Genomic DNA, 141,458 nt, shown 5'->3' with positions numbered 1-141,458 from the left:
GAATTAAATATATAATGGAGCCATCCAACCTGCAAAACCAGTTCTATTATCACATTTTGTATGCAGGAAGGCATTCACTGCACCCTCAACATTTGCAAAGGGAGTAATTTTAGGCTTCTGAAAAATTATTCTACCCACTCCATCCCTTTCTGTAGGAAACATACAGGTACCCGAGATTAGAAGTCAGGTCGTTCTGCAGCTGCAATTTATTTAAAAAAATGCACTGAGGGAAACATCTGTGGAGATTCTCAGTCATTCAGGTCATGGTTGTCGCAAAGATGCTTTTTTTTTTTTTTTTCAAGAGGCAGCTGGACATTTTGCTTCTCATCCAAGAAGCTTTGCTTCTCAGAGCTGAAGAAGCTTCTTGGATGAGAAGCCAAACGTCTTCAGAGAAAAAACCAGAAAGTCCAGCTGCCTCTTGAAAAAAGCACCTTTGGGACATGGAGGTGAACAGGAAAAATATTCAAATTACCCAGGGTGTTAAACTTATGGAGATGTACCTCCCGGTCTAATCCTAGATCCTCCCAATCCTAACAGACCTGTAGGGTGACAAGGTGGAAGGAGAATGACCAGACCAAAGTCAGCAAAGGCCCACCCGTTTCCAAGCTACTTTCATGCAAACCTTGTATGCATTCCAATGTACTGCATTCAAAATCCAGACTTGTAGTGTGTTTGCATGCACGCAAGAACCCAAAAACAGAAGGAAAATTTAGCTGTGTAAACTATCTTCCAACCTTTCTCCCTGATTTATTGATTTGGGGTTAATGTGGGTTTATTTTTTAAATTGCAGTCTTCAGAAACGGTATTTTGCCACAGAAGAACCGTGTCCTATAAAGTTGTAGAGAGATAACAGGAGACGTTGGGGGTAGAACCCTAGAGTTTATTGCATTTGAAAAGGAGGTCTAGAAAAGTCTAGACCAGGGTTTGCCAACTTTACAATGGGTGGACTTCAACTCCCAGAATCCTCCAGCCAGCTGAATTCTGGGAACTGAAGTCTACCCATCTTAAACGTTGCAAAGTTGAGAAAGACTGGTCTACGCCCATTCTTGCTTTGATGAAGTTTTAGAGTGAGCCATATAAGGTATCACGGAAACATACTGTAGGGATCTAGATTTCCCTGTTCCATCATGGTGCCCTGTAGGTGAGCAGGACTATAATTCCCAGCACCATCTGCAGCCACAGGGAATGATGGAAGCTGGAGTTCAATGCAACCCTAAGCTGTCAATTTGAGGAGAGATGCTACATTATAGGTCGTAATACAGTTTTGTTTTTTTTTCAACTTTAAGACTTGTGGACTTCAACTCTCAGAATTCTCCAGCCGGCTGTGCTGGCCGGGGAATTTTGGGAGCTGAAGTCCACTCATCTTAAAAGTTGCTAAGGTTCAGAAACACTGTCACAACGTGTGTTACTGTGTGTCTCTTACCTTTTGTAACATACAAATAGAAGAAGTCACAGTACAGAATGGTCTGGACTACCCCAGCCACCACAGCTATGAGGTCAAAGAATTCCTCGAAATAGTAACGCCAAATCCAGTTGATAAGGTACAAGGCACGGTAGAGGCCCAGGAAGAAGAGATAGTGAGTAGTGATGGTCTCCGCTTCCCCAGTTTTACTGATCATAAAAAGCTGGGGAAGAATTGCCACGGACTCCAAGTAGATGGAGAAAGTCCACAAGATCTGAAACCATAAAACACAGGCGTTTCAATCATCCGCTCTTCCAGAACTCCTGCTGGAATTGGGTAAGTCTAGTTTCATGAAAAGAAGGACTGGGGTGACCATGATAAAAGCATTTCAATATCTCAGGGGTTGCCACGAAGAAGAGTGGGTCAACTATTCTCCAAAGCACCTGAAAGCAGTATAAGAAGCAGTGGGATGGAAACTGTTCCAACCTGGATCAGTTGCAGCCTTGGAATTAAAGAGAATGAATTTATGCAACCTGGAATTAAGGAAAAACTTCCTGACAGTTAAAACAATTAATCAGTGGGACGGGAAAAGCTAAAGTTGGCAAGCTTGGAGATTTCTGAGTTAGAATACAACATTCAAGTACTACACCATGGTGCCTTTTTAAAAGTATTTAAATTGTAGATCTTGTTCAGTCCTCCAGATGGCACCAAATGCTTCTCATGTATGAGAGATGGAGGGGGGGGGGAGAGAGAGATGGGAGGATAATAAATAGAAGATTTGATAGATAGATAGAGAGAGAGAGAGACTGACTGTAGATTAGATAGATAGATAGATAGATAGATAGATAGATAGATAAGATAAGATAGGCAGATAGATAGATAGATAGATAGATAGATAGATAGATAGATAGATAGATAGATAGATAGATAAGATAGGCAGATAGATAAGATAGGCAGATAGATTGGCAGATCGATTGATAGTTATATAGAGATACTGTAGATAGATAGATAGATAGATAGATAGATAGATAGATAGATACAATACAGTAGATAGATAGATAGATAGATAGATAGATAGATAGATAGATAGATAGATAGATCGATCAAGGGTCTTCAAACTTGACACGCTTAAGACTTGTGGACTTCAACTCCCAGAATCCCTGAGCTAACATGACTGGAGGAGGAATTCTGGGAGTTGAAGTCCAAAAGTCTTAAAGCTGTCAAGTTTGAAGACCCCTGATATAAATAAGATAGAGTTGGATAGGTAGGTAGATCAGGTAGGTAGGTAGATGAGAGACAGAGAGGGAAGGAGAGAAAGACAGACAGAGAGGGGGAGAAACAGAGACAGACACAGAAAAACAAAAACAAAAGACAGTGACTAAAGCAGCAATTCCTTATGTTAAGTAGGAGGAAATTCTCTTGAATTCAGTTAAACTATAGCACTCAAAGGAGGAAGTGCACCACTCCAACTGAAGCCCAGCTGAATTCAGAGAGAAAGGCCAGCAAAGGTCCCCCTTCCCTGGGGTGTGTGGGGGGTGTATTTAAAGATTAACCAGTGTATTCTTGCATTGGGGATCAATGCAAACACTGCCACGTTCTGAACTTACCTCCAGAGAAGAGAAATCATGATTGACCAGGAAGGAGAGTCCGCCAACGGGGACCACAAGAAACTCGACTCTGAAGGTATCGTGATTCCCGTCGTAGGTGGCCTTGAATTTCATGTAGATCAGGTAGACGGTAGCATATGCGCAAGCAATGTAGATCAGCTGGGAGGAAGAGATCCAGAGGGGTTATACCCAGGTTGATCCCAGGGAGGAAGGATCTACATTTTACGTGTGGGGGGGAAAGGAACCTTTTGTGGATGGTTTTGAGAGAGGCGGCTCATTTGCTCAGCAACAAGATGACAGGTTTCGTCTTCTCTGAACTCTGACCGTGAGTTTCCCAACTAGACAGGGAACTCAAACTCTAGTGAGACAAATGAATCAGCCATTACAGATAAGCACTCCACGGTCAAATGTTATCGCTTTTATCCAAGATTCTTGGCTTTTTATGAGCAGAGGACAGATGAGATCTCTTTCCTCTTTAATTACAGCCTCTCTGCAACCTTAGGCATTCTCACATCATTCCCTGAACAGGTTCTTTTAAAGCACTTTGGACTAGTCAGATGCAGCTCTCAAAGCAAGACTCCAACAATATTTTAATAAATTTTTACCTTTCCAAACCGGCAGTTTATTCCTATCCGAACTGGAAAAATCTAGAAGAAACAGCTGCAGACCCCCCCCCCCCAGATGTCCTTACAAGTAATCCTCAACTTACGACAGCAAATTGGAGCCCAACACTTATGTTGCTAGGTCAGAAATTTTGTTAAGTGAGTTTTGCCCCATTTCAAGACTTCTTTTGCCACATTCGTTAAGCGAAGCGCTGCAGTTCTTAAATTAGTAACATCTTCTAACCCTGCTTGTCTTGACCCCAGGACTCTGCAACCATCCTAAATATGGATGGGTTGTTAAGCATCCAAATGTAAATCATGTGACCCCCCCCATGCTAGGACAGTTTCAAGTGTGAAAAATGGCCATGAGTCCCTTTTTTCAGTGTCGGCGTTAACTTCAAACCGTCACTAAACAAACAGTCATAAGTTGAGGACTACCTGTAATGGCTTGTTAGGCCTCTTACTTATTCGGTATACTGTACCTTCATAGAAGTGTTATAAAGCGAAATGAATGAAGTGAAGAGGTCCAGGTATCGAGTAGTGAAGACCAGTGCAAACAGAAGCTGGCTTTTCCCAGATATACCTAGAGCAAATTAGAAACAAAAAAAGAGGTAAGTCTTTAAAAACCAAAACTGTGCGACTAATCTTTGTCCTAAAGATTTGTGAGTTCGATCCTGGGTAGAGGCAGATGTTTCTCTCTCTGTGCATAATGAGCCTATTATCTGAAAAAACTCTGCACTGGTGACAGGAAAGACATTCGGCCAGTAAACACTCAGCTCCATTCAGTTGCTCAGACTCCACCCCATAAGGGATTATGGGGTCGTTAAAAGAGGATGATCTTCCTTCCAAAGACTTGAATTAGGCAGGGCCAGTTTATGTGCCTATCCATTCAAATCTTTGCAAGCCTCTGTATGGGTCACTATTAGTGAAATGCTTCTCTTTTCTTTTCATTAAATGTCCATGGAGATTTTCAGTTATCCAGCTCATAGTCGTCTCAGAATGTGCTTTTTTAAAAAGGCAACTGGCAACTGAAACACCTTTGAGATTGTTTGGTTGTTACCCTTTTCAATTTCATTTTGATTCCATTCTAAGCTTGCAGTCCATCAGGCACTGCGTTCTTTTGGGAATAAAGCATCTTTGGGACAACCGTGACCTGGATGATTGGGAATCTCCGTAGACCTTCGGCTAAAAAGGCGTCATAAAGAAGAGCCCAGGGTAGTTGAGATGAATTCGAAGTAGCTGGCCCAGTGGTATTGACAATCAATTCGGAATAATTTATAGCCTTGTCTTAGGCATGAAAGCTGCCCAGGTGACTTTTAGGCCAGTCGCTCTATCTCAAATCTAGGAGTGGGGGGAGGAGGAGGAGGAGGAGGAGGAGGAGGAGGAGGAGGAGGAGGAGGAGGAGGAGGAGGAGGAGGAGGAGGAGGAAGAAGAAGAAGAAGAAGAAGAAGAAGAAGAAGAAGAAGAAGAAGAAGAAGAAGAAGAAGAAGAAGAAGAAGAAGAAGAAGAAGAAGAAGAAGAAGAAGAAGAAGAAGAAGAAGAAGAAGAAGAAGAAGAAAACAGAGTAGAGTAGAGTAGAATCTATTAAGAATAGAGGAGGAGAGGAGAGAATTCTTTATTGGCCAAGTGTGATTGGACACACAAGGAATTTGACTTCAGTGCATAAGCTCTCAGTGTCCATAAAAGAAAAGATACATTCATCAAGAATCATAAAGTACAACACTCAATAATAGTCATAGGGTACAATAAGCAATCAAATCATACGAGGAAACAGTCCATATAAATCGAGGAGGAGAATGGGGTCCTTGGTGTTCTCTGAGGTTGTTTCCTTGCAGACGTTTCTTTACCAAACTAAATGACAACACCTAGCACTGATGATGTTACCCAGTTTGGTAATGAAATGTCTGCAAGAAAACGAACAACCTCAGAGAGCACCAAGGACCCCTCAGTTCAACCCTGGGGTACAAATACATCTCCTCTACCACTTTTTCAATTGAGTTAGATTTCAGACCCTTCCTGCAGTCTGATCCTAAGGCTCACGATGCACCAAGCCTCAAAAGCACAAGCTTTGCAACACAGGCAATAACATCTTTTTACTCCAAACAAGAATTGCTACCCCAAACCCTTAACTCCCTTAAACCTGGATCACAACTCCCCTTTCTGCAGGTCTTCTAATGTGCACGGAACACATCGATCCGGCTCGCCATAAGCTGCTGTGAAAGGGCTGGACTTCCGAAGACAGAAGCCACCAAACGTCTGACTCCAACTCATCCAAGGCTACTCATGTTGCACACACCACACCAGTGCCGAGTAACAAAATCTGCTCTAGGAGTTTCACCAATTGCCTAATTAGCCCAGGGTACACCGCAGCCTTTCACACCACCAATGCAGTTTTAGCTTGTACTTTCTATTGTTTCCTCGAAAATACAACCTACTCTGAAAGTAAGTCCTAGCTTGATTTTTACACGTGAGCCCAATATAAGCCCTACCCCCCCCCAAAAAATAAGCCCTAATTAAGATCCCGCCCAATCTCTGTGTTCCCTATGCTGCCATCACAGCTTTGGGCATTTAAGCTGGTTGTAGGTCTGGAAGAAGGGACGCAGTGGCTCACTGTCTAAGACACTGAGCTTGTCGATCAGAAAGGTTGGCAGTTCGAATCCCTAATGCCACGTAATGGACCGAGCCCCCGTTCCTTGTCCCAGCTTCTGCCAACCTAGCAGTTCGAAAGCACGTTAAAAAATGCAAGTAGAAAAATAGGGACCCCTTTGGTGGGAAAGTAACAGCGTCCCTCTGTGCGCCTTCGGCGTTTAGTCCTGCCGGCCACATGACTACGGAGACGTCTTCGGACAGTGCTGGCTCTTCGGCTTTGTCATGGAGATGAGCAGCGCCCCCTAAGAGCCAGAAACAACTAGCATGTATGTGCGAGGGGAACCTTTTACCTTTAGGTCTGGGAAAGAATAAAAAGGAAACAATTTCCATGACGCTGCTTCTTTATTTTTATTTTTTCCCTATTTGATCCCTCCTGGGGTCCTGAAATTGTTGGCCAGACCACAACCTTGATCCTAATCTGCAAGACACTCTCCCAGGGGCACCTCCGAGCCTTAATCAGGTAGTTTGTTTATCCCTCAAAGTGTCATTTTTACCAGGAATCCCTCAATGACTAAATGTGCCCACTGAGAGTTTTTGGGAAGATGCAACGATGGTGGATTTGAAGGAGAAAAGGTGCTTTTGTGCACACGAGAGCATTGATGTTGCATCTGTTGGCGGTTTCTCAAAGAAGCAGTTCCTGGTCACTGCAAGGCACACGGGATTTTTAAGGAGGTGTTGCCAGCTGTGTGCTGTGCACATTCACACTGACGCTCTAAATCACCTTGAATCCGGATGGCTTCACAGCTCCAACCTGATAAGCGAGGTGTTTAAACACACAAACACACACATACCCTTTTCCCGCCCCATGGGAGTTCACGGGTCACAATTCTGCAGAGGCAACAGGAAAGCAGGTGTTGACTGCAATACATGCCCCATTAACTGGACATAATGTGGTCTCACATGCTCTATTGATCAGGGTTGCCATGCGCACAAGGCTTCCTGTCAACAGAGCCTCCAAGCCGTAAATGCTGCGTGTTTCAGCAAACTATGGACTTTCCGTATTGTCAAACCTCCTTTTTTTTTTTTTAATGTGCTGGAGAAGATAAGGCCTAGTTGTTGATTCCACATCTGTCTGTACACAGGTAGCTCTCAACTTAGGACCACAAATTGAGCCCAACACTTCTGTTGCTAAGTGAGGTGGTTGCTTAAGTCAATTGTGCCTCATTTTACCATCTTGCTTGCCACTGTTGCTAAGTTAACCTGGTTTCCCCGTTGACTTTGCTCGTCAGAAGGTGGCAAAAAGGGGATGACGTGACCCCAGGATCCTGCAACCGTCATAAATAAGAACCAGTTGTCAAGCGTCTAATTGATCATGGGGATGCTGCAACGGTCATAAGTGTGAAAAATGGTCACGAGTCACTTTTTTCAATGCCGCTATAATTCTGAACAATCACTAAATGAAAGGTAAGTCGAAGACTACCTTTCTATGACAGTCTCCCCACCCAGCAGCAGCCACTTACCTGCCTGCTGGGACGGGACGGGGAGCTTTCCGATGCTCCCTGCCAGATTCCCACAAGGAAAGTCATTGGGAAAGCCAGCGGGAAGTTGGAAGTTGCTCCCACCCTCACTGCATTTGGGGAGTGTTTCTGTGTAGGTAAGGAAATCTCTCTGAGACAACGAGCCAGTGGGGCACAGGTGGTCTAGTACCTATAGTATCCATATATCTATTGATCTGTCTGTCAGTCAGGGGTCTTCAAACTTGACAGCTTTAAGACCTGTGGACTTCAACTCCCAGAATTCTTCCTCCAGTCATGTTAGCTCAGGAATTCTGGGAGTTGAAGTCCACAGGTCTTAAAGCTGTCAAGTTTGAAGACCCTTGGTCTATCTGCTTTTCTAACATTGAAAAAACAAACCCTAAATAAAGATGCACACCCACCCCTCGGGGTCCAACGCAGCTCCTAGCAACTAGATAGGGACATTTGTGACACTGTTTATGTTTCTTATTTGTAAAAAGAGTTACTTGCCATCTGTTGTCTTCCTGGATGCTTTTTTTTTGACTTCTCAGTTTACACTGCCACCTGAAATGTCAGAGTGGTCTCCCGTGCAAACACTAACTGTGACCCACCTTATTTCGCCTTTTCAACGTTCAGTCTGCCTAGCTGGTGTAATCACGCCCGTGATTTATTTATGCGCATGCTGATGTGCTGCGTGCGCCACGGATGTTCGCCCTAATGTTTTGCTAAAGCTCTCCAGGGGCTTTGCAACTTAAACCAAGAGCATGATACTAAAAGAAAAAGGTAGGGAGAGAAGGGGAAGGTAAATATAGGTAAGCCTCAACTTGCAACAGTTCATTTAGTGTGACTGAAGTTACAGCAGCACTGAAAAAAGTGACTTATGACTGTTTTTCACACTTACCACCATTGCATTCCCCCATGGCCACGTGATTTCTATTCAGAGGCTTGACAACTGACTCACATGTATGACAGTTGCAGAGTCCCCTTTTATGACCTCCTGGCAAGCAAAGTCAATGGGGAAGCCAGGTTCACTTAACAACCATGTTACTAATTTAACAACTGCAGTTGATTCACCTGACAAAGGTGGCAAGAAAAGTGGCAAAATGAGGAAAAACTCACTAAACAAATTTATCACTTAGCAACATAAATTTCCAGGCTCAATTGTGGTCACAAGTTGAGGACTACCTGAACCAAAGCCTGCATAGAGTTCAACTCCCAGGATTCCCCAGCAAGCATGAATTGTGGGAGTTGAAGTCCACCCATCTTAAAAGTTGCTGAGGTGATGAATGGGCATAGCCATTAAATCAGGGGTGGGCAACTATGGCCCTTTTATGAATTATGGACTTCAACTCCCAGAATTCCTGAGCAAGCCATGCTAGCTCAGGAATTTTGGGAGTTGAAGTCCACAAGTCATAAAGGGGCCATAGTTGCCCACCTCTGCATTAAATGGTGACAGTATTGCTTTAAGTAGGGTGTTTTGACAATGGCTGAACAAACTATAGTTTAATGTGCCATGAAAACTCAAAATATTCCTCCACATCACCAGTCCTGTTTTCTACTTCATTTTTTTGACTATATATTGAGACTCTCTCTCTCTATATATATATACATGTACATGTATATGTATACGTATATACATACACACATATATACAGAGAGAGAGAGATAACTGGGCAATCTATTGACATTGTCTCATCCTTCTAGTTATGTTTATTTAAAAGTTGTTTTGGATTCAAAATATTACATAAATAAGATCAAAGGTCTTTGTACAAATTGTCCCCCCCCCCCCTTAGCTACTCTTGAAGGCCTGTGTATAGTTGACTGTTGCCAATTTCTTTAATGGCTATATTAAAGGAATACAATTAGCTTCAATGTAACTAATTCATATTTCACCCTCATGCCTTCAAATGCTAATGTTGCATTTCAAGCTATTCCGAGAATAGCAGTAAACCCCAAAACAATAGTCACAATTTTCTACTTCCCAAAAGCTTCCATGAACTGGATTTCCAAAGATACTTCCATCATTGATAAAAGAAACAGGCTTAAGTCTATATACAAATTCTTCAACAGAGCCCAAGAATTTTCTCCAATCGGCTCCTTCCAATTCAACTACCGCAATTCCCATTCAGCGCAGCCCCTGTTCATCCTGGTTAAGAATCATGGGCTCCGAAGTCTTCACCACCCCCTGGGCTGTTGCTTGTGGTAGCTTCTTTTGCAGAAATAATTTTCTGCACTGGTGTTGTTGCTTTTTTCATGGATATGAGGATGACAAGACTCAAATTACATTTGCTCTCGATGTTTTAATATTTGATGGTACACACAAAAAAAACCACGATTTACACAACATAGGGGGGGAAAAGTGAACAGCAACCGGGCAACAACATAGCTATTGTTAAAATGGACAAGAGAGGCTAGCCTTCCCTTAAATCTCAGCTGTTGCCAGGCTGCAAAAAAAAAAAAAAATTATAGTTCAAGGCATCTGACGGGAGTCATAATTCTGAATGGTCCTTTCTCCTAGAAGGCCACACGTGGCTGTTTCAGGGTCTGCCCCCTAATCCACAATAATTCAAGTCCCGGCTTTAAAAAAAAAGAAAAACCCAAATCCTCTTCCAATAAAATGCCAAGGAAGAATTTGATTTCAGCCACGCGTGGCATTTCATTCTCCCTATAGTCTCTCTCTTCAAAAAGTGCTGAGCTTGCTTGCCAGGGGTCAAAAAGCACAGAGTTTGTACACAGGACCAGCCTGGAGACACCGAACACAGTCCAGTGTCCAGGCTCAGGTGCAAGTTAAACAAACAAGCCAAACAACATGTCAGGTTAGTAAAGTGGGCTTGCAAAACAACCCAAAGCCGTGAAAATGCTTCAAGGCTCGTGCAGGGAGGGGAGAGGCTTTCATAAAATGGAATCAAAAGCGTTTCCCAGGCGATTTCCGATTATCTGCAATAAAAGTTGCTCTCAAAATAAGATAACCAGAGAGAAGACGGCATTCAGTTTCTTTGGGGGAAACACAAACACCCAATCGGGTTTTTTTGCTTTTCTGCTGAGAAAGGTTAAAGTGAATAATAATGTCCCTTTCCCAGGCCCTTCTGTTCGCCACACCTTCTCCCAGCTGCCACGTCAGACTAACCCAGGCTTTCCAATTGAAAGCCTATTCTTTCAAGCTTGGATTCATTTGCTTCCCATTTTCAACAGCAGTTGGCAGGCCAAGGGAAGGCCTGGATCACCGCTTAACCCCTTCATGGGCAAAAGAAGCCAAGCCCTTTTTTATATGGAAAGGTTCCGGCAATTCAGGTCCGGGATTGTCGGCCTTACAAAGCCAGCAGGAAAGTGGGATCGTTCGGTTCTTGCAAACAGAGAAAGTTGCACTGCTAAAAGGAGAATAGGCGGAGTCCAACATTGCACACAACTCTACAACTTCTGCTTGGGTTTTTTCCTCCATTCATTACGTAAGGAATAAAAGAAACATGGATCACTTAGCTCTGAAAGATTTTATTTTCTGATAAACAAAACAACACTGGAATATAATTCTGTCGGAGGTGAGCTCATTAGCACTTTGCCTTTCTAGGCTAATATACAAGTACAATTCAGGTAGAACATATTCCTGCCTTTTTAATCTACCAAGGTTATTCCCTGTCCTTCTCATTTCCAATTACTTTTCAAGTAAACCTTTTAGGATATTTTTAATAGCCTGCCTAGATTTTGACCCCTTTCTGAGTCTCTGGACTCAATCATCTTCAATTTCAATTAAGAGTATAAGAGCTGGGTACTTGTGATAAAGAGAAATGCTGTACAAGAAATTAAAAAAGCAGTAATATTTCTCTTCCCAGTTAATTCCCATGAGATCTTCCTACATCGGTTTTTCCTTTGTAGTACTGAAGGGAAAAGGTCTCAGTGGAGTTTCTGGCTGGTAATAAGTTGACAGCTCTCTGCCGTTAAAAAGTGGTATAGAGAAGTATCTTTAAAGATACTTCTACATTGCCCTATATTTTTCCTCTGTGCCTGGTTTTAGGTTCAGAGTGCTAACCAAATCCCTGGTTCCCAGTACAGCATAGATTTTAAGAGCAAGTCCTCTTTGGCCTTCAAAATAAAAGAGACAATACTGTACAGTGGAATACCCACTCCATTTTCTATAAGACACTGAATCTTAATCTTTCGAACTGACAATTCACACAACTCAAATTCTAACACGAAACCTGGGAGAGATGCTAAACTAAGAAAAGCCTACGCTTATTCAAACATCCTACTGGGAATTTGAACCTCTCTTCTCTAATGTTAACTAGGAGTTTGAATCTTTTTTCCTAATCTACATTAAATCACTTCAATGGGCACTTAGCAACTCCAAAATATCCTCTTTTTTTTTTTGCAAAATTTCTCCCTCATCTAATGCAATACTCCCCATTATTTGCACCCACAAGAGACCCCCCCCCATTAGCTATATAAGATGCATCTCAGAGACCAAATAATGACTTTGCTGAAGGCAGGAGCCCACCTACCCTGGATTCTCACAAACAGGGAAATTAAGCAAATCGACCATTTGCGCTGCTTTCACCTGACCCTCCCTCCCAATGCAAGCTCAAGTGACCCACCATGGGTGATTTAAGAGGCATCTGGCCCACCCACCCCCAATGCTACATTCCTTAAGTTGGGGTTACTTGACCTTGGCCACTTGAAGTCCACCCATCAGTGACAAACAGGGCCTTAACTGCTCCTTTTCCAGAATTCAAAGTCCAGCTAGGGGACAGGAGGAATTATTCAAGCATTGGGGGAGGGAATCTCCAAGCAATCTCTCCCAGGAGACACCCCCACCCCAAGCCTCAAGATGCAGAACCTGCCCCCACTCCACGTGTCCATGGAAAGCTCTCAACCCCGCACTGAAATTTCTTCTCCCTCCAACCCCACAATATGGGGAGCAGGGAGCAGACGCTCCTTGGCCTCCTCACCTGAAATCACATGGAAGATGCAATGGGATTCTCCTTCTCCCCCCCTTCCCCAACCCTGCAAGGGATCAATCAATCAGAATTGGATTGGGACCTTGGAGGTCTTCTAGTCCAACTCCTTGCTCAAGCAAGGAGATCCCATTCCTATATATATCTGGTCCCAGAAGTGCCAGGGACCCCCACCCCAAAACGAGCGCCAGGATCCTTCTGAGTAACCTCATGTATATGTGGGGGAAGATTGAGGGGGAACCTAACCCTAAGGCAAGACCCCCCATAATACTCCCAGCCCCAACAAACCCAACCTGCAGCTTGACACGAGAATGGGGGGCAAAACCCTCCCTATCCTTCCCAAAGCCCCCAAAGGGAGAGAATTACCCACTCCCACTCCTGCAAAGGACCCCGCCAGCTCCTTCCCTGGGGGTGGGGGAGGAGCACCCCCACTCCCTCTAAACGATCCCTTCCACCTTTTCCCAAGCCCCCCAAGTGGGTAGCACCCCTCCACTCCCTCCCCTCTAAAGGACCCCCTCCCACCTTTTCCCAACCCCCTGGGGGAAGCCCCCACATCCGCTCCCCTCTAAAGGACCCCCTCCCAGCCCTTCCCAAGCCCCCTCCTCTCCTCTAAACGACCCCCCACTTTTCCCCCCTCCCCCCAGGAGGAAGCCCCCCTACTCCCTCCCCTCTTAAACGACCCCCTCCTGCCCTTCCCAACGCCCCCCAGAGAAGGACCAGCCCCCCACTTCCTCTCGCCTCTCAACGACCCCCTCAAAAGGGGCGGGGGCCGACCTCCCGAGAGCCTCCAGCTGGGCCCAACGGGTATACCCAGGGACCCTCTCCCCCACATAGCCCCCTCAACGCCCCCTCCCCAGGTCCTGGGGCCAAGACGCCCGCCCCCTCCGCGGCTCCCCCCGCCCCGAGCCACGCACCGGCGCACGAGCGGGTCTTCCAGATCTTCAGCAGCAGGATGATGATGGCCGCCAGGTGGGAGAGGTCCCCGGTGAGGCGGAAGATGTTCATGGCGGCGGCGGGCGAGGAACCGGGGACCGAGAGGCGGCGAAGATGGCGAGCGCGCAGCGGGCACCGAGCAGCGACGTGGCCCGGGGACGTGGCCAGACACAGCCAGCGCGGGCGCGGGGCACGCCGGGAAACCAGCGCGCGCCGCCCAACCAGGGGCGGGGGGGGGGGAAAGGAGGCGGCCACGCCCACCCTCTCCTCGCCTCGCCGCCGCCGCCGCCTGGGCGCACGCGCGGAGATCGCCACGGCGGCCGTTGACCTCGCACAACCGCTCTTTCTCTTGCCTCGTTTATTTTTCCTCTCCCCACAACAGCCACCTCTGCTGCGCGTGCGCCTGACTTGGCTTTAGGCAGGCTAAATGACCTGGGAAAATACCCCAACAAAGCTGAATACCATACATATAAATACCCGTGAAAACTTAAGAAAACATATATATATATCTCTGAGGTTTTCGCAGGTATTTGTATGTGGATCTTTGGTTATTCGGTTTTCTCCCGTGTAAAATTGGAAGTATCTAGTGACGCTTTCGATGAAATCTCATTCATCTTCAGGCTTGTGTCTTCGGCTTTGTGCTTCTCGGAGTAAGAGAAGCACATAGTCGAAGACACAAGCCTGAAGATGATGAATGAGATTTCATCGAAACGTCGCTTAGATACTTCCAATTTTACGGGAAAAACCCGAATAACCAAAGATACACACACATCGTGTGTGTCTATCATCTATCTACTTACCTATCTTCCATCATCTATATCTATTTATATCATTTATCATCTATCTATCTCTACTTATCTCTGTATCTATCTCTATATCCATCTCTATATATCTTTATCATCTCTACCTATAATTTATCTCTGCTTATCTCTATGTATCTAATCTATCATCTATCTATCAACCGTGTCTGTCTACTATCTATCCATCCAAAGATACATCTATATCTATCTGTATATATCTTATCTCAATCTGTCTGTCTATCATCTACCTACCTACCTACCTACCAGTGGAACCGCTTGCTTTCGCTTGCTTTCGGAAGTTGTGGGAGGCTTTCTTCCATTTGTCCGAAATGGTATAGTCTCTCCTGCTTGGGTGGTGGGGTTGGACTAGATGACCTATGAGGTCCTTTCCAACTCTGCTAATCTATTCTTCATCCCTGTGCAAAATTTTTAAAAAAAAAACTGCCCTGAATGGATGAGGCAGCCCAGAGCGAGCTCCCTGCAAGGGCACAGAGAGGATGGATGGAGTCATCGTTCTCTAGCGTTTCTCAAAATTGGCCACTTTTACACCGGGGCGACTTCAACTCCCAGAATTCCCCCAAACAGTCAATTTAGTGGCTGACCATGAATTGGTTAGATTCTTGTGTATTGGCACTGGCAATAAATCAGCTTAACTGGAATTTATGTCTTGTGGTCCTGATTCTTCACCCCTGACCCACATGCCAGAATTATTAGAACTTGTCTTCATTGATGTAGACCGATGTTTGTTAAACTTCTTTCCCTAAAGACACCTACCCACTTTTTATCAATCATGCAGGATCCCAACAGAGCTTTCATTTGTATCGGTTATATTTATTGATATTTAGCATATTAAAAAGTAAGCTGGACACATTTGCCAAATATTTACAGGCAGCCCTCGACTTATGAATGCAACTGGGACCAGAATTTCTGTTGCTAAGTGAATCACCGAAGCTAAGTGGAATCATGTCATTGTTAAGTGAATCTAGGTTGCCCCATTGACTTTGGTTGTTGGAACCCAATGGCGAAGGTCGCAAATGATCCTGGGATGCTTGCAACCATCATACATACATGCCAGTTTGCCAAGCACCCAAATTTTGGACGCTGCCACTGAGTCTGAGGATTATAAGTCACTTTTTTTCAATGCCATTGTAACTTCAAACAGTCGCTAAATGAATGGTTGTACCTCGAGCACTGTTGCCTTGAAGAAAGTTAAAATAACAATATTAAATCCATTAGATAGATGCTAACATAAATAACATATTTTTCAAGAAAGAAAACCCTTTAACAAATATAATGAGAAGAGGGGCATTGCTTTAAATTCTTCCTTTCTGGGGCTTAGTTCTGCTAAAGGCCTGCCCTTGCCTTCTTCTAAGTCATCACTCTGAATTCTCTGTAGTCCTAAATTCTGCCAATAGTCTAGACAGGAAGTATCCCGATTCTAAAACTTGATATGTATACATTTGAATCAAAAGTTACATTCCTGTACTGAGCAGATTTAAACAAGTAATGGTTGCATAGTTGTCTTCTAAGTTCATCTAAAATCTATTGATATTCTTTTAGGAAAGTTTTTCGGTGCTTCAACAGACTTTGCTGCCTCCGTGAAGATAAGATGCTTGCAAATATTGAATGAATTCTTGGAACTGACCGACTCCCCAAGTTGGGGGGAAAAAAAGGCATTATTTTAATTCTTCAAACATCAACAGGTTTTTCCAAAGATCATTCCTCCAACTTTGCAATGTCAGCTGGAAACCTTTGGGATGAAAAAAAAAATGGTAAGAATAATGTGGAAGAAATAAATATAGGTAATCCTTGACTTGCAACTACAACTGGCATAAAATTTCCATGGCTAAGTAAGGAGGTTGTTAAGCAAGTTGCACCCAATCTTGTGACCATTTTTGCCACAGTTGTTAAAATGCTCTTTGCCTGTCCTTGAATCTGAAGAAAACCTTGTTGAATTCTGCCGTTCCACCGCTGTATTCCTAGTGCATATATCATTACATCATCAAATGGATCAATGCAATAAAGGTAAGTTCAAAGAACATTGTTTTCAGGGGTTACCAATATCATACATACGCAATAATTACAATGTGTGAATTATAATAACAAGAACAAGGAGGAGGAGGAGGAGAGGAGGAGGAAGAAGGGAGAAGAAGAAGAAGAAGAAGAAGAAGAAGAAGAAGAAGAAGAAGAAGAAGAAGAAGAAGAAGAAGAAGAAGAAGAAGAAGAGAATCTATTAAGAATAGTATAGTATAGTATAGTATAGTATAGTATAGTATAGTATAGTATAGTATAGTATAGTATAGTATAGTATAGTATAGTATAGTATAGTATAGTATAGTATAGTATAGTATAGTATAGTATAATAGAATAGAATAGAATAATAGAATAGAATAGAATAGAATAGAACAGAACAGAACAGAACAGAACAGAATAGAATAGAATAGAATAGAATAGAATAGAACAGAACAGAACAGAATAGAAGTAGTAGTTGTTGAAACTTGGTTGATACCTGATGCTGGCAGCAACCCATATCAACCATCAGTGCCAGTCAATGATATTTGCGATACATTTTTAAGTGTTCAGTTGACTGAGTTTCATGTTTAATGAATAAAAGATGATGATGATGATGATGATGACGATGATATAATGATAACAACAACAACAATAATAATAAAGGCTTACAGTAAACTTCAAAAGTGGTCAGTTCAGGAGACCAGATGTAGGACTGAAGCAGCAGACATCCAAATGTTTAACCTGTACAGTAAGGAAGCACCTGAAAAGGAAATTGAGGGGAGGGGGTGAAGAGAAGATCCAAATAATTAGTAGTTTGGTCTAGTTGTTAAAGCACCTGGGTAGAAACCAGGAAACTGAGTTCTAGTCCTGCCTTAGCCATGAAAGCCAGCTGGGTGACTTTGGGCTTGTCTCTTTCTACTCAACCCAACTTACCTCACAAGGTTGTTGTTTTAGTTTAGTTTAGTATGTCCAATCACACTTGGCCAATAAAGAATTCTATTCTATTTCTATTCTATTCTATTCTATTCTATTCTATTCTACTCTACTCTACTCTACTCTACTCTACTCTACTCTCTCTACTTCTACTCTACTCTACTCTACTCTACCCTTATTGTACCCTAGGACTATCATTAAGTGTTTGTACCTTATGATTCTTGACTCTTGACAAATGTAACTTTTCTTTTATGTCTACTGAGAGCATTTGCACCAAGACAAATTCCTTGTGTGTCCAATCACACTTGGCCAATAAAGAATTCTATTCTATTCTATTCTATTCTATTCTATTCTATTCTATTCTATTCTATTCTATTCTATTCTATTCTATTCTATTCTTATTGTACTCTAGGACTATCATTAAGCATTATACCTGATGATTCTTGACTCTTGACGAATGTATCTTTTCTTTTATGTACACTGAGAGCATTTGCACTAAGACAAATTCTTTGTATGTCCAATCACACTTGGCCAATAAAGAAATCTATTCTATTCTATTCTATTCTATTCTATTCTTCTATTCTATTCTATTCTATTCTATTCTATTCTATTCTATTCTATTCTATTCTATTCTATTCTACTCTACTCTACTACTCTACTCTACTCTACTCTACTGCCCTAGGACTATCATTAAGTGTTGTACCTTATGATTCTTGACTCTTGACTAATGAATCTTTTCTTTTTATGTACACTGAGAGCATTCGCACCAAGACAAATTCCTTGTGTGTCCAATCACACTTGGCCAATAAACTATTCCATTCTATTCTATTCTATTCTATTCTATTCTATTCTACTCTACTTACTCTACTCTATTCTATGCTATGCTATTATGCTATGCTATGCTACTCTACTCTACTCTACTCTACTCTACTCTACTCTACTCTACTCTACTCTATTCTGGAGGCAAGTTGTTCCACTGTTCTCCCTGTCAGAAAACTTCTCCTGAGTTGCAAGTTGCTTTTCTCCTTGATGGCTTCTTCTCCTGCCTTCAGGTGCTTTGGAGAATAGCTTGACCCTCTCTTCTTCTTTGTGGGAGCCCCTGAGATCATGGAAGAGTTAAGATATTGGAACAACCAGGGGCTTGTCATAATGTCTTCACCTCATCATTTCTGTTGGACCTCCCAACTGGCAGCATGACTGTCAACAGCTGCCCAGCCTTTCAAGCCCAGTGGATTTCCAACCTGATCCTCTGTAAAAAACGAACCTGTTCTCCTCATTAAAAACAGATAAGGGGGGGGGCTCCCCTTGATGAATTCAAGCTGTACAAGAGGTGAACCCAGACAACATCGCCTGGACAGGTAAAATAAAAAGGTCAGCTGCTCGCCAAATAGCAGGAAGCGGCTGTCCTTCTCAGTGGGAATTGGTGGCGGGAGCAAAGCCAGCTCGCCGACTCATCGAAGCTGAAGAGGATTTAATGAAGTGGTGTGTCACCTCGCAGCTGTTTTTGCTGTGTGAAAAACCCCGAGGGAGAACTTAAGAGGCAGCACCTGAGAGCTCCCACAACGGCAAGGTTGCAGGAGGAAGCAACCAGCGACCTGAGGGAAATTGATCGATTCCCAGTTGGGCCAACCTATTAAATGTTGTAGCCATGCCACACACATCTCTACCAGGCACAAACTGGGCACTTTTTGAAGGCTGGCATGACCAACCTTAGCTTAGACCAGGGGTCCCCAAACTTGGCAACTTTAAGACTTGTGGACTTCAACTCCCAGAATTCTCCAGCCATGCTATGCTGGTTATCCTGTCTAAGGCTCTCCCTCCTGTCTCCAAGGCCATTCTCACAGACCATTATTCAAGGTTTCCCTTGCTCTAGGACAGGGGTCTTCAAACTTGGCAAGTTTAAGACTTGCGGACTTCAACTCCCAGAATTCCTGATCTAAAATGACTGGAGGAGGAATTTTGGGAGTTGAAGTCCACAAGTCTTAAACTTGCCAAGTTTGGAGGCCTCTGGGTTTAGGCAATGTTCTTCTCAATGGTCATTGCCTCTCAAAACCAATGTCAACTCTTAAACCACTAGCAGTTGTGGATAACTGATGCTTCACTGGGAGTCCTAGACGTACAATCATCATCTTCGTTTAACGACCCCATAATCCCTTGCAGGGTGAAGTCTGGGCAACTGAATGGAGCTAACAGAGTGTTTACTGGCCGGATGCCCTTCCTGTTGTCAATACGGAGTTTTCTGCAGCAGATATATTCTCACTGTGCCCAGAGAGAGAAATATCTGCCTCTACCTAGGATCGAACTTACAGCCTCCTAATTGTGAAGCGAGAGCTCCACCTCAATATAGAAATGGAATTTGTGATACAAAACAATACAAATGTTTATTTAAAAACCTCACGGATTTATGATAAGAAGTATACTGACGATCCGATCCAAGGGTGCTTTTGAAGCAGTGGTGATATTCTACTGGTCTGGCCCGGTTCATGCGAACCGGTAGTAAAAAATGTTACCGTTTGGCTGAACTGATAGTAAAAAAACAGCTACCTGTTCGGCCCAGTGGGTATTTCTTTTTTCTTTTTTCCTTCCCAACGATCAGCTGTTCCGATGATGATCAGCTGTGCTGGGATCCCCCTCACTGTCTTACCGCTTCGCCCAGGAGGCTTTCCCGAGGCCCAGAAGGCAAAGAAAAAAGATGGAGCACAGGGGGGTTGGCTGCCAAAAAAGAAGCCACACCCACCCAGTCACATAGCCACGCCCACCTGGCCATGCCCACCTAGCCACTCCCACAGAACCGGTAGTAAAAATAGTTGCATTCCACCCGTTTTGAACAAAGAAAACTCACCGTTCGAAAAAGGTCCAGGTGTTGGGTGGATTGTACTTTCATTCAAGGATACTTCTCGGATTCTCCTCCTTCCCCCATCCAAAGCCAGTCGGAGACTCTCAAGTTGCTTTTCACTCAGATGTTGCCGCTGCGAATCCGTGGTCCTGGCTGCATTTTCGGGACCAAGGTTTGCAAGCTGTTCTGGAGACAGTTCCTGCAATAATAAATACAGGTAGTATTTAACTTACAACCACAAAGGACCCCCCAAATTTCTGCTGCTAAATGAGGACAGTGGTTTAGTGAGATTTGGCCCCCACCCATTTTACGACCTTTCCTGCCACGGTTATTAAATGAATCGCTGCTGTTGTTAAGTTAGCAACCCGGTTGTTAAGTGAATCTGGCTGCCCCATTGACTTGGCTTGTCAGACAGTGACCCCCAGGGGCACTGCAAAGGTCATGAAGACGAGTCAGCTGCCAAGCGTCCAAGTTTTGACCACGTGACCAAGGGAACGCTGCAACGGTCATAAGTATAAGAAATAAGAAAATTCAAAAATAAAATGTAGGTGAAAAGAATAGTACATTATAGCATTAAGAAGACAGTTGCTCTATAGACATTTGCTACCTTGATGTAATCTTGCTGTCGATATATTTTCTAATGCATTTACTCATTGTTAAACATGTACCTGCAATCGATTACATTCTCCTGTAAGTTTAATCTTGGCACATTGTGATTTTAAGTTATAACCTGACTTTTACTTTGCATAGGTGAATATGTTAGAGATACATATAATCATTATGTTGTTCTAAGATGGCTAAAGAGAATGTATTTAACAGTGTGGTGTTAGAAAATAGATATTTATTTGTCCTCAGATTGTTAGAAAGAGACCCTACTGAAGAGACATTCCTTAATGCCAAGTAAGATAAGAAAAAGCCATGTTGGCAAAATATGTGATGGGTGGTGTTGAAGGAGATGATGTGGTCTCCATAAGGTGTTTTGGATTAGCTGGTGTTTAGTCACTGGGTTGATGTAGGAGGGGGGCATGGGGGCGTCAGGATAGAAAAACTATAAAATGTAATGTTCTGAAATCTCAAGGTGTGGTTTTTGGCTCAAACCTGATGTTGAGATAAGCTAAGATCCTACTGCTCTTTGCAAACAGCCTTTTTCCCTTTTGTATGCTTTGATTTAAGCTCACAAATAAAATCTGTGTGTTTTCACCGATCCAAGTTCTTGTTATCAGGAGTCATTTCTGACAGAAGTGTACAAAACGGTCCTGATTGTGACTTTTGGAATCAGAGTGCCTCATTGGTGCAAATCTGAAATGTTGATGGGGACATAGGATTGGTCGCTTCCACTTCTGTTTAAATCGCACCGATTGTGAATTTCAGAACCAGGTGTGCAAAGCTGGAAAGTTTGCATGACATAAGATTGCTTGCTTTTGCTTCCAGTTAAATTACAGCCGTGAAGAGTCCACATTTTAGCACCAAGAAGTCCTCAATATTTTCCCCTGCTTACATAACAACACCTTCTGCAGGAATGCTGAAAACCTGCTAGAACTTAGCAAAAAGAGTAAAAAGAGATTTCAGGCAAGAAAGCCAAAACTTGGTGGAATTTGATTCCTTGGTCTGGTGAGATTTCATTCCTTTTTTTTTTTTTTTTAAGTCACTTTAAGACTTGAGGCAGGTATTTAGGGAGCTGTTTCTCCCATCACAATATTTTCTGTTCAGAACAGCAGCTGCGTGCAGAGAAGAGCAACAAAGATGATTAAAGCCTGGAGACTAAAAACATATGAAGAATGGTTGCAGGAATTGGGTTTGTCTAGTGCAGTGGTAGTTAATGCTTTTTGAGCTCTTGTGCCAAAAATTGTGTGTGCGCTCGCATGTCCGTGCTCACATGCCAGCACCCAGAAGGCAATGCGTGCGCTCCCTGCACATGCACACACGATCCCCCCACACCACCCCCTTATCTGCACTGAAAAACAGGCCCATTTCATCACTTCTGGTATTTCCGGAAATACCGGAAGTGACTAAACGGGCCCATTTTTCGGCCTTCAAAGACTGCAGAGGCTTCCCTCGAAAAAGGCCTCAAATGGGCCGAAAATCAGCTAGCTTCCTTCCTTCCTTCTTTCCTTCCCTTCCTTCCTAAGCAATAGCAGACTTATATACCGCTTTCCAGCCTTCTCTAAGCGTTTTACAGAGTCAGCCTATTGTCCCCCAACAATCTGGATCCCTATTTGACCCACCATATGCAGTGAGGTAAGTTTGGCTGGGGCTCGCATGCCCACACAAATGGCTCTGCGTGCCACCCTGTGCTTCGCCATCACAGGTCTAGTGAGCCTAAGGAAAAGAAGGACTAGGGGTGAGATGATTGTTGTGAACTAAAGAAATGTAATTAATAAAGCTTCATTTGCCTAGCAGGATCGTAATCCTGCACGTCCTATTGGCCCATATAATGGCAAGTTATGATTGGTTCATTCCGAGCAATCTGACTGGCTGTTGGCGGGCCGCGCCAAGATTCAAACGCTATAACACTATCCATTGGTTATCCGGATAGCAGCTTATGCTATAAAAGAGTGACTGCTAGCCGGGGGTTTTTTGTCTCTGTTATGCTTGTGAATAAAGAGCTGAAGTTCATGGTTGACAGTCTGGTCTCCGTTCATTAAACCCATGCCTCAAACTTAACAATGATAGCAGTGTTCCAAGATTTGAGGGGCTGCCACAAAGAAGAGGGGGGGTCAAGCTATTCTCCAAAGCACCCAGAAAGCAGGACAAGAAGCAACTGATGGAAACCAAGCAAGGAGAGAAGCAACCAAGAACTAAGGAGGAATTTCTTGATAGTCAGAACAATTAATCAGTGGAACAACTTGCCTCCAGAAGTTGTGAATGCTCCAACACTGGAAGTTTTTTTTAAATATGTTGGATAACCATTTGTCTGAAGTGGTGTAGGGTCTCCTGCTTGGGCAGGGGGTTGGACTAGAAGACCTCCAAGGTCCCTTCCAACTCTGTTAGTCTGTTAATTTATAAGCTTCCAAATGCATCTACTTTCATTCCTGCAGGCAAATGGTGACTTTAGAGTTTTCCATGGTGACACCAGTCAGACGATAATAGAGAATAAAAGTACCTGAGTGTTGATTTTCCCCTCAATTCCAGTGCAGAATATTCTACCAAACATAGTCATATGATTATGCCTACTTTGGAAGCCAAACCCTATGATTAGAACTGCGCAGTCATTATCTTTCCTCGTATTGTAGAACAATGACAGTAAATGTGAACAAGTGACATTTAACAAAAATGCCAAAGAGTTTCTCTAGTTTTGTGTTGGATGTGTCTCTCTCTCTTTTTTTTTTTCAGAAGGCATTTGTCTCCCAAGGCAGCAAGCAATTATGAGATATAAATTCACCCCTCTCTTGTTCCCCTTTTGGTTCAGGTTTGAACAGCTGCAAAAGTTCGCTCTTAGATGATGAAGTGGTGGAAGGAACCTGACAGAGAAAGAAAGAGAGAAGGAGAAAGAGAGAAGGAGGGAGGGAGCAAGGAAGGAAAGAAGGAAGCCTGATTTTGAAGATGGATGGAAGGAAGGAAGGAAGCCTGATTTTGAAAAGGAAGGAAGGAAGGATTTGAAGGAAGGAAGGAAGACTGATTTTGAAAAAGGAGGGAGGAAGGAAGAGGGAGGGAAAGGAGGGAGGAAGGAAGAAGACTGAAGGAAGGAAGGAAGGAAGGAAGGAAGGAAGGAAGGAAGGAAGGAAGGAAGACTGATTTTGAAAAGGGAGGGGGGAAGGAAGGAAAGAAGGAAGGAAGACTGATTTTGAAAGGAAGGAAGGATTTTGAGAAGGAGGTAAGACTAATTTTGAAAAGGAAGGAAGGAATTGTGAAGGAAGGAAGATTGATATTGAAAAGGGAGGGAGGGAGGGAGGGAGGGAGGGAGGGAGGGAGGGAGGAAGGAAGGAAGGAAGGAAGGAAGGAAGGAAGGAAGGAAGAAAGAAAGAAAAAAAGAAAAGGAAAGAAGGAAGGAAAAAAGGAAGGAAGGAAAGGAAGGAAGGAAGGAAGAAAGAAGAAAGAAAGAAGGAAGAAGGAGAGATAGTAAGTTTTAGGTGCCTGGATGAGTCCCTGCAGTTTTTTGTCAAAACCTTTTTGCCATTGACTTCTTCCCAGGGCTGAGAGTGACTGGCCCAAAGTCGCCCAACAGCCTTTCATGCCTAAGACAGGACTAGAATTCACAGGCCCCTGGTGTCCAGTCCAGTGCCTTAAACCCCCTACACCAAATTGAGTATCTTAAACATGTAACCACCCCTCCTCATTTTTTCCCCCAAATAAAGATGGAGAAGCCAGCAAACCCAACGAAAAGCTTCCTGACTTACTTTAAAGATTTCGCTGGGGATGGATGCAATGGCCGCAGGCTGGAAATAAGCCATCAATTCGTGATCGAGGGCTCTCAATTCCTTCTTGTTGAAGCCAGCTAGCAAGAGAAGAGAAAAGAGAAGTGATCAGGACACAATTTCACGCCGTTCCGGTTAAGACGGAATTTGGAGCCTTGGAAGAAGCACCAGCCCTTAGTGGATCAACATTTGATTCTAAAATCAGGATTTCAAGCCCCTCTGGGAAATCAGATCAGAGCTTGCAATTAAATGGAGGTTTGATGGGAACCAAGTTTAGCAGAAGTGCAGGCTTAATTAGTGCAATTTTCATTTTTTTTGGCTGTTTTGCTTTTAATAAGTGGAGGGCTCCAAAGAGTCCCCTTCTCTATTTTCTCTTACTTCTTCTGCGGCACAGAAGGCGAATCAGATCAGAATAGAATTAACAGAGTTGGAAGGGACCTCAGAGGTCTTCTAGTCCAGCCCCCCTGCCCAAGCAGGACACCCTGTACCATTCCAGACAGGTGGCTGTCCAACCTCTTCTTAAAACCTCCAGGGATGGAGCCCCCTGTAGGAAGTTAGCACCCACCCCTCTCCTAGAAAAATTGAAACATCCTAGGAAATATTTAAAAGGCAGAATATTTCCCGTAAAAAGAGTAGAAACCCAGAAGCAGAAACTCACCCCCCCCCCACCTTTGCGAATGGGCCATTACTCTGGCCTGGGGCAGCCTATTCTACATAACAAAGATCTTCTCCAGGTAGAGCTAAGGCCCAAAGCCAGAAAGGCTCAACCAAGCCTGGGACTCAGGACAGCCTACAGAGTTGCCCCTGCATGGCCTCATGGGAGTCTGACAACCGATCGAAATACAAGCTCAAATTTGAATCCCAACAAAGGGTATAAAACCCAGGCACTTTTAGCATCTCAGTCCTCCCTTCCTTCTTTTCCTTCATCTTGAAGCATGTGATCATCCTTTTCACTTTGGAGCTCCAAGCCATGTGATCCTGTCCACCATTAAACCATCTTTCCAAACAGCCTCCATGTTTCCAGTGTCTTTTTCCCCACTTGGAACTGAACCCAGAAAGATATTTCTTCCAACACCCCACAACGTCTGAAGGATTGTGGGGCAAATCATGGCTTGGAGTGGTGAACTAATTTCCTTACCCGCGATAATCCCAATTTCTTGCAGAATTGCAGGGCTCCACTTCATGGGACTCCCAAATACAGATTCGACTTTCTTTTTAAATTCTTGCAGAGTGCTCGAGCTACATGGCAAAGAACCCAGTCTTGCTAAAACCACACTACGGAGAAAGCAAAAGAACACCTTATATCACAACCAGCCTTTTGACATCCGGTTGCCAATGTTTTGTAGGGAGAAGAAAGAAAAGAAGGAAAAATGGAAAGAAGGATGGATGGATGGAGGGAGGGAGGGAGGAAAGAAGAAAAGGAGGGAGTTAGGGAGGAAAGAAGGAAGGAAAAAAGGAGGAAGGAAAAAGGAAGAAAGGGAGAGGGGGAAGGAGGAAGGGAGGGAAGGAAGGAATAAAAGAAGAAAGAAAAAGAAGAAAAAGAAAGAAAGAAGGGGGAGGGAGGGAGGGAAGGAAGAGAAGGAGAGAAACAAAAGAAAGGGAAAAAGAAAGAAAAAGAAAAAAGAAATGAAAGAAGAAAGGAAGGAAGGAAGAAGGAGGGAAGGAAGGAAGGAAGGAAGGAAAGGAAAGGAAAGGAAAGAAAGAAAGAAAGGAAAGGAAAGGAAAGGAAAGGAAAGGAAAGAAAGAAAGAAAGAAAGAAAGAAAGAAAGAAAGAAAGAAAGAAAGAAAGAAAGAAAGAAAGAAAGAAAGAAAGAAAGAAAGAAAGAAAGAAAGTAAGTAAGTCGTAATGATACAAGAGCTAGGAAGTTTTTGGCCCTTCAGCTGTTAGAGACAATACAAGAATTAAATAATCAGAGTCCTGATTGGTGAAGGCAGCAATTTTTCATATTCTGCAGCTTGGCTGCAATGATATTTTGGTTGCTTTGCAAGGCTGAGAAATGGGTCTAAAATATATCTAAGGAAAACAGACCGTTCTCTTTAAAAAAAACCACACAATTATCCCCCTTGGACAATCACGTACTTTTTAGAAGCATTTCATGGAGGAGAGAAGAAGAGAGGGGTACCTGAATTCGGTGGCATTGATGGATGCAATCTCCGTAGAGTTTAGGGTGCAAAGACTGGCATCAAGAGCTACCAGATCAAAACTTTTGAGACTGGCTAAATCTTGTCCCGAATCATCCAGAAAACCTTGTAAAATGGATTTGGCCTAGGGGTGGGGTGAGGAAAATAAACAACAATGACCACAGTACATATCCCTGTCTTTCTCTTTCCCACCCCCTGCAAAAAAACCACCATATTACCTTATGCAAACTGATCTCAGAATAATTGGCGGCACAAATACATCCACCACTAGAGTGAAAGCTTTCCCCGTCCCTTGAGAGCCAAGCTTTGGAAAAAAAAAACTTGAATGTTGGAAATCCCAAAGATTTCCAAAACGTTTCTTTCCAAATTGTATTTTCTTACGCAACCAAAGGAGACGAGCCCATTCATAAGAGTGAGGGCTTATTCTCGGAGATTGGTTTGGCCCAACTGCGACCTTTTGAAGAGGGATATTTAGTTGGATGGATGCCAGCAACTCCCAGGACCCTAATTTTCCACTCTGCTTTGATCCTCACCCACATACAACGTGCACAGATTCGAGGAACGCACACAAACCAACAATGAGGCCGACCCCCTCTTAGCTGTGATGACCCAGAGTGCAACACAAATGTAACAAAATCCAAAACGTAAATAAATGTCCTTTAATGCCTCCAACTTGGCCCCACTGCTCAATAATTCTCAGCTGGAGATAAAACTTACTCAAAAATAGTCTTCAAAAGAAAGCAATACAGTCCGAACTTAATGAGCAGGTAGAGGTGAAATAAAAAACCAAAACAAACTACAATGAAGGAATTTCCACAACAGACCAGGATAAGTAATTATCAACTTCAAGGAGATAACAAGGCACAGTCTGTTGGAAGGATGCCAACCAAGATAACTTCAGCCCAAAATAACGCACACTTTGCTTCTGGCAACGCTGTGTTTTAACCATCTCTCTTATATACTATTCTCCCCAGCTGCCACCAATGAGGGGGATCATGGCCGCTTCCTCTCTCGTAAGCCAAGTTGTTTCCTTCTCCGTTCCTTCCTGCGTGTCCCAGGATGCAGAGGGGATGGGCCTGGTTCTTCCTCTGACTGCCCAGCTGGCCTCTGCCCTTCCCCAGCCTCCTCCACAACCTCCGGAGCCACACCTCCACTCCCTGTTGGCTGTTCCTCCTCTCCCTCAGAGTCCGACTCTAACAAGGGCATGACATTAGCAATGGACTCTCGGTGTGATCTTTTATTAACCTGAGATGGATTCCAGGCTGTTTGCTGTGTCAAGGCAGAAACGGTGTCAACCAAACTGAGATCCAGCCTTGCAATTTCCTTCTCGTTCAGCGATGTGACAATGCAACCCAGGGAGACAATGTGGTATCTCTTCCAGCGTTCCGGGAGACCCCAAACCTTTAGAAACATACACAAAGTACAGTGAGCCATTACAGGTAGTTCTAGACTTACTGTTGTGGCCTGTCGGCTGCCAGCCCCCTCCAGCAGCCGAATCAGAGGAGGAGGAGGAGGCATGGCAGTAGGGTCAGCATCAAGGCAACCTGAGATCTCTGAGGTAGGGGAGGGAATGGAGCTGGCACAGAGAGAGAGAGGGAGGCAGAACCTGGGCCGTCCTGTCAGCCCTCAGATGGAGAGTCAACAGCCCCCAGGTCTGGAGGTGGCTGATGAGGAAGAGGAGGAACAGCTGGGTCCAGTGCCTGACATGTAGATGCGCAGAAGGCAGAGGAGAGGAGAGCAGTGGAACTCTATGGGCCGGTCCTTGGGACGGAAAAGCCACTGCTGCTAGCAAAGCCCGACCCTAGCTCTGGGGATAAAAGGCAGGGGGTGGAGTTAAATAGATGTGGCAGATAACTATTCATCTTCCGGGCAGACTTGTTTGCCGAGGCTGCTTCCGCTCCTCATAAAGGAATCTTTTGAGTTCACATCACAGGGTTTGCCGCGTTTGGGGAGCTGGGTCAGAACACTTACCATTAAACCCCCAATTTTTGTTACTAAGTGAGACAGTTTATTTATTTATTTATTTATTTGATTTGTCAATCGCTTACAAGATAATAGGTATAAGGATAAACATAGTTATGAATACAAGAAATGAGTACATATAAGAAAAATAAAAGAAACAATAGGACAGGGACGGTAGGCACGATGATGCTCTTATGCACGGCCCCTACAGGCCTCTTAGGAAAGGGGTGAGGTCAATAGTAGACAGTCTTAAGGTTAAAGTTTTTGGGGTTTGGGGAAGAAACCACAGTTGTTGAGTTTTGCCCCGTTTTACCTTTCTGGCCACAATTGTTGAGTGAATCACTGCAGTGGTTAAGTTCGTAACACGGTCGTTAAGTGGATCTGGTTTCTCCATTAATGTTGCTTGTTAGAAGGTCGCAAAAGGGGATCACATGATCCCAGGACACTGCAACCATTATAAATACATGCCGGTTGCCAAGTGTCTGAATTTTAATCGCGTGAATACAGAGATACTGCAACGATCTTATAGACATAAGACACGTTTTTCAGTGTTGTTGTAACTTTGAACAGTCATTAAACGAGGAAAGGACTACCTGTACCACACCTGGTTGGGAACCAATCAAGCAAGACCTCAATTTTCCACTGCCTAGATAGTCTTTACTAATCTGATGTGTTGGAGAATAATAGTGGTGGGATTAAAAATTTTTTTACTACCGTTTCTCTGGGCGTGGCTTGGTGGGCGTGGTATGGCTTGGTGGGTGTGGCTTGGTGGGCATGGCAGGGGAAGGTTCCTGCAAAATCCCATTCCCTCCCCACCCCAATGACCTGCTTTCCAGCTCCGTTATCCTGTGCAGGGCAACAAAAGAAGACTCAGCCAATCAGCTGGGACTTGGGAGGCGGAGAATAGATGGGGCGGAGCCAGTCAGAGGTGGTATTGGCCGGTTCTCCAAACTACTCAAAGTATCCACTCCAGAACTGGTCAGAACCTGCTGAATACCACCTCTGGAGAATAGATCCCATCATCCCCAGCCTCTCCCAACTCCAGCAAAGCTGAACCAGGATGCTGTTTCAGTTCAAAAACTGAATCACATCAACTTGATTTTCCCAATTGAACAAAATACTCTTTTGTGCAGATTGGCAAAGAAGCAAATTATTCTGGAGATCTGAGAACTCCCCAAAACTCTTTCTACACTCTTAGTAAACCTCTTGTACCATGCAGTGGTTGTTGTTGTTTTTTAGCTTGGGAATAAACATATAATTGGGAAGATTTTATATATCTATTTCTCATATTAGGATATGAAACGGAAACTAATGGACATTTTCACTGGCCCATCTTACTATATATTTCGCCAGCATTCCTGGGAAGCTTTACCCGGAATTTGATTTTTATTTATTTACTTGTACCCCTTGGGCATTACAATATGAGGATATTAATGCGTGCGTTTTCAAATCATTATTTACTTCTACTTTTTCTACTTTCCTGCTCCGTTGGCCCTGTCACTCCCACTACAGCTAATAATTCCGGATATAATATTGCAATACTATTTTAATAGTGCAGTTGCAGCCTAAATCAATAGCAATAAAACAGGAGGACAAGCGAGAAAAGAAAACTGGATTTAAGATCTCATAACAAGCTAACCAAGTTTTTAAAAAGCAAAAACACAAACCAGGGAGTTGTTTTAATACATTAAAAGACACAGCACTGGTCTGTTTATTTATTTAATTTTTAAAGAAGAAAACCATGAATTTAACTCTCCTTCTACGTCCTTTTGTGAGTTCTCTCTTTCTCTTTTAAACTGCTGCAGTTGGAGTGATTATGGAACTGATCCTAAAATTGCTCTAAGCTACAGTTTAACCATAGCTTAGCAAATGACCCAGAATGGGTGGCATCACGGAACAAGATGCACAAAAGCTAAATCAGTTTATGGCTTTATATATTGGGCTAAAATAAGCAATCCCGGGCTGAAAGACAGAGCAGAAAAATAGGCTGTTAGTCAGCAAAGGAAAAAGTGATTTGGAATAAGAATATGTCATTGCCCAGGCTGTTCCTGATATCAAGGTTCAGAATAGAGTTGGAAGGGACCTTGGAGGTCTTCTAGTCCAACCCCTTGCTCAAGCAGGAGACCCTATATCATTTCAGACAAGTGGCTGGCCAGTCTCTTCTTTAAAAAGCCTCCAATGATGGAGCATCCACAACTTCTGGTGGCAAGCTGTTCCACTGGTTAATTGTCCTCACTGTTAGGAAGTTTAATTCCAAGTTGCTTCTCTCCTTGATTAGTTTCTATTGAGAGTTTTGCAGCAATAATTCAGCACCAGAAAAATAAACACAGATGGCTGATGCTTCGTTTAACATCTTTATAAAGATAAGTAAATTTTACAAACCAGTTGTAGATTTCTCCAACATGGAGCAAACTCAAACAGAAACATGTTGCAAGCCAGCCAGCCTCGCCCAGCCAGCCACACCCACCTAGCCAGTCATTAGGGCAGAGACCCCTTGCTAAAAATTTTGAAGCCCACCCCTGGCCGGTCCCTGGATTTGAACAAGGAATTTCCATTCCATTCCCCTTACCTGTTTAGCTTTTTCTTTCAAGACAGCAAGCTGCGAGGTGTTAAAATGACGCACTTGGCCAAGGATTTCCACCGTTTGAGCAAACGTCCTGCTTTCCATACAGTTCAGTTCCTGGATGGACCAGAATATGTTGGCTTCTGATAATTTTATAATCTCTTCCGAAGAGGGTGCCATGACATCTTCGCAGTCTGAAAAATGGAGTGACATGGAGGCATTTCAAAATTGTTCACCCAAATGAGATGCCTAAGGTGTTAAATTATTATTATTATTTTTTCAATCGAAAACAACAAAAATGAAGTAGAAGTTTAGCAAACGCCCTTTTGCAAATATTGGCTTATTTTTTTGCCTCCTGATTGAAAAAAACAACAACACCAAACCTCCGAGGAACTCACAGAAGTTTTGACAGATACCGATGCGATGCCTATCTTAAAGAACAGTGATACAAAGAAGTCAGCGGTTGGGTCTTACAAGATAAGAAGTCACGAAGAATAGAATTGCTTACCGGGAGTTGAATTTGATGGTTGGGTTGGAATTCTGGAGGCATAAAGAGATTCAAATTGAGCTAAGAGAAGCTGCTTGGGAGTAGAGAGCCGTTGGGAGGTTTTCGATGCTATTTCCGAGATGAAGTCCGGAAACTTCAGAAGGGAATGAAAAATAAAATAAAATAATGAGGATTGTAAGTTGCCTTTGCTTTGATCAAAGGCCCTGAAGAAGGTGTAATAAAATATATCTCTTGCTCCCCACCAGCACTTTTATGATGACCCGGGGCGTGACACAAAAATAACAAAGTTACAGAAGTAGAATAAATTCCCTTCAATGCCTCCAACTTGGGCTCCAATGTCCAATTATCCTCGGCTGGATATCAAACTCTTCCAAAAACAGTCTACGAAGGGAGTAAATGCAGTCCGAACCCAAAGTAAAGATAATTAGAAATTAAAAAAAACTAAACACAAACCACACTGAAGTCATTAACACGGCAGGCCAGAATGATAATTTGCAGACTTCCACAACATAACACAGCAACCACAATGGGGAAGACGCCAAAACCCAGATAAGCCTTGACCAAGATAATGCACGCTTTGCTTCCAGCAAGGAGCTGTGTGCAAACGCCCCACTTATATCCTTCTCCCAGGTTCAACTAATGAAAGGGATCAAGGCCTTTTTCTCTCCCATAAGCCACGTTGCTCCGTTCCTCCCTGCATGCCCTAGGATGAAGAGGGGTTGGCCCTGGGTCTTCCTCTGAATGCCCAGCCGGACTGTGCCCATCCCCCGTTTCTTCCACAACCACTGGAGCCACACTCCCACTCCCTGTCAGCTGCTCAATCTTCCCCTCAGAGTCAGACTCCAACAAGGGCATGACAACTTTCTAGCTTGTCTTAGAGACATCCAATCCTTGCGGCAAAATTACAACAGGTTTTAAAATGTAAGAACAGCTGCAGGAATTGGGTATGTCTAGTGAAAAGAAGGACTAGGGATGGCATGATAGCAGTCTTCCAATATATTTGAGGGGCTGCCCCAAAGAAGAAGGGGTCAACTATTCTCCAAAGCCCCTGAAGGCAGGACAAGAAGCAACGGATGGAAACAAATCAAGGAGAGAAGCAACTTAGAACTAAGGAGAAATTTCCTGCAAGTGAAAGCAATTAACCAGAGTTGGACTAGAAGACCTCAAAGGTCCCCTTCCAACTATGTCATGTTGTTATTTCAGTGATGACCGGAGGTGTTATGAGTCACTAGAAGGAAAATGGACTTAGGAACAGAGGTGGTATTCAGCCGGTTCTGACCGGTTCACGAGAACCGGTAGTGAAAATTTTGAGTAGTTCAGAGAACCGGCCAATCCCACCTCTGACTTGACCTGCCCCCATCTCTTCTCTGCCTCCCATTGAGTCCCAGCTGATCGGCTGGGTCTCCTTCGGTTGCACTGCACAGGAGAACGGAGCTGGAAAGCAGATTCGTGGGGTGGGGAGGGAATGGGGATTTTGCAGTATCCTTCCCCTGCCACGCCCACCAAGCCACGCCCACAGAACCGGTTGTAAAAAAAAATTGGAATCCCATCACTACTTAGGAACATAACTAAGAAGAAAAGAATAAGATTTATGAAGGAAGATTTTAAAGGCAGACAAATGGGGGGTTGTGTCCATGTCTTGTATGCTTGCCTTCTGCTAAGTCACATTTTATTTTTGATTGTGGATTCCTGATCAGTGGTGACTGTTGGTCATTGTTCATCTGTGATGCCAACTTTCGGTCTTAACAAAGCAGACTCTTATCCATCCATCCATCCATCCATTTTATTCCTAACTCAACTTTTCAGGAGATCAAGAAGATAAAGGGAATTCTGCCTACACTACAAACTCTATGGGCTGGATTAAGCTAAGAAATAGCATCCAAGTTCACACACCATGCTAATCCTATATGCTCCTGCTTATTCACCCCCTTGCTTCTCTGTTCTTTCTAGCATCCTTAATACCTTTTCGAGCAAGGCAATCAAGTCATCCTTTGGCAACAACAGCATAAAAGCTCCGTGGTCTTTAATTGTTTCAGCTGTCCAGTTTCTCGGGGAGCTGGAAAAACAATATTGGAATCTCAATTGTAAAAAGAAAGCTTTCCATTTGCCACCATTTTTTTTAAAAAATGTACACATAAGATTCCAATGTTGGAAGAGAGGTGAGGGAAGAAGTGTTTGCAGTAAAGAGTTTGGGCTAGGAAAAAAAATGGAGTTTCTTTGTACCTAGCAGCTTTTTTGGATAAAATGATAAAGGTAAAGATTTTCCCTGGCTTGTCATGTTTAGCTCATCTCTGTTTCTTAGCCGTTTGAAGACGCTTCTATGGTCATGTGGCCAGCATGGCTATATGCCTAACACTGTTACCTTCCCACCGAAGTGGTACCTATTTGTCTACTTGCTTTTGCATGCTTTCGAACTACTAGTGGTACTTATTTATCTACTCGCATTTGCATACTTTTAAACTGATAGTGGTACTTATTTATCTACTTGCATTTGCACGATTTCAAACTGCTTGTGGTATCTATTTATCTACTTGCATTTGTGTGCTTTCAAACTGCTTGTGGTACTTATTTATCTACTCACATTTGCATACTTTCAAACTGATAGTGGTACTTATTTATCTACTCGCATTTGCATGATTTCAAACTGCTTGTGGTACCTATTTATCTACTTGCGTTTGCATGCTTTCAGACTGCTAGTGGTACCTGTCTATCTACTCGCATTTACATGCTTTCAAACTGCTTGTGGTACCTATTTATCTACTCGCATTTGCATGCTTTTGAACTGCTAGGTGGGCAGGAGCTGGAGCAAGGAACGGGAACTCACCCGGTGGCACGCTGCTTGGGTTTCGAACCTGGGCTGTCGCCTTTCCAGCTAATAAGCTCAGCGTCTTTAACCATTGTTAAGCCATCATGCCCTTCTTTGGCTGTTGTTACTCAATGGGAGCCTGCAAAGATCTTACCCGTGCAATACAATCAGTCTCTGCTGAATTTCCATCTTCTGATTGTAGCTGAGATGGGGGCACTGGCCGTATCGGTGGAGGATCACTGCCAACACTTCTGGGGAAACCCTCTCACAGATGAACGCCGGGGACAAATGACAAAGGAGATTGCCCAGCAAGTCCACGGTATACTCATCAGCCACCGAGCCGTCCTGAAACGAGACACACCAATTCAGCCGCTTAGCTAAGAGGCATAGAAATGAGGGAGAGTCCCTCCTGAGTCTCTTGCTCCACCCACAATGCATCTGTGAGCTCTGCTCCAGAGCTGGTATTCAGCCGGTTCCGTCAAGTTCTGGAGAACCAGTAGCGGAAATTTTGAGTAGTTTGGTGAACCGGCCAATCCCACCTCTGATTGGCCCTGCCAACCCCATCTCCTCTCCGCCTCCCAAGTCCTAGCTGATCAACTGGGTCTTTTTTGGTTACCTTGCACAGGAGAACGGAGCTGGAAAGCAGGTTGGTGGGGTGGGCAGGGAATAAGGAGTTTGCAGTATCCTTCCCCTGCCATGCCCACCAAGCCACGCCCACTAAGTCACACCACGCCCACCAAGCCATGCCCACAGAACCAGTAGTAATTTTTTAAAATCCCACCATTGCTCTTCTCCCTCTTATCTGACCATTTCCTGGGCAGCCTCTCTTTTCTCCACCTCCCCAGGCCTTTTCTGCATGCCCTTACAGGTAGTCCTCGACATACGACCACAATTGAGCCCAACATTTCTGTTGCTAAGTGAGACCATTGTTAATTTGGCCCCATTTTACGAATTTTCTTGCCAGAGTTGTCAAGTCAATCACGGCCGTGGTTAAATTAGTAACACAGTTGTTAAGTGAATCTGGTTTCCCTGTTGACTGCTTGTCAGGTCGCAAACAGGGATCCCATGACACTGCAACCGTCATAAATATGAGACAGTTGCCAAGCATCTGGCACATTTTTATGGAGTGTTGCAGGCTAATTCTGCCACTGCCAGGAGTTTGATCCTGACTCACTCAAGGTTGACTCAGCCTTCCATCCTTTCCAGGTGGGTAAAATGAGGACCTAGATTGTTGAGGGCAAAGAAGCTGACTTTGTAAACCACTTAGAGAGGAAGGAAAGAAGGAGGGAGGGAGGGAAGGAAAGAAGGAAGGAACACAATATAGTGGTGGAGTGGTTAGAATGCAGAGTTTCAGGCTAGCTCTGCCCCCTGCCAAGAGTTTGATCAAGGTTGACTCAACCTTCCATCCTTCCGTGGTCGGTAAAAAAAGGAGGAGCCATATTTATTGGGAGCAAGAGGCTGACTCTCTAAACCACTTAGAGAGGGCTGGAAAGCACTGCAAAGCGGTATATAAGTCTAAGTGCCATTGCTATTTGAATTTTCATCACATGACCATGGGGATGCTGTAAGTTTGAAAAATGGTCAGAGGAAGTCACTTTTTTCAGTGCCATTGTAACTTCGAACGGTCACTAAACAAACTGTTGTTAATCAACGACAACCTGTAGCTCAGGCTGAATGAGAAACAGACTGGGAAGTGAAACAATGGATGTTCTTAACTAAGCAGCGCTGGATTTTCTGCAGGAGAGCTCTCTTCTTCTGCTGGCTCCAGACGAGGTGATCAAGGTCCGTCTTTCCCAAACTGATCAGAAAAGGGACGCAGCGGGATCCGGGGACAGATTCCAGGAACTCAGCACTACCAAGAGAAAGTTTTCCAAAGATCACTTTGTGGACATGCAGAAACTACAGAGAAGGAGATGGAATTTATTTCTCTCTTCTCTCTAACCGAGGGGTCGCCAACCTTTTGGACCTCAGGGACCACCAAACTCATCATTTTAAATCCTGCGGACCAGAGACCCTGGGAAAATCCCCCCCCCAAAAGTCTGCAGGAAAATCCCCCACCCCGTTTTCCTCCCAACTGATCATTCTTTATTTGGGATCGCAGGATACCATTTCTAGCTCCATTCTCAGGGGAAGAGAGAGAGAGAGAGAGAGAGAGAGAGAGAGAGAGATGCAAGGAAAACAGCAGAAGCAGCAGAAGTCTTTCTTTCTCTCCTCCAAACTCCACCAGAAATGAGTCTTTGTGAGACTTGTCACGCCGGCACAGCCTCTTGGAGCAGGGATGCCTTGTAGGGTCCCAAAGACTCATTTCTGGCAGAGTTTGGGGGAGAGAAAGAAAGACTTTTGCTGCTTTCCTTGCATGCAGCCAAAAGCAGAAGAAGAAAGAAGCGGAAAGAAGCAGCCTGGTGGCCAGGCACGTGGGGCGAGTGGGGCAAGTTCTCCCCCTCTGCCCTTTCCCCCCTCCCCTCACTACCTCGTGTTGTGCACAATGCAAACGACACAACCCTTGTGTTTTCCGCGGGCCATGTGGGCAGCACAGCCTTGTGTTCCTGCACAGCCTGGATTAATTGCTTTGGGGGTGACATTTCTCTGTGGGCCACCAAAATTTTCTTGCGGACCACCAGTGGTCCCCGGCCCACTGGTTGGCGACCACTGCTCTAACCTACACCTGAGAGCAGCTGAATCAGAAATGCACCCTTGTTGACTTCAGGAGGGTTATTATGTCCACCTGCTGCTCGTATAGGTTTTTAAGTAAAAATTTATGGAAAGAAAGAAAAAGCGAGAGAGAAAGACAGACAAAGCATAAAAGAAAATGAATGATAAACTGCAAGTGGTTATCCCTATTAAATTTTCAACGGAACAGACTCGGTTAGCAAAACAGAAATCCGTTACAGAACCGCAAAGAGTGAACATTAAACCAGTAATGAAAATTATAGATCAAGTTGAAATATGATTTATAGAAAAGAAACCCTGATGTTTTGGCAAGGGCACCATATGTAACAGCCAAGTCCAAGAATGGTTTGCATTTTAAAGGAGAATATTTGTAGCTCAGGGTTGAAATGGTTTCCAGTTTGGAATGGCATTTTGCATCCGATTTAGGAAAGCATATTTCTATAATTTAATTAGCCATTTCCCCAAAACAGAGATCAAAGACCTTTTTAAAATAAAAAAATACAGTGTAAATATCTTGCAGCCTTTATATGGATACATTTGAATGTGTAATTCAACCAGCTATTCGTATTTGGCTGAGCTTTTATTGTCAATAAATTTGAATCGTGTCTCTGCCAAAGAATTAGTAAAATGGCCACTTAGCCTCAAATCCAATTAGTAATAATAGTGCAAACAAGGAAATTTTTGCAACTGGTAAATTCCTTGGGTTTAAATCTCCATTCATCTCAGAATTTGAAGTCTAACAGTCATTGTGTGTTTATTTAGCAGCAGTTTTATCATGATGGCAATGAAATAATGTTTGGTCTTTCATATAGTCCCTTCAAATCCTAATGCCAAATGCCATAATTAAAATGCAATTAAAAGGTTTTCATTATTTGGAGACACAGCAACTATCATAAATACTTTTTTTTTTGAAAACCATGAAAGAAATGAATGAATATTGGCTGGAATGCTACATGCATATTGGCACTATAAAGATCTATAATTTTCATGATGATTTTCACTCCGGTAAGAGAAAAAAGAAAAGGAAGGTAATTAAAAAAGAATGGCTTACGGAAGCACAGCTAAGAGGTAGGGAGGGACAGATGCTCCAGAAATTGTCCAGAATTTCCAAGCCAAACAATTGATCTGCAAAAAGGATTTTTCAAATGTAATTGCATAGAAACAAAGCAAAAAAGCTATAATCCTGAGGGACCAATTTTTTTTTCTATATACGCCAACAAATATCAGTAATTTAAATCCATTGTCAAGTCAATTTCACATTTAGTCAACATGATCTCAAACTAACGTTGTCATTTTTCTGCACAATTGTGTTTAAAAAAAACCTTTGGCACATTCCAGGTAGAGTCCCTAAACACAATTTACAAGCAATTTGATATGATGCATTTTGGTGTGTTGCATAATGTGTACTAAACACACACACACACACACACACACACACACAGATGTGTATGAAATCAAACATCTTTGCTTTTATGGATTTGCTTGTTGATAAAAGTGTGATCTTTTCAAATTCAGAAAAGTGCAGTATTCGGGAAGCAATGGCTGTTTTTCTTATTACATTATTTCCAAAATGCAAACTCTCCATAAAATGCAATTCTCCTTAAAAAGGCATTCTCTTTAAAATGCAAATTGCAAGTATTTAATTTGCCCTAGGGGAACGTCTGAAATCATGATCCAGAGATACTAAACAGATCTTCTGTTGGAAATAAAACAAACATATTAAGGAATTATTCATATTTGACCTGGAAAGGGGACAGCAAATGAAGCTGCGTTTCAAATCTGTGGAAAAGGTTCAAAAGAGAGATTGGGCTCAGATTCTCTATGTGCCAGCAGGTCATTCCTTTCAACAGCTGTCCATTACTGGAGGAAAAGAAAAAAAATACAAAGTAAGAATTGTGTAAGATCGAATTTAATGCTAAGAAGGTTCCCTCTCATTCAGTTAGACTCCACGTCTGAAAAATAACGTTTTCTAAGTTAGGATCAAAATCTGGTCTTTCAAATTGTGTCTTTCCTAAGAAAAGTGAAATGTATTAAAATATATAAATTTTGGCTAAGTAGAAAAGGAAAAAATATGACTATTAAGGACTAAAAGAAAAGTTAAGATGAAATGAGATATATTAGGAAGTTACTCTAGCAATTTAAGGGGGGGATACTTTAAAATATATATGTCTTAAAATATACAGTTGATTACTTAATGTTAATATGCTTAAAGTTGGGGAATGAATTATTAAATTAGATAGATTGAGGGGATATACCATGTGGATCCTAAATATATTGGTTTTGCTTTATTCTTGATTTTCTTTAGATTGTTATTATATAAATGGTTTAGGGAAAATTAAGAACAAGAATGATGTGTAATGTAAAATAAAATAGGTGATAAGCTAAAAATGGAAATAATAGGCGGTAAAGAACTGGGAATCTATATTTGGATGAAATGATATTGATATTGAATTAATAGATTGAAATATAAAATGGAAATTTATTTAAAGATAAGTGAAATGGATAATGATATGAGATGATATTATATAAGATTGGTGGAAATGAAAGTATGATTATGTAAAAGTGTTATAATCTGGAATCACGTTGCTCATATAAAGAGATGTGTAAAAAATAAAAAACTTTTTGGAAAAAAAAGTTGTGTTTTTCCAAAGAGTCCCATTACAAGTATCCCAACCAACATGGCCAGTGGGTCAAGGAGCATGGGTGCTGTAATACCACATCTCTAGAGGATGTCAGGTCTAGAATGTTGTCTTCAATAAGGATCCTCCGTTCTCATTCTAACATAAGGATTAAAGACCAGAGGATGCTTCCTTACCTTAAGAGATTAGACAGGGAAGTTTTCCTTGACAATAATTCATACAGAAACAAAGCCTGAAATTAAATAGATAAGGGATCTGTATATTACAGGTATATTTTCTTTTTATTTTGGCAGCTTTAAAATAGAAGGACTTGAACTCTCAGAATTCCCCTGCCAGCATATAATCATGCAATCAAAGCCCTACCCTCTGACAGGTGACAGACATTGATTAACGAGCTTCCATCGCATGGATGCATGAGCCATCTTGCATTTTTTTTGGCCCCTCTCTGACAATGGGGATTGGGAGAATATCCAGATTAGGGCCAAGGTGTGGGAGAATGGCTCCCTTTGTCCTCTAACCAAAGAGAGAAGCAACTTGGAATTAAGGAGAAACGTCCTAGCAGTGAGGACAATTAACCAGTGGAACAGCTTGCCACCAGAAATCGTGGGCTCCTTCACGGGAGGTTTTTAAGCAGAGACTGGACAGTTACTTGTCTGAGATGGTGTGGGTTCACCTGGTTGAGCAGAGGGCTGGATTAGAAGACCTCCAAGGTCCCTTCCAGCTTTATTCTTACAGATACAGATAATCAGAGTTGGAAGGGACCTTGTAGGTCATCTAGTCCAACCCCCCACCCAAGTGGGAGACCCTACACCATTTCTGACAAATGGCAGTCCAATCTCTTCTTGAAAGTCTCAACTGATGGTGCTCCCACAACTTCCGAGGGCAAGCTGTTCCATTGGTTCTATTCTATTCTATTCTATTCTATTCTATTCTATTCTATTCTATTCTATTCTATTCTATTCTATTCTATTCTATTCTATTCTATTATTCTATTCTATTCTATTCTATTCTATTCTATTCTATTCTATTCTATTCTATTCTATTCTATTCTTCTTGTTCTATTCTACTCTACTCTACACTCTACTCTACTCTACTCACTCCACTCCACTCCACTCCACTCCCTCCACTCCACTCCATTCCATTTTCTATTTTCTATTATTTTCTATTTTCTATTCTATTCTATTAATAGATTCTATTCTGCTCCACTCTCTCCACTCCACTCTACTCTATTCTTAATAGATTCTATTCTATTATATTCTTAATAGATTCTATTCTGCTCCACTCCTCTACTCTATTCTACTCTGCTCTATTCTTAATAGATTCTATTCTATTCTATTCTATTCTATTCTATTCTATTCTATTCTATTCTATTCTATTCTATTCTATTCTATTATTCTATTCTATTCTATTCTATTCTATTCTATTCTATTCTATTCTATTCTATTCTTCTTGTTCTATTCTACTCTACTCTACCTACTCTACCTACTCTACTTACTCCACTCCACTCCACTCCACTCCACTCCACCCACTCCATTCCATTTTCTATTTTCTATTATTTTCTATTTTCTATTCTATTCTATTAATAGATTCTATTCTGCTCCACTCTACTCTACTCCACTCCACTCTACTCTATTCTTAATAGATTCTATTCTATTATATTCTTAATAGATTCTATTCTGCTCCACTCTACTCTACTCTATTCTACTCTGCTCTATTCTTAATAGATTCTATTCTATTCTATTCTATTCTATTCTATTCTATTCTATTCTATTCTATTCTATTCTATTCTATTCTATTCTATTCTTAATAGATCCTATCCTATCCTATTCTATTCTTCCACTTCCTGGTTGTCAAACCCAAGATGTCCCCAAAGCGCCATCATGCACTCACCCACTTGTCGCTCTGCAAGATTACCTGGCTTGGCCTCAGCTCTTTTTTTTCCACCAATGATGCATTGAAGCTGCCTGCCTTCCATAAATCGAACAAGGAGACCTCGGTAAAAAAGGCACCAGGCAGATCTGGGAGCACCGACGTGAGTGGCGAGGAGGCCAGGATCTGTGGGGAGAAAGGGAAGAGTTTGAAAATTGTCTATCACCATCTGTGGAAACAACCTTGGGAGATGGGACCCATGGACCAGAGACCCTGGGAAAATTCCCCCAAAAAAGTCTGCAGGAAAATCCCCCACCCCGTTTTCCTACCGATAGATCGTTCTTTATTTGGGATTGCAGGATACCGTCTCCAGATCCGTTCTCAGGGGGAGAGAGAGAGGGAGAGAGACTTTTGGCTTCATGCAAGGAAAGCAGCAGAAGCAGCAGAAGTCTTTCTTTCTCTCCCTCAAACTCCGCCAGAAATGAGTCTTTGCCGGCGCAGCCTCTTGGAGCAGGAGGCCTTGCAGGGTCCCAAAGACTCGTTTCTGGTGGAGTTTGGGGGAGAGAAAGGAAGACTTTGGCTGCTTTCCTTGCGTTCAGCCGAAAGCAGCAGAAAGAAGCGGAAAGAAGCAGCCCGGTGGCCAGGCCAGGCGCGTGGGGCGAGAGGGGCAAGTTCCCCCCCCTCCGCCCTTCCCCCCCTCCGCTCACTACCTCGTGTTGCTCACAATTCAAGCGGCGCAGCCTTGTGTTCCAGCAAACCACAGACCAGTGATCGCCAATTGGTGGGCTAAGGACCACTGGTGGTCTGCAAGAAAACTTCAGTGGTCCACAGAGAAATGTCACCCCCAGAGCACCACCACCCCAAAGCAATTAATCCAGGCTGTGTGGGAACACAAGGCTGTGCCACCCACATGGCCCGCTGGAACACAAGGCTTGCGTCATTTGCATTGCAAACAACACCAGGTAGTAAATTTTTTTGATTCCCACCACTGGTTGCGACGGGTCAGAAATGACTTCGCAACTAACAATAACAGAATTAGTGTTACATTAAGACTTCTGAAGCTAGTCCTCTTGATAGGATTGTTTGAAATGTAGAACATGGAGAGGAAATCTTTCTAAACTCTGATCTCCATCTCACTCACACATTCTCCACTGCTTGGAAATATAAGCGCTTACCTTCCGGAAGATTCCTTGTCTTTGAGCTGGGGACAGATCCACTGCCCGGTGGGCCAAGACGCTCTGGATGGCCTGAGAGAGTTCGTTGGGGTTCATATTGTAGAAGGACAGAGTGTCAATGCCAGGTGCTAAAGCCCCCATTTGGCTAACATTGTGAAACGACAATGCCTGACAAGGGAATCAAAGACATAAACCGGGATTGATGGCTGAAAGGATCGCATGAACCTAGCCAATTGTCCTTATTTCATAAAACGGTTGAGCAAACCACCATTTGCACACAATCAGCAAGCATTGCAATGGGCTGGGAACTAACTAACATTCTCATCTCAAGGAACACCACAACAAAAGGGTTTTGTAATCCAAAGCACACTGATGCCTGTGACAGTCGAACATACCTTTTCGTAAAGCAAGTATTTGCTGGATAGAATTATAGTTTGGCTCCTGGCCCATCTGGAGACTTGGTTTAACGTGGAGATGGCAGAATGCACGGCTGTGGGGGACAGAGACTCCAGCTGGCTGGTTGCCAGGCCCACGACAGCGTCAGAGAGCGTGCCGAGAATGTCATTCAACGTCTGGTTTCGGACGGCAACGTTGAGAAGTTGGGATTTCAGCTGCAACCATGCCAAGAACACCAAGGGTAATAAAAAGCAAAACCCATTAGAAGGAATATTTACATCACTATCAAACTGTACTAGAGGAAAATAAGATTGGTTGCACTATAGAATTTGCTGTGATACTTACTTGTACAATTTTGTATTCTTTTTACTTTTGTATTTGTGTATTTTAACTTTTTGTATTTAATAAAGCTTCTTTAAAAATTCAAAAAAAACACAAAACCCACAATATTTTGAAAAGCGAATGCCAAGAAGCTTAGAACACATGGTTTTAAAGTCAAGACATCACTAGAAAGCTCTCAGAAGTGGTAACAGAATAACAGAGTTGAAAGGGGCCTTGGAGGTCTTCTAGTCCAACCTTCTGATCAAGCAGGAATTCTTATACCATTTTAGACAAATGTTGCTTAATCTCTTCTTCAAAACCTCCAGTGTTGGAACACCCACAACCTCTAGAAGGAAGCTGTTCCACTGATTAATTGTTCTCACTGTCAGGACATTTCTTCTTAGTTCTATATTATTTTTCTCCTTGATTAGTTTCCATCCATTGCTTCTCATCCTGCCTTCAGGTTGCATTGGAGAATAGATTGTCCCCCTCTTCTTTGTGGCAGCTTCCCAGATATTCGGACACTGCTATCATGTCACCCTAGTCCTTCTTTTCATTAAATTAAACATACCCAATTCCTGCAACCGTTCTTTGTATGTTTTTAATCTCCAGTCCTCTGATGATGTTGTCCCAGTCTCTCCTTACCTTCCGTACATTGGCCTGGAAGCTCCTCAACTGGTGACATTTAATCATCTGGTGAAGCAATGCTCGAGCCATGGTGGAATCCATCTCTGACAAATCATGGTAGAAACAAACCAGCAAACCCAGCCTGCAGGAGGAACAGAAGAGGTTAGTTGCCTGTCCTGTCTGCAGATTTTGTTTTCTTCTGGAGAAATTATATTGTCTCTTCCCCACACCCTTTTCTATCTTCATTAAACCTATTTCAGGCTTGAGGTGTTTTCCACTTCAAAATAGCAGGCAGCTGAACTCCAGTCTGAGAAGAACTTCTTGGTGACATCCTTCAAGAAGACAGATGTCACAGAGAGGAGGAAGGGGTCAAGCTATTCTTCAAAGCCCCTGAAGGCCAGACAAGGAATAATGGATGGAAACTGAACAAGGAGAGATTGAACCTGGAAATAAGGAGAAACTTTCTGACAGTGAGAACAATCAACCCATGGAACAGAAGTTGCTCTCGGAAGTTGCGGAAGCGCCATCACTTGAGACTTTCAAGAAGAGATTGGACTGCCATCTGTCAGAAATGGTGTAGGGTCTCCTGCTTGGGCAGGGGGTTGGACTAGATGATCTACAAGGTCCCTTCCAACTCTGATTATCTGTTATCTGTCATCAAATTATCTTGAGCCAAAGTCGACATCCAAAATGCATCATTGGGAGGGCGGGTGGGCGGCTTTGACCAATTTGCAAGCTTCGCCTCAGACAACTTCACAAAACATCAAGGAACTATGGAGTTGGAAGAAACCACCAGGACTATCTAGAAGTTGGAAGGAGGATGAAAATCTTCTAGGTCAATTTTCTGCAATTGTGGACCAATTTGTCCACAAAAAAGACCTTTTCTCCAACCTCTTCTTAAAAATCTCCAGATGGAGAACCCACAACCTTCACGGTTAGACTATTCCACTGTTGCTCAGCTCCTCAAAATGCAACCCTGGAGGAAATCAAGCTTGCCTGTACAAAGTGGATATGTTCCTCATATCAAAGCCAGATGCGTTGATTCTTTCCAGGAAAGCTTGCGCAAGATCAGGTGTGATATCGTACACCATATCCAGTTGCTTGGTTGCATTGTCGTAGCTGACAAACAGCCACATCTAAGTAGAGGAGAAAAGACAAGTTGAGATAGATAGGCCTCCTCGATCAATAGACTGAAAAAGAAATTGGGGGAAAAAAAATCTCATATGTTAATTTTACTGCATCGACAGATTCGTCTTTGACTTACAACCATTCATTTCATGATGGTAGTTGCTGAAAAAGTGACTTACAACTGACCGGTCCTCACATTTCCGTGGTCACATGATCAAAATTCAGTTGTTCAGCAATCAGCATGTATTAAGCAACAACCCTTAGACTTATATATTGTTTCACAGTGCTTCTACAGACCTCTCTAAGCGGTTTACAGAGTCAGCCTCTTGCCCCCAATCAATCTGGGTCCTCATTTTACCCATGTTGGAAGGATGGAAGGCTGAGTCAACCTTGAGCCGGTCAGGATCGAACTGCTGGCAGTGGGCAGAGTTAGCCTGCAATGCTGCATTCTAACCACTGTGCACCATGGAAGGAAGGGAAGGAGGGGGGAGGAAGGAAGGAAGGAAGGAAGGAAGGAAGGAAGGAAGGAAGGAAGGAAGGAAGGAAGGAAGGAAGGAAGAGCAATAGCAATATCACTTAGACTTATATACCGCTTCACAGTACTTTAAAGACCTTTCTAAGCTGGTCAGGATCAAACGGGAAGGAAGGAAGGAAGGAAGGAAGGAAGAAGGAAGGAAGGAAGGAAGGAAGGAAGGAAAGAAGGAAGGAAGGAAGGAAGGAAGGAAGGAAGGAAGGAAGGAAGGAAGGAAGAGCAATAGCAATATCACTTAGACTTATATACCGCTTCACAGTACTTTAAAGACCTCTCTAAGCGGTTTACCGAGTCAGTCTCTTGCCCCCAACAATCCGGGTCCTCGTTTTACTGACCTCGGAAGGATGGAAGGCTGAGTCTACCTGGAGCCGGTCAGGATCGAACTGCTGGCAGTGGGCAGAGTTAGCCTGCAATGCTGCATTCTAACTACTGGTCCACCATGGTTCTTAATATTCATATTTGCAACAGTTACACCATCCTGCATCATGCGATTACCATTTGCGAGCTTGAGCAAAGGCAGATTCACTTCAGGTGAGACCTTCCATAAATGTTCTTCATATTCAGAGGTTCTTTTCACTTACTTCATACGGGTTAATTTTCCTGATTTCTTCAAGGGGGAGGTGAACCATATACCTCCCGAGAATCCACAGGTTTTCAGCGCTGACCCAAGATGTGGAGTTGTCTGAAACTTGAAGGCCACAATATTATAACATCAGTCTTACTTAAGCCTAGGAACATCAGCAAGATAAAAAGCCGATTACAATATTTATTTATTTATTTATTTATTTATTTATTTATTTATTTGATTTGCCAATTGTTTACAAGATAATAAGTATAAGTGTATACATAGTTGTGAATACATGAAATGGGTACATATAAGAAAAATAAAATAAAAATAAAAGAAACAATAGGACAGGGACGGTAGGCACGTTGGTGCGCTTATGCACGCCCCCTACAGGCCTCTTAGGAAAGGGGTGAGGTCAGTAGTAGACAGTCTAAGGTTAAAGTTTTTTGGGGTTTGGGGAAGAAACCATAGAGTCAGGTAGAGTATTCCAGACATTGACCACTCTGTTGCTGAAGTCGTATTTCCTGCAATCAAGTTTGGGGCGGTTTACCTTGAGTTTGTATCTATTGTGTGCTCTTGTGTTGTTATGGTTGAAGCTGAAGTATTCACTGACAGGTAGGACATTGCAATGTATGATTTTATATACCATTATTAAGTCAGACCGAAGACGGTGTAATTCAAGGTTTTCTAGTTCTAGAATTTCAAGTCTGGTGGCATAAGGTATTCTACAACGAGTAGAAGAGTGGAGAACTCTCCTTGTGAAATATTTCTGGACTTTCTCAATTGTGCTAATATCAGATACGTAGTGAGGGTTCCAGACTGATGAACTGTATTCGAGTATTGGTCTAGCAAATGTTTTGTATGCTCTGGTTAGTAGTGTGATATTGCCAGAGAAAAAGCTATGTAGGATTAGGTTAACAACTCTTAATGCCTTTTTGGCTATGTAGTTGCAGTGGGCTCTAGCACTTAGATCATTAGAGGTGAATATTCCAAGGTCCTTTACAGAGCTTGGGTCATCAACGAGATCTTGACTATTCAGCTTGGTTTTGGTTTCATATTGGTTTTGTTCTACTGCCATCTACTGAATGTCATCAAAACGCTTAACTTCTTCAGAGCAAACTCAATTCCTGAAGGGCATGCAAGATATATTCATATCGTTTTCTTGGCAATGGAAAGAAACCGGTTGACGTCCCTTGGTTCTCAGGTATTACGTTGGCTTTTCCATTCTGAGATTTCCTTGTGGTCTCCTGTCCTCACAGTAACAAGGGTCCCATTTTCTTTAGCTTTTGTAGTGTCTGTCGGCTGGGTGGGTGCTACTTGCTGTACTTTTGTGTGAATGGCCCACAAAGACACACCCATGCATGGGTCCACACACACACACACACACAGATCAGTGGTGGAATTCAAATATTTTTACTAGCAGTTCTGTGGGCGTGGCTTGGTGGGCGTGGCAGGGGAAGGATATACGGCAAAATCCCCATTCCCTCTCCACCTCACTAACCTGCTTTCCAGCTCCGTTCTCCTGTGCAGGGCAACCAAAGAAGAGCCAGCCAATCAGCTGGCACTTGGGAGGCGGAGAATTGATGGGGGCGGGGCCAGTCAGAGGTGGTATTGGCCAGTTCTCCAAACTACTCAAAATTTCTGCTACCGGTTCTCCAGAACCGGTCGGAACCTGCTGAATACCACCTCTGACACAGATAAATAACACATTTCACTTACCGCTGGCGTTGTCGGTGGTTTGTAGGTTCTGCATCATCCACTCGTACACAGCCCTTTGAGTGTTTGTGGTTAGCCTGTCGTACAGGTCTTTGAAGATTACTGATCTGAAGGACCAAAACCACACAAGAATCAGACAGGGTGGCCCATTGGTGAAAAAGGGATCCAGCCAAACTATCTCAGGACCCAATAAAACGAAATCAAAAGGAACTAAAATAAACTAAAACTAATTAAAACCTGGTTAACGGAGAGGATAACCAATATTTTTCTAGAGCACGGGAAACCCCGAGTAATGGTCTGTGGGAATGGCCTTGGAGACAGGAGGGAGAGCCTTAGACTGGATAACCAGCAAGTAAAAGAGGTCTCAACTGGTTCTGGAGTCCAAAACACAAATAAATGTAAGGCTCGAAACTGGAGCTTGATTTTTATTTATTTTATTTATTTATTTAGCTTAGTTTGTCAAGCATGCATGAGAAAACAAGTAGAAAAACATAACATATAAACATATAAGTATAAACAGGTATAAGTATAGACATAATAAATGAGTACGAAAAAAAGGGCATGATGGTGCACTTATGCACGCCCCTTATAGACCTCTTAGGAATGGGATGAGATCAATAGTGGATAGTTTAAAGTTAAAATTTTGAGGGTTTGAGGATGTAACCACAGAGTCAGGTAGTGAGTTCCAGGCATTGACCACTCTGTTGCTGAAGTCGTATTTTCTGCAATCGAGTTTGGAGCTGTTTACATTGAGTTTGTACCTATTGTTTGCCAGTATGTTACTGTGGTAGAAGCTGAAGTAGGACGTTGTAGCAGACAATTTTGCGTACTAATCTTAGATCAGACTTAGAATAGATTAGATTAGTACTTAGATTAGATCAGATTTTGCATGACGTCATCTTACCTTTAACAAAAACCTGAATCACTTACAGAAAAACAACAACAACTAAAGTGGAGCAGAATATCAGGTGGGCTCAGAAGATGTTGGGCATTAGGAGGTGACGTCCCTGGGCATTCATGAACATCAAGTTCTTGAGCCTTCCCTTTCATTGGGCAAATAATATTCATAACTGTTTTCCTTTGGCATCATAAACTGTTGAGAAAATGACTTACAGATTCCGGAACGCCTCTTTCTGAAGATCTTGAGGGAAGCTTGCCACATTGTAGGCTTGGAGATACGTGGCCGAAGAGGCTTGAAGGATCTGGCTTAAGATGTCCACACATTCAGCAGAATGGAGGAGCGCAAAGCACTTTTCTAAGGTAATAAGGACCAAGGTACGGTTCCCTCCAGGACTTTGGAAAATTTTCTTTCTGATTCCGTGTAGATCGATTAGGATATTTCCAAGTTCCTGGAGATACAAGAGAAAGATCTAAGCCATGGCAAGAAAAATGAGATCTCCAACAGGGATCATAATGAAACTGTAGTTCTGCAGAAATCTTAACATTCATCAGAGAGAAAATAAATTATCGGTGGTTGGGAGGAGGAGGAGGAGGAGGAAGGGATGGCTACAGATCGTCCTATTTAAGAAAGGTTCAAAAAGACTGGAATAGTTTAGAGGAGAATTTGTCCATCTTTGCAACTTTACTGTAAGATACATGGATTTCAACTCCCAGAATTCCCCAGCCAGCATGGGTTGTTCCAGCATAGTTGGCTAGGGAATTCTGGGAGCTGAAGTCTACATATCTTAAAATTGCCAAGGTTGAGAAACCTTAGTTTAGAGATAGGCTGTGAGAATGCTCAGAAGATTAAAGTTCTATGCCATTTGGTCCTTTGTCTTTCTTTTAAGAGAAAAAGTTGTCAGGAGGGCACAGAGTGAGACCCACAATAAAAATATTTGATAGAAGAGGGGATGCAAAGCACACTTTTCCTGTTTTTTTGTGTGTGTTTTTTTTGTCAGTGACCCAACCGGCCTTACCAAATACTTCCGGGTCCTTCCAAAGAGGTACTTCATGGCTGTTTGAAAATTCGCAGTACTCATATCTCGAAAGATTGAAAGGAACATTCTGGGGTTGTGGAAAAGATGTTCAAAATAATTGGTGATTGATTCCTGAAAAACAGGGCAGAAAGTTCTGCAAGTTCAAATACGAGAAGGGGAGACTGAAATCCCCCCCCCCCCATGCCAGGGGTCTTTCCGATGATGCTTGCCAAGCAAATCCATCCTCTAGAACAGTGGTCGCCAACCAGCGGGCCGGGGACCACTGATGGTCTATGAGAAAATTTGGTGGTCCGCAGAGAAATGTAACCCTCAAAGCAATTAATCCAGGCTGCGCGGGAACACAAGGCTGCGCCACCCACATGGCCCGTGGGAACACAAGGCTTGTGTCGCTTGCATTGCGAACAACACGAGGTACTGAGGGGAGGGGGAAAGGGTGGAGGGGGGAACTTACCCCACTCCCCCCATGCACCTGGCCTGGCCACTGGGCTGCTTCTTTCCGTTTCTCTCTTCTGCTTTTGGCTGCATGCAAGGAAAGTGGCAGAAGTTTTTCTTTCTCTCCCCCAAACTCTGCCAGAAATGAGTCTTTGGGACCCTGCAAGGCCTCCTGCCCAAGAGGCTGCGCTGGCACGACAAGTCGCACAAAGACTAATTTCTGGCGGAGTTTGGGGGAGAGAAAGAAAGACTTCTGCTGCTTTCATTGCATGAAGCCAAAAGTCTCTCTCTCTCTCTCCTCCTGAGAACGGAGCTGGAAACAGTATCCTGCAATCCCAAATAAAGAACGATCGATCGGTAGGAAAACGGGGTGGGGAATTTTCCTGCAGACTTTTTTGGGGGAATTTTCCCAGGGTCTCTGGTCCGTGGGATTTAAAATTATGAGTTTGGTGGTCCCTGAAGTCCAAAAGGTTGGCGACCCCTGTTCTAGAACAGAAAAGCCCCTCCATGGACAGGATGCTATAAGTCTACTTGACATCCTTTGCCCTGCCCCAGGGCAACCCTTCCCTTCAACCCAAGGCTAAGCATGCCCCCCAATCATTAAAATACAACCACATCCTGAATTATTGGGTCATAATGCTTTCCCTAAATTATACACTGAACATCTGAAGCCGATAAGAGACAAGAACAGGGTAAACTTTGACATAACTAGTCAAGAAGGATGGGATATGTTTTTTTTAAAAAAACCACCAATTTTCCAGTGTTATATTCCTGAAAAATCACCTTTCTAGTTTTTCTCTTACAGGACATTTAAACAATTTGGAATGAAAATACTGGTATGAAGTCTGTACCACCTGTAAGCTGCCATAAGTAACTGCAAAGTTCTGAGCATGGCAGTGTGCCATGATTTGGTTGAAGAGATCTTTGGTCCAAATACTGGTGCTAAAAAGAAGGGGGGAAAAAACCAGTAATTTACCCTAAAGAATTGTATGGAAATGAAATGCTTGTAACAACGCAGAAAAATCTTTCACATTATTAAGAACAAATCATTTTTTCACATACTGATAGTGTCTATGTTGCATAAATTCAAGCCCTGTGGGAAACTTACACTGTTTGTTACACAAACTGAGATCATTGGGCTGATGGAGTAAACTATGGTTTGGATGCCACGTTTTATTCCATCAGCCCAATGATTTCAATTTGTGCAATGATGAATGTTAATTTTCCATAGGCTTAGATTCATGCAATGTTAGGTTAAAATTGTTCATTTGTAGATGAGCATGTTTTGCACCAAAAATTCAAATGCTGGTTGTTATTTGGCACAAATATTTCTTTAATATGGATGTCAATTTTTGCATTTAGAAAGTAATTACAGGATCTTATTTCAATGTAACTGTGATCCAATCCAGCTTTATTTCTGCATCAGCAACTAAATCATTGAAAAACATAAATCAAATGCTTACCTTTGGAAATTAAGAATATTGAGGAGAGCTGAAAAAGGGGAATATTAAAAAAGTTAATAAATGTAGATTAAATGAGATTAAAAGAGAGAGAGAAAATTAATGCCAATTACCATTTAAATACTGTCCTGTTATGATATCTTCCTAAAGAAAAAGAAAAAGAATTGTATGCAGTTGAACTAGGAAAATGTAAACATGGTTAGAAACTGTTATTTAATCTATTGCTTTTATTGTTTTAATGTCATGCATTTTAGTGTGTTAAGTGTATTTGAATTATTATTATTTTTCTTTTGTGCATTTTGGGGCTGTCATAAGCCACTCTAGGAAACCCTTGTTTTGAAGGGCAGTGTACAGAAGTTGAAAATAAATGTTGCAGAAATTATCAAACAAATATACTGACCACGGTTCTTTGTAGCTGTGGAGGTAGATCTGGAGAGGAGAGGGGGGAAAGCTATTTTTTTTAAAATGTAAGAAATGGCTTCCAAAAAAGTAGATAATAAGGCATCTTAAATAACTGAAAACATAGTAATTCATGCTTCAAATAGCAGCTAAAAGTAACTGGAGATGGAAAGATGGAGAGATGGAAAGATGGAGAAATTGAAAGATGGAAAGATGGAAAGATGGAGAGGAGGAGGAGGAGGAGGAGGAGGAGGAGGAGGAGGAGGAGGAGGAGGAGAAAGGCGGAGAAGGAGACATCTAAGCTAGAGAAAAACAGTATAGTACAACCTTGAAAGAGGTCAAAATTAACCCACAGTAACTTCGGATTTTCTCCTTGTTTCTCCTTTCCTATGACATGCAACTTCAATTTTTTTCTTCCAAAATTTTTGAGATCTATTTCTGTGATATAGGTTTTTTTTTAAAAAAAAAAAAATCTCACCTTGACTCTCATTTGAAGGGTTCCCAGCTTCCATGGTGGAATTCACTAAGGTCAACAACAGGAGAAATATTCTCCAGTCCAAGAGAAACATTTCTGGAGTGTTTTCCAGCAGCTGAGAAGCCCGATTTGAAAAGAAAAAGAAAGAAAAATGGGGTCTCACTGAATTGAGAGTCAGGGGTCACCACTAATTAATTAACGGACCCAGTAGTGGGATTCAATTTTTTTTTACTACCAGTTCTGTGAGCATGGCTTGGTGGGCGTGGGAGAGGAAGGACACTGTAAAACCTCTAGTCAGAGATGGTATTTGCCGGTTCTCCGAACTACTCAAAGTTTCTGCTCCCGGTTCTCCAGAACCTGCTGAAGACCACCTCTGAACAGACCTCAAAAGAGTTCCTGAGATAATTTACCACTGTCTTCTGATGGACCTCAAGACATCCTCTTTTGACCACAGTGGTCTCCAAATGGACTTATTCCACCGCGGAGGGCCAGAATCATATTGTCAGGATTCTAGCAATCACCCTAAGTAAATAATGATTCTTGAGCCAAACTTCGAAAAACTCCAAAGGATTTATTAGAGGCGACGTACTGGCACTGCCCTGTATGTAACCAACTCTGGCACATGTAATTTACAGTCCCCTGTGACCCTGTTTCCCCCCCCCACCTCACCCCTGGGTGCATCATAAACCAGATTCTCCAATTGAGCAGGCTGGGTGTCATCAATCACGTTCTCCAATTAAATATATTCGCGGGCAAAAACTCTGGTCGTTTAGTTACAATCTTTTAAAGATAAGAGTTGGAATGTACTTCTGCTTTCAAACTGCTGCGCTTGCTCTTCTTGTGACCAAAACTGGATGCAGGACTCTAGATGTGGTCTTACTAAGGCTTTGTAGAGTGGTATTAGCACCTCCCTTGATCTTGATTGTATGTTAATGCATCTTAGGATTGCATTGGCTTTTTGGGCTGCTGCCGCACATTTAGCTGGTTGAAGAATGTGGAAACGTGGAAACGGAGCCGAGGGCCACGGGGACCTTTTGTGCAACTGTTGATGATAAGGATCGCAGCCTGGGAACCGGCTTGGTTTTAGATCTTCTCCTGCTGTTGCTTTTTCAAGCCGCTCCGTCTCTCTGCTTGTGTCTCCGTGTCCAGTTTCCCTAACAATGAGCCGAGTTGTGTTTCGTGGCAGACTTTCCTTGATTCCTTTACGGAAAGGTTTGAAATTACCTGGCGGCTCGGCTGAACAAACCCTACCTTTCACGGACACCTGCAAAGGGAGGGGGGCTTTTCTCAGAGACAAAGTTTTCGATTTCAACCACTGTGTTTCCAAAAAAAACTAGACTTAGAATCGTTCATTTAATGACCGAAGCTACAGCGGCACTCCCCCCAAAAATAATATTACCAAGTTTTCCTTAACAGCTGCAGCGATTTGCTTAACAACTATGGCCAAAAAAAGGTCATAAAATGAGGCATGACTCACTTAATAACCACTTTGCTTAGCAATGGGAACGTTGGCCCCAGTTGTGGTTATAAATAGAGGACTAGCAGTATGCAATGGTGTTTCACCTTTAATGCAAACTATTGTTTTTCTTTCCTTTGGAAGGATCGGAGGTGGTGCGGGGAAGACTTTATATTTGTTATTTCTTGGAACTATTTACAAATTGCTCTTCTGCCCAGCCTCAGGTGCAAATCCTACCTTTAGAAAACAACCAAAAAGATACAAGAAAAGCAACAAAGATTTTTAAAAATGGCAACAAGGAAAGGAAAACGTTAAAAAATTCCTTTCAGAATGCATAGCCACGTTTTCCCTTAAGGCAAACAAGCAAAGTTAATTTTTTTTTTTTTTTGGAATCAGACCAGAGAGAGAGGCAAGTTCACATCATTATAAAAATAATTAAAAATAGCAGTTATTTGAAATAGGAATTTGAATTCATTCTTTACTGGGGCACTGCCTATTCAAAAGTCTTCCTCTCTGCTCAAATATGCTTTTTTTTTTTTTTGCATGAGGAAGTTTGCAGAAACCAGATATAACTCACTCAATTTCCATGCCATGTTGGCTAGGGAATTCTGGGAGTTGAAATCCTTACGTCTTATCAGCATCCTGACTGGGGAATTCTGGGAGTTGAAGTCCTTACTCCTTATCAGCATCCTGACTGGGGAATTCTGGGAGTTGAAATCCTTACGCCTTATAAGCATCCTGACTGGGGAATTCTGGGAGTTGAAGTCCTTACGTCTTATAAGCATCCTGACTGGGGAATTCTGGGAGTTGAAATCCTTACGTCTTATCAGCATCCTGACTGGGGAATTCTGGGAGTTGAAGTCCTTACGTCTTATCAGCATCCTGACTGGGGAATTCTGGGAGTTGAAGTCCTTACGTCTTATAAGCATCCTGACTGGGGAATTCTGGGAGTTGAAATCCTTACGTCTTATCAGCATCCTGACTGGGAATTCTGGGAGTTGAAGTCCTTCACGCCTATCAGCATCCTGACTGGGGAATTCTGGGAGTTGGAAGTCCATGCCTCATGAGGCTGCTGAGATAACCACTGGTGTAAAGGATTTCAGGTCTCAAACACAGGTATCATTTTATGGATTGATTTCATGAGTGTTGCTTTTTACGTGACCACCGATGCTAACTCTTCTTGACATCCTAAGGCCTTTACTGATGAGCTGCGTTTCCAGGAGCCACTGCTACAACCTCGCCTTCCAAGTTGCTAGTCCTCAATCTTTTTTTCTCCAGGCAATATCCCCGTGACTGACCTGTGTTAGTCATTTAGAGCTGAAGAATCTAAGAAAACTCTGGATTTTGTGTTTTCTCACTCTTGATGTGATGCTTCCGACAGGCAAGCAAGGAAGTTGCACGTTTTAAGCTGGTTTTGAGCTCCCTTGCTAAACAACAATATGGTGTTTGATCACGGTTTAGTCTGATACCCGAACCTCTGAAAGAAGCATCAGCAAAATGACGTGACGAGGTTCACACAACGTATCAAACAGTAGTTCTTCTTAAACGCAGGTTAGTAAACAAACCTCAAATCTCAGCTGGAGTTACGAAATGTTGCTAACTTCCAAACCATTGTTAACAGGACACAGGGTATGAATTCATACAAACCTAGTTCCAGGAAACCACAAATATGACAGTACTGTTTATGAATCCACGCGATCCTTTAATCTCTTAAAAAAACTCCATTTGAAAAGACAGCTCGATTGCTTACATGTTTTGTGGGTGCCTTCAGAAAACATGATTTTCCCAACTCTGTTCCTTAATTTCTCCTTCTCTTCATTAGATGGGAAGGAGGAAGAAAATGAATTGCAGTTATCTATGCCATTCATGGGAAGAAACTTAATTCTTTCTATGCCTGGAAACTCTCTTATTTAATATCCAATAGAAAAATAAAACTTTTTAAACTAACGGGAAACCGGAGGGTTTTGTTACTTTATTTTTGAAGAGTTCACCACTGAATCATCTGGGGGGCAAAGATTAAAAAAAAAACAACCACACACCTTTATCCTTTGTTTCGGTAACTCCCTCAAAAGCATTCCACACACACACACACACACACAACACACACACACAAATCCAGTTTAGAATCTTTATGGAGTCACCATTAGTCCTGCAATTTTAACAGCTTTCCAGAATAGAATTCAGGCACGCATTTTATTCCAATTCTGTTGCTGGAGGGGATGCAAAGTTGGGGGCAGAAGTTTAGATTTCTCTACATAGAAACATCCTTCAAATCGTTCGCCACACCTCCCTAACCTAGGACAGGTTTCCTCTCCCTTCTATCAGAAATGAGATGCTGAACCTCAATATTTGACTCACCTGAAGCTTACAGCCCTCCTCAGATCAAGAGTTTGCTGGGAAAAATGTTTGGCTGGAGGGGAGGGGATGACAGAAAGAGGGTGATGGGGAGGGGCTGAGAAAGAAAGAGGCTGAGGGGTGGGGGGGAGAGGGAGGAGGAGGGGAAAGGAAAGGAGGGGGAAGTAGAAAGGAGGAGGAGGAGGAAAAGAGAGGAGAACAAAAAGAGCAGGAACAGGAGGAGGAGAAAGGAGAAGAGGAGAAAAGAGAAGAGAAAGGAGGAGAAACAGCAGAAAAAAGGAGGCGAAGAAGAGGCAAGAGGAAAAAGGAGGACAAAAGAGCAGAAGAAAGGAGGAGAAAGAGGTGAGGAGAGGAGGCGAAGAAGAGAGGAGAAAGGAGGAGAAAGAGCAGAAGAAAGGAGGAGGAGGAGGAGAGAGGCGAAGAAGAGAGGAGAAAGGAGGAGAAAGAGCAGAAGAAAGGAGGAGGAGGAGAAAGAACAGAAAAAGGAGGCGAAGAAGAGACAAGAGGAAAAAGGAGGACAAAAAGAGCAGAAGAAAGGAGAAGGAAGAGGAGGAGGAAGGAGAAAGGAGGGAAAGAGCAGAAGAAAGGAGGAGGAGGAGGAGGAGGAGGAGGCAAGAAGAGAGGAGAAAGGAGGAGAAAGAGCAGAAGAAAGGAGGAGGAGAGGAGGAGAAAAACAGAAAAAGGAGGCGAAGAAGAGACAAGAGGAAAAAGGAGGACAAAAGAGCAGAAGAAAGGAGGAGGAAGAGGAGGAGGAGAGGAGGCGAAGAAGAGAGGAGAAAGGAGGAGAAAGGAGCAGAAGAGAGGAGGAGGAGGAGAAGAGGAGGAGAAAGAACAGAAAAAAGGAGGGGAAGAAGAGACAAGAGGAAAAAGGAGGACAAAAAGAGCAGAAGAAAGGAGGAGGAAGAGGAGGAGGCCAAGGAGAGGAGAAAGGAGGGGAAAGAGCAGAAGAGAGGAGGAAGCGAAGAAGAGGAGAAAGAGAAGAGAAAAAGAGAAGAGATGAAAGGAGAAAGCGCAGAAGAAAGGAGAAGCACAGAAGGAAAGAAGAAAAGGAGAAGCTTTGATAACCAGTTTGGAGGCATATCATGGCATTAAAATTATGTACTCAGTTCACAGCATTGATGAACAAGATTATTGACTTCCTAACCGCCATGGCGGTTTCCCTACCGAGGTTAAATAGCTCGTTTGGGATATTCGTGGCTTATTCTTGGTTTGCTCCTGGGCCTCCCACAAGTGGCTGATCATCCCAAAAGCAGCCAAGGAAGAACACCTTCAAACCCAAGGAGGCAGAATTGCCTTGCTTGTCTGATGCTGGCTTGCTTCTGGCTTGTCCAGAAGAGGGGTGACTTAAAGTAGAAGAGTTGCTAACTCTTCAAGGGAAGAGTTAGCAACTCAGCCACCGATAAAAGTCTCTAGCTAGGATAGAAAGATTGTAGATCTTGAGCTCTAGCGCCCCCCTAAGGTGGAAGATGGAGAACCAGGGTTTCAAGTTTTTCTTCCTTTTGACATCTTGGAAAGGTGGCATTACCTAAAATGCACAGGTGGCCGCCTGTGCAAACTCAAGAATCAGCTCCTTTGGTTAGTGGAGCGAATCCACACACACACAACACACACAAATCCAGTTTAGAATCTTTATGGAATCACCATTAGTCCTTCTGCAATTTGAACTGCTTTCCAGAATAGAATTCAAGGCACGCATTTTATTTGAATTTCGTTGCTGGAGGAAACGCCAAGTTGGGGGCAGAAGTTGAGGGGACTCCTTTCAATGGCCTTAGGAAGAATGTTGGGGTGGCCCAGAGGTGAAGCTCTTGTCCTCACAATTAGGAGGTTGTGAGTTTGATCCTAGGCAGAGGCAGGTGTTTCTCTCTCTGGGCACGTTGAGATTATATCTGCCGAATATAACTCCGCATTGGCAAACAGAAAAGGCATCCGGCCATTAAACACTCGGCTCCATTCAGTTGCGCAGACTCCACATCCGGCAAGGGATTTTATGGGGTCATTAAAAGGAGATGATGATTTCAATGGCTTAAGAAACTGCCCCAAGGGATCCTGTCCTGGGCACTTCACAGCATGGATCCTGATACACTTAAGGCAGCTTTTCGACGTCTGGAAGTCTGACCATACCAAGCAGTCCTCGACCTACGACAACGGGGATCCGAATTCCCACCGCTAAGCAAGGCAGTTTTGAAGTGAGCAGCGCCCTGAATTTTAGACCTTCTTGCCACAGTTGTTAAGTGAATCACTGCAGTTGTTTGAATCATGCAGTCATTAAATGAACTTGGCTTACCCCCCCTCAATGACTTTACTTGTCAGAAAAGCCAGCCGGGAAAGTTGCAAGCAGTGATTATGGGACAACCATGTGTAAATACATGCTGAATTTTGATGACATCACTGTTGGGATCCTGCAATGTTCATAAACACAATAACTGGTTGTAAGTCACTTGTTTCAGTGCCATTATTAACTGAAAATACAGGTAGTCCTCGACTTATGTCCAGAATTGAGCCCCAACATTTCTGTTGCTCAGTGAAACATTTGTTAAGTGACATTTTGCCCCGTTTTACGACCTTTCCTGCCACGGTTAAGGGAATCACTGCAGTCGATGAGTTAGTCACTTGCTTGCTAAGTGAATCTGGCTGGACTTTGCTGGTCAGAAGGTCGCAAAAGGGGATGACGTAACCCCCGGGGACACTGTGACTGTCATAAGTATGAACCAGTGTTGTCAAGTGTCTGAATTTTGATCAGGCGATCGGGGGGATGCTGCAAAGGTCGTAACGGTGAAAAACAGTCTGAGGTCAGTGCCACTGTAACTTTGAAAGCTGTCACTAAATTAATTGTTGTAAATCAAGGACTACCTGTAATTGGGTAAACCCAATCAATTCATTTCAAGGCCTCTGGAGTGTCCATCTGTCTGTCCATCCCTCCTTCATTTCCAAGTGAAACTGAGACGCCCCTTCAGCTAAATAGCAGCAGCACTTAAGACTTATATACCATCTTCATAGTGCTTTACACAGCCCGCTTGAAACGCTTTACAGAGTTAGCCTCTTGCTCCCCAACAATTCGGGCCCTCATTTGATGCACCTCGGAAGGACGGAAGGCTGAGTCAACCTTGAACCAGGTCAGGATCAAACTCCTGGCATTGAGCAGAGTCAGCCTGCAATACTGCATTCTAACCATTGTGCCACCACAGCTTGCTTGCCTGCTTCCTTCCTTCCTTAGCAACAGCAGACTTATATACACTTTCCAGCCCTCTCTAAGCAGTTTACAGTAAGCCTATTGTCCCTCAACAATCTGGGTACCCATTTTACCCACCTCGGAAGGATAGAAGGCCGAATTAACCTTGAGCTTGTCAGGATCAAACTGCTGGCAGTAGGCAGAGTCAGCCTGCAATACTGCATTCTAACCATTGTGCCACCACAGCTTGCTTGCTTCCTTCCTTCCTTAGCAATAGCAGACTTATATACCGCTTTCCAGCCCTCTCTAAGCAGTTTACAGAGTCAACCTATTGTCTCCTAACAATCTGGATCCCATTTACTGACCTCAGAAGGATGGATGGCAGTCAACTTTGAGCGGTAGGATCAAACTCCTGGCGTTAGCAGAGAGTCAGCCTGCAATACTGCATTCTAACCATTGTGCCACCAACAGCTAGCTAACTAGCTTCCTTCCTTCCCTCATAAGCAATAGCAGACTTATATACCGCTTTCCAGCCCTCTCTAAGCATTTTACAGAGTCACCCTCTTGCCCCCAACAATCTGGATCCTCATTTGACCCACTTCAAAAGGATGGAAGGCCGAGTCAACTTTGAGTCGGTCAGGATCGAACTCAAGGCATTGAGCAGAGTCAGCCTGCAATACTGCGTTCTAAACATTGTGCCACCAACAGCTAGCTAGCTAGCTTCCTTCCTTCCTTCTTTCCTTCCCTTCCTTCCTAAGCAACAGCAGACTTATATACCGCTTTCCAGCCCTCTCTAAGCGTTTTAGAGTCAGTCTATTGTCCCCCAACAATATGGGTCCTCGTTTTACCAACCTCGGAAGGATGGAAGGCCGAGTCAACTTTGAGCTGGTCAGGACTGAACTACCAGCAGCCGGCAGAAATAGCCTGCAGTACTGCATTTTGACCACTGCGCCACCACGGCTCTGAAAACCAAGCTTTTCTACAAGCACCATCTCAAAAAAAAGTTTTATTAGCGTGATTAAAAACATGTGCTGAAGACCAACAGAATCAAATCATTTCAGGGACACAGAAGAAAGAAGAGAGTCTAGCCTGACGTTGGACGAACCCAGATTTCGAGTTTGAGCGGACAGACGGTTCTACTGCCGGTAACTCGCTCGAGGAAAACCAGCCGGGCTGGCATCATTTCTTGGCAACTACTTTGACCAGTAGTCCTAAACGGCTAGGTATAAAAATATTTCCATTTCATTAGACGTGTCTCGGGTTTTAAGAAACCTTAATGGAGAGAACTCTGATCTGTTAAAAAAAGATGTCCTTTTCTTTTCAAAAAAAAAAACACAAAAAGAGGGGAAAAGGGCGCTCCGAAGGAATTTAGTATTTTCTTTTTCAGTCAAGAAGTCCACTGAGATTAGACAAAACCCCCCCTCCCAAAAAAATCCCTCTTCCGGGAAGGAATCATTTAAATTCAAAACAAAACCACCAAAATCAACCGAAAACCCGAACCCATCCAAAGAATCAAAACATTTTTTCATTTGCTGGTGGCTTCCGGATTGGACTCCCGATTTTCAGATTGGTCTGAGAACGAAGACGGCGTCGTCCAGGACGTAATAGTCGTTGTACATGTCGCCTTCGCACAAGTACGGTAGTCTGGTGAACGCCTCGATGGCGAAGCCGGCTTTCTTGAGCACCTCCGGCAGGCTGTTCACCTGCTCCTCCCACGTCTGTCCTTTGATTTCCAAAATTTCGGAGGGTTTATCCCACTTGCCACCTACTGAGAGAACAGAGCCTCCTGTTAGCTGCCGGTTCGCAGGACGGAGAGACACGGCGAGCGGAATTAAAACAGAGAATGCGCATGGTCTGTGGAGATTCTCAGTCGTCCAGGTTGTCCCAAAGGTGCTTTTTTTTTTTTTTTTTTTTCAGGAGGCAGCTGGACGTTCTGGTTTTTCTTTGAAGAGGTTTCGCTTCTCATCCAAGAAGCTTCTTCAGCTCTGACTGGATGGCGGGGAAGGGAAGGATTGATACTCCTTGCAGACAGAGCTGGTCGTTTGCATCCTTTTTAGAGGGTCGTGGAGGCCTCTTGGGGGTTTATCTGCAGCAGTTCCAAGAAGGCTCCACACCCATTTGCACTCCTCGGGTGACCCTGAGGACACAGATAAACCCCCAAGTGGCCTCAATGACTCTCTAAAAAGGATGCAAACGACCAGCTCTGTCTGTAAGGAGTATCAATCCTTCCCTTCCCCGCCGTCCAGTCAGAGCTGAAGAAGCTTCTTGGATGAGAAGCAAAAGAAAAACCAGAAAGTCCAATTGCCTCTTGAAAAAGCACCTTTGGGGCAAAATGGGCAGCGTATGATTATGGGATTGCAAGAGAAGACAACGGGGGTGAATAAAATATGATTGTCGGGCGCAAATAACCAGGAACATTTTGTTGGGTTCAAAGGATAGATACTATAAATTATTGTCACAACTTGTACACAAGAATCTAGTCAGCTAACAGTCAGGACTAAATTGGTGCTAGGTAAAAGTTGACAGAATTCAAGAGGGAGCTGGACTTGGATCTCTTGTGGCAACGCAATCACTCCGAACTAATGACACCTTTAACTCTGCCTTCCAGCTCTGTCTGCTCTTCTCCTGCAATAATGCAACACCTCTCTTTCTATATCTGATAAAGCATTTGATTACAGGAAGTCCTCGACATACGACCACAACCGTGCCCAAAACGTCCATTGCTAAGCAAGGCAGTTGTTCCATGGGTTTGCCCCATTCTACAACCATTTTTGCCACCATTAAGTGAACCGCCACAGTTGTTCAATGAATCATGTGGTCGTTAAGCGAATCTGACTTCGCCCATTGACTTTGCTAGCCGTAAGCCAGCTGGGAAGGTTATAAAGGGTGATCCCACGACCCTGGGACAATATAACTGTCATAAACACATGCCCAATTTTGGTCATGCGACCATGGGGCATGTGAAAACTGGTCATAAGTCGCTTTTTCAGTACTGTTGTAACTTTGAACGCTTGTCAGGATTCCGACACTTAACCCCATTTAAACCATGAGTCTTGAGCCAAGCTCCAAAAGGATTTATTGAGAGTTAACATTCCAGCACCGCCTGGGTGTAGCCGACACTGAGACACATCATTCATTGTCACCCTTGGCCCTGGTTTCCCCCCCAACCCCTGGGTGTATCATAATTCATATTCTTCAATGGGACACATCCATAGCCAAGAAACATCAATCATGCTCTCTAGTTAGAATTTTTCATGGCAGAAACTTCAGTCACCTAGAAACTATCTTTGAAAACATTTATGGAATGCAAGTTGCCCACTGCTTCCCTCTCCCTTTCTGCCTGCAACTCTAAAAAGGCCATACATGTGTTTTATGAGTTGACAACACTCACTAAATAAATGGGTTTTCAGTCGGGAGCTATTAGTATCCGGGGGACCTTACCATTTTCCACGTACGGATGAAAAGGCAGAACCAGTGCCAGGATGACTCGGCCTCTTGTTGGCTCCAGCACGCTCCTGATATCTTTTAATACTGTCAGTGGCTGGTCACAGCGATCTAACAGATTCAAGCAACTGATGACGTCGTACTGGAATCCCGTGTTCTGCCATTCGTTAATGCCAAGCACTCTGCCGGGGGAAGGAAGAAGGCACAGAGTTATACCTGGTCAGGGGTAATTCTTCACTTCTCGTTCATCCCGAGGGGGAAGCAACAGTCTCAACCGCTCCCTAAAGCCCCCTCTGTTGGCCTTGTTGGTGGGAGCACCTGAAGTTCAACAGCCTCGGAGAAGGCCGCAGTTCGAATGATTCTCCTTAGCTTTTGGACAAAATGGAAGCGTAAATTTAATAAGGAAGGAGAGAAGCAGGCAAAGGAATTCAGCTGGTGTGAGAAGAGACAGACCGGTCCAGATGTGGAGGCCAGGGTAGAGACTCAGTTGTAGAGGCCAGAGTGGAGAGCAGCGGTGGTATGCTACCGGTTTGGCACCGTTCAGCCGAACCGTAGTAAAAAAAAAACCTCCGACAATCAACTGAGAGGAGAAAAGAAAAGCACAGGATCGGCTCTTTTCTCTTCTACACAGAGCCTCGGTGGTGCAGTGGTTAGAGCGCAGTACTGCAAGCTCCTCCTACTGCAATTTTGGCAGATAGAATCCCACCAGCTTCAAGGTTGACTCAGGCTCCCATCCTTCCGTGATGGGTCAAATGAGGAGCCAGATTGTTGGGGGCAAGAGGTCGACTCTGTAAACCGCTCAGAGAGGGCTGTAAAAACACTGTGAAGCGGTATATAAGTCTAAGTGTTATTGCTATTTATCCTCTCAGCTGATTGGCCCTGTAGGCCTCAGCTGGTGTGTGGAAAGCTGCGTGCGCGTGTTAGGTGCGCGTGTGCAATCATCACACTGGTAGTGGAACAGTTTAGGATCCCACTGCTGGTGGAGAGGTCCGATGTGGAGGCCAGGCTGAAGAGATCACGGAGGACAGAGCTGCTGCTTCTCAACCTCAAAACTTTAAGGTACGTGGACTTCCGCTCTCAGAATTACCCAGCCAGCAAGTTTGGAATTAAAGTCTGGGGTATTTTTGTTCTTCAACTGCAAAATTCTGCTTCTTTCTGTTTACTGGTTTTAGGGTTAGGTGGTGCAAGGAATGAGGGAATCGTCTTTTTGGACACCCTCATTCTCTTACATCAGCAGTAGAAAAACACATGTGAGCATCAATAGGCTTTAAACACCCATTTCGGAGTGACACGGCGTTGTCTTAGTATCCTACCTGTATTTCTTCTTTTGAAGCTGCCAAATCATGGTCTCAGACAACTCGGTCACGTACGTTTCCTCAAAGTGGGGACTCATGACTTTGGTGACTTCACCATCTCCAGCTCCTAAATCGAGAAGCCGACGCGACTTCCAGTCTGGGTTGATTTTAAGCAGTCTCTGAAATTGTTCAGGTGAAAACACAAACATGGAACCTCTTTCCAGCAAGCTGAAAGGTTAAAGATGGGGAGAGGTGAGTTTATTTTGGAAGGGGGCATATGGGAGGCCATGTTTTCTTCAACGTTGGTGATAGGGAGGGGACCGATTGTTACGGAGAAACTAGAATTAGAGAAGAAAAAGCCTTCTCAAGGATTAAAGACATTGATTGATTCATCTCTAGAAAGGTACACGGATGGTCCTTGACTTATGACTGTAAATTGAGCCCACAAGTACTTCAATAATTACATCCAGGGCCAGTAACCTTTTCAGGCATGGCTGGACACAACACACAAAGGCCAGACTATAAATAAATATACCTCCCCATTTTAAAAAAATGGCCATTTCCTTTTAGAAATTAACTTTTTGTTATTTAGAGAGGGCACAGAAGTCATCCAAACATATACAAGCAGTTCTCAACTTGCCACCATTCTTTGGTGACCATTCAAAGTTACAACGGGTCTGAAAAAAAAAAAGCGACTTATGACCGCTTTTCACACTTACGATCCGCAGGGTCAAAGTGATCAAAATTCTGTCTTGTCATGTATTTAGGATTGGTCATATTAGTCCTGAGGTCAAGTGATCCCCTTTTGCAACCTTCTAACAGGTGAAGTCAATGGGGAAGGCTTAACCGTGTGAATAACTTAACAGCTGCCATGATTCCTTTAACAATGGCAGTGAGAAAGGACGTAAAATGAGGCAAAACTGACTTAATAATGTCTTGCTTCGCAGTAGCATAAGGCTCCATTGTGGTCAACGGCGTGCTGGATGCCATTCCTAGCTAGTCTACTAGTAACTGTTTAAAAGTTGGGTTTTATCCCCGCTTTAATCAAACCCAAGAGGCCAATGTCTCACACTTACCCATTAATAGACGTCCTGGACATGAACAGGCTAAAAACAGATGATACAAAGGAATGATAAAGTTGAATGAACAACCAGCCAGATTTCTCAATGCTATTGTTTAAGAAGATCCGTGTCCCTTGGTCAAGGTAACTCTGGATGAAGATAGGCTGAAGGGCTTCACACAACTGCTCCGTATTGCACAGATACCACTAGAAGGGAGAAAGGGATAATAAAGACTTGTTATTTCTGCCAAACCAGACGGAACATGAGATGGAACAAGAATTGCAATGCATACGCTTTGCGGGCAGAAAATCCCAGCCTTTATCATCTATATATAAGTGTTTCTCAATCTTGGCCATTTTAAGAAGGGTGGACTTCAACTCCCAGAATCCCGCCCCCCTCCAAGGTCCCAACTTCAATTCTCAACATCTCAAAGATCAATGTTGGGAATCCTAATTGGTTGCTGCCAGTTAGCAGGGACAATGGACCAGTAGCCCCACGACGAAATAGGCGGCAAATACATTTAACAAATAATTTTAAAAATACAAATAAATCAGTTTTCATGACTAAGATGCTGAGATGAGCTGCTAGTCAGAGTAGCTAACACTAGGCTATGGGGACAAAGACTTAAGCCAAGGAAAGGATGCTCTTCTGAACCTTGGTTGATCATTTTAAGAGGCAAAAACCACCATTATCCTTCAGGAATCTATTTCAACATGTTTTGTAACTTGTATTCACAGTAAAATCAACCAGAAAAACAGAATTGGAAGAGATCTTGTAGGTCATCTAGTCCAACTCCTTGCCATAGCAGGGGACTCTACACCATTTATGACAGATAGCTGTCCAGTCTCTTCTTGAAACTTCTAGTGATGAAGCTCCCACGACTTCTGAAGGTAAGCCGTACCTTCGGTTGATTGTTCTCACTGCCAGAAAAATTCTCTTTATTTCTAGGTTGAATCTCTCTTCGATCAGTTTCCACCCGTTATTCCTTGTCTGGCCTTCAGATGCTTTGGAAAAGAGGTTGACACCCCCCCACCCACACACACATACCTCTTCTCCTCAAATATTGGAACAGTGCTATCATGCATCCCCTGGTCCTACTTCCAGATTAGATCAGTGGTTCTCAACCTGTGGACTCTTTGGGAGCCACGATGTTGTCACATAGGGGCCACGAAATCTTGAAAAGAATGTTATGATTTAAATTTTGAGTTAAGCCTTGGGGGTCCATGGCCACAAAAATGGTATTTAAAGGAAGTCTGTGCTAAAGAAACGGCAGAGAATCTTGGCATTCAGCAACCTAATATTCCTGCTCCAAAAACGAGTGGGGACTGGGGAGAGGATGCATCTTAACATTTGATGTATTGTTTTGAATTCGAATTACGATTACAGCCCATTCATATATTTCATTATCTTTTGGCTTTGGGCAAAAACCTAGAATCAACATCTGCCCCCCTCCCTTTCCCCCAATTGATCACTCTTGATGGGATGTTTTTTTCTGGCCTAGACGGGGCTACCCAGGATCAGGCTGCTTTTAAGCAATTTTAGACACATCAGCGGGGCCATTTTAGAGCCCTTCCTCTTCTTGTCAGGAAACGTATTAATCTCTGGCTGTAGGGGCTTCCTGCTGTTCTAATTATCTTCTATAAAAGCTGGTGAGTCTTCTGTGCTTTTCTTGAGAAGGTGGGAGGGGTGGATTACAAGTCAGGCTTTGCTTTATAAGAAAGGATCCCAGCCATACAAAATTTAGCAGCGAAAGGCTGAATTAGCCTCACAATGCAGGCAAGCGTCCAAAGTTAGAACAATCCCACTGTTTTTTAGGACAAGCATGTGGGTGTGTTTTTTTTTTTTTTCAATTCCCCAGGTTTATAATGGAAGAAATTATAGCTTTCAATGATCACTTGGATAATTTGATGGAAGGGACAAGATTGTATTATAGGCAGGGGTGAGTTTCTACAGGTTCGCACCTATTCGCTAGAACCAATTGTTAACATTCTAAGCAGTTCGAAGAACTGGTTGTTAGAAGAAATTATTGGCCTAATCCTGTAAGGAAGGCAGGAAGGAAACATTCTGGTGTTGCTTATAGAAACTGCCTCTCCGTAAACCCTTATTATGTTCTTGGCAGGATTAGACTTCCTGTCTCAGGAACTCCTCTGGAGTTTTTCCCCCCTCCTTTGCTGATACTTTGCTTGTGTGAAGGGACCATTCAAAGTTACAATGGCGCTGAAAAAGGTGACATGACCGTTTTTCACATTTACGACTGTTGCAGCATCCCCACAGTCATGAGAGGCCAGGCGAGGAGATGCGTGCCTTGATGTGAGTGCTAGTCCTGCCAAGAACATAATCCCACCCCTGGTTGTTGAGTGAATCAGTCTTTCTGATTTTGCTTGTCCAGGAGGCCACAAAACAGGTGATCCTGTGACTGCAGGACACTACAGCTGTCATAAATACGAACCAGTTGTCAACTATTTGAATTTTGATCAGGTGACCATAGGGAATGCTGCGACAGTCATAAATGTGAAACCTAAGTCACTTTTTTCAGTGCCGTTGTAACTTCGAATGGTCACTAAATGAATTTTTGTAAGTTGAGGACTACCTGTACAGCAGTTTAATATTTCCGCAGCTGGCAGGACTTGCTTGATCCTGTCAGGCCTTATTAAGACTTAGGTGGATATCCCAAGGCAGTAGACTAGATTTAGAAGTAAAAAAGAAAAATTCCAGAAGGAAAAAAAAAAAAAAAAAGGAACGACTATATACTGTTGCCAATAAACCATGCATGGATCCAGTTAAATCTTTCAATCTCCAGACGGGGGAACTCATTGTTTAGTTATTTGGCTTCAGAACAGTTAAACTTCACAATTCATTTTTGGGACTTATCTGCATACTGCAGTAATATATATTAAATCCAAATAGGTCATCAAAAAGTCTTTAGCCAAATGTAAGCAGCCTTTAACGCCTTTGATGAATGAAGCGCAGGACTTCAAACATTGGCAGCGAGAAGGCAAGTGGGAATATCAATCGAGAATCCAGCCCGATGTTCATGAGAAGGTTTTTCCTGATGAACTAACAAGGAAAACTTATGGTTTGTTATCAATTTAACCTATGATATGGTATAGGTAGTCCTTGAGTTACGACCAGAATTGAGCCCCAAATTTAAGTTGCTAAGTGAAACATTTGTGAAGCAAGGTTGTCCCATTTTACGACTTTCCTTGCCACCCACAGATATTAAGTGAATTATTGCATTTGCTAAGTTAGTAACATGGTGGTTAAGTGATTTTGCCCATGGACTTTGCTTGTCAGAAGATCGCAAAAGGGGATCGCGTGACTCCAGAACACTGTCACCATCATAAATACAAGCCAGTTGCCAAGCATTTGAATTTTGATCACATGACCCAGGGGGTGCCGCAATGGTCTGCGAAAAACAGCCGTAAGTCACTTTTTTTCCAGTGTTGTTGTAACTTTGAACGTTTACTAAATGAAATGTTGTTGTAAGTTGAGGACTACCTGTACTTATTACAGCTATTTGCATATTGACCCAATAAATTATGTTAAGAATAGTATGCCAAGTAGAATCACAACCCACAAGCCTGAAGGATAACAGCTCTAATTCAGTGAAAAGTAAAACTGAATGTGGATTCCATGTTAGACACCCATTTTAAAAGTCCACAATAAGACAGCTGCCTTTTCTCTGCTCCACCTCGCCTTTTGACCCATCCAAGCCCTCTAAAACTGAGAGATTTCAGGTCATATGTATATCTAATTCTACCTGGCACAAGTGGAATACCCATAAATCATGTTTCTTTCAAAGTTCCAGCTTTCTAACAGATGTTGGCCCACGTTCCAAGACCTGAAAACATTTACATTTATTAAATTACTACTAAGTGTCAGGCGTACAATAATATATCATATCAATAATATATCATCAGAGCTGTCCAGATGTTTGCGAATACAGCTCCCATAATAATACTTGAATGTAGAATACTTATAAGGAAGAGAGAAAAAAACCCAAGAAAATAGAACAAGATGGATGAGAACAGGGACACAGAATCAGAAAACAGCACTTAACTTTAAGACTTGTGGACTTCAACTCCCAAAATTCCCCAGCCAGCCATGGGAGTTGGAGTCCATAAGTCTTAAAAGTTGCCAAGGTTGGACACCCTGATGTAACTAAAAGAGAAGAATTAAGGGGAGGGAAAAAAACAATGAAAAGAAGTGAAAAGAAGAATGTGTGAGAAAGAAACAAGAAAACAATGCAAATATGAGTGAATAGGTGGTATGAATGATATAGAGAAAGCAAGGCAGTCAAATGCTACATGGACTCAGAATGCTGGGTTGTAATCCGGAGAACACTAAGTTGGATAAAACTGCTTTCAGAGGAAGAACAAAAAAGATATTTTCACAGCCAAGATCTTGCAAACTAAACTTTGGGGAAATGCAAATTAATTTCCTTCTAATTTACACCACCCCACTATCCATCCACAGCAGGGGCACCACTACTGCTCTGCACAAACAGGAAAAAGGAGGCTGTGCCAGGACGTGACCAAACCACAGAGGGATTTGCATGGCAAGAAAATATATAATCAGAGAATTGAGAAGTGGACCTTTAAGTCTTAGGGGTCTTTACCAGCACTTGTCTTTCCTGCTCCAGACCCATAAAACTGAGGTGGAGGGGAGGGCTGAGCAAATGCTTTACATTGCCCTAATTGCTTCTCACCCTCCAGTTACAGAGCCTATAAAGACGTGTCATTTGATCTATTCTTTCCCAGTTCAGATTAGGTGCTGCTATTGTTGCCCTCACTTATTTCTTAGGCTCTGCTCTTAGTATTTGGGAGGGGAGAAAGGAGAAGACAGGGAGTGGGGGAACCCTGGGGATCTTCTGCCTTATCTCATCCCGTCCTTGACCCTGGCAACTTTTTACCTTCTTGCCTTGACTGTGGAGATTCTCCATCATCCAGGTCAGGGTTGTGCCAAAGGTGCTTTTTTCCCCAAAAGGCAACTGGACTTTCTTGGATTCCCCCCCCCCCCTTTGAAAAGGTTTCTTATCCAAGAACTGAAGCAGCTTCATGGATGAGAAAGGAAACATTTTCAAAGGAAAACAAAAACAAAAATCAAGTCCAGTTACCTTTTGGGGAGGCACCTTTGGGATTTCTTCCTGCCTTGCATGCCAAGAAGGAAAGCAGCTGGATCACCACTCAAGAAGGAATATCCCAACACAGTCTTCTTCCCCCTCCCTCCCTTTCTCCTTCCTTCTCTCTCCCTTTCTCCTTCCTTCCTTCCTCCCTCACTCCTACATTCCCTTTTTCCTTCCTTCCTTCCATCCTTCTTCACTCCCTCCTTTTTCCTTCCTTCTTTTCCTCCCTCCCTTCTTCCTTCCTTTTCTCTTCCTTCCTTCCTCCCTCTCTTTCTCCTTCTCTCTCCCTTTCTCCTTCCTTCCTCCCTCACTCCTACCTTCCCTGCTTCCTTCCTCCTTCCCTCCTCACTCCCTCCTTTTTCCTTCCTTCCTTTCCTCCCCCTCCCTTCTTCCTTCCTTTTCTCTTCCTTCCTCCCTTTCTCCTTCCTTCCTTCCTCGCTCCCTCCTTCCCTTTTTCATTCCTTCCTTCCCACCCTTTCACATTCCCCTCTTCTCTCTCCTTCCTTCCTTCCTTCCTTCCCCTTTTCCGACCTCTGACCGTGGGTCTTCCCTCTTAGACCAAGGAGGGAGGGGGCGACTCTCCCTTTCCTAAAGAGGACACTGCTGAAGGGAAAGGGATGTCCAAGAAACGGGTGGGGGGGGGGGGCGCAGCATTGGGGCCAGACCAGGCTGGGGGCATCCCTCCCCCCCCTCAATGGGCAACGTCAGGGAACTCCTTGGGGAGGGGGGGCCTTCCAGTTGCAAGGGGCATCCCCCCAGCCCCTCCTAACCTGTCCCAGATACTCGATACAAATATAAGGCTGGGAGTCTTGAAACCCTTCCCCCTCCCCACCCCTTGAAGGGAAGAGGGGGGGTCTGAAGGCCACAAAAAGGAGGCGGGGGGGGGCGCCTGTCTTGGTAAGCCCCCTCCCTCCAGTCTCTCTCCTCAGACTGGCATCGCTTTACCTCGTGGGGAGGATGGGCGGGGGGGTGGGCTTACCTGCTGGTTCTCCTTGTCGCCCGGCGCTGCGTGGCCGGGGCCGCTCATCATGTTCGCGTAGAGAGAGCGGGATAAAGGGCTCCGGAGGTAGCGAGCGGGGCCAGACCACATCCTCCTCCTCAGCAGCCACAGCGAGACGGCGCAGCAGCCCAGCCAGGCCAGGCAGAGTCTCATGGGGGAAGAAAGGGCCCGCGGAGGAGACGGAAGAAAGGGGAGAGCGATCACCCCCGCCCGCAACCACCGCCTCCTTGCTCCATGACGGCGGCGGAGGAGGCAGAGGCGGCGGCCGGAGCCAGCGCGGAGATCCCCATTGAGCGCCCTCCTCGCCGGCGCGTAGCCGAGGCCGGAACCCGAGGCCCGCGGAAGGGGGGCCCGGCCGGACAGGATGGCCAGGGACACGCACGCGCCCGACTGCCTGCCGCCCGCTCGCTCTTTCTCGCGCGCAACGCGCACGCGCAAGGCACACACGCGCGCGCGCGCCCCCGCCTCGAGCCGCCTTCCTTCCTTCCGCGGAGCCCTCGGCTCGCCCGCGCGCCTGCGCACACGGCCGGGACCGCGCGCGCGCGCGCGACCCACCCACCTACCACCTTTCGGGCCCGCTCCTCCAATCCCGGAGCGGCCCGAGCAACGCCGCCCGCTGCACAATGCCCTTCGCGGGGTCGCGCGCGTCAGGACCGGGGAGGGGGCGTGGCCGACGGTGCGGGCGCGCACACGCCCGGACGCGTTCCTTTCCTTTCTTCCCCCCCACTTTTCATGACCTGCTCTCTGACGGTCCGCCACGGGGTGGTCGTAAAGCGACCTCCCCGCCCCACTCCCTCCCTCCCACGTCGTTAAAACGACGCTTTCCAACGCCTGATTTCCCAAGGTAGACTTGACCTGCACGGGGAAGTTCCCTTTCACACACGCCCCGGGACATACATACATACATACATATATATATATATATATATACACACACACACACACAAAATAATTCTCATGGGCTTTCCAAGAATCCCTTTCCTCTTTAACAGCAGCATCCTTGTGTCACGCCAGGGAAGAAACCACCAAAATATCCCCAACAAAGAGTTCCATCAGATAGACTGCACCTACCCGAGGAGGTTCTACCTGCAGAACCAGGATTTTAAATGAGATGGATGACTTGATCTTTCACACACACACCCTGAAACAGCCACCTGTGCGTCTCAGGGAAGAGACTTCTTCGTGTCCATTGGGAATAATGGGAAGGAATATTTATTTTTTCCGAAAGAAAATCACCCACAAAAGGAAGCCTAGCTGTCCCTTGCATGGATGAGAACAGCTGTGATGGCTCATAAGGAAGCTAAACTATTGTACCAGTTTGGGAGACTTTTTCCTAACTGTTCATTTTCACATTCCACATTTAAAAATAAAACCACTTTTACAGAACAGTAACTTTAAGCAGCTGGAAATTACTTGCAGCCCACAGCAAAAAAAAAAAAAAAAAAGCTTTATGCTGGGGGAGGGGGGGGAAAGGCTCTTATTTTAATTGGAAAAACTTAATGGACAATAGTGAGGTTCCACGTCACTCCACAAGAAGTTGGAAGAGGAGAATGATATGGATTAAATTTTAAAAAAACCTACAAAATATTGAATTTTTCCTTATTCTCCATTGCAAACATTCAAAAATTAAAGATTGTATAACTGGGAAATCTTTTTTTTAAATCTATCTACTGCTGGATTGGCATAATTCCCAATTTTAAAAGAGCTGGACAATTATGCCAAATGGATTATGTATTATGAAAGCACAAAGTCCAGGGCAATATATACTATTGATTAGGATCTGTCTTATTCTGCCAACATAGTTTTAGGATGATTTGTGTTGCAGTAAATAAATAAAAGCCATTGGCATCAGCAACTATTCTGGCAGATAACTGAGGGGAAAAGCATTATAATGCTATTACGGATGACAAATTGTACCTTAGCTTTGTTCAGTCAGTTGAGCTGTACTGAAAAATGCCATCATTTATAACAATAATGTTTGGAGGAAGTGTTTTAAATAAATGTGGGTGTTTTTCCAATTCTTAATCAGTATTCCTCACTGTAAGCTTGTTCTGTTACCAGTTTATCCAGTTTACCAAGCAAGCAGGAAAAATGATAGAACGGTGTTTATACAACTTACGCTCCACCGAAAATATCACCTATAAAAGCCAGTTCCATTGCGTTCCCTATAATACGTCCAACAAGCAGAAAGTAATTAAGGATTTAAACATTTAGAACCATTATACAGTAGTTTAATTCATAATAAAAGGCACTAAGGGTTTATTAGATTAAAAACTTTAAGATAATGTATTAAAAGGAGAGGGAAAGCTACTGGACTGGAACAGCTGAAGAATTTAATAGACCAGAACAACATAAGAAAAAAAAGCTAAAGCCCAACTTAGTCTTTCTAAGAAGTCCTATCCTCCAATGTTGTAATAAGAATGAAAAAAAAAGAGTTGGCTTGCATATATGCATTACAAGAATAAATGACACAACAATCCATTGGGCAAAGGATAGTACGATTTATTTTGTTTGTAATTCAGATTTCACCCTATCAAGCAAAATTTGTTTTCCATTCATTACAAATACTATTGAAAAAAGTAAAAACGGAAGACTTTTATAGAAAGAAATCCCAAATCGCATTTTCAAATAAGGCAGAAAAAAAAAATCATCGGCTAAAACAAATTACAGAAATCGGATGATATGAGTGAACACAAGATTATCGGCACGGCACTTAAGACATCCAAGGCCTATTTTCCTAACAGATATTTTTCCTATGACCTTGGAAACTCAATTTTAAGCTCGACAGCTTGAGAAAAAGTTCAAGAAAACAGCTTTCCTTCTGCTATCAAGCCTTTACATCAGGTTCCTACAAAAATTTCTGCCCTTCACTTCGATTTGTCCACCATTGTGCTGCTACAGTTCCCCCTTGGCCACCACTGACAAACTACACTGTGGCGTGCCAAATCACCACTGCCCTTTGGAACATAAATATGCCAGTATAGATGTTCTCTATATAAAGCAACAGCTTCTATGATGTTGCCAAGCTTGGTTTTCTTAGTTATGCAGTCCTCCATATCTCCTTGTCTGCTTCAACCTTCAAGCAACCATTCATGGTGGAATGGTGTTGAGATGCCCTGAGTTTATTTTTCATCTCCCTTTTTTGGGGGGGTCTTAATAGGTGGGAGGCATTTTATTTATCTCTTGCGTGTTAAGGTGAGACAAAAACTTAAGAGTATGCATCCAGTTTACTTTGCAAGTTTTAATGTGTCTCCATTTATCTGGCATATCAATGGAACTTAGAAAAAGATTCCTACTTCATAATAAAGAATGATAAGATTTTAAAGTACAGAGGATCACGAAATGGCACAGGCTGCATTTGATTGGCTCATTCAAGAGAGATAGGAAAATCCTGTGTTCTTTCTGGCCATTGACACCTGTCAATTGAACACCGTTCTGCAATGCTCACACATAGATACAGTTCATAGTATCGGCGTCAGATGAGTATTCTGGATGGAAAAAGGGGTCCAGGTCAGAATCTGTATCGCCGTAATGCAAAGTGGCACCAGGCAGATCATGTAGAACATGGCATCATGGAGACCTATGTACAGACTAGGGAGAAAACATTTTACAATTTTCCACCGGGATGATGGAACCAACTATCGCTACGGCCTGTCCTGTGCCGATTTATTTTCCACCCTAACCTTACTCTCTTTGGTTTGCAATTGACACCCAAACTTTCTGAGCAAAATCTGGTTTATTTTTCAGAAGAATCACCCCAAGTTGCATTATTGATTTTATACATTGATTACCCAGGCAACCCACCCCAGCTGTGCTCATCTTTTGTCAGCAAAACCAAAATGTTGTCTGTCGCCTTCAAGACTGATGGATCGCTGCAAGCAGAATTAAGATCCATCTCATCAGAGTCTAATGTGAATCAAGAGTCAAACTGTGTGTGTAAAAAAAAAAAAAACCAACTACACGGGCAGTCCTTGACTTACAATTATTCACTTAAAGACTATTTGCAGTTACAGCGCTGCTGGGGAAAAAAAAGTCCTTGCTCTTATGACCGTCAAAGCATCCTCATGGCCATGTGTTCAAAATTCAGGCAATTGGCATGCAGAGTCCCCAGGATCGTGTGATCACCAGTTACAACTTTCCCAAACAGCTTCCAGCAAGCAGACTTAACAGGGGGGCAAACCAGATTTGCTTCATGATTGTCTGAATCGCTTAACAACTACAGCGAAACAAGGTCATAAAATTGGGTGCGACTCACTTAACAACCGCCTTGCTTAGCAGTGGAAATTGTGCTTCCCATCTGTGGTCATTAAGTCAAGGACCACCTGCAGAACTTAAAAACTCTTTTAGGCAGATACATGGGGTTGACTTTAATAACAACTGCCCACCTACCTGGAGTCAGGATTGACGGCTTTACTATTCAGATCCGCGAAGCCAAATTGATTTAGTACAGAAACCACAAGCATCGGAGCTAAGGACTGAGCCGGCTTTGTGAAGAGAGCGTTCGTTCCAAAGACCATGGATGAGAGCGGAGATCTGAAATGTAAGACAGGCCAGGCTTTATCTGATATAATAATGGAAACAGATTACAATTTAATATCCATGTAATAATGACACCCATTGCTTCATTTATGATTTTTAAAAAAACTGGGGGCATAGTACTCACTTTCTTTTATGTTTCTTTAAATCTGCATCAACAATATCAGCCAATGGTAGATTAAACAGACTGAAGGATGCTTGAACCATCACCCTGAAGAAATAAAATAATCTGGTGAATTGGCCCACACAAGTCACGTTTGTCTATTACCATAAAGTATATATCTTCTTGGACTCCCCCATTTTGGCAGCCTACAACTGCCAGCGGTATTTTTCAGCTCCTAAAATTGATGGTGAATATTTACTTACATGTTGACAGTGAGATAAATAGCCAATAAATAGTAATATTCTCGACCCAGAGCGAGCATGAGAATTGCAGCCGTTCCTTCCAGGTAGAAAGAAAATAAGACAATCTTGTAATAACCAAATTTCACTAACAAAGTGTGACTGAGGAGCACAAGACACTGAAATAGAACAGGAATAAAAAAAAAAGAGAGAGAGAAAGAACTACATTAAAACCGAAGTTGAATTGCATGTAGACTTTTTTAAAAAGGTTAAAAAATGGGGAAAGAAACCATATTTTGAAAGCAAACAGGCCAGTAGTGCTGTATCTGAAGGGATAACTCTCAAATCCTATTTCTTATCAGGTTGGTGTTACTGAAACACAAAACAAAATTTCCACAAAAAATACTTTTTGGAAACTATTCATTATATTCTGACACATGCTGTGTTCAAAACAAGTATGTCGAATGTTTTACAGGTGTATGGGTACTATACATGTGTACAAAACAGTTGCATTTTGTGCTGGGAACAAGTGGGAAAAACTCCTTCATTAATTAAATCATATACAGTGGTACTTTGGTACTCATCCTTAATTAGTTCCAGGAGGTGTGATGAGTACCAAAAACGATGAATACTTAACACATTTTTACTACCGTATAAGGAATACTGTGAGTCACAAGGCAGCCAACAGCGACAGGTTCTAGCTTGTGAGTTGAGTACCAAACAAACAATGAGTACTGGGACAAAAAATTTTGCATCAAAAGTACCAAATTCAGCGTGTTTCAAAGCAGTCGAGTACCAAGGTACCACTGTATATAAAAGTCAGGCAGTTTTGATTGAAATCAGTAGCACCCAATATTTGATCCTGGATCATATTTTTCTCAAGTTAAATTTTTTTATTAGTTTATCGAAGTAAAAAATAGAAAGAAAAACATGAAAAAGTAAAGAGAGGAAGGGAAAAGGGGGGGGTGTTATAGTGTAATGTGAGAAAGAAAAAAGAAAAAAAGCACCAACGTCCGACTCTCTCTAGCACAGTCAAAGCTAACAACATTACAACTACAACGTTTTGCTTTTACACAATAGTATGTACAGGCCATTTCTACAACAATAATCCTAGATCATATTTTTCTCCAAGATCTTCCCTTAACTTTTCCCGGCAAGAAGTAGGACTTAAAATATGTTTATCAACTCATAAAATATGGCTATGGTCTTTTTACAGTTGCCAACAGAAAGGGAGGGGGAAGCAGTGGGCAGCCTGCATTCCATAAATGTTTTTCAAAGATAGTTTCCAGGCGACCGAAGTTTCTGCCGCGCAAAATTCTAACTGGAGAGCCTGATTGATGACTCTTGGCTATGGATGTGTCCCATTGGAGAATATGAATTACAATACACCCAGGGGGTGGTGGAAAACCAGGGTCAAGGGTGACAATGAATTATGTGTCTCAGAGTAGGCTACACCCAAGCAGTGCCGGCATGTTTACTCCTAATAAATCTTCTTTAAGTTTGGAAATTCAGCTAGAGACTCATGATTTAAATGGGGGTAACTGCCGGAGCCCTGACAACGTTAGGACTCAACACATTTAAGAAAAAAAAAAAGATGACAAAACGGACATGCAGTTTTCTGCCTACCTGCGGACAAATGAAACCTGCCCCGTACATAAAGCTTCGGACGGAGGAAGAAAGGACTCCGTTTGGGATGAGATTATCTGCAAAGATCATCATGAAATTGTTGCAGAAGGCTAAGTGGAAGACTTGGAAAAAGTTCATGATGACAAAAAGCAGGAAGTTTTTCTGAGTCAAGATCTGGCGGGTCAACGAGAACACCAAAGACCAAGAGAGGGAGGGGGCCTTGGTGCTTTCTGGATCAGACCCTTCCATCAAGGATTCCCTTTGCTCGTACTGAGTCGTGCTGTAGAAGCCGGTGTAGGACATGCAAGCCGTTGCGACGACCGCTACCAGCACCGTGAAGGCCTGGAAGTAGGCGAAGCGCTCCATGTTGGCCGAGATCAAACCACAGAACAGGATGCTGGTGGAGCCGACCAAGCTGGCTACCTGGTTGTACTTAATCAGCTGGAGGCGACTCTCGTGCCGGGTGGAGGTTTCAGCGAAAAGGGCGCACTGCGCCAGCAAGACGAACGTGAGCAGGCCATCAAAGGCGCACAAGGCCACGATCAGATGCAGCCCGCAGAGCCAGTCGTCTTCCTCGTATTGCTTCCAAGGAAACCACGGGAGGAGGAAAGCCAGGGCGTACAAGGGGGCCCCGTACAGAATCGAAAACTGACGGCGGGAGCAACAGGGCACCTGGGAGTTGTCCTGAAAGTACCCGAAAAGAGGGTCGTTGATGGCATTCCAGATCATGAAAACAACCTGGGAGCAAACGGGACAGGTCAGGTTTTCCCACAGCAAGCAAGACTGGAAACTCAACAAAACATTTGTTAGACCAATACTCGAATACAGTTCATCAGTCTGGAATCCTTATCACGTATGTGATATTAGCACAATTGAGAAAGTCCAGAAATATTTCACAAGAAGAGTTCTCCACTCTTCTACCCGTTGTAGAATACCTTATGCCACCAGACTCGAAATTCTAGACCTAGAAAACCTCGAATTACGCCGTCTTCGGTCCGACTTAAGCATGGTATATAAAATCATACATTGCAATGTCCTACCTGTCAATGAATACTTCAGCTTTAACCATAACAACACAAGAGCACACAACAGATACAAACTCAAAGTAAACCGCACCAAACTTGATTGCAGGAAATATGACTTCAGCAATAGAGTGGTCAATGTCTGGAATACTCTACCCGACTCTGTAGTCTCTTCCCCAAACCCCAAAAACTTTAACCTTAGACTGTCTACTATTGACCTCACCCCTTTCCTAAGAGGTCTGTAGGGGCGTGCATAAAGCGCACCAACGTGCCTACCGTCCCTGTCCTATTGTTTCTCTTATTCTTTTATTTTTCTATATGTACCCATTTCATATATTCACAACTATGTATACACTTGTACTTATTATCTTCTAAACAATTGACAAATCAAATAAATAAATAAATAAATTAAAAAAAAAAAAATCCGAGGATGCCCCATACAGGCAATCCTCGATTGACAATCAGTGGCTTAGTTCAAACTTAATTCATTGGTGGGATTGAAAAGTTTTTTTACTACCGGTTCTGTGGGGATGGCATGGCTTGGTGGGCATGGCAGGGGAAGGATACTGTAAAATCTCTATTCCCTCCCCACTCCTGGCCGAAGGTTACTGCAAAATCCCCCTTCCCTGACCACCCCACTAACCTGCTTTCCAGCTCCGTTCTCCTGTGCAGGGCAACCAAAGAAGATCAGCTGTGGCTGTGGCTTGATGGGCATGGTGCTCTGTGGGCGTGGCTTGATGGGCGTGGCTTGGTGGGCATGGCAGGGAAGGATATACTGCAAAATCCCCATTCCCTCAGCACCCCACTAACCTGCTTTCCAGCTCCGTTCTCCTGTGCAGGGCAACCAAAGAAGACCCAGCTGATCAGCTGTGGGCGTGGCTTGGTGGCTGTGGTGTTCTGTGGGCGTGGCTTGGTGGGCGTGGCAGGGAAGGATACTGCAAAATCCTCATTCCCTCCCCTCCCCACTAACCTGCTTTCCAGCTCCGTTCTCCTGTGCAGGGCAACCAAAGGAGACCCAGCCAATCAGCTGTGGGCGTGGCTTGGTGGCTGTGGTGTTCTGTGGGCGTGGCTTGGTGGGCGTGGCAGGGGAAGGATGTACTGTAAAATCCTCATTTCCTCCCCACCCCACTAACCTGCTTTCCAGCTCCGTTCTCCTATGCAGAGCAACCAAAGGAGACCCAGCCGATCAGCTGGGACTCGATGGGAGGCAGAGAAGAGGTGGGGTTGGTGGGGCCCAGTCAGAGGTGGGATTGGCCAGTTCTCTGAAGTACCCAAAATTTCCACTACCGGTTCTCCAGAACTAGTCAGAACCGGCTGAATACCGCCTCCGACTTAAATTTATCTGCTTTGTCATTTTATATGTGATGATTTAAAAAAATTTTAAACTGTTTTTGTGCTGTAAGCTGACCAGAGTCGTTTGACAAGAGACGGGCAGCAAAATAAATTAATGTAACGAATTAATTAACTTACGACCTACCCTAAAGAGAGAACTTATGTTCTGAATCCAAAGTTCTGGTGGTCGCCCCCGCCCCACCTATGTCATGTGACTGCATTGGGGGCCCTTGGCAACGCAGCTGCATTTATTGGCATTTTCAGCAGTCCTGTGGTCCCGTGGCTGTATTTTACAACAGTTTTGACGAACACTTCCGGTTTTTCAGTAAAAATATTCCCCTAGCGAACAATGGGTTCACATTTACAACTGCAGCAAAAAAGCTAGTAAGATCGGGCATGGTGACGTGATGACCTGCTTAATGACCGGCATGACTTACAGCTGTAATTCCAGGCTCGACTACTGTCCTAAGTTGAGGACTACCTGGATACAACACTCAGTCTCAAAAAGGACGTGTCCTGTTGAATTTCAAACCAGCACTTGGATTACAAAATGAATTTTTACTAATGACAGCAATCTATGGCTACCTTTGTTTAATATGTCTCATGGCAAGCTGTTCATTTTGGATTTTTTTTTTCTTTTAACGACCCCATAATCCCTTGCAGGGCGGAGTCTGGGCAACTGAATGGAGCTAGCAGAGTGTTTTAATGGCCGGATGCCCTTCCTGTCACCAATGCGAAGTTTTGTTCAGCAGATATATTCTCAGTGTGCCAAGAGAGATAAATATCTGCCCCTACCTAGTATCGAACTCACAGCCTCCCGATTGTGAGGTGAAAGTTCCTCCTCTAGGCCACCACATCACTCCTAAGCTTTTCATTTTGGATGTACAGTAAAAACACAACCTGCTTTGAAACGAAATATATAAATAGCCACATCAATACTCTTACCTGCCCTTGATTGAATGCTGATTCTGAGATCTTGTACTTGTTTAAAAAGAGTTTCACATAATAGAAATTGAAGATACTGTTCATCATTCCAGCGCCTAACGTGGTCATCGAGTAGGCAAGAGCATTAGGGTGAAGTCCTAAAAAAGGCTTCATTTTTCTGCTGTAATATTTTTCTTCTTCCCTGTGGTACAGAAAAAAATAGTTGGACAAAAATAAGTATATATAGCTTGCAATTCTCATGGCACATCTCGGAGTATGCTTTCTAATTTTTAAAAATCTACATACAACTGGAATCAGAACTCCGAGGGTTAAGGATGAAGCTCCTCTGTTTAAAAGCATGATCATAATTTTGTGGAATTTAGGAAATGTTTGTGCAATATTTAATGGCACTTAAGAGACAATCGGTGAAAGATTAAAACACAAATCTGACACTAAAGTCTTAAACACCACTATGTTGGCATTGGAATAAACGACAGAAACACTGCTCTTTGGAAATAATAAGGTTAATTAATACCAAACATTTAAAGGAGCAGTTTTATGCTTTTTGATTTGTAACCACTAGTAAGCTTTGATACAACTCTTTCACTGTTTTCATAAAGTGGTATGTTATAGATGAATGACCTGATCAGGTTAATCTGATGAGTTTAGTATGGAAAAGAAGTTCTGCATTATCTAATCACCATGCTGAATTTTTAAAAGAAATTTGTGACTATCAACTGCAGAGGGTGTGTAGTCCTTTCTCTGTGGGAAAGGAATTAATATTTTTAACAAGGGTTGTGCTACCAAACTATAATTTGGTAATGAATAAGTTCAGAAAGGGTTTATTTATTATTTAAATGTATAATAATGAAAAAGGACAAGCAAGAGTATGTTGGATTTTGGCCAAAATATGTAAACATAGCCAATGAAAAGAATAAAAGATGGGTGACTTATATACATTTGAAATAATAAATAATATATAAATGAAAGCTAAAATAAGATGGGGGTGTTAAGCTAGATTTTTATACAGGGCAGAAACGGAGTCTGTTACAAATCAGAAGGTTTCATCCTCAGCTAGTGCATAAAACCATTGATTAAATTAGTTAAAAGGACAACAGTGTGCCTGCCTGAACAAAGCTAAATGCTGACAGATAATATAAATCATCTTTTAATTAGAATATAATTCAGATGAACCACCAGAGGGCAACATTTTCTCACCTACATTGATCCACCCCTAGCAAGAGAGCTTAGCAATTGGACAAGATTTAACAACAGAAAATAAGAGCATCATCGACCTTCATGGATCCTGAGGGGAAAAGGACATTTCTTGCTTTCCAGCCGAGATAATACAGAAGGAGCACAAAAGAGTCCGCCCCTCCCTTTTCACCTAAAATTTACATTTTAATAAACCAAGATATGGAGCACAATCCACTGTCAATACCAAATAAAAAACTACAATTCAACAGAACTACAAAACCCCTGTAAAAGGAGATAGTTAACCCACCTATTTGTACAATACGTTACAAAACCAAGCTTAAAATCGGTTAACCAGAGAGAGCAGCGATGCCCTTTAATAATATTTACTTCAAAGGAATCCCAAGATTGATGCAATTAATGCCTGGGGTAAGATTAAGAATGAATGGCATGCAACACACAGAATATTTAGCAGGAATCAGGGGTTGTTGTCTGTGTGTGAGGTCCACCTCCCATCCCTGGTCCAATCCCACATCTTGGCTCCTAGTACAATAACATCTATTGTACGGCACGTTTTCTTTCTCATATATTTTCATGGATGTATTCATAGTGCCTCGTCCAATCAATGTAAGATTTCTACAGGACCAAAGGTTTGCTTCGCGTTTTCAAAAACAAATGCCCCTTTGATGGGCACCAAACAGCCCCTTATTTGAAGACTGGATAAGAAAGCAAATTTGGGCATTTGTACTGTAAAATAAATAATGTTTCCGTCTCCAAAATGCTACACAGAATGATTGTGGATTCTTGCTGTAACCAGCGAACAGGGATAACTGCTTTTTAATATATATATATATATATATATATATTGATTAGACTCCATCTGGAGATGTTTGTTATTGCCCATACACACAACTTTTAAAAGCCTTAAATATTTTTGACTTGGAAAACTTTGGTGTACTAAAGCCCTTTTCAAAAGATATTGTATCACCCTGTTAAATTTTTTCTCTCTCTCAGGACTTCCGCCCATTTTTGAAAATTGTGAACGACCCCATGAAAGCGTTGGTTGGTATGGTTTATATCAATATTTATTATATCAAAAATTAAAATTGAGGCAGTTGCTGCTCCTACAGTTTCTGAGGGTTGTTAGGAGAATCATAATATCGTATTACTTTTCAACTTAGGCTGGCAAATGGTCTATGATTTCACAAAGCCAAGAGAGGATACTGATGAGAAACACTGATGGAAATGAGAGTAGAGCACAGGGCAAAACAAAAATAAAAACTTATTTGTTTCTCAGCATTTTGGCTTTTTTTTTTTTTTTTTTGCAGGACACTTATGTGGAGCTGACTGATAGTACCAGAATTCTATGCATTACTGTAGAAAGCTTCCAGGCTGAGCATAGACACGTCTAATATTTTGGACCTGTATAAATGGAACACAAAAAAAGTTTGGTGTTGCAGTTTAGAATAGAAGAACAGAGTTGGAAGGGGCCCTGGAGGTCCTCTAGTCCAACCCCCGCTGCTCAAGCAGGAGACCCTACACCATTTCAAACGAATGGTTATTCTACTGTAATTAATAGTAAATATAGTAATTATAAGCAGTAGGACCTTTTCCTTTTGTAGCCCCGTTTGCTGCCAGCCAGGAGCTCCATTCCCCCGTCCGCCTACTTTGTAAGTGGGGTGTGTGTGTGTGTGAGAGAGAGATTCTTGGGGGGGAAAACCCTCCAACCAGCCCACCTACTTCTTCCCCCCTCTCCTGTCACCCTTCCCACGGCCACCCTGCCGGTGTCCACTCCGCAATTTCTTTCAAGGCGACGGGACCCGCCATTCGTTCCCCTTAGCAACCGACCCCTCGCGACGCCTAGCAACCGAACCCACCCCTCCCTGCCTCCGGGCAACGCCGCACTGACCCGCACTCTCCAGCCTCGGGCAGCGCAGAAAAGCTCGGAGGGCGGGTCTTGTTTCCCCCCCAACTCTCCTCTCCAATCGCTTGCCATTGGCCGCCGTCGGGAGCCGTCGGATCGCCATTGGCCGGAGCGGCCACGAGAGGCCCGGCGGAGGAAGCGCGCTAATTGGCTGCCGCCGGCGTGGGTTCCTGGTTTTGAATCGCGCCCGGCGTCCTTGCCACGTTGCCTTCGCTCGGTCCTCATGGATACGCCCCCTGAGCCCCGCGGGAGGGGCGGGGCGGGGCGTTCGGGAAAATCCGGAGGCGCTCGGAGGCGCTCGGGGGCGGCTTTAAAGGCGGCGCGCAGCCAGGCGCCCGCAGGGACGGTAAACGGCGGCGGCGCGATGCTCACCGACAGTTTGGTAGAGGAGTTCGAGATCCGCGAGGATGAGCCGTGGTACGACCAGCAGGACCTGCAGCAAGGTGAGCGGGCGGACGGGCGGGCGGGCGGCGGGACTGCTGCTTCTCCCTTGGACTACCTGCCCCATTATCCCCAGCCGCCGCAGCCCCATTTCTTTGGGAGTTGGAACTCCGGAGATTCTTATTATCCTCCCGCCTCTCCTCTCCTTGCTGAGCTCAAGCCCCGGACTACATTCCCCATGATCCCCAACCTCACCTTCTAATCTAGCCAATGTTCTCTTGGGTGGGGGGGACTCCAACACCTATTATCCTCCCCCCTTCCCATCTCCTGTCCTCGCTGAGTTCAAGCCCTGGACTACACTCCCCCTTAACCCCAACCGACGCAGCTTCTAGCCAACATCCTTTTCCATCTCCTCTTCTTGCTGAGCCCTGGACTACACTCCCTATTATCCCCAACCCCACCTTCTAGCCAATGTTGTTTTTTTGGGTGGAGGGACTCCAGTGCCTATTATCCTCCCCCTTTCCCATCTCCTGTCCTCGCTGAGTTCAAGCCCTGGACTACACTCTCCATTATCCCCAACCGACACATAGTCCCACCTTCTAGCCGGCATCCTCTTTGGATGGGTGGGTGGGTGGGGATGGGACTCCAGTGCCTATTATCCTCCCCCTTCCCATCTCCTCTCCTTGCCGAGCTCAAGTCCTGGACTCCACTTCCTATTGTCCCCCACTAACCCAACCCCACTATCCTCTGTGGCTGCGGCAGAGGGTTTGGAACTCCAGTGCCTATTATCCTCTGCCTTCCCATTTCTCTCTGTGCGCTTCAACTCAAGCTTCAGACTATACTGCCCATTGTCCCCACCTAACGCAACTCTACCTTCTAGCCAACATCCTTTAGTCTTTTTTTGGGGGGGGGTGGGGTGGAAATAGGGTGGAACTCCAACACCTATTATCCCTGTTATCCTGCGTGGGAAGGCTCCCTATCATCCCCAGCGCGCTCCTCCAGCCAAGGGACCCCTGCTCCCATCACCCCCTGGCTAATCCAGAGGAGAGGGGGTAGGTGGGGTGGATTCCAGCTGCAGAGAGTTCCCTGCCTCCTTCCTACTCCAGTCCCCATCCTCCCCAGCTGGAATGGTTGGGTAGCTGTAGCAGGGCGGGTCAGGGCTGGTAGGGGTCACCCCTTCCTTTGCCTCCTTAACTGAGTGGGGGTTTCTTAGCCCCTTCTGTCCCTCCGTCCTCCCTTAAGACAATGGCTTTGTCTTTTAATTCTTCCTGCTCACCTGTGTGGGCATCTTCCCCTCCCCTCCCTCATCTCTGGTTGGTTAATTCTGCCCACCTGCCCTTACCCCGCTTTCTGCTGAAAGGAATTCCATCGTCCCCAGCCGGACTATTTCTTCCTTTCTTCCTTTCATCACCCTTCCCTGTCTCCTTCTTTCTTCTCCCCTTCCTTTCTTCCCTCCGTCAATCACCCTCCTCCCTTCTCTCCTTCCTTTCTTCTATCACCCTTCTCTTTCCTTCTTTTTCCCCTTCCTTTCTTCCCTCCGTCAGTCACCCTTCTTCCCTTCCTTTCTTCTATCACCCCTTCTTTCCTCTTCTTCTCCCCTTCCTTTCCTTCTCCCCCTTCCTTTTTCTTCCTTTCTTCTCTATCACCCTTCTTTTCCTTTCCTTCTTTCCTCCCCTTCCTTCTCACCCTTCTTCTCCGTCAGTCACCCTTCTTCCCTTCCTTTCTTCTATCACCCTTCTTTCCTTCTCTCCTTCCTTTCTTCTTTCTTCTATCACCCTTCTCTTTCCTTCCTTCTCCCCTTTCTTCCCTCCGTCAGTCACCCTTCTCCCCTTCTTTCTCTCCTTCCTTTCTTCTATCACCCTTCTTTTTCCTTCTTTCTCCCCTTCCTTTCTTCCCTCCATCAGTCACCCTTCTTCCCTTCCTTTCTTCTATCACCCTTCTTTCCTTCTCTCCTTCCTTTCTTCTATCACCCTTCTCTTTCCTTCCTTCTCCCCTTTCTTCCCTCCGTCAGTCACCCTTCTCCCCTTCTTTCTCTCCTTCCTTTCTTCTGTCACCCTTCTCCTTCCTTCTTCTCATCTTCCTTTCTTTCCTCCGTCAATCACCGTTCTTCCCTTCCTCCTCTCCTTCTTTCCTTCCTTCCTTCCTTCTTTCCATCACTCTTCTCTCCTTCCTTCTGTCTGTCACCCTTTTTTCCTTCCTCCCTTCCTTCTGCTCGCAACTGTCCTGCCCTGCTTTGTTCCTCCACCCCATCCCCCGCTCTCTTATTCCCATCGGAATAACACTGCAAGGGACCCCCGCCTTATAAAAAGACATTTCATCGTGAATAAAGGGGGAAATGCGAACATTAAAAGAGCTGAAGGGGTCAAAAGGAGAATAGCAGGGAGGGGCCCCCCAAAAGCAAGCGGGGCGGGGGGAGGACAATGAATAGAGGAGGGGCATAGCTGGGAAGCCCCTTTAAGGAGAAAGATGGATGTGAACTTGGTGGATAAGGAGGAAGGGAGGCTGAGGAAGGAGAGAAAGAGCCAGAAAAAAGAAACTGGGCTTTACAAAGCATAAATAAATGTGGGCAGAAGACCCTTAGAGGTCAGCAATTTTAAAATGTCTGGACTTCAACTCCCAGAATTCCCCAGCCAGCCTGCTGGCTGAGGAATTGTGAGAGTTAAATTCCAACCCTTTTAAAAATTGCTGAGGTTAAAAAAACCCTGCCCTTGAAGATAATGTTCTTCGAAAGCCTGAGGAAAGACTTCTAAATGCAATTAAAGATGGCTAAGCCTGATTCCTTGCTGTGTTTAATTTGGAAACTTAAATCCTGGGTTCAGCCGGAGTACTAATCCTTGCTTGCTTGGGAGTAATAGAGCTAAACCCTACGAAAGGCATTTTCCAAAAGAAGGTTAGGCTACCGGAAAGCTGCAAATCAATGAACTTTTAGCTTTGGGGGATATTCCCATAGTTTAAGGCAGGTATGCAAAGAGAATTTGAGTCTATGGATGGTGCAATATTCCGATTCTAGGTTAATTGGCAAATAAGAAATGCAAAAAAATAAATTAAAGATGTCTTATTATTGGACTTTCTTCAAAACATTTTGCTTCTCATCCATCCTTTATTTCTGTTCTTCAACCATGACCTGGATGATTGGGAATCTCCAGGGATATATTTTACTACTGTATTTAAATTTAAATTTACAATGAGGGTTATCCCATGTTCCATAGGATTGGAGGGGGGGATTTTCTCTAGAATTTAGAGCTTTCCAAACGACTTTGGGTGTGCCATAAATTTGCCTAGTTGCTCCGATGGTGCATACAGTGTAGAGGAGCGACAGGATTTGGGTGTGAAGTCCAGAGACATGTTGTGTGCAGATAAAAATAATAAGTGCTTTTATTACAATACTGGTGCCTCTGTAGTTAGTTCTGTTTTAAGGACTAACAAATTACAATTTTGCCTTTCTGTATTATCAGATGTCTTTCTTTGGATGTTGGAAAAACTATTGAAATATTTTTGAAGGGAAATATTCTTACCTGACCTTCAAAGGTGTAACAAAGCTGTTTTGAAAACATCTCTCCTTCACTTTTAGCATTTGTAAAAGCCTGCTGTTTAAAAGGCATACGTTGTTTATGAAATGTTTTACACAAAGGACTTTCTTCAAATAGGGCTCACAATTTTCCCTTTTCCTGGCTGTCTTGATTGATGATGCAATATCTGAGACATACATTCATTTAAGCCAAGATATTTATTCTCCAAATTGTTTGTTTTTAAATTATGAATCACAGCCCTGATTTCTTGGCTTTGGATGCAATGAAAATGCAGCTGTTGTCACATCCTGTCATTTTAAGTCAGTTTTACGTCAGTTTCAAAGTGTGGAAAAGGCATATCTTTTTTTTTTTTAAAGACAAATTCATAATGAACCATTGGGACTATTGTGTTTGCTTAAGATAACCAGTTAGAAATATTGTACCAGTTGCAACATCTAAATTGCATATTCAGCTAGAAGATTATATTATCTGAGAGGTAGAAATTTATCAACAATCATGCACACTGTTTCCTTCACAACAATTAACATTGCAAACCTGTTTTCTTTTATGGTACTCTGAACTTTGGTCTAATTTTTGCAAGCTCTTCCTGCCGTTTAATATTGGGACTGTGGCATTTTATTATTCATTTTCCAGACTTGGTGGCAGGTCATGTTATATTATGGCTTTACACGATGTTTCAGACTGATTATTTCTTGTGTGGTACAGGTAAACCCCGACTTACAAGAGTTCATTTAGTGACCAAAGTTGCCACAGCAGTGGAAAAAGGTGATTTACGGCCGTTTTTCACACTTACGACCGTTGAAGCCTCTTCATGGTTACGTGATCAAAATTCAAAGGCCTGGCAACTGGCTCATTTTTATGACGGTTGCAGTGCCCGTCAAAGGGGAAACCAGATTCACTCAATGACTGTAGTAATAACTTAACTGCAGTGATTCACTTAACAACCGTGGCAAGAAAGATCATAGAATTAGGCGAAGCTCATTCAACAAACCTCTCACTTAACAGAAATGTTGGGCTCAGTTGTGATCGTAACTCAAGGACTGTCGGTAGTCCTTGAGTCAGGTGTATTTCTGAATGTCTCTCAAATTTCATATTCTTGCTTAGCGCTTCGCGACCTCCAAGCTGTAAGATAATGTAACATTGTAAGATAATGAGAAGATGAATTCCTTTGCTAGTTATCCACTCAAGATGACCATATAATTTTGCTGAGTACCTTCAATTGAACTTCAGTTCGCCTTAAAATTGAAACATTCTGGTAAAAACGCTAAGACATGCAGCTAATTTAGCTTCAATATTCTCTGGAGGAATGTTTCATCCGAAATAGGTTCCGCAGACTTTAGCACCAGCGATGTGTTGAAAAGAGAGATACACAACTTCAGGCGGTAGTACATTTTTGGAGTACGTAGGTGGATTGTTTTTGTAATAGTAGAAGTAGACTTAAGGGGATTTTCCACAGCTTTGTAATTGATGATCAAAGATACCATTGAAGTCTCGCTGGAATTGGAACAGCAGCTATGAAACTATGTGGAAGGAAACGTGGGAAAATGGATTTCTGCTACCAGGTGTATCTGTGTAGTATGGAGCTCTTGACTCCCATTCAAATTTAGAACTTGAATACATCCGGAGGAGAATCAGATTGGAGAAAGGGATCTCATCAAATAACAGTTCTCAACTTATGACCAGAATTTCCATCGCTAAGCAAGACACTATTAAAATGAATCGCACCCAATTTTACAATCATTTTGAATGTTGCTCGAGACAGATCACAGAATATAATAATAGCGTGGAAGTTATTGGTACGCCAGTAATGATCTTTGAACTATTAATTTGGGCAAATCATCACCATCTGTGTTCCTGACAATTCTGCAGATTGTTAGAAAGGATTACACCAAATTCTGGCTCGACCGTTTTGCAGAAAGCATCAGTGATAGCTTTACAGTCCGTCTTAGATCAAGAACCATAGCTTGTAGTCACCAAAGAAGATAAATTGTCCCAGCTTTGAGGTCTCTGACCTTTTATGAATCCCAAATATGTTTCCTAGAATTTTTACACAAAGGTGCAATAGAGAAATTACAACGCATCAGTCTGTTTTAAGGTTTGATGTCCCTTGTTTGGTTTCCAATCAATGTATGTGTGTGTGTGTATATATCTCCTATTTCAAATTGTCAAAGTTGTAGCAGTTTTTGTAGCATCAGTGAGCTGCTTTCAAAAACATTTAATTTGCAAACAAAAAACAAAAAAGCATTTAAGTGCAAACATTTAACCAAAACAGAGCAAATGGAGAACTTAAAATTAAGCAGAAGGACATGTTGAGGTGCTACAGTTGTTCTGAGGCATTTAGTTTCTCCAAGAGATTGTTTATTCTGTTGTACTATTTGTCAACATGACAACCTTTGGAATGAATTTCACCACCGGTCAACCAAAATATTGTGAACAGCAAAAGTTCTTTTGCATGCTATACAGGTAATGGGAAAAGATTTTAAGCTCCTTAAGTCTTTTTTTTTTTTTTTTTGCAATCTGCCAGTTCTTTGCGTGATGAAACTTGTACCAACTTAATACCAGCAAAGTTGGCCTGTTTAAAAACAACTTGCATTCCCTGGGAGCAAGCCAGCATTTTAACACCAAACATTTAGGCAAGGAACAAAAGCGGTGTTTTGAAACCGTTTGTTCTAAGGGCCACACAGTAAAACGTTATCTTGTTCGTTTCCTGCCTTTGTGGCTGTTAATTCTACGCGTCTCTGTAGATTGGTTAATTGAATACAAAAGAAATGGGTGAAAAATAGAATTACCTGGTGCAATCTGTTATCAAAACCTATCCTGAAAGGACTTCACGATCTCTGCACTTTGTCACATTTCAGTGAGACACTGAAGGGCTAAGTAAGAAGCATAGATTAAACTTTAGATAATAAAGCAACTTTGATATCTGTTACCCCAAACAAACCCGCTATAGATTCTGAAATGTGCCATTAATCTCTGTGAATGAAGCAAACCTTTATTCCTTTAGAACAGGGGTGTCCAACCTTGGCAACTTTAAGACTTGTGGACTTCAACTCCCAGAATTCCTCAGCCAGCTTTGCTGGCTGAGCCAAAGTCTAAAGTTCTGAGGAATTCTGGGAGTTGAAGTCCACAAGTCTTAAAGTTGGCTGAGGAATTCTGGGAGTTGAAGTCCACAAGGTTGAGGAATTCTGTTGAAGTCCACAAGTCTTAAAGTTGGCTGAGGAATTCTGGGAGTTGAAGTCCACAAGTCTTAAAGCTGGCTGAGGAATTCTGGGAGTTGAAGTCCACAAGTCTTAAAGTTGCCAAGGTTGGACACCCCTGCTCTAGAAATTAAACCGTACTTGATTATTTTTAATGCCTATAACAGTACTTAAAATAAGGTGGTGCATTAAATAAAGTCATACACACTATTTGTTGTAGATCTTCATCTTGCTGCTGAACTGGGGAAGACCCTTTTGGACCGAAACACGGAACTGGAGTCCTCTCTGCAGCAGATGTATTCCACCAACCAGGAACAACTGCAGGAAATAGAGGTGACCGAAGATGGCCTTATAAAATTGAATTATTTACCCCTTCAGCTCTGCATGTTTGCTGTTATAATGTAGAAGTATGGTGAGGCAGGCCAACAACCATATTTGCACCAAGATTCGTAAAAGTGGAGACCATCAGGAGCTGAGTCAACACGTATTGAGTTACCATGGGGTTTACTTTCAACTTTGGGTGTTGTACCATCTCACCTGTAGACAAGTGAAATGCAAACAGTTGCACGTCGGAGCAGATCTTACTTGGGTGCCAAATGAGCATAGATTAAATCTATTAAATCCCACATTTTCCAACATAGATTTGACTTGCAAATGTGTGAACTCATAAATGCCTTTTCATTGGGAATTCTTCATTGGGGACGTCTTCCATTTATTTGGAGGAACAGTCGAAAATTAATCTGTTAAGTTTGATTGCTCATGTTCAGACCAGGCCAGATGAAGACAGGTGTAGATAAGCAATAACAGGTAGACTTATATACCGCTGCACAGTGCTTTACACAGCCCTCTCTAAGCAGTTTACCAAGCCAGCCTCTTGCCCCCAACAATCTGGGTGCTCATTTTATTGCTTATTGGAAAGCTGAGATAACCTTAAGCCGATCAGGATTGAACTACTGGCAGAATTAGCCTGCAATACTGCATTCTCACCACTGCACCACCACGGCTCTTAGATATATATAGAGACAGACAGACAGACTAGGTAGATAAGAGAGAGAGAGAGAGCACACACAATATAGCCTAGACTTATATACTGCTTCACAGTGCTTTATGCAGCCCTCTCTAAGCGATTTACCAAACCAGCCTCTTGCCCGCAACAATCTGGGTCCCCATTTTACCGACCTTGGAAGGATGGAGGGCTGAGTCAACCTTGAGCCTGGTGGGATTTGAACTGCTAAACTGCTGAATGCTATTTTCGTGGCCCGATAATCTTGTTGCGGGGATTTCTGGGGCTGAGTATGTGGTGTGAACCCGATTTGACGTACCTTTGGTTCCATTTCGTGCAGTCCGCAATGCCCTCTGAGCTAGGTGGTTTGCTTGCAGGCCTTAGTTAATCCTTAGCTTGCAACCGGTTGGAGCCAGGATTTATGTGCCCTAAGCAAGGCGGTGAAAGCAAGTCTCTCGCCCAATTTTCCAATCTTGGCCGTAGCCATTCAGAGGATCACTGCAGCTATTCAGTGAACCGTGTGACTAACTAAAAGAATTGCAGAGGTTCACTTAACTGTGGCAAGAAAGGTCATAAAACAGGGCAAAGGTCACGCAACGAACGTCTCACTTGGCACCAGAAATTGCTATTGTGGTCGTAAGTTGAGGACTAAGTATGAGAGTGACTGAAACCTGAGTAGCTTGCTGAAACAGCTGTGGATTTTAACACCTTGTTTCCATCACCTCTTTGACACTTAAAGCTTTTCTTGTTAAGGAAACAATTAGCGCCATATACTAATGGCACACATGCAGAACTCACCAGGAGGCTGTGAGTTCGATCCTAAGTAGAGACAGGTATTTTTCTCTCTCTGGGCACAATGAGAATATATCTGCTGAATATTACTCCGCATCAGTGACAGGAAGGGCATCTGGCCAGTAAAACACTCCGCTGCATTCAGTTGCCCAGACGGGGATTATGTTAAAAAGAGGATGATGATGTCCCGAGTCCTAAAATTAAGACAACTCCCCGTGTTCGAGATGATGAAAGTTGCTCTGGAGAGGCTGGTTTAATACCTGTACCTGTTTTCATTCTGCAGTATCTTACCAAGCAGGTGGATCTTCTGCGTCAAATGAACGATCAGCACGCCAAAGTCTACGAGCAACTGGACGTCACGGCGAGAGAGCTAGAAGATGCGAATCAAAAACTGGTCATTGACAGCAGGGCCTCCCAGCAAAAGATAGGAAGGTAATTAAGTTGGCTGCTGGCAGAATAGTTTCCCCTTATCTGCCAGGTTATTATAAAATAGATTCATCATGGACCTTGTCCGATTTTATCAGGATTATCTCAAGCGAGGGCCTCGAGTGGTGGAATGGATTGTAAGGTGATTGTGCTTCCTTTTTTTCACCCATGAAGCTCCTTTTGTCCACCCTATCTCACTCCTGAAAACCTGGAAAAGACCGGAGGCCCTTTTTCTAACTAAGAAATTGTGTTAGGAGACCCGAGTTTTCATGAGCTGTGACTACTTCATCCGATGCGTGACGAAAAACGAATCAGATAGCAACGCCATGATGAGTTTATCAGATTCCATCAGCTGCAGATTGTAAAAGGTCCCTGCAGTCTTTTATAAACTTTGCAACGTTGCAGGTACTTTTCAACTTACAACGATTCGTTCAAAGTCACATGGGCACTGAAAATGGCCAATAAACTATTCTATTTTCTATTCTTTATGGTTGTTTTTCACTCTTATACAGAATCCTTGCGGTCACACTGCATCGATTCATTTAACAACTATGGCCAAAAAAAAAAAAGTCAGAAAATTGGTCGCAATTCACTTAACAACCGGTTTACTTCACAGCAGAAATTCTGGTCTCCGTTGTGGTCATATATCAAGGACTGCCTGTCGTTCAGAAAAGGGGTTACCACACCACTATTGAGTTTTACTCATGCCATATCTGCTTCCAAAAGATTATTAGAAGTTAAGGAGAAATGTCTGTACCATATTTTACTTTAGTGCTAGTTCTTCTGAATCTTCCAATCTGTAACCTGATTTTTTTTAAAAACAAAACAAAACAAAACTGTCTTTCTCTGGAGTATGGAGATGTGATGTTCACAAGACTCCTTTTGTTAGCTGGTGACTGCGGGAGAAAGAGGTCTTAAGTCAGGAAAATATCAAACTGTACTTTGAGAGGTCCATGTCAGGAAAATATCAAACTACCCTGTTTCCCCAAAAATATGACCTACCCTGAAAGTAACTTGAATTTTTACACGTGCGCCCAACCCCCCAAATAAGCCCTAGTTAAGACCCCACCCACTCGAGTGGACGGGTAAAAATTAAGCTAGGGTGGGGATGTGGGCGTGGAGCTGCCCTACTACTTACCTTTGGACAGTTGTAGCCAGGCCTCGCACACCTCGACACCTGCCTTGCTGGCCCATTCCTTCTGCAGCTGGTAAAGGCCTCTGTAGCTGATAACAAAGCTCTGGATCGATCCAGAGCTCAGTTATCAGCTGCAGAGGCCTTCAGGAAAGCCTTGCCGGCTGTAGAAGAAGTTCCTGAAGGCCTCTGACAGCGAAAACTCTGACAGGCTGGGGTTGACGCACGCAAGTGAGGTTAGTCAGTGGATGACTTTCTCCCGAAAATAAGACCTGGTACCTTTTTTTGGTGGCAAAAAGACGGGGTATTATTTTTGGGGAAACACTGTATGCTTTGAGAGTTCCAAGTCAGGAGAACATCAAACTGTACTATGAGAGGTCCAAGTCAGGAGAACATCAAACTGTACTATGAGAGGTCCAAGTCAGGAGAACATCAAACTGTACTATGAGAGGTCCAAGTCAGGAGAACATCAAAGTGTACTTTTGAGCAGGTGCAATCATCTCTGATACCTGAAGGAGTTTGACGGCTGTATCCATGCTGCTTCATGTGCTTTCCAAACTTCCTTTCAGTCTCACGGAGACCATTGAGAACCTCCAGACTCACATTGATGAACTTCAGAGGCAGGTGGAAGAGCTGAAGACCTCTGGGCAAAGCCACGTAAACTACGAGCAGCCCAAATCGGTCCAGAGTTTCCCATGCCTGAAAGAACTGTACGATCTCCGCAAGTAAGTAGTAAACTCACCAAGCGAGAATACGGAGGACCTTGAAAATTAATATTGATCACATGCCAACATTCCCGCCAAAAATTCCCAATGGTTGGTTTCCATGCAAAGGAGGACGCCGTGGCATGCTTTGATTGAAAATGGATGTTTGAAATGCTAAACTGATATTCCAGGTTTAAATAAATCTTTTTTACTTTGGGGCGATTTCTTCCGGATGTAATGTAACCATGCGATTAATGTTTTCAAATGCGATGGGAATGAGATTCCTTGGGCAAAAACAAAACTAAGCATTTCCTCTTCTCTCTTTCTGTGTATCCCTAGGTATTTTGTCTACGATCACATATTTGCAGAAAAGATTATATCAATGGATAGTCAACTAAGTCCCGTAGAAGAGGAAAACCAGAATTTGAAGAAGGCCGTAACTCTCCTGCAAACTCAGCTCAACGTGGAGAAAGAAAAGAGATTGTCTATGGAGGAAGAGTACGGTTTTCTGCTGAAGGAAAACACAGATCTTGAGCAACAGCTGGTGGACATCCATATGTACCAGGCGAGAGCGGAGGAACTGGAGACGGAAGTGGCCGAAATGAAGCAGCTCTTTCATTCTGGAAGCCCCTGTCCGAATAGAATGGAGCAACTGCCCCCGGAATCTTTTTTCATTTCCCTCAAAGAACCCTTAGAAAAAGAACTCAACCATGGTCCTTGGGACGGGACGTCCTTCATCCTTCCTGACCTTGAGAAGAGGTCCCTCAAAAGAAGCAGCAGCGAGAGCTTCCTTAGCAGCACGGCGGGCGAGGACCTCCTCTTCAGAGGCCACGAAGAGACCTGCATCAGGAGGGCAGAAGCGGTCAAGCAACGGGGCGTTTCTCTACTCAACGAGGTCGACGCCCAATACAACGCCTTGAAGGTCAAGTATGAAGAGCTTCTGCAGAAGTGTCAAAGGGACAAAGAATTGCTGGACCACAAGGCTGTGCAGACTTCCAGACAGCGTCCCAAAGATGTCCATGGTGGGAGCGTACCCCTCAATGGGGGTCTTAGGGAACCCGGTGCCCTGGCTGCTGATTCAGCCAACTTCTCTTCCAACGTGTCTCCAGAATATAAACTTCTCTTCAAGGAGATCTTTAGTCGTATTGAAGAAACTAAAAAGGAAATTGATGAACATCGGGCAAAATATAAGTCTTTCTCTTCTCAATATCCTTAAAAAGTACAGCGGGGAATCGAAATAATATTTCCCCCCCCCCCCCCCCCATGATGTCGTCCTTTTAATGTTTCTTAGGGAACACGATGTAGTTTGGCTCAGGATTGGCAGATTTTCTGTAAAATGGGTTGTGGGTTGGATCCATTTGGTTCGTTCTACTGAGTTGGAATCTGGTTGATTCCCTCTCGCCCTGAGCCAAGTTCCCTCTGGAGGGAGAATCTCTCACAACCAGTTTATAAATTAATTTTGTTATGCAACTCAACAATTCTAGTTCTGCTGGGGGAAAAAAAAAACCTGAAGTGTTATAGAAATGAGAACCGCACAGGTTGCATATGCACAATAACAACTCTTCTGGACTTAAGCTACTTCCTGGGGTTGAAAACCAAAATATAGGTGATTTTTTTGGTAGTGTGCCATTGTCACATACAATTGCAATATATATGAGTGTATAATTTGGCTAATAAAACTCCTGGTGCGTCAACCATTAGAAGACTGAATATTACAAAACAGCCTCCACATAAAAAGTAAACTTATTAGCAAAGAAGCAAAATAAAAACAACAGAACCTCCAATTTCACTTTAACTTAAATCCATCCAGTGTGTCTTCAAGGATTTGATTTTCTGGAAATGGTCTACCACACATTCAACTGGAAGCCACATTGGTAAGAATTTAGATCAGCTTAAGCCCCAAAGTCACCTATTATCATATCAGCAAATATGCTGTATGTAGAACGGGCCAAATATATGCTGTGATAATATTTCATCCTTTTAAACAAACCTCCTGCAGAAACTCACATTTCTTGCAAGGTCCAATTACTCTGTAGTTTTAGAACAAGCATTTACTATTTTTGTCAGAAGAAACTCCTGGGAACGCAAGCGGAGAATTTAAAGCCTCCCTTCGCTTAGTTCTGAGTTTTTAAGAAAAATGAGAGCACGAAGTTCAATAGTTCTCTTCAAATTATACACGAATAAGTCAGTTGCCAATCAGCGTCACAAAAGGTGACTTGTTTTTTTTTCCCCAAAGAAAAGGGATCTGTTTCATATTGTATTCCTAATTTAAAAAGAACTCGAGCTGCCTGCCAGAAGAAAAAAAAAAACCATAATTGCAGTTTTAAAACTCTTGGCTGCTGTTACAAATTCACCTGCCTTATCTACTGAGGGTGGCTTGTTCTGCTTCGATTAAGAGATTCCAGGTGGAAACTCGACTCTGCCACACGGTGTATTTCCATTTACTACCAGTTGTTTGGTCTTATTGGGTGTTTTGCAAAGGGCAAATAAATCCTGTATGCAATTAAGTTTGTGCTGGTTTCTGGTGGGTGCGTTTCATGTGCTTCTGGAAGGGTGCAGGAGAAGGGTGTAATAATGATGACTGCAGATGTGTATTATTTTAAAGAGAGGGTGTCCTGCTGAAAGAGGTGATTGTGCATCGCTTACTTTTCCTGGGAGGTCCTGTTCACAGTTACACCTTTGTCCTTTCTCATTTGGACTTTGTGCAATGTCTTTCATGTGCAGTTCCTCTTGAAGCACATTCTGAAGTACCTGATACCCCCAGAACAGAGGGGTTCAAGTAGTTATGGATGCTGGTTGAATGAACCCATGGAAGACTAGTTGACTCCCGATGCCAGATTGTCTTCTTGAAGGTTCTTTCTTTTGAAGGTCCTTCATGGTTTGGGACCACTTCTGCCCATCTGATAAAATTCAAGGGTGACCTTTGGGCTTCACCGCATCAATGGGACTTTGGAAGCAGATCTTTTATTGTGGCCCGGCTTCCATGAAATAAGATGTCCCTGGAAATTGGAATGTCCTCCATACTTTCCATCACCACCCTCTTTTGATGACCCTTGCGAGGTGGACTCTGGACAACTGGATGAATCTGCAAGTTTACTGGCCGGTGGAGTTTTGTTCAGCAGATACATGCCTCTACCTAGGATTGAACTCACAGCCTCCTTATTGTGAAGTGAGAGTCACCTCTAGGCCACCGGAGCACTCCATATTTATGCTGTTCCATAAAGTTATTAAATCTTGGCTGTTTCGGTAGATCTTTGGAGTTGAAAAATTGGAGAGTTTCTCTGGGAGAGGGGAAGTTGTTAAGCAATTTCTCCCAGGGCCATGTGTTTGTTTTTGATGAATTATGGTGACTCTAAACAATTTCACACATTCTAAAGTTATCCAACAAGACAAGTGATTTATGCCTTGATTGCCACAAGCTGTGAAACAAATTTAAAAACTAGAGTGCGGTTTTGGTTTTAAAGCTAGTGTCCTAAAGAAAGGGCGGTAGCTGATTACATATATGCCTACACAACACAAATTAATGTCTCATTTCTATGCAAATGGCTTACCTCGATTTTTATTGTGTCCAATGGCCACATTCTAATTTGAGAATATGAAGATCGTGTTGCAAAAAGATCATTTAAAAGTCATTTTTAAAAGACTTCTATACAGGTAGTCCTTGACTTGCGACCTCTCATTTAGAGACTATTTGAAGTTAGGATTTGGAAAAGTTCTGATCTCTAGGCCACCTGCAGTCTCATGACTACAATTTGTACCATTTCCAGCAAACATCCCCCAGCAAACTGGGTTTGGTTAACAAGGTTAACAACTACAAGTTTGCTTAACCACCATTGCAAAAAAAAATAATGTAATGACCGTCATAACTTACAGCCATAATTGTGGTCTCAATTACGGTCATAAAACTGAGGACTACCTATCGTTTCCATTATCTTTCATGTTCTTCAGAATATACTGCACTAATCTTCTATTTCAACCCGCAAAACGGGCTATAAGGGGGTGCCTGATGACTTGCTTCCCGATATGTCAACATTTTCACTCCCCATGCCCATGATGGAAAACCTATGGCACGCGTGGCACACAGAACATGCAAGTCCCAGGCAAATTTAACTCACTGCGCATGCGCGTGCCTGCCAGCTGATTTTGGGGCCTTTTTTGGCCTGCCAGAGGTTTAAGGGAAGCCTTTGCAGGCCGAAAAATAGGCCCGTTTCATCACTTCCTGTATTTCCGGAAATACAGGTGACCAAACAGGCCCATTTTTTGGCCTGCAAAACCTGCAGAGGCTTCCTTCAAGCCTCTAGCAGGCCGAAAAAGGCCTCAAACGGGCTGAAAATCAGTTGGGAGGCGCAGAGCAGGTAAAGGGGCGGGGGGGGGGGGAGAGAAATTGTACACGTATGCGCGGAGGGCATGGGGGAGGGAGCCCGCACATATTGCCTCTGGGTGCTGGTACGCGAGCACAATTTTTGGCACAGGAGCCCAAAAAGATTAGCCACCACTGCCCTATGCCAATTTCATTGAAGTATCTTTTTGCCCGACCCCGTGCAAAGCGAGAATGCCACCTGCTTCATTACAGAATAAAAACAGGAGTGGGTGGGTGGGGAATATATGACTGGGTTTAGCTGCAATGGAGACCCCAGCCTGCTTTGTTAAATCTGAACAAAGCCACCTTTGAAAAAGGAAACAGGGTACTTTAAAACCAGTTAGAAGGTTTGTTCTGCATCCGGCAAGTTTTATGAAACTCAGAACTGAACCAATCGATGCCATGCCCTCCAAGAGGTGTCCACGGTTACACAAAGAAACCTCAGAAGGGAGGGGGGCAGCGATGAGAAAGGAGACCGTACCGTGTAAAGATAAAATCCGGATCTCCACCTTCAAACTCGAAATTTATTGGCATTCATTATAAAATGAACCGTTAGATCATGATTTCATAAAACAGTTCAGCCACCCTAATAAGGATTGTTCATGTCGTGGTTGCTTCCTAAGTAAGGTTGAGAAATATAGATATTTAGGGATTCAAGTGAAGCTAGGGGAACATATACAGATTCCCCCCTCCAACCAGGATTAGTGGTTTGAATGTCGTTGCAAATTAGCTAGCACGGCAGTCTTCCTTTGTTTCTTTGTTCATCCTGGGATGAAACCGGATGCAACCAAAGCGACTCCCATCGTCAAGAAGTTGGCTGCTGGACTGTCCCTTTGAGGTACCACATGCCTCCTTGGCTTACACAACAATCCTGCAGGAAAAGGAAGAAACTGGTCAGACGTTTGGTTGCAATCAACCAAGCTTGCCCTGAATTTACATTCTGTAGCAACTTGAAGCCATGGAAAACAGAGTTGAACCCAGCTAGCATTCATGGCTTTTCAAAAACAAAAAAACACAGATTTTCACGCACGGTTTCCATTGCAAATTATACAACCCACAACCTTGAAGGAAGGAAGGAAGGTAGGTAGGTCCTGGTTTAAGGATGCTTCCAAAAGACAGCCAGGGTTAGAACTGATCTGGTGCTAATAGAAGGTTGGCTGGGGAATTCTGGGAGTTGAAGTCAGTGTGTCTTTAAAATGGCCACGGTTGAGGAAACACTGATCTGGGGTAATTACAAAATTCAGGACAACCTCCAGCTTCAAGTAGAGAAGATCAATAAATCTGTGGACTTATTTAGCAGTTATTTATCATCGTCTTCTTATAACGAAAATATTGTGGTGCTGTCAAGGCAATGACTGATATTCAGGGATCCTCAGAGACAATAAACAAGCCTCCTTCAAACATTTCCAAGGGGATTTGATGAGATCTCATTTCCCACCTCTGGGGGAAAAAAAATAATAGTCTGAAAACGCACAGTGCTTTTAGCTCCCTATCTGCCTGGAAGCGTGATGACAGGTCCCTCCAAAAACACGAAGTTGCTAATTGCTGCTATTAAATAATTAACACCGTGCCTAAAGATGAAAGCAAACAGAGACATGTGCCAGCTGCTTTTTTTTTTGCAAACATCTGGGCTCTGCTGTCTCTTCAACAGCCCTAAATCACTCTTGACTTTTGGTATCTATTCTAGACAGCATTCAGATCTGAAGGACAATCCCGATTCAACAACTCAAAAGCCACATACAACCAGGTACCCATTTAAATACCATGAGTGGCATAGACTGAAGTTCGCTGTGATGACCTGGGGGCGTGACACAAAAATAACAAAGTCACAAAAGTAGAATAAATTCCCTTTAATGCCTCCCAATGTCCAATTATCCTCAGCTGGATATTAAACTCTTCCAAAAACAGTTCTATGAAGGGAGTAAATTCAGTCCGAACCCAAAGTAAAGATAATTAGAAATTTTTTAAAAAACCAACACAAATCACACTGAAGTCATTAACACAGCAGGCCAGGATGATAAATTGCAGACTTCCACAAGATAATGCAGCAACCACAGCTGGGAGGATGTCAAAACCCAGATAAGCCTCAACAAAGATAATGCATGCTTTGCTTCCAGCAAGGAGCTGAGTGCAAACACCCCACTTATATCCTCTTCTCCCAGCTGCAACTAATGAAAGGGATCAGGGATCAACCCCATGAGTTTGGTCAACCTAGAGACCTGGGAACACTGATACCTTTGCAGGAGTGCAACCCAGGGCAGCTTCTGCGTTGCTTCACCAAATATAGAAAAAAAAAATTAATTAAAAATTCCTCCCAGCGCTTCAGGTCAACCAGCAGTTCTGTTACACAAGAGACTCAGGGGAAAGGGTGGACATAAAAGGCCGCGTCCCATGAGAATCTTCCTTGGGCTATCGTAACGCTAAATACACACCCTTAGTTCAGTTCAGAATTATAAGTAGATGTGCAGGTACGTACAGGTTCTCAGAGTGATTTTAAGTTTCGCCTCTAAAACAGAAGGGCGTTTATTTTTGCCCAGGGTCAGCGACTGTGGGTGGCCATACAAATTTAGAAACAGAAATAAATAGATTTATTTAGAAAACACAGATAGTGTCATGCCCCTGGTGGAGACTGACTCTGAGCAGTCAGAGAAGGACCCAGGCCCATCCCTTATCCATCCTAGGGCACGCAGGGAGGAGAGGATCAGGGTAAAATGTGGTCTACTTGGGAGGAGAGGGCCATGATCCTCTTCATGGGCTGCAGGTGTGAGATCTGCATAAGAGTTTGGATCTGCGTAGACTAAAGTGTTTTATTCCTAAAGAAGATTTATTTTGGTTGGCGTTCTTCCAACGGACTGTCCCTGATTATCTCCCTAAAGTTGGCAATTATCTATCCTGGTCCGTTGTGGAACTTTATTCAGTGTGGTTTGTTTTTGGTTTTTGCTTCGTTATTGGCTCTTTGAATTTGAACTGTGTTTCTTTCCTTTGAAATGTTATTTTGAAAATAGTTTACTCCTCCACTGTGAACAATTAAACAGTGAAGCCAAGTTGAAGGCATTAAAGGACTTTTAGTTACGTTTTGGTTTTTGTTATATTTCTGAGATACTCTGGGTCATCACAGATAATCCTCAACTTACAAGCTTGTTTACTGACCAAAGTTACAATGGTACTAAAAGAAGAGGATTTATGACCATTTTTCGGTTACAACCACTGCAGCATCCCTAGGATCATGTTGTCAACTCATAAAATATTTCTGTGGTCTTTTTAGAGTTGCCAACAGAAAGGAAGGGGGAAGAAGTGTGGCAGCTTGCATTCCATAAATGTTTTTCAAAGATAGTTTCTAGGTGACTGAAGTTTCTGCTGCGAAAAATTCTAACTGGAGAACATGATAGATGACTCTGGGCTATGGATGTGTCCCATTGGAGAATATGAATTACGATACACCCAGGGGGTGGGGGGAAAACCAGGGTCAAAGGTGACAATGAGTGATGTGTCTCAGAGTCAGCGACACCCAGGCAGTGCTGGCACGTTAACTCCCAATAAATTTTTTTTGGAGTTTGGCTAGAGACTCATGATTTAAATGGGGTTAAGTGTCAGAATCCTGACGCATGTAATCAAAATTCAAGACACTTGTCAACTGACTCATATTTATGACGGTTGCGGTCACATGATCCCCTTTTGCGACATTCCAACAAAGCAAAGTCAGCGGAAAAGCCAGATTCACTTAACGACCAGGTTACTAACTTAACCACTGCACTGATTCACTTAACAAGTGTGGCAAGAAAGAGCATCAAATCGGGCAAAAGTCACTTAATAAATGTTTCACATTGTGGTCATAGGTCAAGGACTACCTGTATTTATATTTGATTTCTATGCTGGCTGGGGAATTCTGGAGTTGGAAGTCCACAAGTCCGAAAGTTGCCAAGGTTGGTTGGTTGATTTATGTTGTTGTTTAGAACAGGGGTCGCCAACCTTTTGGACCTCAGGGACCACCAAACTCATAATTTTAAATCTGCGGACCACCAAATTTTTCTTGTGGACCACCAGTGGCCCCCGGCCCACTGGTCAGTGACCACTGGTTTAGAGTCCACCATGAATGACAGTCCAATCAACAGTTAAACAGAGTCCAGAGCGTTTCCATTGCAGACACTGCTTTAAACATAAGTAAAACTTTACCTTCAAAACTTTATCCACCTCCTGTTTGTCTAGATCTTCGCCATACTCCCGGGCCAGTTGGTTCTGGATGATGTTTCGACGCACACGGTAATTTTTGGAAAAGATTTCAAGCAAAATTTGCCGGTGCTTGAGGAAAAAAAAGACAGAAACAGCAAGAAAAATACCAAGCGTGAGAAATATTAAATCAGAATTGATAGAAAGAAATGTTGGTTTCATTTGCTGAATTTACTTGTTAATTTAAGCTGAATATGGATGATCAAGACATCAAGACTGAATCAGCAGAATCCCAGAAAAAAAATAAAACAACCTCATGTTTGCACCATGTAAATGAACACCAGGCTGCCAGTATTATGTCTGTTCTATTTCTAAGTTCCCAATAGCTCTGGCCAATTTTTGCCAGTGTTTTATTTTCCCCCTTTTTAAACAGAATCAGAATCTAGCTGGAAGGGACCTTGGAGGTCTTCTAGTCCAGCCTCCTACTCAAGCAGGAGATCCTACACCCTTTCAGACAAATGGTTGTCCAGTCTCTTCTTAAAAACCTCTAGTGATGGTGCTCCCACAATTTCTGGTGGCAAGCCGTTCCACTGGTTAATTGCCTCACGGTTAAGAAGTTCATATTTTAAACCTCGACTTACAATCATTCATTTAGTGACTGTTCAAAGGTACAATGGTACTGAAAAAAAGGGATTTACGGCCAGTAAATTTATGGCAGTAGGCCCCATTTACAACTGATTCAGCATCTCCAGGGTCACGTGATCAAAATTGGGTTGCTTAGCAACCGGCATGTGTTTACAATGGCTGCAGCATGCTGGGTTCATATGATTTCCACTGGTGACCTTCCCAACAAGGAAAATCAATGGGGAAAGTCAGATTTGCTTAACAACCATGCGCTTCACTTAACAGCAGTGATTTGTTTAACAACCGTGGCAAAAGAAGATTGTAAAATCAGACGCAAAACACTGAAGAATCGTGTTGCTTAGCGTGTTGGAAATTCTGGAAGGTGAAGTCCACAAGTCTTATAATTACCAAGGTTGGACATCCTTGCTTTAGAGCAGGGGTCGCCAACCTTTTGGACTTCAGGGACCACCAAACTCATAATTTTAAATCCCGCCGACCAGAGATCCTGGGAAAATCCCCCCAAAAGTCTGCAGGAAAATTCCCCATCCCGTTTTCCTACTGACCAATCGTTCTTTATTTGGGATCGCAGGATACCATCTCCAGCTCCGTTCTCAGGGGGAGAGAGAGAGAGAGAGAGAGAGACTTTTGGCTTCATGCAAGGAAAGCAGCAGAAGCAGCAGAAGTTTTTCTTTCTCTCCCCCAAACTCCGCCATAAATGAGTCTTTGCCGGCTCAGCCCCTTGGAGCAGGAGGCCTTGCAGGGTCCCCAAGACTCATTTCTGGCAGAGTTTGGGGGAGAGAAAGAAAGACTTTTGCTGCTTTCCTTGCATGCAGCCAAAAGCATAAGAAGAAAGAAGCGGAAAGAAGCAGCCCGGTGGCCAGGCCAGGTGCATGGGGCATGTGGGGCGAGTTCCCCCCTCCACCCTTTCCCTCCTCTCCTCACTACCTAGTGTTGTTCGCAATGCAAGCGACGCAAGCCTTGTGTTCCTACGCAGCCTGGATTAGTTGCTTTGGGGGATGCTTTGCAGGTGACAATGGAGACCACCAAAATTTTATCACGGACCACCAGTGGTCCCCGGTCCACTGGTTGGCAACCACTGCTTTAGAGCACCTGATTTCCACTTGGAAGATTCTCTAACTTCCAAGTTAGAGAGCAACTTTTAACATGCAAAACTTTGCCAGGAGAATATTTCCAGTTTTCTTGCCTACCTGGTCATAAACATCGCCAGCTTCCCAAAGTGCAAACACCTTTTGTTCGTCGGGCAACGCTGTGGTCTGTGGGGGAAACTAAAAAAAACAAACAGAAGACAAGTTTACAATTATTGGATTGGCAGGACTAAAAACACACAGAAGAAGAAGGAACGGCGTTTGGATGTTGAGTTCATCAGGAGCAACCTGGATGCCAAGTTTGCCATTTAAGTTTGGATCTCCTAAAGACAAAATCCACCTTCTTAGCAAGAGGACAAGCCGTAAAATTACTGAGGTTCGAGCAGAGGGTGAAATTTTTTTTGGAAGGGAGAGAGAGAGAGGTTTCCTTTCCCTAAATCTCTCTGGGGAATTCTGGGAGTGGAGTCTACACATTTTAAAGCTGCAGGCAACATTTTACAGGCTATTTTCCTCTATTCCTCTGGATTTCTCCCCTTGAAGCTATGAAAACCCACAATCTCAGCAAAGTAATCACAGAAGCATCTACCTGTCATTAAAAAAGGGGTCCCAGGAACTACAGGTGGTCCACTCCTATGTAGAAGGATCCATTTATTGGGCGATTAAGAAATCCAAATGCCTTCTGAATAATGGAGGACATGTTCTCTCAATTCAGTTCAAACTACCAATATCAAACAAGCAATACGTAGTACCCAGTTATTATTGTTATATTTATATTCTGTCTTTTATTAAGCTCAAGGAGATACAGCGTACACTAACCTCCCATTTTCGCCACTATAACCTTGTGAGATATGATATGCTGAACTCAGAAAGTGTTATCCAACAGCCTTTCTTGGCTTGATTTAAGCTACAAACCATAGTTTCCTGCAAAAGAACAGTTCAAAAATCTTTTTTTTTTTTTTGGTCTATTCAGGGGAAGAAGAGATTAAAATTTCCATTTTTTCCATTTTAACCAATCAGGTTTTTTTTTTTCATCAAACAAGACCTACTCTATATTAAACCACGTAGCAATAAGCCAAATTACTTTCATAAACACACCGAACAAGATCACGTCCTCCTTAGCAGATCCGTGGTTTGCTTAAAAACTTGAAGCTTGTGATGTTTCCAACACCCCAACTCTGCAAGAAAACTATCTTTTTTAAGACAACCATAACTGACAAATTGTAAGACCTGAGCAAGCTCAATATTTTTAAGCATGGTTGCCCACTTAAATATGGGCGTTGTGTAGTTCATTATACATGCATCTGAGGTCTTCGCCCTGATCATGGCTTAGTTTGCTGACAGCCCAGCATGCATAATCAGACCCAGTAAAAGGAGAAGCCAGAAGGAGGGTGGAAAAAAGCAGAAAATCCTGTTTCTCAATTGCTTGGTGAAGATTTTTTTCCCCTAGGATATTTGCAACTGCAGACAGAGCAACAACATTATTGTAATCTAGTGTTACAGGCAGCAGAAGAAAACGTTCCCCAGTTTGGAAGCTTGCTTGCTTCCAAGCTGTGACTCACAACCAAAATTGCCTTAGCTTCTGACGCTGCCTTAAAGTTTATTCCTGTTTATTTTCCTCAGGTCCTGTTATAAATCACACCCTGTCTGCTCAACAGCCCTTTTACTCCACCAATGAACTTCAGCTACTGTCTCCTCCCACCCACCCACCCTTGCAAACAAAATGGCTTCAGGTAAATTCCAGGAACACAAGCAGAAAAGTTTCACTGAAACAAGCTCAGGTTCTTATTACTCATGTTTTTAAGAAGTTTAATCCACTGGATGTTTCCATATTTGGATGGATCTCAGATCCCGTACAGGCACTGCCCTTGACTTCCAATAGTTCATTCATGACAACGGCACCGAAGAAATTTACTTAGGACCGTTTTTCACACTTATGACCATTTAAGCATCCCCGTGGTCACAAGATTTAAATTTGGAGGCTTGGCAACTTGACTCATTGGAAAAAAAAAAACATTTTTTCAGTGCCCTTGTAACGAAATGAAACAGTTTAACAGTCGTAACTAAACTAAACAGTCACTAAATGAATCGTTGGAAGGGAAGGACTACCTATGCTGGGAGAGTTTTAATTTTTAATCGAGGCATCCCCCAAACTCTTCGGTTTATCAACTCCTTCGAGTCTTAGATTGTTCATTGACACCCCACCCCCAAATGATACATGAAAATAATTTAGAAACTACTACTTTAGTACAGGTAGTAGAAAGATTCACCTCTAAAGGTAATTGCACAAGAAGAGAAAAGACTGAGTGGAGCAAGTGGCCAGTTTTAAGTTTCTGGGTGTTACCCTAAAAGAGGACCTGACCTGGGGTGCTCACATTGCAGCCCTGGGCAAAAGGGCCCAGCAGAGATTATACTACCTGAGGCTTCTCAGGAAAACAACAATGGAATGAAAAACTGCTGGTGACCTTCTACCGCTGCACCATGGAGAGTATCTTAACTTACTGCACCTGTGTATGGTTTGCCAATTGCACCAGGGCAGATAGGACAGCGCTCCAGAGGGTTAACATCATTGCCCAGAAGATCATAGGTTCCCCTCTCCCCTCTTTGGAAGAGCTTTGTAGCTCCCGCTGCCTTAAGAAAGTTCAAAAGATTCTCAAAGATCCATCTCATCCTGGGCACCCCCTCTTTTTTTTTGAACTATTACTATCTGGCAGACGGTACAGAATAATAAAAACAAGGACAAATAGGCTGAAAAACAGCTTTTATCCCAGGGCAGTAGCTCTGTTGAATTCTACTGTATACTGCAACATTAATGCAATACCAGGGGTTTTCAATTCAACAAATAGAGTGTGAAGGATGTATGTTTGTGTTTGTTTTCATGGTCATAATGTGCACTGAAGATGGTGTTTGATTTTGTTGTACGAGGTGCAATAACAATAAAGCAAACTAAGTCACTTTTTTCAGTGCCGTTGTAACAAAATTAAACAGTCGTAACTAAACTAAACAGTCACTAATTGTTGTAAATCAAGGACTTACCTGTGCTGGGGGAGTTTTAATTTTTAATCCAGGCGTCCCCCAAAACTCTTCTGTTTATAAACTCCTTCAAGTTTTAGATTGTTCATTGACACACAGACACCCAAACGATACATGAAAACAATTTAGAAACTACTACTTTAATAAAAGGTAGTAGAAAGATTCACTTCTAAAAGTAATTGCACAAGAAAAGATCCACTTACAGGCACCATGATCTGCTTGCAGCCTACGTCCAACACCATGTCTTGCAACGTTTTGTCCGAAATCCCACTGAACAAAAGATTCCCAGGAGGTAAACCAGCCAGATGAAGGTTAAATAACCGTTTAAGCTCGTTCAGAGTCAGGACATATTGTTTCTTAAATGTGGCCGCCACAAAAGCTCGCAGTTCCTCAGTGACCCTCTCCGGAACTGGCATGTGGCCGTTGATGGAGTCCAGGCTAGCCTCCAAATGGATCCCATTGACCAGTCCATTATTGAGATTCTCAGGGATGGAGGTCTCCATCGGTTCTTCGTCGCTGACCGGTTCCTCCTTGATACAGACCCCGAGGAGGCCCACTGGGTGAGGAGACTCGTCCAACCTGCTCTCGGCTTTCCTCTTTCGGTGGTCTTGGTCCAACTGGCTGTAGCTCTGGTTGACTTTGGACTTGGCCAAGTTGACCCTCTGCTCCCCAGAAATCACCACTGGAGCCACTGTGGAAATGAGAACGAGAACCAGGGTTAAGTGTTCTAGGGAGATTCTCAGTAATCCAAGGTCAAGGGTTGCCCCAAAGGTGCTTTTTTTCAGGAGGCAATTGGTTTTTTTTTTCTTTTGAAGACATTTCATTTCTCCTCCAAGAAGCTTTTTCAGAGCCAAAGATGCTTCTTGGAGGAGAATCAAAACGTCTTCAAAGGAAAAAAAAACCCCAAAAGTCCAGTTGCCTCTTGAAAAAGCATCTTTGGAAGAACCAGGCTTAGCTTAGTTAGAACAAGAACCAGGGTTAGTTTGGCCAAGATCATGGGAAGAACTTTGTTCTACCTAGATGTAAAGTACATAGGAAATCGTTACGAGAAGGACCGCTTTTGAGGATTTCATTTATTAAAAATAGCTCTTGAATTGTTCAGCCACCATCACACACCTAGCTTTCCTCCAAGGTCTTGTGCATTAAACCTAAGCAAATTACATTGTGGTAAGCTACGGTTTTTATTAAACCATGGTTGTCTTAAGAAGCTGCCATAGCAGGATCGACTGAATCGAAGCCAAACCAGCCTCTGCAAACATCATTTTAGTCTTCTGTGACCTTCCACCTAGTTGGCTCTGGTTCTCCAAACATCTTACCTGGCTGTGCTGCTGGTTTCTTTGAGGCCAGGTGCTCTTTGGACAGGTTGTATACTTTTTCCAACCTGAAAATAAGAGAAAAGAAAAATTTGTCTATGGAAAAAGACCTTTAATGGCTTAGTTTAGCGGTCACCCAGAATATGCAACACTTCGGATTCCAAGTGGAACAGATGTTTTAGGGGTGTGCACACCCCACCTCTCAGTATCTCAGTATCTCTAAGTACCAGGAAAAGAAAGGGGAAGAAAGGGAAGGGAGGGGAAGGGAAGGATAGGGAGAAGAAAAGGAGGAAAGGAAAGGAAGAAAAGGAAGGAAGGATAGGGAGAAGGAAGGGAAGGGAAAGGAAGAGAAGGAAAGGAAAGGAAGGATAGGGAGAAGAAAAGGAGGAAAGGAAAGGAAAGGAAAGGAAAGGAAAGGAAAAGAAAGTGAAAGGAAAGGAAAGGAAAGGAAAGGAAAGGAAAGGAAAGGAAAGGAAAGGAAAGGAAAGGAAGAAAAAGGGGAAGGAAAGTGAGAAGGAGGGAAGGGAAAGGAAAGGAAAGGAAAGGAAGAAAAGGACGGAAGGGAAGGAAAAGGAAGAGAAGGAAAGAAAAGGAAAATGAGGGAAGTGGGAGCATGGAAGGGGAAGGGGTAAATAGATAAGAAAGGGGAAGGGGAAGAAAAAGGAAAGTGCAGAATGGACAGGGAAGGGAAGGAGGTCACTTACTTGGCCTGAATGCCCATCCAAAGCATCTTTTGCCTCTGCACTATATCTGGATGCTTCTTGACAAAATCTTCGTCGTAACGGAGCTTGAATTCCCACCCTCGGTTTATCCTCAAGAAAGAGACGTGTTCCAGGAAGTCTTTCACATCTTCTGGACCAAGCTGCACCCAAAGAACATAATTTTTATTTTTAAAACTCATTTTCACAATGAAAGGCAAACGTTGCACCATCTGGGTATCCGTAACTTCTTTCAAAAACATTCCCAGCTTGCCGTTTTCCAACAACAGGGCATCCTTGCCTTACCACCCACAACCGGGGCCAGCATTTCCATTCTTAAGCAAAGCCGTCGTTAAGGGAACTGTGCCTTATTTTACGACCGGTTTTTCCCTAGGACGGTGAAGCGAGTCACAGCCGTCGTTAAGCAAGTGACACGGCCGTTCAGCGAATCTGGCTGGGAAAAGTTGGAAAACGGTGATCACATGACCCAGGTTTCTGTCACCGTCGTAAATACACGCTGGTTGCCAAGCAACCCAATTTTGATCATGTGATGGTGGGGACGCTGCAACGATTGTGAGGATTTGCCTTAAATCACATTTTCCAGTGCTACTGCAACTTTAAATCGTCACTAACGGAAAGTCCCATAGGTGTTTTTCCAAAAGGCAAAGGGGCAGAGGTGGTATTTAGCAGGTTTTGACCAGTTCTGGAGAACCGGTAGCAGACATTTTGAGTAGTTCGGGGAACCAGCAAATACCACCTCTTACTGGCCCTGCCTCCATCTATTCTCCGCCTCCTGAGTCCCAGCTGATTGGCTGGGTCTCCTTTGGTTGCCCTGCACAGGAGAACGGAGCTGGAAAGCAGGTTAGTGGGGTGGGGAGGGAATGGAGAGTTTGCAGTATATCCTTCCCCTGCCGCGCCCACCAAGCCACGCCCACAGAAACAGGAGTAAAAAGAAATTTGAATTCCACCACTGCAACCATTGGCCATTCTTGGTTTTTTTCTTGAAAACGTTTCACTTCTCATCCAAGAAGCTTCTTCAATTCTTTGGATGACAAGCAAAATATTTTCAAGGGGAAAAAAAAATAAAACCACAAGAAGAGTCCAGTAGCCTTTTGGAAAAAGCACTTCTGGGACAACCATGACCTAAGACAGAGAAATCTCCATAGGCCTAGAATTGAAGAAGTTTCTTGGATGACAAACATTTTCAAGGGAAAAAAAACCAAGAAAATTTAGTTGCCTTTTGGAAAAAGCACGTTTTGAGACAACCATGACCTGGAAGATTGAGGATCTCCACAGACACGAAATAAATGATTATTAAGTCGAGCCCTGCCTATAATCAGATAGAGGAGAGAATTGTATTTATGGAAATAATGGCCACCCCAAAGCTTGGGGTGTGGTCTTACAGAGAAAACAGGGAGACTGGACTACGCCCTAATAAATGCAAACTTTCTTCAAAGAAGGAACCTGCTACCACTTGTTTATGAGCTCAAATATGCGTGCATGCATGCATGTACATACACAAACACATCTGCATATTGAAAGGACAAGCTCCCAAGTATTGGGGTGTAGGTGCAAATTGCATACCAAAGACCGCAGTAATATAAAAAATAATCATCTGTGGAATTTGGGAGGAATTGCACTTTTGGGGTGGCGTGTCCTTTTTGAAAGAGGACACTCTGACCTGTTGAATTTTAACTACACCGTCATGCTGGTTACAAGAGGCAGAGATTTAACTCTGATGAGGACAAGCCAGGATCCATGGAGCGAGAAAGTTTATTTCTAATTTAGAAGCCTTTGTGGGTTCCATCTTCGCAGCTCATTGTGCAAGCAAGTTACTCTAAAAGTAGCTATTAACAGGTTTAACGGATTAACAGAGTTGGAAGGGACCTTGTAGGTTATCTAGTCCAACCCCCTGCCCAAGCAGGAGATCCTACACCATTTCTGACAAATGGCAGTCCAATCTCTTCTTGAAAGGCTCCCACAACTTCTGTTACATTGGTTGATTATTCTGTCAGAAAGTTTCTCATTTCCAGGTTGCATCTCTCCTTGTTCAGTTTCCATCCATTATTCCTTTTCTGGCCTTCAGGTGCCTTGAAAAATAACTTGACCCCCTCCTTCTCTCTGGGCCGGCCCCTCAAATATTGGAAGACGGCTCTCATGTCTCCCCTGGTCCTTCTCTTCACTAGACTAGCCAGGCCCAGTTCCTGCAACCATTCTTCATATGTATTCGTCTATTAGAATGAACAGAGATCATTCGAAGAGGGACATTCCCATTTTTGAAAAAATATTATAAACCAAACCTGGTTTGTCTGTCACACAGAATAAAACAGGCCTCTGATCTTGAGCATGATGCCATTTGGTGACATTTAGAAAGCCACAGGATCTCCAGTCCTAATATATGCATCCTAAACCCTTTTCTATCATCTAATTTGGGCCACCAGGCTGATGATGTGTGGACTTCAACTCCCAGAATCCCCTGGCCTGCATGGCAGCTGGAGAGGATTCTGGGAAGTGGGCCAATAAATCTGGAAAGAGACCCAGATAAGAAACACCAACAAGCAAAATTCAGGGAAACTTGTCTTGAAAAACGCAGCTGATGGATGATCGCTTAGATCAGGAGTCTCCAACTTGGCGACTTTAAGTCTTGTGGATAGCTGGCTGAGGAATTCTGGGAGTTGAAGTTCACGACTTAAATCTGGCTGAGGAATTCTGGGAGTTGAAGTCGACAAGTCTTAAAGTCACCAAGTTTGGAGACTCCTTACCTAGACTGGTTAAAAAATAAAGGTTTTGGGAAGAAACTTACCTTTGTTACAGCAGCAACTTCCTTCCGTACCACCCACCGATCCTGGGTAAACTTCCATATCTGAAAAAGGAAAGAATATACGTTTCATCCTGGTGAATGTCTGTCTGTTGTGCCCATGTTATAACATAGTCAAAGGACATTTGGCTTCCTAGAAAACCTTGATATTTAGGAAGACTGCAAGGATAATCTGCCCCTGAGTTATTATTGATTGATCAAATTTATAAAGCTCCCCTCCCACCAACTCAAGGCTAAGACACCAGGTGGGTGTCCAATAAAACAAACTTACTGGCCGTCCTCAACTTACGGCCAAAATTTGAGTCCCAAATTTCCACTGTAAACAAAGGCAGTTGCTAAGTGAGCTGCCTCCCATTTTACGACTGTTCTGCCACAGTTGTTAAGTGAATCACTGCGGTACGGATAGTCCTCGACGTCTGACCATCGTTGACCAAATTTTTTCCACTGCTAAGTAAGGCAGTTTGTTAAGCAAGCTTTGCCCCGTTCTATGATCTTCTATGGCCTTGGATTGTTAAGTGAATATATTGTAGTTGTTAAGTGAATCACGGGTACGTTAACTGAATCTGGCTTCCCCTTTGACTTTGCTTGTCAGAAGGTGCAAAAGGACCTTCATAAATACATCCCAGTCGCCCGGTGCCTAAATTTGGATCATGTGGAGAAGCTGCAGAGGTTGTAAGAGTGAAAAGACGACCCAGGTCACATTTTTGCTGTTGTAACTCCAAATGGTCACTAAACGAAGAATTGTAAGTCCAGGACTACCTGTATTAAAACAGATCTTAATGATTAGGGCAAGAAATATGGAGACCCTCCTCTGAGGCCCCTCAGGACAGCTAATAGCAATAGCACTTAAGACTAATATACCGCTTTCCAGTGCTTCCCAGCCCTCTCTAAGCGCTTTACAGAGTCAGCCTCTTTGCCCCCAACAATCTAGGTCCTCATTTTACCCACCTCGGAAGGACGGAAGGCTGAGTCAACCTTGATCAAACTCCTGGCAGTGGGCAGTGTTAGCCTGAAAGACTGCATTCTAACACTCTGTCACTATACCTTCCTTCCTTCCTTCCTTCCTTCCTTCCTTCCTTCCTTCCTTCCTTCCTTCCTTCCTTCCTTCCTTCCTTCCTTCCTCAGCAATAGCAGACTTATATACCACTTTCCAGCCCTCTCTAAGCAGATTATAGAGTCAGCCTATTGCCCCCAACAATCTGGGTCCTCATTTTACCCACCTCAGGAGAGAAAGCTGAGTCAATCTGGAGCCGGTCAGGATCGAACTCCTGGCAGTGAGCAGTTAGCCTGAAACACTGCATTCTAACCACTCCGCCACTATACCTTCCTTCCTTCCCAAGCAATAGCAGACTTATAAACCACTATGCCTTCCTGCCTGCCTGCCTTCCTTCCTTCCTTCCTTAAGCAATAGCAGACATCTATCGCTTCCCAGTGCTTTCCAGACCTCTTTAAGCAGTTTTACAGAATCAGCTTCTTGCCCCCAACAATCTGGCTCCTCATTTTAAATTGCCCAAGCATAAAAATATAACAGACTTCCCAAAATGGATGCCAAGCACTTGTTGCAGAAGGAATATGCGTTCTTGGTTGGGCGTTTTGGTACTCACCACAAAATCCCTTCCTCGGCACAGGACTTCGGCTGGGACGCCACTGTGTGGGCTGGAGGTCTCTTTGGGGTAAAGGATATCACTGTGTGTGGAAGGAAGACAAACATTTATTAGCTGCAGTGCCCCATCGACTGACCACTCAGGCAAAAAATCAATTCCAATCTTGCAATATAGGTTGTCCTCAACTTATAACCACAATTGAGCTCAAAATCTGCAACCATTTGAAGTTATGGTGGACCTACTTGGTGGAAGCTTACAACCCAGATTTGAAGTTCTGAAGGTCAGCTCCCATGGGTTTGCTTAATGATGATTGCATTTCCTTTTTTAAAAATTATTTTTATTATACTTTTTCTTTTTTACAAAACTCAATCATCTTTAGCGGTACATATGGTTCTCTTTAATAATAAATAGTAATAAATACAAGTAATAATAAATACAAGTAAGTAAATAAACAAAGTGCTATAAATATTTAACTGTATATGGTATTACTATATGTTAAGGCTAATATGATTTGATGCATAAATATGTATATAATTCTAATCCCAATTGTTATATATATATATATATATATATATATATATATATATATATATATATATATATATATATATATATATATATATATATATATATATATATATTTGTTTTCTGAGGTTCTCGGGTATTTGTATGTGGATCTTTGGTTATTCAGGTTTTCGTCCAGGTAAGATTGGAGATCCCACGCAAGGCATGGTGCCGCTAGTGCCAGTCTGCTTGCACTGGCACTAGCAGGCCTGAAGATGGCGAGTGGCTCGCCGTGCTTACTTGAATCACTCGGAGAAACACAATAACCAAAGATATATATATATATATATATATATATATATATATATATATATATATATATATATATATATATATATATATATATATAAATAATGTATTTGTTTTCTGAGGTTCTCGGGTATTTGATGTGGATCTTCAGGCCCCGCTAATTGAAGACAGCGATCTCATCACTCAGGCTTGCTCGGCCTGTGCTTCTCATCACTCTGAGAAGCACAGAGCCAAGACAAAGCCTGAGATGATGATGAAACTATCGAACGTGTTGTACTTCCAATCTGTGTGTAAACGATAACCAAAGATATATATATATGTATGTATGTGTGTGTGTGTTATGTATGTATGTATGTATGTATGTATATGAATACATCAAGCCTAATTTCAAAGAAGTACAAATTAGTTGAATAATTCTTGCTATTATCTATACTTCACGTTTCTATATACTTCTAATTATTCATATACATTTCTATATCTTCTTCTGATCTCTCCATTTCTTATTTCTATTATCCATCCATTCATATCAATTTTCCCAGGCCATATAATCCTCCGAGTCTTCCTTTCCCTTTAACTCTAAGGCGAGTTCATCCATTTCCGTGCAATCTAAGATCTTTTGGATTACTAGGCCTTCTGATGGTATAGTATCCTTTTTCCAATAATCCTTAACGACCAATGCAAACAAAGTGCTAAAATCGAGCTGGTTACACTGGTGACCTGATATACGACCACACCATGTTACAATTGTGACGGGCAGGTTCCATTACGGTCGTAACTCGAGGACTATTTTTTATAGCAACCAGAAAGGACAAGAGCCCATTGTTGAAAATTTAGGAATTGGCAGGCCCATCGACAATTAGCGGCGTGCAATCAAATAAAGCTAATTTTTTTTTCACCTTTTCACCACCCAGTTCCCTTGGACCAGCAGCGCCACCTGCTGGATGCTTCGCAAAACTGCAGTCGGATCCGTCCCAGAGGCCAGGAGGCTCATTAAACTGGCAAAGGCGATGACTTTCACTGTTAAGAGGGGGGGAAAAAACAGAGACCCATCAGCCCCAGCCAGCCAGAAGTCCCCTCCCTTCACGAAATAGGGAAATTGGAGAGCCACAGGAAGGGCTGATCAAATCCAGATCCTAAGAACCCTACCCAGAATTCATTATGAGCATCTTGGTTAATACCGTGTTTCTCCAAAAATGTCTTATATTTTTCTGCCACCAAAAAAAAGGCACCAGGTCTTATTTTCAAGGGATGTCCTCCACTGACTAACCTCACTTGCGCGCATCGCCCCCCGGCCTCCTTTTCGCTGTCAGAGGCCTTCAGGAACTTCTTCTTCTGCAGCCAGCAAGGCTTTTCTGAAGGCCACTGCAGCCGATAAAAAGAGCTCTGGATCGATCCAGAGCTTTGTTCTCAGCTCGAGGCCTTCAGGAAATCCTGGCCAGCCTTGCTGGCTGCAGAAGAAATGGGCCGGCAAAGCAGGTGTCGGGGTGTGCGAGGCCTGGCTACAACTGTCCAAAGGTAAGTAGTAGGGCAGCTCCACCCTCACATCCCCACCCTCGCTTAATTTTTATCTGTGCATTCTGGAGTGGGCAGGATCTTAATTAGGGCTTATTTTGGGGGGTAGGGCTTATATTGGGCACACATCTAAAAAGTCAAGCTAGGACTTACTTTCAGGGTAGGTTATATTTTCAGGAAAACGGGGTACTTGGAGGGGAGACCACTCAAGGATCACTTATGAGATGGAATAAAAGTTGGAGAAACTCCCCCCCCCAAAAAAGGAACAAATATTGTTAAGAATAACAGGGCAGTCCCTGAACCCTGCAAGCTTTTACCACTCACCACAGACCCACTCGCTCACTGAAATTGGTCAAAACAATTTTAGCGAGAATTTGCAAGGAAAAAAGAGGAATAACCAGAACCTACCATTTTTCATCAGAATTTTAATCTGGTCGGCCAAAGGGAGGGTTCGCAACTGAGCCATAGGCAGCACATTGCTTGGCGCTACTGGTTTTTCTCTGTATGTAAAATAAAATAGACATTAAATGCAGGCTGCATGTGGCATCCCCAAACTATATTGAAATATCTCAGCTTAGTGTTTCTGGGTAAACTCAACCGATAAGGATCATCTGCAGAAGCAACCCTGAAAGATTTGAGTCTGGTCCGTTCTCTAGCATGGAGAGAAGGTTAAACTACCAGCTAACATCAGGAGGGACGTTTAAGAAATAACATGGTTTTAAATCCCCCCCCAAGAATGAGAGATCCCTAAGCTACTTAAGAACCGAAGAAGCTTCTTGGATCAGAAGTGAAACGTTGTCAAGGAAAAAAAACCAAGAAAGTCCAGTTGCCTTTTGGAAAAAGCACTTTTTCGAGACAAAAGTGACCTGAATGATGGAGAATCTCCATTAGAACGAAGCCACTTACTTTTCTTCTTCTACGCTAGGTGGAACCAGCATCATCAAATATTCACTGTGGAGGGGGGAAAAAAGAAGAAATATGGATTTGCTTTGAGAAAGGAACACATCAAAATTATCATTAGAAATCAGCAGAGGGTAGCCGACTGAATTATCCAAGCCAATACAGTGCATAAAATGTGGGGAATCTGGCCCTGCTCTAAGCCACAATATTGACAACGATCTTGCAATGGTGGCTCAGCATCTTTGCATCTCCCCCTCAGCAGCCCAACTGACTTCTCCCCTTTCCTCACCTTGGCGATTTAATTAATTCCGTGTTCCCAGCCATGCTGTGACCTTGGCTGAATAAATACTGGCGCTCGTGCTCAGAACGGCTGTCCTAAGAGAAAAAAGAAGAGGAAGAGCCATGGATTCCACCAACTTTAATGGCCATTTCAGGACGATCGCATGAAAATATGCAGTTAGGAGCTAACTGTTCTTCCTGTTCAGGAAGAGGAAGGAGGAAAGGAAAGGAAAAGGATGATGGACCCCCCCTGTAATCAACTGTCATGAAGCTTGTTAGGGATAACATTGTTTACCCTAACTGGTTTGGGTAAAAATAATAAATAAGTTATCATGGTTTGTTAGTTAACAAATAATAAGTTAGTGTGTAACTTTAACTACAAGAATATAATTAAGGGTGTGGTTGTAAAAGCACCATAAAAGAAGCAAGTCAATTGCAGCTCTCTCTCTCTGGCTTAATGATCCCTAATTTACTGGATGGATTGATGACTGCGTTTTTTCCTTACTGGAACGGAGGAGAGAAAGGAGTGTTGATTTCTCAACGGAGAGAAGAGATAATACGGACTGATTTATTGTAAGTGAACTGACATTGGCTATTCAACACGGACTTTGCAAATTGAGTATCCTCGGCTGGACTGACTGAAATGATACATGACTAATGGACCGTTTATTTTGACTATGCTATAATTCCTAATGGAATAAAGTATATTTTTGATAGCACAAGCGTATCTGTTTTTTTACTGCGTGTTAACTAAAATATAAACTTATCTCACACATTTACCTGTCTGCCTATCTGACTACGCTACACATTCTGTTTAGTTTGTTTTCCTTAACACTCGTTGGGGAATTCAGGCTTAACAAAGCTGTCATAGTTTTGACAATTCTCACAAGGGAAGAAGATCCGGAGAACCAAAATCTCTACCATCAGATTGTATAAAACTGTGAGGGAAAATCAAATCAGCTACTTTAGCAGACCATTTCTGCAAGATGTAATACACATGTGCTGCAGAAACACAAGTCCTTGGAAACCTACCTTCAACCCGTAATAATGGAGGTGAACCCAATGCTCCTCTGCTTGTCTTTTCTGCAGGAATTCGTAAGATTGAACTCGCCGTTGGCGGGCCTGCTCCGACTCAGGCCTGGAGAACCTCACCTGAAAGAGAGACCTTCCTGTTATTATACAATCAAAATTCCTAATGAGATGGGGACAGGTGAAGACCTCATCCTATCTAGAAAGTAATGATGTTACCATCATTATTCTCATCTTTCCTATTTACCTATCACCTTATCTTCTTATGGTTATAACTTGTTGCTTGTATCTTACTATTTAAATAGCTTAATTAGTATCCTTGTATGATTTATGTTGATTGCTTATTTAGTATCCATGACTATCACTAAGTGTTGTATCTAATGTTTTACAATGAATATATTTTTACAATGTTTATAATAATGATCTATCACTATTGTGGCATGTACACTGAGAGCTTATGCGCCAGAGAAAAATTCCTTGTGTGTCTTATCACACTTGGTCAATAAAGAATTCTGTCCTGTTCTGTTCTATTCTATTCTAATCTAATCTAATCTAATTCTTCATTCCATTGTTCTATTCTGTTTTCGATTCTGTTCTAATTATTCTATTCTATTCTAATTCTTCATTCCATTGTTCCAGTCTATTCTGTTTTCTATTCTATTCTATTCCATTCTACTCTATATATTGTTCTCTTCTCTCTTCTATTCTATTACTGTTCTATGTTCTCTTCTCTTCTCCTATTCTCTTCTCTTCCCTTCTATTCTTCAAAGAACTGACACCTCCTTCCTCTAATAGCAACCAAAGGAGAGCAGAAAGAATTGAGAGGTACTGAACTCAAAATGACTTCCAAATGACTCTGGGCAGTTTAGAACTAGAACCAATATATATATATATTAAAAAGTAAAAAAGATGTAAAAGGCTGGAAGAGCAAAATAATTTTAAAAAGCAAGCAACTTTCCCAAAACAAAAGAACACTTATTGTGGTCGTATATCAAGGACTACACTTGTACGTGCTGGTTGCTCACATGATTGTGGGGATGTTGCAAATGTTGTAATGCGGAGATTTGTCACAAGTCACTTTTTTTGGTGCAACTTGGAATGGTCACTAAACAAACAGCTGTAAGTTGAGGACTATCTGTATATTCCTGGGAGTTAAAGACAGGTGTCAAGAGAACATCTTGACGTACCGTGATTTGCTTCACGTCTTCCTCAACCTCATCCTGGGAAGAGTCCCCATCTGGGACGAGGAAAAGGTGGGTATTAAACAGAAAGCATCTTAACAGTCAACAGTTGCTGCATGTGGGAACATACACAAACCTACAAAGGAAAACGCGGAAAGATAGCTTGTTTTACCCCATAAAGGGAAATTGGCTGAATTTAGAACGCCAATAAGCTGGATGTTTGCGGCAGAGATCTGATTTAGCAATACCACTTATATCACAGTGCATTTACAGCCCTCTCTAAGCGGCTTATAGAGTCAGCCTATTTTTCCCCCACAATTTGGGTCCTAATTTTTACCCACCTTGGAAGGATGGAAGGCTGAGTCAACCTTGAGCCTGGTGAGAATCGAACTGCCAAATTGCTAAACCACGCTTCACAGTCTATAGCATGAAGAGCTAGGCTATAAGGCTGGGGAATTCTGGGCACTGAAATCCCTACATGCTGGCTGAGGAATTCTGGGAGCCTTACAGCATTAAGCTTGTAAAGGCTATAAATCCTGGTTAAAACACAGCCAGCCATTTTAAACATGGAAGCTGGCCATCTTCTCAGACTCAAATACAGAGAATATGGCGCCCTCCTTACGCTCGTTAGCAGCTTCACGTTCTCGGTATTTCGCATCTGCTTTGTCCAGGTAGGCAAAACTTGGCCGCATTTGCAGGATCCCGTGCAAGGGAGTCAGGTGAAGTTCCCCTGCAACAGAGCAAAGCAATTATTTTTAACAAGAGAAATAGCAGAGATTGGATCTAAAACAGCATTTTTCTAGCTCAACGATTTAAAGATGTACGGACTCCAACTCCCAGAATTCCCCAGTAGATATTGCTGGCTGAGGAGAGGATGTCCACGCATGCTGGCTAGTGAATTCTGAATTTTAGAATCCATTCATACAGGCTGAGGAATCCTGGGAATTGAAGTCCACCTAGCTATGCTGGCTGGGGAATTCTGGACCCTGGAAACCACGCATGCTGCCTGAGGAATTCTGGGAGTTGAAGAAAACAGTTGTGGCCCGCCAGCAGCCTGTGGAGAGGGCAGCAGAATCGGACAGTGGGGAGGAGCACGGGCCAGTCTGGGAGTCTGGGGAGGGCTCGGATGTTGATCCTGTGTCCGATACAGAGATGGGGCCAGGACCACCTGGGAGTTATGTGCTGACTCCGGAGCCTCCAGAATCTGACAGCAGCGAGGCAGAGGAGCAGGGGGAACCTGTTCCCAGTGCGCGCTTGTGCAGAGCTGCCAGAAGGCAAGAACAGTTAAGACAAAAGGGGCAACTCGGGAGTAAGGCATGGAGGTGAGTGGCCTTCCCATGAGACATAAAGGAGGAGCAAAGGGACAGGAATCTTTGCAGGAAGCAACTTTGTTCGTACTGGTCACTTTGAAACCTGAAGCCCTGTGTTGAATTTTGTGCTCCATTTGGTTTTGAAAGACTAACTGGTACTGTAGTCATTGGCATCACTTCAAGAAAGATAAAGGTGGATCCTTACCAGACTTCTCCCGAAGGACTTTGGCAGACTTCCATGGGACTATTTATAACTGGTTGAGATTCATTATGGGCTGTGAATGATGATAATTCACAGCCGTTGAACTAAAATAAAAGGGTTTTGAATTTAACACGTGTGTTTGTTGGTATCTCAGGAAGCCTTAGTCAGAACAAACACAAGTTGGTGAGGGGAGAAGCCCTGCTGTAAAGCATAGGCTGCCCTTGGAGAGACGGAATTTGGGTATAATGACCAAACAAAGATTTCTGTCTCTTGCTGGTTGCACTTAAAACAATTCTGCTCAGGTAAAAAGGCAGTAAACTAAGCAGCTACGTTCATACCACCTGCTAACCCTGGTTAGACACCGATGGGGGTTGGAAGTGTCAGAAACTTATGAAAATACAGCCTCCATTGCTAGGCTGTGTTCATGCCCCCAATTTTGCACCAGAATTCTGAAGATGGTAGTGGCTGTTTTTTAAAATGATTTATTCTGGAAAACCACAAAGGTAGGCATAACAACTCACCTCTTTTGTAGATAGCAGCAGCGTATCGTGAAATGTTGCTGGTGGTTTGCGAGGAGCAGAATGTTTGCTTGTCCATCAACTTCCTGGAAAACAGGGAACACAGGAACTCAGGGAAAGGGCATGTGGGAACGATCTTAGGAGACCGGGAGAAGAGACCATGGTCAGATAAGAGAGGATATAGCCCGCAGGTGTATAAAAGGTAAAGAAAGAAGTTCAGATGGGACCCTCCCTAACTTTGAGTGTAAAGTGGGGGGCGGAGAGAGATTTGTACTTTCAGACTTGCAAGATTCTGTTAATGTAACTTTACAATAAAATAGAATTAACTCATTTGGTCGTCTTTCCTGTCTTTGTCCATTTGGTAAGACTGACACTCAAACTAAAGAGGAGCAGCTTACATTGCAAGGCTCAATCACGGTCATAACTTGGGGACTTCCTAAAAGACTCTGGGTAGATTGCAGAGAAAAGCAACAAAGATTAGGAGACTGGAGGCTAAAACATATGAAGAACCGTTGCAGCAATTCGATATTTTTAATGAAAAGAAGGGTTAGGGGTGAAATGATAGCAGTATTCCAGTATTTGAGGGGCTGCCATAAAAAAGAGGGGGTCAAGTTTTCCCTAAAGCACCTGAAGGCAGGACAAGAAACAATGGATGGAAAGTAAACAAGGAGAGAAGCAACCTAGAACTTAAGGAGAAATTTCAGTGAGAACAATTAATCAGTGGAACAACTTGCCTCCAGAAGTTGTAAATGCTCCAACACTGGAGGTTTTCAAGAAGAGGTTGGACAGCCATTTGGTCTGAAATGGTTTATTTATTTATTATAATTTGCCAAACAAACAAAACACCAGGAATAATATAAAAAAAAACCAATGACAGGGACGACAGGCACGTTAGTGCACTTATGCACACCCCCTTTGCGGACCTCTTAAGTGTGGAAGTAAGGTACACGGAAGTCAATTTGCCACTAAAACTGTGAAAATTTGTAGCTGAGACCACTGAATCCGGTAGAGCATTCCAGACTGTGACAACCCTATTACAAAAACTGTGGTGTTTTTTTACAGTCAAGTTTAGAACGGTTTACATTGAGTTTATAAGGGTTGTTCGCACGCAAATTATTGCGATTAAAACAGAAAAATGTCATTTACAGGTAAAACATTGCTATGTACAATTTTGCATGCAATACCTAACTCTTGTTTGTGTATAAAATCTCCTGCCTGAGGAGGGGGGAGGGTTGGACTAGAAGACCTCCAAGGTCCCTTCCAACTCTGTTATTCTGTATTAACCTGCCAATCGAAACCCCTGACAGAGATGGGGATTCCACCCAGCTGAATCTGGACATCCATGGAAAGGCAATACTCATGCTTGAGGGGGGAAATTTGGGGTATGGGATAGATCTGGATAAATGGCAGAAATTATGGAATAGAAATTATAAATCAACAATGTCAACAGTCCATAAAGAGAATTTGTATAAGATGTTTTACAGGTGGCAACTCCCACTCTTAAACATCTTGGCAAAGATGTTTAAGACAAATCAGCAAAATGTTTGGAAGTGTAATCAGATACCTGGATCATACTACCATATGTGGTGGACATGCGCAGAAGCTAAAAGATACTGGACTAAAATACACACATGGTTGGAAAAGATGATAAAACAACATATAGATTTAAAACCTGAGATATTTTTATAGGGGATTTTGCCTGAAAATTATAGCCAAGAAATAACACATTTGATTATTCATGTATTAATAGCAGCTAGAATTGTATTTGCTTAAAACTGGAAAAATGAGAAAATTCCGATGGAGGAGGAAATGATAAAGAAAATAATGGAATGTGTAGAGATGAGTAGGTTAACATTAGCAATTAGACAGCAAGGAGAAAGGGAACATTATAAGATTTGGGATTTATTTTATGGATGGTTAGAAAGTAGAGTAAGAAATTAAAGAATACAGTAATAATGATATACTGTAATAGATCATTCTGAATAAGATACAACATGAATATAATCTAGCAAGAGTTGGGATTTGCTCACAAGGATAGCTGGAAACTGAAACAAAAAACCTAATGACATTGTAATAATGATATAATATGATATACTGTATAATGTTGACTAGAATATAATACGAATTATACAAGAGATGTATATAAATACTATTATGTGCACAAGATATATACACAGTCGACATGCTGTATAATTGAAAGAAGGTTTTATTTGTTGTTTTTGTTATAAAAATAAAAAACTTTTTCAAAAAAAATGGAAAGGCAAGACTTACGAAGAATAAGTGTTGGTCTCGTCCGTACATGTGCCGTCTACGTTGAGAGCAATCTGTTCCCCTTTGCTACGACAGTAGTTGGAATTTGACGTATCAATGGCCATTTCCAGTTCAACCTGAACAAGAGTAGAAGGTGGATCAGCTCAGCGGAATGTGGACATGCAACCATTCACAAAAACCAGAGAGAGAAAAAATAAGCTGCCGAATTTGATAAACACGAGACAGAGGCTGTGTAGTAGTAGCAGATTGGGTGTTATTAACCCCTGGAGGGATCAATAAACTTTTCCTCCAAATCATAATTTTATGCAAGATCAGATTTAAAAAGATAAAAACTACAAATTTTTAAATAGTAAAAATACAAAATAGAAAGAACACAAAAAGTTTTTTAAAAAAAGGTATTACCAACCCCAAGAAAAATAGAAAAGCAAAAAGATAAGATGATGCGAAAGAAAATAAATATATAAAATGATTTCCGCTTTATCAGTGCAAGGATAAACATTAGAAACTTATCACTCTCACTTAAAATACAACCAATGATCTCTTGTTATATCCCATCTTTTATTATACCCAAATCCTTAAAATCTCATCCTTCAGTCCTGGATAGCAAAAGTCTATGAAGGTTAACAAATGTAGCTGTTTTAACCTTGAACAAATAAGCCTTTGAGAAAAGGGAGTTGAATGGCCAATAAATTTAAATAGTGCTTGGTTTGATCGAGAGAATCTTATCTGTTTTTGGAAAAGTTAAAACTGGGAATTTCATTACTAGCTACGCAGAATCACAGCTGGGCTTAGTGAAAAATCACAATATCTTTTGCTTGGCCTAACACTTCAAACGAAACTAGTTACTCTGGTTTCTAAACCATAATTGTCTCTACATGTTCCATCAACTCACCCAATTAGATGTGCTCCATAAAGTACCTTTAAAAGAAAGCTATGGCTTAATGAGAAACATTAAGTACCAATTCTAAGTACTAAAAGTAAATTTTATTCAGTTACTTCCAAACAAACTTTTTCAGATGCATTCTATCTTTTAGCCATCACGTCAGGGATGAACAATCTTGAATCTCCACGTATTTTGAATTATAATTTATTTCAATCCTTCGTTATTGGTTGTTCTAACCAGAACAAGGCATAAACCATAATCCAAAATATAGGAAGAAAAAAGATTTTCTGCCCTTACACCATTTTAGCCCAGCAAGAAGGTAAAATTTCTAACAACGGTGGAATAACAGATTCTTAGAAAGGTTTAACTACATCGTTTCTCCCCACCATTAAAACTTCATCTTAGTTTTGAAACAACGTCTTAAATTTTTTTGAAGGTTTTAAAGTCGCATCCAACCTTTTGTTGCTTTGGTTTGATCTTCGCCGTGAGATGAGTAACTTCATTGTAGGTCATCGAAGCTGGACGAATAGGATACTGCAATAAATCAAGATGCAACTTCAGTTATTTTTTCAAAGACTCTTTCATTGGGTTTTTTTAAAAAAACAAAACAAAACAAAACTTGCATGGAAAAAAAATATACCTGGAATAGATACAGTTTTTCCGATAGACTTTTGGCCAGGTAGACGTCAATCTAGCAAAAAAGGCAGAAGAGATATTCAATATTATTTTTATTTTACTTTCTGGATCTTTGATTCTGAACCTTGGTAAGGTGTCTCGCCCTTAAAATTGCAATTCAGAAGAATAAATCGGTGTGACAAACCAACTAAAAGAAATAACACATTTGTATAAAAAAGGAAGGGAATACATAATAAATTTGAAGCCTTTTTTTCGGAAATGCAAGAAAGTTGGCATAATTGAAGCAGGGAGTTTGAAATGTATTCAGCTGAAAAAGGACTTCATTTAAAAAGGGTGATTTATTTGAAAACGAAGGCCTCTGCGAGAGAAGAGATTAGTATATAATTAGAGAGATGTGAATTTGACAAGCTAAAGCATTCCCCGTTTTCAGTTAGAGCTTAATCTTAATTTTTCACTCTGAAATTATACTGGATATTAACTTTCCATCACAAAATGGTGATCAATGATAAAGCTAACCTGAGAGGAAAACCTTACTACTAAGTCCTTGACTTATGACAATCGGGACCAGAATTTCTGCAGCTAAACAAGGGTGGTTGTTAAGTGAGCCGTGCCCCGATTTTACAACCGTTTTAGCATGGTTATTAAGTGAATCATTGCAATTGTTAAGTTCCTTCATTGAGTTTGCTTATCGGAAACCAGCTGGGAAGATGATTACCAAGTGCCCAAATTTTGATCATTTGGCCACACGGATGTTGCAACGGTCGTAGTGCAAGGATTGGTTGTTAAAATACTTTTTTCATTACTGTCATAACTTCGAATGGCTTCTCAACAAACAGTTGTAAGTCGAGGGATATATACATATATTGTCTATTGGAGAAAAAGCTACAACAGATACGGAAGAAGATTTTATTTTAAAGAAAGATCTTTACTTGCCTCTTGTACAATAGGGTCATCTTCCTCATTGGCCATAGTAGCATTGAAAGAAAATTGGCCTTGCGGTGTTTGCTTTGCGTTAACCTGAAACAAAACACACAATCATCACAACACTGATCTCTTCACTGGATTCAAATAAAGCTTTAACATAAAAGGCAACCAACAACAAACAAGCAGTTCTCGACTTACGACCATAATGAAGCCCCAGCATTTCTGTAGTTAAGTGAGTTTGGCCCCATTTTACGACGTTTCTTGCCACCGTTGAGTGAATCGCTGCAGTTTTTAAGTCAGGAACACGGTTGTTAAGTGAACCTGGCTTCCCCTTTGGTTCTGCTTGTCAGAAGGTCATAAAAGGGAATCCCATGACCCCAGGACTCTGCGAGCGTCTTAATATGAGTCAGTTGCCAAAGCATCTAAATTTTGATCGCATGACCATGGAGATGCTGCAGTGGTCGTAAGTGTGAAAAACTTTTTTCCAATGCCATTATGACTTCGAACTAAACGAATGGTTGTAAATCAAGGACTACCTGTGGTTGTCCTGCCCTTTTCACTTCCATCTTTTGTGAAAGACACATTGAAAAATAATCCAGTTTCTTCTCCCAGTTCTTAGTTTTGCCCTTAAATAGTCTTCCTCTTCTACTTATTTAATTTCAGTCCTAGATGACCAACAAAACTATGAACTTAAATCACCCGAAAATAGAAAAATTAAAGACTACATTGACAGAATAAAATAAGTCATTTCCAACTCAATAAACTGATTCTGCTTTCTTTTCTGATTGTGTATCTTCATTTTACTGAGCTTAGAGAACAGAAACAAACCAGAAACAAGCAAAACAAGAGGACAGAAGATGTTCTATGTTTCAAAAAGTATACATTATTGTGTATTTAGCTTTTGTTCACTGTACAGCTAGTCCTCGACTCATGACAACTGAGCCCAAAATTCATGTTTTTAAGCGAGACATCTGTGAAGGGAGCTCTGCCCCGTTTTACGGCTTTCCTTGTCCACCGTTGTTAAGCAAATCACTGCCATTGATAAGTTAGTAACCAAGGCAAGAATTAGAAACACAGGGAATATTTATAGATTGGTGGCCATACCTTCAAGTGCAGACGAGGTATAAAAAAGATCTAGAAGAATTTGGATTTGAAACAAAAGAAACCCAGCTAGATAAATTATTGCTAGGATCAGAAGAAAAAATAATATCTAAAATATACAATTATGTATTAAACTTTAACTTAGAAGAGGAAGTTGTTAAAGGACCCATGTTAGCCTGGGCTAAAAACTTTGGACATAACATTGATTTAGAAGACTGGGAAAAAGTGTGGCATAAAAATTTTTCTTTGACAAAGTCGGTTGCATATAAAGAAAATTTATATAAAATGCTTTATCATTGGCATTTGGCACCATCCAAAGCAGCCACGTCCTGGCTTCTGCATTTTCCCATCCCTAGCTGGGGAAGTTAGAGCAGGGTTTGATGCCAAGGCTAAATCTCTAACCCCGGTTTAAGAAACCAGGTTAGGAGATCTCGGGCTGATGCAACCTTTTGCAAAAAAAAGAAACCTTTGCGAGGAATTCAAGGAGGCTCCTGGCTTGGATTCACCAGGCGTGATCTTTTCCAGGAGTGGGGGATCCACCCAGGGTTTGGAAAGGCAGGGAGGGAAGGGGGGCACAGAAGGGAAAGAGGGGGGCTCTCCTACCCACCCCAGCTTGGATTCTTCTTTAACCTCTTTTTTTTTAAGTGTATGTGTGTGTTTTTAATTCATAAACATTTTGAATACAGTATATTCCAATCAGGGCTTCTCATTTACAGAAAAACAAAATAAAAACATACAGAACTATGAACATATATACTGATACTAAGAGTATAACAGAATAATTTTGACTCAATTTCTCTTTGTCTTAGCTTATTTATAGTTCTGTTGACGATTATATTAACATAGCTATGGCGATAAACCCTCTTTATATTCAATTCATACATAACAGTCATCTTTCGTCACCTCATTTCCACCTCTTCTCTCTTAACCACTCAGTAAAAATCTATTCCATGTTTAGTAATTCTGTGTCCTCTTTGTCCTTTATTTTTAATGTCAATCTATCCATCTCTGCACAGTCTAATATTTTCCGAATTATGTCCTCCTCTGGTGGGGTGTTTTTGTTTTCCCAATAATGTGCCAATACAATTTTTATGTACACTGAGAGCATTTGCACCAAGACAAATTCCTGGTGTGTCCAATCACACTTGGCCAATAAAGAATTCTTTCTTTCTTTCTTTCTTTCTTTCTTTATTTATTTATTTATTTATTTATTTATATCATCTATCTATCTATCTATCATCTATCTATCTATCTATCTATCTATCTATCTATCATCTATCTATCTATCTATCTATCTATCTATCTATCTATCTATCTATCAGATTTGATTGCTTATTGTACCCTATGACTATTATTAAGTGTTGCACCTTATGATTCTTGAAGTATTTTTTCTTTTATGTACACTGAGAGCATTTGCACCAAGACAAATTCCTTGTGTGTCCAATCACACTTGGCCAATAAAGAATTCTTTCTTTCTTTCTTTCTTTCTTTCTTTCTTTCTTTCTTTCTTTCTTTCTTTCTTTCTTCCTTCCTTCCTTCCTTCCTTCCTCTATCTATCTATCTATCTATCTATCTATCTATCTATCTATCTATCTATCATTCTATCTATCTATCTATCTATCATCTATCTATCTATCTATCTATCTATCTATCTATCTATCATCTATCATCTATATCTACCTACCTACCTACCTACCTACCTACCTACCTACCTATCCTGGCTGCTGTCAATATATGCAAAACAAAATACACAGTCCCTTTATCGTATAACCTTCTGGCAATATATACCCAACCAAATATAAATATATATATTTCTGGGTTCAGATCTATATGTTGCTTAATCATCTTTGAACTTTTATCTTCTGCAGTCCAAAGTGGGGGTGATCCCCAACTTACCCCCACCCCATCCCGGCCAGGCCTTTGCAAATCTCCCAAGTCAGCTTGCAAAACAAGAGCAAAACACGCTTACCGGTTCTGTTGCAAACCGTGCAAACCCCCCCACCCCTAGGATGGGAGGGGGGGGTGGAGGAGGAGTGGGGGTGCTTGGGTCTGGGCCACCCCGTCCCACCCAGTTCTTTCGGCACTGGATGCAACGTGCACGGCAAACCCGGATCTCTCAGCGAGCAGCCATGTTGCGGGAAACTCCTCCAAAGCACGTGGGAAGGGTTGGGTCCGCCTCTCGTACCCATAATGCTCGCCCCCCCCCCACCCCCGGGAGGAAGGGAGGGAGCGGGCGCCAGGGGGCGCTGCGAGCCTGCCTTTGCACGTGCGGGAGGGTCAGTTCGCGTGTTTTAGCTACGTCGGTTCAGACGTGCAAAGAGTTGGTTTGCAAAGAGGAACCCCCTTTTTTAAAAGGAAGGCAAGGGGGGAAAAAAAAAAAAAGGATCTGGCAGCGGTGGGATTCGAACCCACGCCCCCGAAGAGACTGGAGCCTTAATCCAGCGCCTTAGACCGCTCGGCCACGCTACCTTATAATAAAGGGAAAAGCTGCACAGACTATTCAGGCCTGCAAAAAAAAAAAAATGCCTCTGTTTTGGTTTTTCTTTCTCCCCATTTTAGACATGCCTCTGGTTTTGTTTTTTCCCCCCTCCCTTCCAAAAGAGTCCAGATTTATTTATTTATTTATTTATTTATTTATTTATTTATTTATTTATTTATTTATTTATTTATTTATTTATTTGATTTGCCAATTGTTTACAAGATAATAAGTATAAATGTATACATAGTTGTGAATACATGAAATGGTTACATATAAGAAAAATAAAAGAATAAGAGAAACAATAGGACAGGGACGGTAGGCACGTTGGTGCGCTTATGCACGCCCCCTACAGACCTCTTAGGAAAGGGGTGAGGTCAATAGTAGATAGTCTAAGGTTAAAGTTTTTGGGGTTTGGGGAAGAAACTACAGAGTCGGGTAGAGTATTCCAGACATTGACCACTCTATTGCTGAAGTCGTATTTCCTGCAATCAAGTTTGGTGCGGTTTACTTTGAGTTTGTATCTATTGTGTGCTCTTGTGTTGTTATGGTTGAAGCTGAAGTATTCATTGACAGGTAGGACATTGCAATGTATGATTTTGTATACCATGCTTAAGTCAGACCGAAGACGGCGTAATTCAAGGTTTTCTAGTTCTAGAATTTCAAGTCTGGTGGCATAAGGTATTCTACAGCGAGTAGAGGAGTGGAGAACTCTTCTTGTGAAATATTTCTGGACTTTCTCAATTGTGCTAATATCAGATACGTAGTGTGGGTTCCAGACTGATGAACTGTATTCGAGTATTGGTCTAGCAAATGTTTTGTATGCTCTGGTTAGTAGTGTGATATTACCAGAGAAAAAGCTACGTAGGATTAGGTTAACAACTCTTAATGCCTTTTTGGCTATGTAGTTGCAGTGTGCTCTAGCACTTAGATCATTAGAGGTGAGTATTCCAAGGTCCTTTACAGAGCTTGGGTCATCAACAAGATCTTGACTATTCAGCTTGTATTTTATTTTCTGATTTTTTTGCCAATATGTAAGACAGAGCATTTATTTGTTGAGATTTGAAGTTGCCATTTGTTTGACCATTCGGATACATAGTCAAGATCTTTTTGTAGGGTAGCAGTATTGTCTGTGGTATTGAACAGCTTTACATCATCAGCGAAGAGAACGCAATTGCTCTTAATATGATCACAGAGGTCGTTTATGTAGAGTATGAAGAGAGTTGGTCCTAGAACACTGCCTTGGGGAACACCACTATTGACAGGTACTGGATTTGATAGGACGCTCCCGATTTTGACCATTTGTTGTCTGTTTGACAGGAATGCTTCTATCCAGTTATTCAGTTGTCCAGAGATACCATAGGATTTTATTTTTAGGAGTAGTTTGTCGTGTACCACTGAATCAAAGGCTTTACAGAAGTCTATGTAGATTGCGTCTATTGTTTTGCCCTGGTCGAGTTGTGTCGTCCATATGTTTTTGCAGTGTAAGAGGCTTTAGGCTGAAGGTGAAACTTGATTCAAAGTAGGATCTGCTGCCCAGAAATCTCACCTGCCCAATTTGAAGAGAATACAAGTAGAGAGGCATTTGAGAATCCAAATCGCATGAAATATTAAGTACCAGTTTTAATCATCCTTCGTAAGGCCACACCTGGAATAATCTGCATCCAGTTTTGGTCCCCAAGTTACCCAAAATTTTAAAAAGGATGTTGAGACTTTGGAAAAAGTGCAAAGAAGAGCAACTAGAAAGATGAAGTGTCTTTCTAAGTGCTGGTTCTAAAAGCAGCCTGGAATTAAGGAGAAATAGTAGAGTAGAGTAGAGTAGAGTAGAGTAGAGTAGAGTAGAGTAGAGTAGAGTAGAGTAGAGTAGAATCTATTAAGAATAGAGTAGAGTAGAGTAGAGTAGAGTAGAGTAGAGTAGAGTAGAGTAGAGTAGAGTAGAGTATAGAATAGAGTAGAGTATAGAATAGAGTAGAGTAGAATCTATTAAGAGTAGAGTAGAGTATAGAGTAGAGTAGAGTATAGAGTAGAGTAGAGTAGAGTAGAATCTATTAAGAATAGAGTAGAGTAGAGTAGAATCTATTAAGAATGGAGTAGAGTAGAGTAGAGTAGAGTAGAGTAGAATCTATTAATAGAGTAGAGTAGAGTAGAATCTATTAAGAATAGAATAGAATCGATTAAGAATAGAATAGAATCGATTAAGAATAGAATAGAGTAGAATAGAATAGAATCTATTAAGAATAGAAATTAGAATCTATTAAGAATAGAATAGTCCCGTTTTACGACCCTTCTTGCCACAGCTGTTAAGTGAATCTCTGCAGTTGTTAAGTCAGTAACACGGTTGTTAGGTGAATCTGGCTTCTCCATTGACTTGGCTGGTCAGAAGGTCATGGAGCTGTGTTACCTTCCCACCGAAGCGGTACCTATTTATCTACTCGCATTTGCATGCTTTCCAACTGCTAGGTTTGGCAGGAGCCGCGAGGCAAGGACAGGAGCTCACCTGGTCATGTGGTGCTCAGAGTCTCAAACATGGGCTGCTGGCTTTTCAGCCAACAACCCCAGCATCCTCACATCCTGGGCATAAACTGTTTCAACTCCTACCCTCAAAACGACACTATAGAGCACTGTACACCAGAACAACTAGACACAAGGAGTTTTTTTCCCCAAACGCCATCACTCTGCTAAACAACTAATTCCCTCAACACTGTCCAACTATTTATAAAGTCTGCACTACTATTACTGTTAATCTTCTCATCACTCCTTAGCACCCATCCCCTCCCACTTGTGACTGTAGGACTACAACTTTGTCGCTTGTATTCTTACAATTTATATTGACTGTTTCCTGGTATGATTCAATTGCTTAATGTACCCTATGAATATCGTTAAGTGTTGTACCTGATTCTTGACTCTTGATGAATGTATCTTTTATGTACACTGAGAGCATTTGCACCAAAGACAAATTCCTTGTGCGTCCAATCACACTTGGCCAATAAAGAATTCTATCTATCTATTTATAATCATAGATATGCTAATATAATCAACGGAATCACAAATAAGCTAATACAAAGAGAAAGGCTAATCAAAATTATTCTGTTACACTATCATTATTGTTATTATTGGTATATATGTTAATATTTCTGTATGTTCTTTCTTTGCTTTTCCATAAATTATTAAATGCGGTACCTTATGATTCTTGACTCTTGACGAATTATTTTTTCTTTTATGTATACTGAGAGCATTTGCATCAAGACAAATTCCTTGTGTGTCCAATCACACTTGGCCAATAAAGAATTCTGTTCTGTTCTATTCTATTCTATTCTATTCTATTCTATTCTATTCTATTCTTATTCTATTCTACCCTACCCTACCCTACTCTATTCTTAATAGATTCTATTCTATTCTATTCTAATTCTATTCTAATTCTATTCTTATTGTACCCTAGGACTATCATTAAGCGTTATACCTGATGATTCTTGACTCTTGACGAATGTATCTTTTCTTTTATGTACACTGAGAGCATTTGCACCAACACAAATTCCTTGTGTGTCCAATCACACTTGGCCAATAAAGAATTGTATTCTGTTCTATTCTATTCTATTCTTTCCATTATTCTATTCTGTTCTATTCTATCTTTAACCACTGAGCCGCCACACCACCTACAATATCCACCAATACCAATCTGATAGCACATAAGAAATCAATCGATTGATCTAAAGACCCAGGTCCCTTTGAGAAGTCCACAATGCTGGGAAAGATGGAAAGAGAGATGACCAGCACCAACATGGATGGATACACAGTGGTGTTTGGGGCACTGCTGGAAGAGCTGAAGAACTGGGTTAGAAAGAGACCACTTTGGAGAAAATGTTCGTGGTCACTTAAGCATTGATAGACTTGATGACTCCACCAATCCATTGGTTGCGATCCTGAATCTGTTTTATTTTTCTAGAAGACACTCAAACTGCAGGTTGTAACTCTCCTGTAGATTTAAAACCCCGCTGTCCGCAAATTCTCATAACATATATTAAACTCCATTTACAATTTCTTGCCCAGCCCGAACACAGGAAATGATTCATTTTACTCGGGAAGGGAAGGGAAAATTGCAGATTATTTCATCGTTCTAAGAAGCCATGAGACTGTAAAGTTTGAGAACATCTGCCCTAAAATACAATGTTTCCCAAACTCCAACTGCAAATAAATTCAAGAACGTAAATATGGTCAATCCGTAATGGCGAAGACCCCCCAAATAAAGATGCAGACAAAATCCATCCTTGAGAAAGTTTATTGAAAACATATCACAGCATTTTCTGCCCTTTTTTTTTTTTTGCAGGGCAATGTAAACATAATTCACAAGACTTGAACTTTTAAAATTCTCTATGCCACCAGCTCAGCCCCTCTGCTATAATGCTTGTTAAGCCATCATCTAATGTTTGCTACTATTCCTTACTTACAGAGGCTCAGCGTGTAGCACTGCTCAAAATACTACATCGCTGTTTTAAAAGATTCATCAATCCGTTGAGCAAATAGAAATTAGCAGAAGCTTGTCAGTCAAATCCAGGACAAGTCTATCTATCTTGGGATTTGCCAATCTTTTTGCTGGACAGAGGTAGTAGTAAAAGCATGCAGCTAAGGCAGGGTGCAGAAGGAAATGGAATTAATTGACCATCAGATTGAAAAGCAAAATACAATCCAAGGCAGGGAACCATGGGATTTACCAGGAAATGCCAATTCCATCCTTCACCACTAGTCCTGCCACTGGGGATTTAGGTCCAATAGCAAGAGTAGATTCGATTCCAGATCCCTTTTTAATAGATTGGAAAGCAAAACAGAAAACTCCCTTCTTGGATTTAGCAAAGAAATGTGATCTCTACCATCTTGGATCCAGAAAAAAGATCTCGTATAGAACCCGAAGGCCAAATCAGAAATGTTTTTTTATAGATAAAAATCAAGACGCTACAGAGAAAGTTTGAAGTTCTTGAATTCTGGCAGACAATGATTTTATCTATCTGCAGGGATTCTGTATTGATAGAAATCAGTCCTTTTGAACTACCACGGACAGTTCAGATGTAAATTAAACACCTTATTGTCTGCTTTTCAAGAGTTTGGCCATGGGGATGTGGTTAGGGGCATTCTCTAGCAACCATACACACGAGCAGATCAAATAATTCTGGTTTCAGAAGTATATGTTAACAATTAATTGCATAGACAGACAAGCCAGATGAAGCCCTACAATTTTGCAGAATGCAATGTAAAGATGGCAAACTCTACTCTGGGCAAGCTTAAGCATTCCTGAACTCTGGACTTCAGAATATATTTTTCAAGTAAAGAGAAGTGAAACTGTAATCCTGACATTTCCAAATAAACAATTTTTTTCCTCTAAAATTGCCCATTTTATTGATTGTTCTTGGAAGAAGCGAAGAACTTATACATATGTACGATGACATCATCAAGAGCTTACACATATGTATAATGACATGTATCTTTTTTGTTATACTTTTGCTTTACTATATATGTATATAGTAAATATATATGAATGCACTTGTTGAAATAACCTGTCAGAAGTATGGCCAAACCACTTCTGTTGCTTTTAAGGACTATTGTTTCTTGACTCAAAAGCTTCCTGTTCACTAGCTGTTTATTAAAACTTATTCAACAGTTGAGGGCATAATGACCTTAATGGATCCATGTTATTGTCTGCAGGACAGCAAAATTTACATATGTACTTCCTGCTGTTATGTGGCAGAGTAGACATTCACACAAAATAAAAGGAAACCTTTAATTAACCATACACCTCTCACCTGCCTCTAGATAAGCAGCCAAATTCTTCTTAAGTTAGCAATGCTTTTGAGCAGTAAGTTGAAAATAGCAAAAATGTTTGGCCCTCAAGTAAATGCAAAACACGAAGTGCAACATGGCTTTTTCCATTTCTCCTCCCTGGATATACAATATCCATTTTTCATGTCTACCAATTTTTCTCTGCAGAAGTATTCTTATTTATTACAAGTACATTCCTACCGACCTCCAAAATTCCAGGACTGTATCTAAGTTATTTGGAAATACAAGTTTTCTCTTATCAGAATTCCAGCTTGAACATAAAAATGAACCATCAAGAAAATCGGTATAAAATGGCATTCAAGCAAATAGGTCTTAAAGCTGCAGCAAGGAACATCCAGGAAACAAAACAAAATAAAATAAAAGGCTACCACTACTTAAAAAAAACTAGTAAGATGTCTTGAGATGAATTTGGTTTTGTTTATACAATGATAAGTATCTGTTCGAGATGAGCAAAGAATGCTATTGGTTTTAAAGATTTTTTTTTAATTGCTAAAAAATGCTTCTGCATCTGTGGATATAGGAGGAGATAAAGCAATTTCCAGCTAATTTCCTTAAAAGGTTATAATTCTGTAGGACAGCTAGAATGCACTGTTGTTGTTTTTTACAGATTCAGCTGCAAAACTCAGTGTCTTTAATGAGTAAGGAGTTGCTCAAAATGACTCAAGTTTGGTTAGGTCAAGAACCAGCAAAAGGTCAATCGAGACACACCCGCAGATTCCTAGGAAATTTTTAGTCGATCACCAAGAATTTCTAGTCTTGGCCAAGCTTGGTTGCTGCTCAATGCTTTCTTCCAAAGCCTCAGTATTTCTCCTCTGTAAAATGGGCGCGCCCACGCTTGCTTAGAAACTGGCTTTTGCTCTGCTCTGTTTTAGAAAGAGATGCATGAATCCTCAAAGGCGTTTTAGTATTGTCTACATCAAGTGTTTCGCAGCTAGATGCGTGGATGTCAACTCCCAGAATTCTACAATCAGCCAAGCTGGCTGGGGAATTCTGGGAGTTGAAGTCTGCACCCCTTAAAGTGGTCAAGGTTGAAAAACACTGGTCTAGAATGCTAGAAACCCAAATGATGACCTTGATCAGGGTCAAGAAAAAGAATCAGTGGTCCAGATAAAGGATCAGGCTAATGTAATTTCCTGCTTCCTCTTTAGCGGTCCTGCCATTTTATTTCGGATTTGACTACTTCATTTTCAAAGATCGTTTGAGTTGCATTGGCATTTGCTGTGCCGGATTGCTAGTTGACTCTACATAAAAACACAACAGCAGCTGCTGCTATGGATTAGCAGGACTAATCGGCAATTCCATTAATCGGCGTCTCTGAAGCAATTCAATTTTAAATCTCCATTTTAGCAGCAAGCTCATATTGGCTCAGGGATGAAGTCAGCTAAACCTCCTTTACAGGACTGATGTAAGCGTAACAAAAAGTACAGCAGTAAACCCTCTGAAGCTAGAACAGAGCATTAGAGAATAGAACAGACTAACAGAGTTGGAAGGGACCTTGGAGGTCTTCTAGTCCAACCCCCTGCCTAGGCAGGAAATCTTACACCACAAGGAGAGATTCAACCTTGAAATAAGGAGAAACTTTCTGACAGTGAGAACAATCAACCAATGGAACGGAAGTTGCCTTCGGAAGTTGTGGGAGCTTCATCCACTCTGAACTGTTCAGCAAATAAACATGCAGAACAAAATAAAATCTCATTTATAGACAAAAAAAAACCAAAAACATTCTGGAGAATGAGGCCAGCAAGCCAGGCAAGAGACCTACAAGAATGAATCTCCTAGCAAAACACGGAGGATCTATGTGACCTCTTCCAAATTTTTGTTTTTGTCTTTAAAAAAAAAAAATCTGACTTGGAAAATTGCACAAAAGAAAAAAAATATATTGAGAGAGGAATCAGAACTGCATTCCATCACCACATACAGAAGATTTGGAGTCTGCCAAATGAGACCTGAATAAGAAGTTTTTTTTTAAAAAAACCACATGTTAAAGAGAAGATCAGTTCCCACTGTCCCCTCCAATTTCAGAATCCTACGGATAAAAGCAGAGAAGAAATATAGATATATATATATATAAAAGTCTCTTTTTCTCTCTCCTGGTTCTCCATAAAGCTTCAGAACAAAATATTTTTTTCTTTTTTTAAATTATTAAAAAGGGTCTCTGTATCGAAATATACAAGGAAAGAGAGGGCCTTTTGCTGTTTTTCATTCTTCCATCATGGCCCAAACCTCTTCGGCTTTCTGGTAGTACTGGTTGGCTAGCCGGCCTTTCATCGCTTGCATAGCATCTTCGGCGGCTTCCGTGTAAAGATCTCCTGGAAGAGAGAAGGACAGGTAAAGACTCAATCCAATCCTGGGGTCACATACCTAAGACCTGTTCTGACCTAGGCTTTACAAAATCACGGAGCAGACTCCTCGTCCCGTCAAAACCCCTTTTGGTTAGCTAAAATGTGAATTCCTATCATTCACATCCAGCAAAATCCCGGCAAAAAAGTCTTTCAAGGGTGAATTACAAGCACAGACCTTATCAGGCTTGGAGAGTTGCCAGCCCGATAGCTCCCAAATGCAACGCTGCACCAGAAAAATATTTGGCAAGGAGTCACGAATAAATCTTCACCCTAATTAAATGAACTTATTGTCTCCTGCAAACACCATTCCCCTTTTGTTCCTCTTTTATTCCCTCTCGGAGAGGCCATTCAACCATCCACTTGTGCCTTTATTCCCAAGTTGAACCTTGTTCCTTAGCTATTCCCTTCTCCTGGCAGCTCTGTGCATGCGCACATTGGGAACAGGCTCCAACTATTCTTCTGCCTCACTGATCTCCGACTCTGAAGGCAGCTGATAACTGTTGGGCGGCCCTGGCCCCATTTCTGCCTCTGACTCCATGACTGGCCCATGTTCCTCCCCAACCTCCTCACTGTACGAGTCTACCGCCAGCTCCTCTGGCTGCTGGCGGGCCACAACAAGACCCCTGGCCATGGGGTCTCATGGGACCCTGGGCCAAATGGCCACGTGCAAAGAATTTCAGAGGCTGGAATTCCCACAGGGAAGCCAAGAACAAGCCTGCTTCATACCTGACCTCTGCAGATCCTGGTCCAACTTAAATCCTCCCATCATCAGCATCTCTGCCTCTTTGGCAAGGAGGAGATAACGCGGTTCATCCTGAGTGCCGTCATACTCGCCCCCTTCATCATAATCGGTCATGTTCAAAGCTTTGTCGTACCAATGCAGAGCTTCTTTCCAATCCTGCTCTCTGTGGAAAACAAAAGAACCCAATATGAACATCTCCAGAAGCGCAACGGATGGAGTGAATGTGGCTTTAAGAGCAGGGCCAGCTTTTAAGACTTGTGGACTTCAACTACTACTAGCCATACTTCCTAAGGAATTCTGGGAGTTGAAGTCCGCAAGTCAGTTATACAGTGTGTGTCGGTTGGTCCATCTTTCTTGTGCACAATATCAATTGTCTTTCTCTCTTAAATTTAAATAATTTATATTCATGTTATGTTAATCAACTTTCCATGTCGTGTTATATTATTATTACATCATCATTAGAGTATAATTGCAAGTTTGCATTATACCTTTTTGAGCAAATCTCAATTTTTACTGGCTCTAATTCATATTATAATTCATTCCATAATAATCCATTCTAACATATCGTTATCATTGTACTATAGTTACTATTATATTTCTATTATAATGTATTTCATTTTCCTATTTTCCTGCCTAACCATTGATAAAATAAATCCCATATTTTATAATATTCTTTCTCTTCTTGCTCTCTAATGGCCAAAGTCAATCTACTCAAGTCTGCAAAGTCTGCAAGTCGCCAAGTTTGGAATCCCCTGCTTTAGCAAACTGTAGTAGCTTTTGTCGTAGGTTATGTCAGCCTTCAAGATTCCTTTCCTTTCCTTCGCATCTTTCGGCTGCCATAGTAACGGGGTGGTGGGGGTGGTGAATTATTTGGGCTTTGTGTATGTGGGAAATGTGCTGGAGGTTTAGAGAATGAACTGTATAACTTGGGGGGAAACTTTATTGTTTATGCTTAACTTGCTTGCTTA

The 141,458-nt window shown here is 42.6% G+C and overlaps 7 protein-coding genes, 1 long non-coding RNA gene and 1 other non-coding gene across 20 annotated transcripts in view; 1 reads left to right on the top strand and 8 right to left on the bottom strand.

Moving 5' to 3' along the window:
- Nucleotides 1–13,769, bottom strand: part of KDELR2 (KDEL endoplasmic reticulum protein retention receptor 2) — a 16,454-nt gene extending 2,685 nt beyond the window's left edge. Inside the window, exons 1-4 of the mRNA XM_087942169.1 lie at nt 13,575–13,769; nt 4,094–4,194; nt 3,010–3,168; nt 1,424–1,676 (exon numbers count right to left, since the gene is read on the bottom strand). Of these exons, the coding sequence (XP_087798295.1) occupies nt 1,424–1,676; nt 3,010–3,168; nt 4,094–4,194; nt 13,575–13,665 (604 nt within the window). The 5' untranslated portion in view covers nt 13,666–13,769. The remainder of the gene's footprint in view (nt 1–1,423; nt 1,677–3,009; nt 3,169–4,093; nt 4,195–13,574) is intronic.
- A 1,457-nt stretch (nt 13,770–15,226) lies between these two features.
- On the bottom strand, nt 15,227–52,889 carry OTOA (otoancorin). Its single transcript, XM_087942346.1, has 27 exons — nt 52,856–52,889; nt 51,982–52,009; nt 51,373–51,460; nt 50,066–50,197; nt 49,263–49,498; nt 48,153–48,256; nt 46,450–46,550; nt 45,205–45,344; nt 44,227–44,350; nt 43,260–43,475; nt 42,865–43,032; nt 41,735–41,875; nt 39,997–40,052; nt 38,924–39,041; nt 38,233–38,306; nt 36,228–36,363; nt 34,666–34,856; nt 33,668–33,761; nt 31,706–31,838; nt 31,204–31,391; nt 27,918–28,073; nt 26,654–26,796; nt 25,669–25,805; nt 24,513–24,610; nt 20,182–20,374; nt 17,076–17,166; nt 15,227–16,143 (listed from the first exon to the last, which is right to left on the bottom strand). Exons 1-26 carry the CDS (start codon nt 52,887–52,889, stop codon nt 17,099–17,101), a joined length of 3,297 nt encoding a protein of 1,098 aa, XP_087798472.1. The 3' UTR covers nt 15,227–16,143; nt 17,076–17,098.
- A 7,930-nt stretch (nt 52,890–60,819) lies between these two features.
- Nucleotides 60,820–72,259, bottom strand: METTL9 (methyltransferase 9, His-X-His N1(pi)-histidine). Of its 3 annotated transcripts, none has more exons than XM_026689305.2 (5): nt 71,737–72,259; nt 65,648–65,838; nt 64,590–64,799; nt 63,274–63,458; nt 60,820–61,597 (listed from the first exon to the last, which is right to left on the bottom strand). In XM_026689305.2, exons 1-5 carry the CDS (start codon nt 71,908–71,910, stop codon nt 61,395–61,397), a joined length of 963 nt encoding a protein of 320 aa, XP_026545090.1. In that variant the 5' UTR covers nt 71,911–72,259; the 3' UTR covers nt 60,820–61,394. The 3 variants fall into 3 exon arrangements, with proteins under 3 accessions (XP_026545090.1, XP_026545089.1, XP_087798289.1); XM_026689304.2 differs by having other exon boundaries at nt 60,820–61,600; nt 71,737–72,240; XM_087942163.1 differs by lacking the exon at nt 71,737–72,259 and adding an exon at nt 70,545–70,648 and having other exon boundaries at nt 60,820–61,600.
- A 1,979-nt stretch (nt 72,260–74,238) lies between these two features.
- On the bottom strand, nt 74,239–84,869 carry LOC113426880 (solute carrier family 68 member 1-like). 4 transcript variants are annotated; one of them, XM_087942168.1, is made up of 7 exons: nt 84,643–84,869; nt 81,561–81,741; nt 78,262–78,999; nt 76,660–76,814; nt 76,421–76,504; nt 76,147–76,290; nt 74,239–75,245 (listed from the first exon to the last, which is right to left on the bottom strand). In XM_087942168.1, exons 2-7 carry the CDS (start codon nt 81,711–81,713, stop codon nt 75,233–75,235), a joined length of 1,287 nt encoding a protein of 428 aa, XP_087798294.1. In that variant the 5' UTR covers nt 81,714–81,741; nt 84,643–84,869; the 3' UTR covers nt 74,239–75,232. The 4 variants fall into 4 exon arrangements, with proteins under 4 accessions (XP_087798294.1, XP_026545094.2, XP_026545097.1 ...); XM_026689309.2 differs by having other exon boundaries at nt 74,239–75,348; nt 84,643–84,847; XM_026689312.2 differs by having other exon boundaries at nt 84,341–84,657.
- Nucleotides 84,866–98,329, top strand: CDR2 (cerebellar degeneration related protein 2). Its single transcript, XM_026689314.2, has 5 exons — nt 84,866–85,100; nt 91,986–92,098; nt 93,844–93,992; nt 95,688–95,843; nt 96,162–98,329. The coding sequence occupies exons 1-5, from the start codon at nt 84,881–84,883 to the stop codon at nt 97,036–97,038; spliced, it is 1,515 nt and encodes a 504-aa protein (XP_026545099.2). The 5' UTR covers nt 84,866–84,880; the 3' UTR covers nt 97,039–98,329.
- LOC148129657 (uncharacterized) lies at nt 94,806–95,743 on the bottom strand. The gene is made up of 2 exons (XR_015745180.1): nt 95,628–95,743; nt 94,806–94,882 (listed from the first exon to the last, which is right to left on the bottom strand). It is a non-coding gene; the product is annotated as an uncharacterized LOC148129657 (long non-coding RNA).
- Nucleotides 98,330–100,686: 2,357 nt separating the features above from the next.
- On the bottom strand, nt 100,687–131,541 carry POLR3E (RNA polymerase III subunit E). The gene is made up of 21 exons (XM_087942167.1): nt 131,071–131,541; nt 128,010–128,093; nt 127,081–127,131; nt 126,897–126,974; nt 125,558–125,673; nt 123,290–123,372; nt 121,879–121,986; nt 121,263–121,312; nt 120,079–120,198; nt 119,057–119,142; nt 118,774–118,818; nt 118,276–118,367; nt 117,252–117,372; nt 115,543–115,624; nt 113,924–113,983; nt 111,127–111,284; nt 110,426–110,490; nt 109,313–109,800; nt 106,182–106,259; nt 104,356–104,481; nt 100,687–101,053 (listed from the first exon to the last, which is right to left on the bottom strand). Exons 2-21 carry the CDS (start codon nt 128,043–128,045, stop codon nt 100,988–100,990), a joined length of 2,109 nt encoding a protein of 702 aa, XP_087798293.1. The 5' UTR covers nt 128,046–128,093; nt 131,071–131,541; the 3' UTR covers nt 100,687–100,987.
- Nucleotides 131,489–131,570, bottom strand: TRNAL-AAG (transfer RNA leucine (anticodon AAG)). Its single transcript has one exon. It is a non-coding gene; the product is annotated as a tRNA-Leu (tRNA).
- Nucleotides 131,571–135,837: 4,267 nt separating this feature from the next.
- The window catches only part of EEF2K (eukaryotic elongation factor 2 kinase), a 37,628-nt gene continuing 32,007 nt past the window's right edge, over nt 135,838–141,458 (bottom strand). For all 7 annotated transcript variants that reach the window (XM_087942157.1, XM_026689315.2, XM_087942159.1 and 4 more), the window contains 2 exons: nt 140,475–140,653; nt 135,838–139,715 (listed from right to left, as the gene is read on the bottom strand). In XM_087942157.1, the coding sequence (XP_087798283.1) occupies nt 139,606–139,715; nt 140,475–140,653 (289 nt within the window). In that variant the 3' untranslated portion in view covers nt 135,838–139,605. The remainder of the gene's footprint in view (nt 139,716–140,474; nt 140,654–141,458) is intronic.

Source organism: Notechis scutatus, chromosome 12, assembly GCF_049901735.1.
Source record: "Notechis scutatus isolate UNSWTSFEM ecotype Mainland chromosome 12, rNotScu1.2, whole genome shotgun sequence".
Taxonomy (NCBI): domain Eukaryota; kingdom Metazoa; phylum Chordata; class Lepidosauria; order Squamata; family Elapidae; genus Notechis; species Notechis scutatus.
Note: the sequence above shows the minus strand (reverse complement) of the source record. Positions and strands in the feature narration are given on the sequence as shown.

Excerpts from the sequence above, each read along its gene's own strand:
- POLR3E (XM_087942167.1), bottom strand. The coding sequence starts at position 128,045 with ATGGCCAATGAGGAAGATGACCCTATTGTACAAGAG. Across the intron at positions 115,625-117,251 it reads GGGAACTGGGTGGTGAAAAG|TGATATCCTTTACCCCAAAG; the intron begins GTGAAAAAAAAA and ends TTCCACACACAG. Across the intron at positions 106,260-109,312 it reads GCAAGCAGATCATGGTGCCT|TTTCCCCCACAGACCACAGC; the intron begins GTAAGTGGATCT and ends TGTTTTTTTTAG.
- LOC113426880 (XM_026689308.2), bottom strand. The coding sequence starts at position 84,384 with ATGGAGCTCCTGGCTGGCAGCAAACGGGGCTACAAAAGGAAAAG. Across the intron at positions 79,000-81,560 it reads CAGCATTCAATCAAGGGCAG|GTTGTTTTCATGATCTGGAA; the intron begins GTAAGAGTATTG and ends GTTTGCTCCCAG. Across the intron at positions 76,815-78,261 it reads CAGGTTTCATTTGTCCGCAG|TGTCTTGTGCTCCTCAGTCA; the intron begins GTAGGCAGAAAA and ends GTTCTATTTCAG.
- METTL9 (XM_026689304.2), bottom strand. The coding sequence starts at position 71,910 with ATGAGACTCTGCCTGGCCTGGCTGGGCTGCTGCGCCGTCTCGCTGTGG. Across the intron at positions 65,839-71,736 it reads GCGACAAGGAGAACCAGCAG|TGGTATCTGTGCAATACGGA; the intron begins GTAAGCCCACCC and ends TCTCCCTTCTAG. Across the intron at positions 64,800-65,647 it reads TCCAGGACGTCTATTAATGG|CTTGCTGGAAAGAGGTTCCA; the intron begins GTAAGTGTGAGA and ends TTAACCTTTCAG.
- OTOA (XM_087942346.1), bottom strand. The coding sequence starts at position 52,889 with ATGGAAGCTGGGAACCCTTCAAATGAGAGTCAAG. Across the intron at positions 50,198-51,372 it reads TTACTTATGGCAGCTTACAG|GAATCAATCACCAATTATTT; the intron begins GTGGTACAGACT and ends CCTGTTTTTCAG. Across the intron at positions 48,257-49,262 it reads AAAGAGGCGTTCCGGAATCT|ATCAGTAATCTTCAAAGACC; the intron begins GTAAGTCATTTT and ends TTGGTCCTTCAG.
- CDR2 (XM_026689314.2), top strand. The coding sequence starts at position 84,881 with ATGGATACGCCCCCTGAGCCCCGCGGGAGGGGCGGGGCGGGGCGTTCG. Across the intron at positions 85,101-91,985 it reads CCAGCAGGACCTGCAGCAAG|ATCTTCATCTTGCTGCTGAA; the intron begins GTGAGCGGGCGG and ends TATTTGTTGTAG. Across the intron at positions 95,844-96,161 it reads GAACTGTACGATCTCCGCAA|GTATTTTGTCTACGATCACA; the intron begins GTAAGTAGTAAA and ends GTGTATCCCTAG.